This window comes from Silurus aristotelis, assembly GCF_946808225.1.
Source record: "Silurus aristotelis genome assembly, chromosome: 7".
Classification (NCBI taxonomy): domain Eukaryota; kingdom Metazoa; phylum Chordata; class Actinopteri; order Siluriformes; family Siluridae; genus Silurus; species Silurus aristotelis.
In genome coordinates this window covers 13,744,785-13,888,963 of record NC_139580.1, presented here as the reverse complement: position 1 = coordinate 13,888,963, position 144,179 = coordinate 13,744,785, and the positions used below count along the sequence as shown (strand labels likewise).

The following is a 144,179-nucleotide window of genomic DNA, read 5'->3' as shown; positions in this document are numbered from 1 at the left end:
AGAAGCCATGCTGGTTCATTAGGCTTATTGACTACTTGCACATGACACATCTGATAGCTCAGTGCGTAAAGCATAGGTTTACTGGTCAGTAGGTCCCCGCAAGGTTGTGGGTTCAAGCCCCAACATTGGCATGGTAGTGTTTTTATTTCTCTTTTAAAATATAATAGTTTGTCTAATTTGTAACATTAAACTGTAAACCGATTTGGTAAATAACGAGACCTGTTTAAAAGATTGCTTTATGTATTTGTCTTTTTTTAAAGTCTTTTTTGGCCAACTTTTAATATGAGTTACATAGTGTTAAAGTATGGAAAAGAAGCCATGCTGGTTCATTAGGCTTATTGACTGCTTGCACAAGACAGATCTGATAGCTCAGTGGGTAATGCATAGGTTTTCTGGTCAGTAGGTCCCCGCAAGGTTGTGGGTTCAAGCCCCAACATTGGCATGGTAGTATTTTTATTTCTCTTTTAAAATTTAATAGTTTGTCTAATTTGTAACATTAAACTGTAAACTGATTTGGTAATTAACGAGACCTGTTTAAAGATTGCTTTATGTATTTGTCTTTTCTGAAAGACTTTTTTGTCCAACTTTTAATGAGTTACATAGTGTTGAAGTATTGAAAAGAAGCCATGCTGGTTCATTAGGCGTATTGACTGCTTGCACAAGACAGATCTGATAGCTCAGTGGGTAAAGCATAGGTTTACTGCTCAGTTGGTCTCCACAAGATTGTGGGTTCAAGCCCCAAGATTGGCATGGTAGTATTTTTATTTATCTTTTAAAATTTAATAGTTTGTCTAATTTGTAACATTTAACTGTAAATCGATTTGTTGAATAACGAGACCTGTTTTAAAGATTGCTTTATGTATTTATCTTTTCTGAGAGACTTTTTTGGCCAACTTTTATTATGAGTTATATAATGTTAAAGTATGGAAAAGAAGCCATGCTGGTTCATTAGGCTTATTGACTACTTGCACATGACACATCTGATAGCTCAGTGGGTAAAGCATAGGTTTACTGGTCAGTAGGTCCCCACATGGTTGTGGGTTCAAGCCCCAACATTGGCATGGTAGTATTTTTTTTTCTCTTTTAAAATGTAATAGTTTGTCTAATTTGTAACATTAAGCTGTAAATCGATTTGTTGAATAACGAGACCTGTTTTGAAGAATGCTTTATGTATTCATCTTTTCTGAGAGACTTTTTTGGCCAACTTTTATTATGAGTTATATAATGTTAAAGTATGGAAAAGAAGCCATGCTGGTTCATTAGGCTTATTGACTACTTGCACAAGACAGATCTGATAGCTCAGTGGGTAAAGCATAGATTTACTGGTCAGTAGGTCCCCACATGGTTGTGGGTTCAAGCCCCAACATTGGCATGGTAGTATTTTTATTTCTCTTTTAAAATGTAATAGTTTGTCTAATTTGTAACATTAAACTGTAAACCGATTTGTTAAATAACGAGACCTGTTTTAAAGAATGCTTTATGTATTTATCTTTTCTGAGAGACTTTTTTGGCCAACTTTTAATATGAGTTATTTAATGTTAAAGTATGGAACAGAAGCCATGCTGGTTCATTAGGCTTATTGACTACTTGCACATGACACATCTGATAGCTCAGTGGGTAAAGCATAGGTTTACTGGTCAGTAGGTCCCCACATGGTTGTGGGTTCAAGCCCCAACATTGGCATGGTAGCACTTTTATTTCTCTTTTAAAATGTAATAGTTTGTCTAATTTGTAACATTAAGCTTTAAATCGATTTGTTGAATAACGAGACCTGTTTTAAAGAATGCTTTATGTATTCATCTTTTCTGAGAGACTTTTTTGGCCAACTTTTAATATGAGTTATATAATGTTAAAGTATGGAAAAGAAGCCATGCTGGTTCATTAGGCTTATTGACTACTTGCACATGACACATCTGATAGCTCAGTGGGTAAAGTCAAGTCAAGTCAAGTCAAGTTTATTTGTATAGCGCTTTTCACAACAGACATTGTCTCAAAGCAGCTTTACAGAAAACAACAGTGAAGGTGAATGGTGTGCGTTTGTCCCTGATGAGCAGCCGTGGCGACAGTGGCAAGGAAAAACTCCCTTAGATGATATGAGGAAGAAACCTTGAGAGGAACCAGACTCAAAGGGGAACCCATCCTCATATGGGTGACATCAAAAGTTTGGTCATAAATCTTTCAACAATACAGAACAATTTGTGATCATCATAGATCCAGCATCAGCTTCTCCATGCCAGGGCCTTTAAACACTCGGCATCTACTTCTCCATGATCATCCATAGGTCCATAATCTTCACGAGGTGGGACGTGACTGGAGCTGGCCAAACCTCAGGATGCCTCGGGATGGGGAGAGAAAGAGAAGCAGTGGAGAGGAATTAGCGTAGCTGCTGTTCATGATATTAACAGCACAAGTTGATAATGTGCATGTGATCAGATGTTCTGGAGCACAAGGTTGTGATGTGATGTGTGTGATGTGTGTTATGTGTAGGCTTTGCTAAAAAGATATGTTTTTAATCTGCACTTAAACTGGGAGAGTGTATCTGAACCCCGAACACTGTCAGGAACACTATTCCAGAGTTTAGGAGCTAAATGTGAAAATGCTCTACCGCCTTTAGTGGACTTTGCTATTCTAGGAACTACTAGAAGCCCAGAGTTTTGAGATCTCAGGGAGCGTGACGGATTGTAGCGTGTTAAGAGACTGGATAGATACATGGGAGCCAAACCATTTAGTGCTTTATAAGTGAGTAGCAGTAGTTTGTAGTCTATTCGAAACTTAATAGGAAGCCAGTGTAGGGACGATAAGATTGGGGTTATATGATCGTATTTTCTTGACCTAGTAAGAACTCTTGCTGCTGCATTCTGAACTAACTGAAGCTTGTTTATTAATGATGCAGGACATCCACCTAGTAATGCATTACAGTAGTCTATTCTAGAGGTCATAAACGCATGGACGAGCTTCTCTGCATCAGATATAGATAACATATTTCTTAGCTTAGAAATATTTCTAAGGTGAAAGAAGGCTGTTTTTGTAACTTGATTGATGTGATTTTTAAAAGATAAGTTGCTGTCTAAAATAACTCCCAGGTCTTTTACCGTTGAACTAGTAGTTACAGAACAACCGTCTAAATGCAGGCTGAGATGCTGGAGCTTCTGTGTACTATTTTTTGGGCCGATGAGCAAAATCTCCGTTTTATCAGAATTTAATAGCAGAAAGTTATGGGTCATCCAATCTCTTATTTCTTCAACACACTCAGTTATGCGAGCTAATTGAGCTGTATCGCCTGGTTTGGATGAAATATATAGCTGGGTATCATCAGCATAACAATGGAAGCTAATTCCATGCCTTCTAATAATATTTCCTAATGGAAGCATGTATATTGTAAAAAGCAGGGGTCCCAGAACTGACCCTTGTGGCACGCCATAATTTACTAGCATTATCCTGGATAGCTCTCCATTTAAATCTACGAAATGGTAACGATTGGACAGGTAGGATTTAAACCAGCTTAATGCCTGTCCCTGAATACCGATGTAATTCTGTAAGCGATCGAGGAGAAGATCATGATCTATAGTGTCGAACGCAGCACTAAGATCTAGTAAAACTAATAGGGAGATGTAGCCTTGGTCTGAAGCTAAAAACAGGTCGTTAGTGATTTTAACTAGAGCAGTTTCTGTGCTATGATGGGGCCTAAAACCTGACTGAAACTCTTCAAAGATATTGTTCTCCTGCAAGTGGTTACATAGCTGGGCAGCGACAATCTTTTCTAAAATCTTAGACATAAATGGGAGATTTGAAATTGGTCTGTAATTCGATAGCGTGTTTGGATCCAGATTAGGTTTTTTAATGAGGGGCTTAATAACTGCTAACTTGAGGGATTTAGGGACATGACCTAACGATAGTGAGGAGTTAATAATATTTAAAAGAGGCTCACCAGCTGTATATAACACTTCCTTCAGTAGTTTAGTGGGAATTGGATCTAACTGACATGTTGTTGATTTAGCTTTCATAATAGCATCATACAGCTCTTCCTGTCCTATACATGTAAAACAGTGTAGTTGTGGGGTTGTAAGTACGATTGTGTCGGGAGATGCTGTCAGAGGTTGAACTGCCACAATTGTTTTTCTAATGTTATCTATTTTTTCAGTGAAGAAATTCATAAAGTCTTCACTACTAAACTGTGATGGAACACATTTTTCAGATCCCTGATTTGTTGTTAATTTAGCGACTGTACTGAAAAGGAACCTGGGGTTGTTTTTGTTATTTTCTATGAGTTTGCTCAGGTGTTTAGCTCTAGCAGCTTTTAGCGCCTGTCTGTAGCTAAGCATACTGTCTTTATACGCAATTCTAAATACCTCCAATTTAGTTTTCCTCCATTTTCTCTCCAGATTACGTGCTGTTCTCTTTAGGGCATGCGTATGACTATTATACCAAGGTGCAGGTGCTTGTTCTCGAACCTTTTTTAACCGGATGGGGGCAACAGTGTCTAAAGTGCTAGTGAGGATAAGGTCTATGTTGTTTGCCATCTCATCAAGATGATCAGCAGTTATGGGTTTAATATGAAACTGAGATAAATCAGGCAGGTTATTTATGAATCTGTCCTTAGTGGTTGGAATAATAGTCCTACCAAGTCGATACCGTGGTGAAACACGGTTAATCTGCTCTACCGGTAGTGTGTACAGTAGGAGATAATGGTCTGTGATGTCATCATTCTGAGGTAAAATATTTATATCAGTGACGTCTGCTCCGTGGGATATTATTAAGTCTAGTGTGTGGTTAAAACGGTGGGTTGGTCTGGTGACGTTTTGTTTAACTCCAAAAGAGTTTAGTAAATCGACAAATGATAATCCTAGGGCATCGTTTTCATCATCTACATGAATATTAAAATCTCCTACAAGCAGCACTTTATCAAAGCTGATCAGGAGGTCTGAGAGAAAACAAGCAAACTCATGAAGAAAATCAGCGTAGGGTCCTGGGGGTCTGTACACGGTGACCAGAGCGAGTTTTCTATGCATCTCTGAAAGTGCAATTTTAAGAACGAGCACTTCAAATGATTTAAAGCTGAATCCTAATCTCTGACTAACATTAAGAGAAGCACTATAAATGGTTCCTACACCCCCCCCACGACCAGTCTGACGGGGCTCATGCTTATAAACATATCCTGACGGTGTCGACTCGTTTAGACCCATATAATCACCTGGTTTAATCCAGGTCTCAGTGAGACAGATTGCTGAGAGATTATTCTCTGTGATCATCTCATTTACAATCAGTGCTTTGGGTGCAAGTGATCTAATGTTTAAAAGACCGAACTTTAGAACTTTGTTGTGTTTGTTTATCTGGCATTTTTCAGTTTTAACTGCAATAAGATTATTTCTGGATCTTGTGTATGTAATTCTTGGTTTTACTACACGAGGAATAGATACGGTTTCTATAAACTGGGCTGTGTGTGAACTTGTAACTATTTGATCTGTAGTATGCGTGTTCTTATAGTTGAAGATTTCTTGATGTCTTACCAGTCAGATGGTGTGTAGTATCCTAGAGATGTTATCTGATAGCACTGCTGCTCCAACTCTGCTGGGGTGCAGGCCATCAGGGCGGAAGAACCTAGGACGCTCCCAGAAACAGTTCCAGTTATTAACAAAGAGAAGTTTATGTTCTCGACACCATGACTGTAACCATTCATTTAGTGCTAAAAGTCTACTAAACTTCTCAGCCCCTCGCTGGTAAGTGGGAAGAGGTCCTGACACAATGATCCTCGTTGTGGGTGATGTGCTGCGTACCGTCTCCACCAGGATCCTGAAGTCCCTCTTTAAGATCTCCGTTTGCCGCAGCCTGGTGTCGTTTGATCCGGCATGGAGAACAACCGCTCCGAAGTTCTCGTTCAGGATCGCGGGTACCTGCGCAGCAACATCCAGAACACGAGCACCAGGAAAACAGCGAGTGTGCACCTTACCTTTAGCTCGGGTAGCGCGGACATGCCGGACGATGGAATCTCCAAGAATAACAGTGTCGTGTTCCGTCTCGCGGAGGGGGACGAAGCGGTTCTCGGTCGAGATCTCGAAGGCCGGTGGTGGAGGTGGAGACGTCCTCGATCGGGGCTTGGCTTGTCTCTTCCGCCGCGGTCGCATCCAGGGTCCATGTTGCACCGGTGCCGGAGTTGTAGGTGCGCTAGGCATGGGCATAGAAGCACGCGGAGTTGATGTGCTGGGAGCGTTAGGTTCAACCCGGGAGTTTACCTGGGATGAGTGCGCGTCCGCCCGGGATGTTTCCAGCGCCGCTTTCCGCTCTCGCAGCCAGGCATGCTTTACATGCAGCTCGCGAATCTGTTTCTCCAATGCCTCCATCTCCAACGCCACCGTTTGCAACTCGAACGAGTCCTCACCTGTGCTCGAATGCAGACAAACAACCGGCATAGTGCTTATCGTCACGAACAGATTTATTATACAGAGATGTGAGTGAGAGAAAATAAATATAAACAACACTAGTTATAGTCGAGTTAACTAACTACAGGCACAAGTCAGGAAGACAAAAACAATTAAGGATTATTAAAAGAGGAAAAATGGATGGATAGATAGCAAAGTTTGTTTGAAAGACGCCGAGAGAGATACAAACACGTAACTCGCGGCAAACAAGTCAAACACAGGAAGCTACGTAAAGCATAGGTTTACTGTTCAGTAGCTCCCCACATGGTTGTGGGTTCAAGCCCAAACATTGGCATGGTAGTATTTTTATTTCTCTTTTAAAATTTAATACTTTGTCTAATTTGTAACATTAAACTGTAAATCGATTTGTTGAACAACGAGACCTGTTTTAAAGAATGCTTTATGTATTTATCTTTTCTGAGAGACTTTTTTGGCCAACTTTTAATATGAGTTATATAATGTTAAAGTATGGAAAAGAAGCCATGCTGGTTCATTAGGCTTATTGACTACTTGCACATGACAGATCTGATAGCTCAGTGGGTAAAGCATAGGTTTACTGGTCAGTAGGTCCCCACATGGTCGTGGGTTCAAGCCCCAACATTGGCATGGTAGTATTTTTATTTCTCTTTTAAAATATAATATTTTGTCTAATTTGTAACATTAAACTGTAAACCGATTTGGTAATTAACGAGACCTGTTTAAAAGATTGCTTTATGTATTTGTCTTTTTTTAAAGTCTTTTTTGGCCAACTTTTAATATGAGTTACATAGTGTTAAAGTATGGAAAAGAAGCCATGCTGGTTCATTAGGCTTATTGACTGCTTGCACAAGACAGATCTGATAGCTCAGTGGGTAATGCATAGGTTTTCTGGTAAGTAGGTCCCCGCAAGGTTGTGGGTTCAAGCCCCAACATTGGCATGGTAGTATTTTTATTTCTCTTTTAAAATTTAATAGTTTGTCTAATTTGTAACATTAAACTGTAAATCGATTTGTTGAATAACGAGACCTGTTTTAAAGAATGCTTTATGTATTTATCTTTTCTGAGAGACTTTTTTGGCCAACTTTTAATATGAGTTATATAATGTTAAAGTATGGAAAAGAAGCCATGCTGGTTCATTAGGCTTATTGACTACTTGCACATGACACATCTGATAGCTCAGTGTGTAAAGCATAGGTTTACTGGTCAGTAGGTCCCCACATGGTTGTGGGTTCAAGCCCCAACATTGGCATGGTAGTATTTTAATTTCTCTTTTAAAATATAATAGTTTGTCTACTTTGTGACATTAAACTGTAAACCGATTTGTTAAATAACGAGACCTGTTTTGAAGAATGCTTTATGTATTTATCTTTTCTGAGAGACTTTTTTGGCCAACTTTTAATATGAGTTATTTAATGTTAAAGTATGGAAAAGAAGCCATGCTGGTTCATTAGGCTTATTGACTACTTGCACATGACAGATCTAATAGCTCAGTGGGTAAAGCATAGGTTTACTGGTCAGTAGGTCCCCACATGGTTGTGGGTTCAAGCCCCCACATTGGCATGGTAGTATTTTTATTTCTTTTTTTAAAATGTAATAGTTTGTCTAATTTGTAACAATAAACTGTAAATCGATTTGTTGAATAACGAGACCTGTTTTAAAGAATGCTTTATGTATTCATCTTTTCTGAGAGACTTTTTTGGCCAACTTTTAATATGAGTTATATAATGTTAAAGTATGGAAAAGAAGCCATGCTGGTTCATTAGGCTTATTGACTACTTGCACATGACACATCTGATAGCTCAGTGGGTAAAGCATAGGTTTACTGGTCAGTAGGTCAGTAGGTCCCCAAATGGTTGTGGGTTCAAGCCCCAAAATTGGCATGGTAGTATTTTTATTTCTCTTTTAAAATGTAATAGTTTGTCTAATTTGTAACATTAAACTGTAAATCGATTTGTTGAATAACGAGACCTGTTTTAAAGAATGCTTTATGTATTTATCTTTTCTGAGAGACTTTTTTGGCCAACTTTTATTATGAGTTATATAATGTTAAAGTATGGAAAAGAAGCCATGCTGGTTCATTAGGCTTATTGACTACTTGCACATGACAGATCTGATAGCTCAGTGGGTAAAGCATAGGTTTACTGGTCAGTAGGTCCACACAAGGTTGTGGGTTTAAGCCCCAACATTGGCATGGTAGTATTTTTATTTCTCTTTTAAAATTTAATATTTTGTCTAATTTGTAACATTAAACTGTAAACCGATTTGGTAATTACCGAGACCTGTTTAAAAGATTGCTTTATGTATTTGTCTTTTTTTAAAGTCTTTTTTGGCCAACTTTTAATGAGTTACATAGTGTTAAAGTATGGAAAAGAAGCCATGCTGGTTCATTAGGCTTATTGACTGCTTGCACAAGACAGATCTGATAGCTCAGTGGGTAAAGCATAGATTTACTGGTCAGTAGGTCCACACAAGGTTGTGGGTTCAAGCCCCAACATTGGCATGGTAGTATTTTTATTTCTCTTTTAAAATTTAATAGTTTGTCTAATTTGTAACATTAAACTGTAAATCGATTTGTTGAATAACGAGACCTGTTTTAAAGAATGCTTTATGTATTCATCTTTTCTGAGAGACTTTTTTGGCCAACTTTTAATATTAGTTATATAATGTTAAAGTATGGAAAAGAAGCCATGCTGGTTCATTAGGCTTATTGACTACTTGCACATGACACATCTGATAGCTCAGTGGGTAAAGCATAGGTTTACTGGTCAGTAGGTCCCCACATGGTTGTGGGTTCAAGCCCCAACATTGGCATGGTAATTTTTTTATTTCTCTTTTAAAATATAATATTTTGTCTAATTTGTAACATTAAACTGTAAACCGATTTGGTAATTACCGAGACCTGTTTAAAAGATTGCTTTATGTATTTGTCTTTTTTTAAAGTCTTTTTTGGCCAACTTTTAATATGAGTTACATAGTGTTAAAGTATGGAAAAGAAGCCATGCTGGTTCATTAGGCTTATTGACTGCTTGCACAAGACAGATCTGATAGCTCAGTGGGTAAAGCATAGGTTTTCTGGTCAGTAGGTCCCGGCAAGGTTGTGGGTTCAAGCCCCAACATTGGCATGGTAGTATTTTTATTTCTCTTTTAAAATTTAATAGTTTGTCTAATTTGTAACATTAAACTGTAAATCGATTTGTTGAATAACGAGACCTGTTTTAAAGAATGCTTTATGTATTCATCTTTTCTGAGAGACTTTTTTGGCCAACTTTTAATATGAGTTATATAATGTTAAAGTATGGAAAAGAAGCCATGCTGGTTCATTAGGCTTATTGACTACTTGCACATGACACATCTGATAGCTCAGTGGGTAAAGCATAGGTTTTCTGGTCAGTAGGTCCCCGCAAGGTTGTGGGTTCAAGCGCCAACATTGGCATGGTTGTATTTTTATTTCTCTTTTAAAATATAATAGTTTGTCTAATTTGTAACATTAAACTGTAAATCGATTTGTTGAATAACAGAACCTGTTTTAAAGAATGCTTTATGTATTTGTCTTTTCTGAGAGACTTTTTTGGCCAACTTTTAATGAGTTATATAATGTTAAAGTATGGAAAAGAAGCCATGCTGGTTCATTAGGCTTATTGACTACTTGCACAAAACAGATCTGATAGCTCAGTGGGTAAAGCATAGGTTTACTGGTCAGTAGGTCCACACAAGGTTGTGGGTTCAAGCCCCAACATTGGCATGGTAGTATTTTTATTTCTCTTTTAAAATGTAATAGTTTGTCTAATTTGTAACATTAAACTGTAAATCGATTTGTTGAATAACGAGACCTGTTTTAAAGAATGCTTTATGTATTCATCTTTTCTAAAAGACTTTTTTTGCCAACTTTTAATATTAGTTATATAATGTTAAAGTATGGAAAAGAAGCCATGCTGGTTCATTAGGCTTATTGACTACTTGCACATGACACATCTGATAGCTCAGTGGGTAAAGCATAGGTTTACTGGTCAGTAGGTACCCACATGGTTGTGGGTTCAAGCCCAAACATTGGCATGGTAGTATTTTTATTTCTCTTTTAAAATATAATAGTTTGTCTTCTTTGTGACATTAAACTGTAAACCGATTTGGTAATTAACGAGACCTGTTTAAAAGATTGCTTTATGTATTTGTTCTTTTTTAAATACTTTTTTGGCCAATTTTAATATGAGTTACTTAGTGTTAAAGTATGGAAAAGAAGCCATGCTGGTTCATTAGGCTTATTGACTACTTGTACATGACACATCTAATAGCTCAGTGGGTAAAGCATAGGTTTACTGGTCAGTAGGTCCCCACATGGTTCTGGGTTCAAGCCCCAACATTGGCATGGTAGTATTTTTATTTCTCTTTTAAAATGTAATTGTTTGTCTAATTTTTAACATTAAACTGTAAATCGATTTGTTGAATAACGAGACCTGTTTAAAAAGAATGCTTTATGTATTCATCTTTTCTGAGAGACTTTTTTGGCCAAATTTTAATATGAGTTACATATTGTTGAAGTATGGAAAAGAAGCCATGCTGGTTCATTAGGCGTATTGACTACTTGCACATGACAGATCTGATAGCTCAGTGGGTAAAGCATAGGTTTACTGGTCAGTAGTTCCCCACATGGTTGTGGGTTCAAGCCCCATCATTGGCATGGTAGTATTTTTATTTCTCTTTTAAAATGTAATAGTTTGTCTAATTTGTAACATTAAACTGTAAATCGATTTGTTGAATAACGAGACCTGTTTTAAAGAATGCTTTATGTATTCATCTTTTCTGAAATACTTTTTTGGCCAACTTTTAATATTATTTATATAATGTTAAAGTATGAAAAAGAAGCCATGCTGGTTCATTAGGCTTATTGACTACTTGCACATGACACATCTGATAGCTCAGTGGGTAAAGCATAGGTTTACTGGTCAGTAGGTCCCCACATGGTTGTGGGTTCAAGCCCCAACATTGGCATGGTTGTATTTTTATTTCTCTTTTAAAATATAATAGTTTGTCTAATTTGTAACATTAAACTGTAAATCGATTTGTTAAATAACAGAACCTGTTTTAAAGAATGCTTTATGTATTTGTCTTTTCTGAGAGACTTTTTTGGCCAACTTTTAATATGAGTTATATAATGTTAAAGTATGGAAAAGAAGCCATGCTGGTTCATTAGGCTTATTGACTACTTGCACAAGACAGATCTGATAGCTCAGTGGGTAAAGCATAGGTTTACTGGTCAGTAGGTCCACACAAGGTTGTGGGTTCAAGCCCCAACATTGGCATGGTAGTATTTTTATTTCTCTTTTAAAATTTAATAGTTTGTCTAATTTGTAACATTAAACTGTAAATCGATTTGTTGAATAACGAGACCTGTTTTAAAGAATGCTTTATGTATTCATCTTTTCTGAGAGACTTTTTTGGCCAACTTTTAATATTAGTTATATAATGTTAAAGTATGGAAAAGAAGCCATGCTGGTTCATTAGGCTTATTGACTACTTGCACATGACACATCTGATAGCTCAGTGGGTAAAGCATAGGTTTTCTGGTCAGTAGGTCCCCGCAAGGTTGTGGGTTCAAGCGCCAACATTGGCATGGTTGTATTTTTATTTCTCTTTTAAAATATAATAGTTTGTCTAATTTGTAACATTAAACTGTAAATCGATTTGTTGAATAACAGAACCTGTTTTAAAGAATGCTTTATGTATTTGTCTTTTCTGAGAGACTTTTTTGGCCAACTTTTAATGAGTTATATAATGTTAAAGTATGGAAAAGAAGCCATGCTGGTTCATTAGGCTTATTGACTACTTGCACAAGACAGATCTGATAGCTCAGTGGGTAAAGCATAGGTTTACTGGTCAGTAGGTCCACACAAGGTTGTGGGTTCAAGCCCCAACATTGGCATGGTAGTATTTTTATTTCTCTTTTAAAATGTAATAGTTTGTCTAATTTGTAACATTAAACTGTAAATCGATTTGTTGAATAACGAGACCTGTTTTAAAGAATGCTTTATGTATTCATCTTTTCTAAAAGACTTTTTTTGCCAACTTTTAATATTAGTTATATAATGTTAAAGTATGGAAAAGAAGCCATGCTGGTTCATTAGGCTTATTGACTACTTGCACATGACACATCTGATAGCTCAGTGGGTAAAGCATAGGTTTACTGGTCAGTAGGTACCCACATGGTTGTGGGTTCAAGCCCAAACATTGGCATGGTAGTATTTTTATTTCTCTTTTAAAATATAATAGTTTGTCTTCTTTGTGACATTAAACTGTAAACCGATTTGGTAATTAACGAGACCTGTTTAAAAGATTGCTTTATGTATTTGTTCTTTTTTAAATACTTTTTTGGCCAATTTTAATATGAGTTACTTAGTGTTAAAGTATGGAAAAGAAGCCATGCTGGTTCATTAGGCTTATTGACTACTTGTACATGACACATCTAATAGCTCAGTGGGTAAAGCATAGGTTTACTGGTCAGTAGGTCCCCACATGGTTCTGGGTTCAAGCCCCAACATTGGCATGGTAGTATTTTTATTTCTCTTTTAAAATGTAATTGTTTGTCTAATTTTTAACATTAAACTGTAAATCGATTTGTTGAATAACGAGACCTGTTTAAAAAGAATGCTTTATGTATTCATCTTTTCTGAGAGACTTTTTTGGCCAAATTTTAATATGAGTTACATATTGTTGAAGTATGGAAAAGAAGCCATGCTGGTTCATTAGGCGTATTGACTACTTGCACATGACAGATCTGATAGCTCAGTGGGTAAAGCATAGGTTTACTGGTCAGTAGTTCCCCACATGGTTGTGGGTTCAAGCCCCATCATTGGCATGGTAGTATTTTTATTTCTCTTTTAAAATGTAATAGTTTGTCTAATTTGTAACATTAAACTGTAAATCGATTTGTTGAATAACGAGACCTGTTTTAAAGAATGCTTTATGTATTCATCTTTTCTGAAATACTTTTTTGGCCAACTTTTAATATTAGTTATATAATGTTAAAGTATGGAAAAGAAGCCATGCTGGTTCATTAGGCTTATTGACTACTTGCACATGACACATCTGATAGCTCAGTGGGTAAAGCATAGGTTTACTGGTCAGTAGGTCCCCACATGGTTGTGGGTTCAAGCCCCAACATTGGCATGGTTGTATTTTTATTTCTCTTTTAAAATATAATAGTTTGTCTAATTTGTAACATTAAACTGTAAATCGATTTGTTAAATAACAGAACCTGTTTTAAAGAATGCTTTATGTATTTGTCTTTTCTGAGAGACTTTTTTGGCCAACTTTTAATATGAGTTATATAATGTTAAAGTATGGAAAAGAAGCCATGCTGGTTCATTAGGCTTATTGACTACTTGCACAAGACAGATCTGATAGCTCAGTGGGTAAAGCATAGGTTTACTGGTCAGTAGGTCCACACAAGGTTGTGGGTTCAAGCCACAACATTGGCATGGTAGTATTTTTATTTCTCTTTTAAAATGTAATAGTTTGTCTAATTTGTAACATTAAACTGTAAATCGATTTGTTGAATAACGAGACCTGTTTTAAAGAATGCTTTATGTATTCATCTTTTCTGAGAGACTTTTTTGGCCAACTTTTAATATTAGTTATATAATGTTAAAGTATGGAAAAGAAGCCATGCTGGTTCATTAGGCTTATTGACTACTTGCACATGACACATCTGATAGCTCAGTGGGTAAAGCATAGGTTTACTGGTCAGTAGGTCCCCACATGGTTGTGGGTTCAAGCCCCAACATTGGCATGGTAGTATTTTTATTTCTCTTTTAAAATATAATATTTTGTCTAATTTGTAACATTAAACTGTAAACCGATTTGGTAATTAACGAGACCTGTTTAAAAGATTGCTTTATGTATTTGTTCTTTTTTAAATACTTTTTTGGCCAATTTTAATATGAGTTACTTAGTGTTAAAGTATGGAAAAGAAGCCATGCTGGTTCATTAGGCTTATTGACTACTTGTACATGACACATCTAATAGCTCAGTGGGTAAAGCATAGGTTTACTGGTCAGTAGGTCCCCACATGGTTCTGGGTTCAAGCCCCAACATTGGCATGGTAGTATTTTTATTTCTCTTTTAAAATGTAATTGTTTGTCTAATTTTTAACATTAAACTGTAAATCGATTTGTTGAATAACGAGACCTGTTTAAAAAGAATGCTTTATGTATTCATCTTTTCTGAGAGACTTTTTTGGCCAAATTTTAATATGAGTTACATATTGTTGAAGTATGGAAAAGAAGCCATGCTGGTTCATTAGGCGTATTGACTACTTGCACATGACAGATCTGATAGCTCAGTGGGTAAAGCATAGGTTTACTGGTCAGTAGTTCCCCACATGGTTGTGGGTTCAAGCCCCATCATTGGCATGGTAGTATTTTTATTTCTCTTTTAAAATGTAATAGTTTGTCTAATTTGTAACATTAAACTGTAAATCGATTTGTTGAATAACGAGACCTGTTTTAAAGAATGCTTTATGTATTCATCTTTTCTGAAATACTTTTTTGGCCAACTTTTAATATTAGTTATATAATGTTAAAGTATGGAAAAGAAGCCATGCTGGTTCATTAGGCTTATTGACGACTTGCACATGACACATCTGATAGCTCAGTGGGTAAAGCATAGGTTTACTGGTCAGTAGGTCCCCACATGGTTGTGGGTTCAAGCCCCAACATTGGCATGGTTGTATTTTTATTTCTCTTTTAAAATATAATAGTTTGTCTAATTTGTAACATTAAACTGTAAATCGATTTGTTAAATAACAGAACCTGTTTTAAAGAATGCTTTATGTATTTGTCTTTTCTGAGAGACTTTTTTGGCCAACTTTTAATATGAGTTATATAATGTTAAAGTATGGAAAAGAAGCCATGCTGGTTCATTAGGCTTATTGACTACTTGCACAAGACAGATCTGATAGCTCAGTGGGTAAAGCATAGGTTTACTGGTCAGTAGGTCCACACAAGGTTGTGGGTTCAAGCCACAACATTGGCATGGTAGTATTTTTATTTCTCTTTTAAAATTTAATAGTTTGTCTAATTTGTAACATTAAACTGTAAATCGATTTGTTGAATAACGAGACCTGTTTTAAAGAATGCTTTATGTATTCATCTTTTCTGAGAGACTTTTTTGGCCAACTTTTAATATTAGTTATATAATGTTAAAGTATGGAAAAGAAGCCATGCTGGTTCATTAGGCTTATTGACTACTTGCACATGACACATCTGATAGCTCAGTGGGTAAAGCATAGGTTTACTGGTCAGTAGGTCCCCACATGGTTGTGGGTTCAAGCCCCAACATTGGCATGGTAGTATTTTTATTTCTCTTTTAAAATATAATATTTTGTCTAATTTGTAACATTAAACTGTAAACCGATTTGGTAATTACCGAGACCTGTTTAAAAGATTGCTTTATGTATTTGTCTTTTTTTAAAGTCTTTTTTGGCCAACTTTTAATATGAGTTACATAGTGTTAAAGTATGGAAAAGAAGCCATTCTGGTTCATTAGGCTTATTGACTGCTTGCACAAGACAGATCTGATAGCTCAGTGGGTAAAGCATAGGTTTTCTGGTCAGTAGGTCCCCACAAGGTTGTGGGTTCAAGCGCCAACATTGGCATGGTAGTATTTTTATTTCTCTTTTAAAATTTAATAGTTTGTCTAATTTGTAACATTAAACTGTAAATCGATTTGTTGAATAACGAGACCTGTTTTAAAGAATGCTTTATGTATTTATCTTTTCTGAGAGACTATTTTGGCCAACTTTTAATATGAGTTATATAATGTTAAAGTATGGAAAAGAAGCCATGCTGGTTCATTAGGCTTATTGACTACTTGCACATGACAGATCTGATAGCTCAGTGGGTAAAGCATAGGTTTACTGGTCAGTAGGTCCCCACATGGTTGTGGGTTCAAGCCCCATCATTGGCATGGTAGTATTTTTATTTCTCTTTTAAAATGTAATAGTTTGTCTAATTTGTAACATTAAACTGTAAATCGATTTGTTGAATAACGAGACCTGTTTTAAAGAATGCTTTATGTATTCATCTTTTCTGAAAGACTTTTTTGGCCAACTTTTAATATTAGTTATATAATGTTAAAGTATGGAAAAGAAGCCATGCTGGTTCATTAGGCTTATTGACTACTTGCACATGACACATCTGATAGCTCAGTGGGTAAAGCATAGGTTTACTGGTCAGTAGGTCCCCACATGGTTGTGGGTTCAAGCGCCAACATTGGCATGGTTGTATTTTTATTTCTCTTTTAAAATATAATAGTTTGTCTAATTTGTAACATTAAACTGTAAATCGATTTGTTGAATAACAGAACCTGTTTTAAAGAATGCTTAATGTATTTGTCTTTTCTGAGAGACTTTTTTGGCCAACTTTTAATATGAGTTATATAATGTTAAAGTATGGAAAAGAAGCCATGCTGGTTCATTAGGCTTATTGACTACTTGCACAAGACAGATCTGATAGCTCAGTGGGTAAAGCATAGGTTTACTGGTCAGTAGGTCAACACAAGGTCGTGGGTTCAAGCCCCAACATTGGCATGGTAGTATTTTTATTTCTCTTTTAAAATTTAATAGTTTGTCTAATTTGTAACATTAAACTGTAAATCGATTTGTTGAATAACGAGACCTGTTTTAAAGAATGCTTTATGTATTCATCTTTTCTGAGAGACTTTTTTGGCCAACTTTTAATATGAGTTATATAATGTTAAAGTATGGAAAAGAAGCCATGCTGGTTCATTAGGCTTATTGACTACTTGCACATGACACATCTGATAGCTCAGTGGGTAAAGCATAGGTTTACTGGTCAGTAGGTCCCCACATGGTTGTGGGTTCAAGCCCCAACATTGGCATGGTAGTATTTTTATTTCTCTTTTAAAATATAATATTTTGTCTAATTTGTAACATTAAACTGTAAACCGATTTGGTAATTACCGAGACCTGTTTAAAAGATTGCTTTATGTATTTGTCTTTTTTTTAAGTCTTTTTTGGCCAACTTTTAATATGAGTTACATAGTGTTAAAGTATGGAAAAGAAGCCATGCTGGTTCATTAGGCTTATTGACTACTTGCACATGACACATCTGATAGCTCAGTGGGTAAAGCATTGGTTTACTGGTCAGTGGGTCCCAACATGGTTGTGGGTTCATGCCCCAACATTGGCATGGTAGTATTTTTATTTCTCTTTTAAAATATAATATTTTGTCTAATTTGTAACATTAAACTGTAAACCGATTTGGTAATTAACGAGACCTGTTTAAAAGATTGCTTTATGTATTTGTCTTTTTTTAAAGTCTTTTTTGGCCAACTTTTAATATGAGTTACATAGTGTTAAAGTATGGAAAAGAAGCCATGCTGGTTCATTAGGCTTATTGACTGCTTGCACAAGACAGATCTGATAGCTCAGTGGGTAATGCATAGGTTTTCTGGTAAGTAGGTCCCCGCAAGGTTGTGGGTTCAAGCCCCAACATTGGCATGGTAGTATTTTTATTTCTCTTTTAAAATTTAATAGTTTGTCTAATTTGTAACATTAAACTGTAAATCGATTTGTTGAATAACGAGACCTGTTTTAAAGAATGCTTTATGTATTTATCTTTTCTGAGAGACTTTTTTGGCCAACTTTTAATATGAGTTATATAATGTTAAAGTATGGAAAAGAAGCCATGCTGGTTCATTAGGCTTATTGACTACTTGCACATGACACATCTGATAGCTCAGTGGGTAAAGCATAGGTTTACTGGTCAGTAGGTCCCCACATGGTTGTGGGTTCAAGCCCCAACATTGGCATGGTAGTATTTTAATTTCTTTTTTAAAATATAATAGTTTGTCTACTTTGTGACATTAAACTGTAAACCGATTTGTTAAATAACGAGACCTGTTTTGAAGAATGCTTTATGTATTTATCTTTTCTGAGAGACTTTTTTGGCCAACTTTTAATATGAGTTATTTAATGTTAAAGTATGGAAAAGAAGCCATGCTGGTTCATTAGGCGTATTGACTGCTTGCACAAGACAGATCTGATAGCTCAGTGGGTAAAGCATAGGTTTACTGGTCAGTAGGTCTCCACAAGGTTGTGGGTTCAAGCCCCAAGATTGGCATGGTAGTATTTTTATTTCTCTTTTAAAATTTAATAGTTTGTCTAATTTGTAACATTAAACTGTAAATCGATTTGTTGAATAACGAGACCTGTTTTAAAGAATGCTTTATGTATTTATCTTTTCTGAGAGACTTTTTTGGCCAACTTTTAATATGAGTTATTTAATGTTAAAGTATGGAAAAGAAGCCATGCTGGTTCATTAGGCTTATTGACTACTTGCACATGACAGATCTAATAGCTCAGTGGGTAAAGCATAGGTTTACTGGTCAGTAGGTCCCCACATGGTTGTGGGTTCAAGCCCCAACATTGGCATGGTAGTATTTTTATTTCTCTTTTAAAATGTAATAGTTTGTCTAATTTGTAACTTTAAGCTGTAAATCGATTTGTTGAATAACGAGACCTGTTTTGAAGAATGCTTTATGTATCCATCTTTTCTGAGAGACTTTTTTGGCCAACTTTTAATATTGGTTATATAATGTTAAAGTATAGAAAAGAAGCCATGCTGGTTCATTAGGTTTATTGACTACTTGCACATGACACATCTGATAGCTCAGTGGGTAAAGCATAGGTTTACTGTTCAGTAGGTCCCCACATGGTTGTGGGTTCAAGCCCCAACATTGGCATGGTAGTATTTTAATTTCTCTTTTAAAATATAATAGTTTGTCTAATTTGTAACATTAAACTGTAAACCGATTTGGTAATTAACGAGACCTGTTTAAAAGATTGCTTTATGTATTTGTCTTTTTTTAAAGTCTTTTTTGGCCAACTTTTAATATGAGTTACATAGTGTTGAAGCATGGAAAAGAAGCCATGCTGGTTCATTAGGCGTATTGACTGCTTGCACAAGACAGATCTGATAGCTCGGTGGGTAAACCATAGTTTTACTGGTCAGTAGGTCCCCACAAGGTTGTGGGTTCAAGCCCCAAGATTGGCATGGTAGTATTTTTATTTCTCTTTTAAAATTTAATAGTTTGTCTAATTTGTAACATTAAACTGTAAATCGATTTGTTGAATAACGAGACCTGTTTTAAAGAATGCTTTATGTATTTGTCTTTTCTGAGAGACTTTTTTGGCCAACTTTTAATGAGTTATATAATGTTAAAGTATAGAAAAGAAGCCATGCTGGTTCATTAGGCTTATTGACTACTTGCACATGACACATCTGATAGCTCAGTGGGTAAAGCATAGGTTTACTGGTCAGTAGCTCCCCACATGGTTGTGGGTTCAAGCCCAAACATTGGCGTGGTAGTATTTTTATTTCTCTTTTAAAATTTAATAGTTTGTCTAATTTGTAACATTAAACTGTAAATCGATTTGTTGAATAACGCGACCTGTTTTAAAGAATGCTTTATGTATTTATCTTTTCTGAGAGACTTTTTTGGCCAACTTTTAATATGAGTTATATAATGTTTAAGTATGGAAAAGAAGCTGGTTCATTAGGCTTATTGACTACTTGCACATGACAGATCTGATAGCTCAGTGGGTAAAGCATAGGTTTACTGGTCAGTAGGTCCCTACATGGTTGTGGGTTCCAGCCCCAACATTGGCATGGTAGAATTTTTATTTCTCTTTTAAAATGTAATAGTTTGTCTAATTTGTAACATTAAACTGTAAATCGATTTGTTGAATAACGAGACCTGTTTTAAAGAATGCTTTATGTATTCATCTTTTCTGAGAGACTTTTTTGGCCAACTTTTAAGATTAGTTATATAATGTTAAAGTATGGAATAGAAGCCATGCTGGTTCATTAGGCTTATTGACTACTTGCACATGACACATCTGATAGCTCAGTGGGTAAAGCATTGGTTTACTGGTCAGTGTGTCCCAACATGGTTGTGGGTTCATGCCCCAACATTGGCATGGTAGTATTTTTATTTCTCTTTTAAAATATAATATTTTGTCTAATTTGTAACATTAAACTGTAAACCGATTTGGTAATTAACGAGACCTGTTTAAAAGATTGCTTTATGTATTTGTCTTTTTTTAAAGTCTTTTTTGGCCAACTTTTAATATGAGTTACATAGTGTTAAAGTATGGAAAAGAAGCCATGCTGGTTCATTAGGCTTATTGACTGCTTGCACAAGACAGATCTGATAGCTCAGTGGGTAATGCATAGGTTTTCTGGTAAGTAGGTCCCCGCAAGGTTGTGGGTTCAAGCCCCAACATTGGCATGGTAGTATTTTTATTTCTCTTTTAAAATTTAATAGTTTGTCTAATTTGTAACATTAAACTGTAAATCGATTTGTTGAATAGCGAGACCTGTTTTAAAGAATGCTTTATGTATTTATCTTTTCTGAGAGACTTTTTTGGCCAACTTTTAATATGAGTTATATAATGTTAAAGTATGGAAAAGAAGCCATGCTGGTTCATTAGGCTTATTGACTACTTGCACATGACACATCTGATAGCTCAGTGGGTAAAGCATAGGTTTACTGGTCAGTAGGTCCCCACATGGTTGTGGGTTCAAGCCCCAACATTGGCATGGTAGTATTTTAATTTCTCTTTTAAAATATAATAGTTTGTCTACTTTGTGACATTAAACTGTAAACCGATTTGTTAAATAACGAGACCTGTTTTGAAGAATGCTTTATGTATTTATCTTTTCTGAGAGACTTTTTTGGCCAACTTTTAATATGAGTTATTTAATGTTAAAGTATGGAAAAGAAGCCATGCTGGTTCATTAGGCGTATTGACTGCTTGCACAAGACAGATCTGATAGCTCAGTGGGTAAAGCATAGGTTTACTGGTCAGTAGGTCTCCACAAGGTTGTGGGTTCAAGCCCCAAGATTGGCATGGTAGTATTTTTATTTCTCTTTTAAAATTTAATAGTTTGTCTAATTTGTAACATTAAACTGTAAATCGATTTGTTGAATAACGAGACCTGTTTTAAAGAATGCTTTATGTATTTATCTTTTCTGAGAGACTTTTTTGGCCAACTTTTAATATGAGTTATATAATGTTAAAGTATGGAAAAGAAGCCATGCTGGTTCATTAGGCTTATTGACTACTTGCACATGACACATCTGATAGCTCAGTGGGTAAAGCATAGGTTTACTGGTCAGTAGGTCCCCACATGGTTGTGGGTTCAAGCCCCAACATTGGCATGGTAGTATTTTAATTTCTCTTTTAAAATATAATAGTTTGTCTACTTTGTGACATTAAACTGTAAACCGATTTGTTAAATAACGAGACCTGTTTTGAAGAATGCTTTATGTATTTATCTTTTCTGAGAGACTTTTTTGGCCAACTTTTAATATGAGTTATTTAATGTTAAAGTATGGAAAAGAAGCCATGCTGGTTCATTAGGCGTATTGACTGCTTGCACAAGACAGATCTGATAGCTCAGTGGGTAAAGCATAGGTTTACTGGTCAGTAGGTCTCCACAAGGTTGTGGGTTCAAGCCCCAAGATTGGCATGGTAGTATTTTTATTTCTCTTTTAAAATTTAATAGTTTGTCTAATTTGTAACATTTAACTGTAAATCGATTTGTTGAATAACGAGACCTGTTTTAAAGAATGCTTTATGTATTCATCTTTTCTGAGAGACTTTTTTGGCCAACTTTTAATATTAGTTATATAATGTTAAAGTATGGAATAGAAGCCATGCTGGTTCATTAGGCTTATTGACTACTTGCACATGACACATCTGATAGCTCAGTGGGTAAAGCATTGGTTTACTGGTCAGTGGGTCCCAACATGGTTGTGGGTTCAAGCCCCAACATTGGCATGGTAGTATTTTTATTTCTCTTTTAAAATATAATATTTTGTCTAATTTGTAACATTAAACTGTAAACCGATTTGGTAATTAACGAGACCTGTTTAAAAGATTGCTTTATGTATTTGTCTTTTTTTAAAGTCTTTTTTGGCCAACTTTTAATATGAGTTAAATAGTGTTAAAGTATGGAAATGAAGCCATGCTGGTTCATTAGGCTTATTGACTGCTTGCACAAGACAGATCTGATAGCTCAGTGGGTAATGCATAGGTTTTCTGGTAAGTAGGTCCCCGCAAGGATGTGGGTTCAAGCCCCAACATTGGCATGGTAGTATTTTCATTTCTCTTTTAAAATTTAATAGTTTGTCTAATTTGTAACATTAAACTGTAAATCGATTTGTTGAATAACGAGACCTGTTTTAAAGAATGCTTTATGTATTTATCTTTTCTGAGAGACTTTTTTGGCCAACTTTTAATATGAGTTATATAATGTTAAAGTATGGAAAAGAAGCCATGCTGGTTCATTAGGCTTATTGACTACTTGCATATGACACATCTGATAGCTCAGTGGGTAAAGCATAGGTTTACTGGTCAGTAGGTCCCCACATGGTTGTGGGTTCAAGCCCCAACATTGGCATGGTAGTATTTTAATTTCTCTTTTAAAATATAATAGTTTGTCTACTTTGTGACATTAAACTGTAAACCGATTTGTTAAATAACGAGACCTGTTTTGAAAAATGCTTTATGTATTTATCTTTTCTGAGAGACTTTTTTGGCCAACTTTTAATATGAGTTATTTAATGTTAAAGTATGGAAAAGAAGCCATGCTGGTTCATTAGGCTTATTGACTACTTGCACATGACAGATCTAATAGCTCAGTGGGTAAAGCATAGGTTTACTGGTCAGTAGGTCCCCACATGGTTGTGGGTTCAAGCCCCCACATTGGCATGGTAGTATTTTTATTTCTCTTTTAAAATGTAATAGTTTGTCTAATTTGTAACAATAAACTGTAAATCGATTTGTTGAATAACGAGACCTGTTTTAAAGAATGCTTTATGTATTCATCTTTTCTGAGAGACTTTTTTGGCCAACTTTTAATATGAGTTATATAATGTTAAAGTATGGAAAAGAAGCCATGCTGGTTCATTAGGCTTATTGACTACTTGCACATGACACATCTGATAGCTCAGTGGGTAAAGCATATTTTTACTGGTCAGGAGGTCCCCACAAGGTTGTGGGTTCAAGCCCCAACATTGGCATGGTAGTATTTTTATTTCTCTTTTGAAATTTAATAGTTTGTCTAATTTGTAACATTAAACCGTAAATCGATTTGTTGAATAATGAGACCTGTTTTAAAGAATGCTTTATGTATTTGTCTTTTCTGAAATACTTTTTTGGCCAACTTTTAATGAGTTACATAGTGTTGAAGTATTGAAAAGAAGCCATGCTGGTTCATTAGGCGTATTGACTGCTTGCACAAGACAGATCTGATAGCTCAGTGGGTAAAGCATAGGTTTACTGGTCAGTAGGTCTCCACAAGGTTGTGGGTTCAAGCCCCAAGAATGGCATGGTAGTATTTTAATTTCTCTTTTAAAATATAATAGTTTGTCTACTTTGTGACATTAAACTGTAAACCGATTTGTTAAATAACGAGACCTGTTTTAAAGAATGCTTTATGTATTTATCTTTTCTGAGAGACTTTTTTGGCCAACTTTTAATATGAGTTATTTAATGTTAAAGTATGGAAAAGAAGCCATGCTGGTTCATTAGGCTTATTGACTACTTGCACATGACACATCTGATAGCTCAGTGGGTAAAGCATAGGTTTACTGGTCAGTAGGTCCCCACATGGTTGTGGGTTCAAGCCCCAACATTGGCATGGTAGTATTTTTATTTCTCTTTTAAAATGTAATAGTTTGTCTAATTTGTAACATTAAGCTGTAAATCGATTTGTTGAATAACGAGACCTGTTTTGAAGAATGCTTTATGTATTCATCTTTTCTGAGAGACTTTTTTGGCCAACTTTTAATATTAGTTATATAATGTTAAAGTATAGAAAAGAAGCCATGCTGGTTCATTAGGCTTATTGACTACTTGCACATGACACATCTGATAGCTCAGTGCATAAAGCATAGGTTTACTGGTCAGTAGGTCCCCGCAAGGTTGTGGGTTCAAGCCCCAACATTGGCATGGTAGTGTTTTTATTTCTCTTTTAAAATATAATAGTTTGTCTAATTTGTAACATTAAACTGTAAACCGATTTGGTAAATAACGAGACCTGTTTAAAAGATTGCTTTATGTATTTGTCTTTTTTTAAAGTCTTTTTTGGCCAACTTTTAATATGAGTTACATAGTGTTAAAGTATGGAAAAGAAGCCATGCTGGTTCATTAGGCTTATTGACTGCTCGCACAAGACAGATCTGATAGCTCAGTGGGTAATGCATAGGTTTTCTGGTCAGTAGGTCCCCGCAAGGTTGTGGGTTCAAGCCCCAACATTGGCATGGTAGTATTTTTATTTCTCTTTTAAAATTTAATAGTTTGTCTAATTTGTAACATTAAACTGTAAATCGATTTGTTGAATAACGAGACCTGTTTTAAAGAATGCTTTATGTATTTATCTTTTCTGAGAGACTTTTTTGGCCAACTTTTAATATGAGTTATATAATGTTAAAGTATGGAAAAGAAGCCATGCTGGTTCATTAGGCTTATTGACTACTTGCACATGACACATCTGATAGCTCAGTGGGAAAAGCATAGGTTTACTGGTCAGTAGGTCCCCACATGGTTGTGGCTTCAAGCCCCAACATTGGCATGGTAGTATTTTAATTTCTCTTTTAAAATATAATAGTTTGTCTACTTTGTGACATTAAACTGTAAACCGATTTGTTAAATAACGAGACCTGTTTTAAAGAATGCTTTATGTATTTATCTTTTCTGAGAGACTTTTTTGGCCAACTTTTAATATGAGTTATTTAATGTTAAAGTATGGAAAAGAAGCCATGCTGGTTCATTAGGCTTATTGACTACTTTCACATGACAGATCTAATAGCTCAGTGGGTAAAGCATATTTTTACTGGTCAGGAGGTCCCCACAAGGTTGTGGGTTCAAGCCCCAACATTGGCATGGTAGTATTTTTATTTCTCTTTTGAAATTTAATAGTTTGTCTAATTTGTAACATTAAACCGTTAATCGATTTGTTGAATAATGAGACCTGTTTTAAAGAATGCTTTATGTATTTGTCTTTTCTGAAAGACTTTTTTGGCCAACTTTTAATGAGTTACATAATGTTGAAGTATTGAAAAGAAGCCATGCTGGTTCATTAGGCGTATTGACTGCTTGCACAAGACAGATCTGATAGCTCAGTGGGTAAAGCATAGGTTTACTGGTCAGTAGGTCTCCACAAGGTTGTGGTTTCAAGCCCCAAGATTGGCATGGTAGTATTTTTATTTCTCTTTTAAAATTTAATAGTTTGTCTAATTTGTAACATTAAACTGTAAATCGATTTGTTGAATAACGAGACCTGTTTTAAAGAATGCTTTATGTATTTATCTTTTCTGAGAGACTTTTTTGGCCAACTTTTAATATGAGTTATATAATGTTAAAGTATGGAAAAGAAGCCATGCTGGTTCATTAGGCTTATTGACTACTTGCACATGACAGATCTTATAGCTCAGTGGGTAAAGCATAGGTTTACTGGTCAGTAGGTCCCCACATGGTTGTGGGTTCAAGCCCCAACATTGGCATGGTAGTATTTTAATTTCTCTTTTAAAATATAATAGTTTGTCTTCTTTGTGACATTAAACTGTAAACCGATTTGTTAAATAACGAGACCTGTTTTGAAGAATGCTTTATGTATTTATCTTTTCTGAGAGACTTTTTTGGCCAACTTTTAATATGAGTTATTTAATGTTAAAGTATGGAAAAGAAGCCATGCTGGTTCATTAGGCTTATTGACTACTTGCACATGACAGATCTAATAGCTCAGTGGGTAAAGCATAGGTTTACTGGTCAGTAGGTCCCCACATGGTTGTGGGTTCAAGCCCCCACATTGGCATGGTAGTATTTTTATTTCTTTTTTAAAATGTAATAGTTTGTCTAATTTGTAACAATAAACTGTAAATCGATTTGTTGAATAACGAGACCTGTTTTAAAGAATGCTTTATGTATTCATCTTTTCTGAGAGACTTTTTTGGCCAACTTTTAATATGAGTTATATAATGTTAAAGTATGGAAAAGAAGCCATGCTGGTTCATTAGGCTTATTGACTACTTGCACATGACACATCTGATAGCTCAGTGGGTAAAGCATAGGTTTTCTGGTCAGTAGGTCCCCGCAAGGTTGTTGGTTCAAGCCCCAACATTGGCATGGTAGTATTTTTATTTCTCTTTTAAAATTTAATAGTTTGTCTAATTTGTAACATTAAACTGTAAATCGATTTGTTGAATAACGAGACCTGTTTTAAAGAATGCTTTATGTATTTATCTTTTCTGAGAGACTTTTTTGGCCAACTTTTAATATGAGTTATATAATGTTAAAGTATTGAAAAGAAGCCATGCTGGTTCATTAGGCTTATTGACTACTTGCACATGACAGATCTGATAGCTCAGTGGGTAAAGCATAGGTTTACTGGTCAGTAGTTCCCCACATGGTTGTGGGTTCAAGCCCCAACATTGGCATGGTAGTATTTTAATTTCTCTTTTAAAATATAATAGTTTGTCTAATTTGTAACATTAAACTGTAAACCGATTAGGTAATTAACGAGACCTGTTTAAAGATTGCTCTATGTATTTGTCTTTTTTTTAAGTCTTTTTTGGCCAAATTTTAATATGAGTTACATAGTGTTAACGTATGGAAAAGAAGCCATGCTGGTTCATTAGGCGTATTGACTGCTTGCACAAGACAGATCTGATAGCTCAGTGGGTAAAGCATAGGTTTACTGCTCAGTTGGTCTCCACAAGATTGTGGGTTCAAGCCCCAAGATTGGCATGGTAGTATTTTTATTTATCTTTTAAAATTTAATAGTTTGTCTAATTTGTAACATTTAACTGTAAATCGATTTGTTGAATAACGAGACCTGTTTTAAAGATTGCTTTATGTATTTATCTTTTCTGAGAGACTTTTTTGGCCAACTTTTATTATGAGTTATATAATGTTAAAGTATGGAAAAGAAGCCATGCTGGTTCATTAGGCTTATTGACTACTTGCACAAGACAGATCTGATAGCTCAGTGGGTAAAGCATAGATTTACTGGTCAGTAGGTCCCCACATGGTTGTGGGTTCAAGCCCCAACATTGGCATGGTAGTATTTTTATTTCTCTTTTAAAATGTAATAGTTTGTCTAATTTGTAACATTAAACTGTAAACCGATTTGTTAAATAACGAGACCTGTTTTAAAGAATGCTTTATGTATTTATCTTTTCTGAGAGACTTTTTTGGCCAACTTTTAATATGAGTTATTTAATGTTAAAGTATGGAAAAGAAGCCATGCTGGTTCATTAGGCTTATTGACTACTTGCACATGACACATCTGATAGCTCAGTGGGTAAAGCATAGGTTTACTGGTCAGTAGGTCCCCACATGGTTGTGGGTTCAAGCCCCAACATTGGCATGGTAGTACTTTTATTTCTCTTTTAAAATGTAATAGTTTGTCTAATTTGTAACATTAAGCTTTAAATCGATTTGTTGAATAACGAGACCTGTTTTAAAGAATGCTTTATGTATTCATCTTTTCTGAGAGACTTTTTTGGCCAACTTTTAATATGAGTTATATAATGTTAAAGTATGGAAAAGAAGCCATGCTGGTTCATTAGGCTTATTGACTACTTGCACATGACACATCTGATAGCTCAGTGGGTAAAGTCAAGTCAAGTCAAGTCAAGTTTATTTGTATAGCGCTTTTCACAACAGACATTGTCTCAAAGCAGCTTTACAGAAAACAACAGTGAAGGTGAATGGTGTGCGTTTGTCCCTGATGAGCAGCCGTGGCGACAGTGGCAAGGAAAAACTCCCTTAGATGATATGAGGAAGAAACCTTGAGAGGAACCAGACTCAAAGGGGAACCCATCCTCATATGGGTGACATCAAAAGTTTGGTCATAAATCTTTCAACAATACAGAACAATTTGTGATCATCATAGATCCAGCATCAGCTTCTCCATGCCAGGGCCTTTAAACACTCGGCATCTACTTCTCCATGATCATCCATAGGTCCATAATCTTCACGAGGTGGGACGTGACTGGAGCTGGCCAAACCTCAGGATGCCTCGGGATGGGGAGAGAAAGAGAAGCAGTGGAGAGGAATTAGCGTAGCTGCTGTTCATGATATTAACAGCACAAGTTGATAATGTGCATGTGATCAGATGTTCTGGAGCACAAGGTTGTGATGTGATGTGTGTGATGTGTGTTATGTGTAGGCTTTGCTAAAAAGATATGTTTTTAATCTGCACTTAAACTGGGAGAGTGTATCTGAACCCCGAACACTGTCAGGAACACTATTCCAGAGTTTAGGAGCTAAATGTGAAAATGCTCTACCGCCTTTAGTGGACTTTGCTATTCTAGGAACTACTAGAAGCCCAGAGTTTTGAGATCTCAGGGAGCGTGACGGATTGTAGCGTGTTAAGAGACTGGATAGATACATGGGAGCCAAACCATTTAGTGCTTTATAAGTGAGTAGCAGTAGTTTGTAGTCTATTCGAAACTTAATAGGAAGCCAGTGTAGGGACGATAAGATTGGGGTTATATGATCGTATTTTCTTGACCTAGTAAGAACTCTTGCTGCTGCATTCTGAACTAACTGAAGCTTGTTTATTAATGATGCAGGACATCCACCTAGTAATGCATTACAGTAGTCTATTCTAGAGGTCATAAACGCATGGACGAGCTTCTCTGCATCAGATATAGATAACATATTTCTTAGCTTAGAAATATTTCTAAGGTGAAAGAAGGCTGTTTTTGTAACTTGATTGATGTGATTTTTAAAAGATAAGTTGCTGTCTAAAATAACTCCCAGGTCTTTTACCGTTGAACTAGTAGTTACAGAACAACCGTCTAAATGCAGGCTGAGATGCTGGAGCTTCTGTGTACTATTTTTTGGGCCGATGAGCAAAATCTCCGTTTTATCAGAATTTAATAGCAGAAAGTTATGGGTCATCCAATCTCTTATTTCTTCAACACACTCAGTTATGCGAGCTAATTGAGCTGTATCGCCTGGTTTGGATGAAATATATAGCTGGGTATCATCAGCATAACAATGGAAGCTAATTCCATGCCTTCTAATAATATTTCCTAATGGAAGCATGTATATTGTAAAAAGCAGGGGTCCCAGAACTGACCCTTGTGGCACGCCATAATTTACTAGCATTATCCTGGATAGCTCTCCATTTAAATCTACGAAATGGTAACGATTGGACAGGTAGGATTTAAACCAGCTTAATGCCTGTCCCTGAATACCGATGTAATTCTGTAAGCGATCGAGGAGAAGATCATGATCTATAGTGTCGAACGCAGCACTAAGATCTAGTAAAACTAATAGGGAGATGTAGCCTTGGTCTGAAGCTAAAAACAGGTCGTTAGTGATTTTAACTAGAGCAGTTTCTGTGCTATGATGGGGCCTAAAACCTGACTGAAACTCTTCAAAGATATTGTTCTCCTGCAAGTGGTTACATAGCTGGGCAGCGACAATCTTTTCTAAAATCTTAGACATAAATGGGAGATTTGAAATTGGTCTGTAATTCGATAGCGTGTTTGGATCCAGATTAGGTTTTTTAATGAGGGGCTTAATAACTGCTAACTTGAGGGATTTAGGGACATGACCTAACGATAGTGAGGAGTTAATAATATTTAAAAGAGGCTCACCAGCTGTATATAACACTTCCTTCAGTAGTTTAGTGGGAATTGGATCTAACTGACATGTTGTTGATTTAGCTTTCATAATAGCATCATACAGCTCTTCCTGTCCTATACATGTAAAACAGTGTAGTTGTGGGGTTGTAAGTACGATTGTGTCGGGAGATGCTGTCAGAGGTTGAACTGCCACAATTGTTTTTCTAATGTTATCTATTTTTTCAGTGAAGAAATTCATAAAGTCTTCACTACTAAACTGTGATGGAACACATTTTTCAGATCCCTGATTTGTTGTTAATTTAGCGACTGTACTGAAAAGGAACCTGGGGTTGTTTTTGTTATTTTCTATGAGTTTGCTCAGGTGTTTAGCTCTAGCAGCTTTTAGCGCCTGTCTGTAGCTAAGCATACTGTCTTTATACGCAATTCTAAATACCTCCAATTTAGTTTTCCTCCATTTTCTCTCCAGATTACGTGCTGTTCTCTTTAGGGCATGCGTATGACTATTATACCAAGGTGCAGGTGCTTGTTCTCGAACCTTTTTTAACCGGATGGGGGCAACAGTGTCTAAAGTGCTAGTGAGGATAAGGTCTATGTTGTTTGCCATCTCATCAAGATGATCAGCAGTTATGGGTTTAATATGAAACTGAGATAAATCAGGCAGGTTATTTATGAATCTGTCCTTAGTGGTTGGAATAATAGTCCTACCAAGTCGATACCGTGGTGAAACACGGTTAATCTGCTCTACCGGTAGTGTGTACAGTAGGAGATAATGGTCTGTGATGTCATCATTCTGAGGTAAAATATTTATATCAGTGACGTCTGCTCCGTGGGATATTATTAAGTCTAGTGTGTGGTTAAAACGGTGGGTTGGTCTGGTGACGTTTTGTTTAACTCCAAAAGAGTTTAGTAAATCGACAAATGATAATCCTAGGGCATCGTTTTCATCATCTACATGAATATTAAAATCTCCTACAAGCAGCACTTTATCAAAGCTGATCAGGAGGTCTGAGAGAAAACAAGCAAACTCATGAAGAAAATCAGCGTAGGGTCCTGGGGGTCTGTACACGGTGACCAGAGCGAGTTTTCTATGCATCTCTGAAAGTGCAATTTTAAGAACGAGCACTTCAAATGATTTAAAGCTGAATCCTAATCTCTGACTAACATTAAGAGAAGCACTATAAATGGTTCCTACACCCCCCCCACGACCAGTCTGACGGGGCTCATGCTTATAAACATATCCTGACGGTGTCGACTCGTTTAGACCCATATAATCACCTGGTTTAATCCAGGTCTCAGTGAGACAGATTGCTGAGAGATTATTCTCTGTGATCATCTCATTTACAATCAGTGCTTTGGGTGCAAGTGATCTAATGTTTAAAAGACCGAACTTTAGAACTTTGTTGTGTTTGTTTATCTGGCATTTTTCAGTTTTAACTGCAATAAGATTATTTCTGGATCTTGTGTATGTAATTCTTGGTTTTACTACACGAGGAATAGATACGGTTTCTATAAACTGGGCTGTGTGTGAACTTGTAACTATTTGATCTGTAGTATGCGTGTTCTTATAGTTGAAGATTTCTTGATGTCTTACCAGTCAGATGGTGTGTAGTATCCTAGAGATGTTATCTGATAGCACTGCTGCTCCAACTCTGCTGGGGTGCAGGCCATCAGGGCGGAAGAACCTAGGACGCTCCCAGAAACAGTTCCAGTTATTAACAAAGAGAAGTTTATGTTCTCGACACCATGACTGTAACCATTCATTTAGTGCTAAAAGTCTACTAAACTTCTCAGCCCCTCGCTGGTAAGTGGGAAGAGGTCCTGACACAATGATCCTCGTTGTGGGTGATGTGCTGCGTACCGTCTCCACCAGGATCCTGAAGTCCCTCTTTAAGATCTCCGTTTGCCGCAGCCTGGTGTCGTTTGATCCGGCATGGAGAACAACCGCTCCGAAGTTCTCGTTCAGGATCGCGGGTACCTGCGCAGCAACATCCAGAACACGAGCACCAGGAAAACAGCGAGTGTGCACCTTACCTTTAGCTCGGGTAGCGCGGACATGCCGGACGATGGAATCTCCAAGAATAACAGTGTCGTGTTCCGTCTCGCGGAGGGGGACGAAGCGGTTCTCGGTCGAGATCTCGAAGGCCGGTGGTGGAGGTGGAGACGTCCTCGATCGGGGCTTGGCTTGTCTCTTCCGCCGCGGTCGCATCCAGGGTCCATGTTGCACCGGTGCCGGAGTTGTAGGTGCGCTAGGCCTGGGCATAGAAGCACGCGGAGTTGATGTGCTGGGAGCGTTAGGTTCAACCCGGGAGTTTACCTGGGATGAGTGCGCGTCCGCCCGGGATGTTTCCAGCGCCGCTTTCCGCTCTCGCAGCCAGGCATGCTTTACATGCAGCTCGCGAATCTGTTTCTCCAATGCCTCCATCTCCAACGCCACCGTTTGCAACTCGAACGAGTCCTCACCTGTGCTCGAATGCAGACAAACAACCGGCATAGTGCTTATCGTCACGAACAGATTTATTATACAGAGATGTGAGTGAGAGAAAATAAATATAAACAACACTAGTTATAGTCGAGTTAACTAACTACAGGCACAAGTCAGGAAGACAAAAACAATTAAGGATTATTAAAAGAGGAAAAATGGATGGATAGATAGCAAAGTTTGTTTGAAAGACGCCGAGAGAGATACAAACACGTAACTCGCGGCAAACAAGTCAAACACAGGAAGCTACGTAAAGCATAGGTTTACTGTTCAGTAGCTCCCCACATGGTTGTGGGTTCAAGCCCAAACATTGGCATGGTAGTATTTTTATTTCTCTTTTAAAATTTAATACTTTGTCTAATTTGTAACATTAAACTGTAAATCGATTTGTTGAACAACGAGACCTGTTTTAAAGAATGCTTTATGTATTTATCTTTTCTGAGAGACTTTTTTGGCCAACTTTTAATATGAGTTATATAATGTTAAAGTATGGAAAAGAAGCCATGCTGGTTCATTAGGCTTATTGACTACTTGCACATGACAGATCTGATAGCTCAGTGGGTAAAGCATAGGTTTACTGGTCAGTAGGTCCCCACATGGTCGTGGGTTCAAGCCCCAACATTGGCATGGTAGTATTTTAATTTCTCTTTTAAAATATAATAGTTTGTCTACTTTGTGACATTAAACTGTAAACCGATTTGTTAAATAACGAGACCTGTTTTAAAGAATGCTTTATGTATTCATCTTTTCTGAGAGACTTTTTTTGGCCAACTTTTAATATTAGTTATATAATGTTAAAGTATGGAATAGAAGCCATGCTGGTTCATTAGGCTTATTGACTACTTGCACATGACACATCTGATAGCTCAGTGGGTAAAGCATAGGTTTACTGGTCAGTGGGTCCCCACATGGTTGTGGGTTCAAGCCCCAACATTTGCATGGAAGTGTTTTTATTTCTCTTTTAAAATATAATATTTTGTCTAATTTGTAACATTAAACTGTAAACCGATTTGGTAAATAACGAGACCTGTTTAAAAGATTGCTTTATGTATTTGTCTTTTTTTAAAGTCTTTTTTGGCCAACTTTTAATATGAGTTACATAGTGTTAAAGTATGGAAAAAAAGCCATGCTGGTTCATTAGGCTTATTGACTACTTGCACATGACACATCTGATAGCTCAGTAGGTAAAGCATATTTTAACTGGTCAGGAGGTAACCACAAGGTTGTGGGTTCAAGCCCCAACATTGGCATGGTAGTATTTTTATTTCTCTTTTGAAATTTAATAGTTTGTCTAATTTGTAACATTAAACCGTAAATCGATTTGTTGAATAATGAGACCTGTTTTAAAGAATGCTTTATGTATTTGTCTTTTCTGTAAGACTGTTTTGGCCAACTTTTAATGAGTCACATAGTGTTGAAGTATTGAAAAGAAGCCATGCTGGTTCATTAGGCGTATTGACTGCTTGCACAAGACAGATCTGATAGCTCAGTGGGTAAAGCATAGGTTTACTGGTCAGTAGGTCTCCACAAGGTTGTGGGTTCAAGCCCCAAGATTGGCATGGCAGTATTTTTATTTCTCTTTTAAAATTTAATAGTTTGTCTAATTTGTAACATTTAACTGTAAATCGATTTGTTGAATAACGAGACCTGTTTTGAAGAATGCTTTATGTATTCATCTTTTCTGAGAGACTTTTTTGGCCAACTTTTAATATTAGTTATATAATGTTAAAGTATAGAAAAGAAGCCATGCTGGTTCATTAGGCTTATTGACTACTTGCACATGACACATCTGATAGCTCAGTGGGTAAAGCATAGGTTTACTGTTCAGTAGCTCCCCACATGGTTGTGGGTTCAAGCCCAAACATTGGCATGGTAGTATTTTTATTTATCTTTTAAAATTTAATAGTTTGTCTAATTTGTAACAATAAACTGTAAATCGATTTGTTGAATAACGAGACCTGTTTTAAAGAATGCTTTATGTATTCATCTTTTCTGAGAGACTTTTTTGGCCAACTTTTAATATGAGTTATATAATGTTAAAGTATGGAAAAGAAGCCATGCTGGTTCATTAGGCTTATTGACTACTTGCACATGACACATCTGATAGCTCAGTGGGTAAAGCATAGGTTTACTGGTCAGTAGGTCCCCACATGGTTGTGGGTTCAAGCCCCAACATTGGCATGGTAGTACTTTTATTTCTCTTTTAAAATGTAATAGTTTGTCTAATTTGTAACATTAAGCTTTAAATCGATTTGTTGAATAACGAGACCTATTTTAAAGAATGCTTTATGTATTCATCTTTTCTGAGAGACTTTTTTGGCCAACTTTTAATATGAGTTATATAATGTTAAAGTATGGAAAAGAAGCCATGCTGGTTCATTAGGCTTATTGACTACTTGCACATGACACATCTGATAGCTCAGTGGGTAAAGTCAAGTCAAGTCAAGTCAAGTTTATTTGTATAGCGCTTTTCACAACAGACATTGTCTCAAAGCAGCTTTACAGAAAACAACAGTGAAGGTGAATGGTGTGCGTTTGTCCCTGATGAGCAGCCGTGGCGACAGTGGCAAGGAAAAACTCCCTTAGATGATATGAGGAAGAAACCTTGAGAGGAACCAGACTCAAAGGGGAACCCATCCTCATATGGGTGACATCAAAAGTTTGGTCATAAATCTTTCAACAATACAGAACAATTTGTGATCATCATAGATCCAGCATCAGCTTCTCCATGCCAGGGCCTTTAAACACTCGGCATCTACTTCTCCATGATCATCCATAGGTCCATAATCTTCACGAGGTGGGACGTGACTGGAGCTGGCCAAACCTCAGGATGCCTCGGGATGGGGAGAGAAAGAGAAGCAGTGGAGAGGAATTAGCGTAGCTGCTGTTCATGATATTAACAGCACAAGTTGATAATGTGCATGTGATCAGATGTTCTGGAGCACAAGGTTGTGATGTGATGTGTGTGATGTGTGTTATGTGTAGGCTTTGCTAAAAAGATATGTTTTTAATCTGCACTTAAACTGGGAGAGTGTATCTGAACCCCGAACACTGTCAGGAACACTATTCCAGAGTTTAGGAGCTAAATGTGAAAATGCTCTACCGCCTTTAGTGGACTTTGCTATTCTAGGAACTACTAGAAGCCCAGAGTTTTGAGATCTCAGGGAGCGTGACGGATTGTAGCGTGTTAAGAGACTGGATAGATACATGGGAGCCAAACCATTTAGTGCTTTATAAGTGAGTAGCAGTAGTTTGTAGTCTATTCGAAACTTAATAGGAAGCCAGTGTAGGGACGATAAGATTGGGGTTATATGATCGTATTTTCTTGACCTAGTAAGAACTCTTGCTGCTGCATTCTGAACTAACTGAAGCTTGTTTATTAATGATGCAGGACATCCACCTAGTAATGCATTACAGTAGTCTATTCTAGAGGTCATAAACGCATGGACGAGCTTCTCTGCATCAGATATAGATAACATATTTCTTAGCTTAGAAATATTTCTAAGGTGAAAGAAGGCTGTTTTTGTAACTTGATTGATGTGATTTTTAAAAGATAAGTTGCTGTCTAAAATAACTCCCAGGTCTTTTACCGTTGAACTAGTAGTTACAGAACAACCGTCTAAATGCAGGCTGAGATGCTGGAGCTTCTGTGTACTATTTTTTGGGCCGATGAGCAAAATCTCCGTTTTATCAGAATTTAATAGCAGAAAGTTATGGGTCATCCAATCTCTTATTTCTTCAACACACTCAGTTATGCGAGCTAATTGAGCTGTATCGCCTGGTTTGGATGAAATATATAGCTGGGTATCATCAGCATAACAATGGAAGCTAATTCCATGCCTTCTAATAATATTTCCTAATGGAAGCATGTATATTGTAAAAAGCAGGGGTCCCAGAACTGACCCTTGTGGCACGCCATAATTTACTAGCATTATCCTGGATAGCTCTCCATTTAAATCTACGAAATGGTAACGATTGGACAGGTAGGATTTAAACCAGCTTAATGCCTGTCCCTGAATACCGATGTAATTCTGTAAGCGATCGAGGAGAAGATCATGATCTATAGTGTCGAACGCAGCACTAAGATCTAGTAAAACTAATAGGGAGATGTAGCCTTGGTCTGAAGCTAAAAACAGGTCGTTAGTGATTTTAACTAGAGCAGTTTCTGTGCTATGATGGGGCCTAAAACCTGACTGAAACTCTTCAAAGATATTGTTCTCCTGCAAGTGGTTACATAGCTGGGCAGCGACAATCTTTTCTAAAATCTTAGACATAAATGGGAGATTTGAAATTGGTCTGTAATTCGATAGCGTGTTTGGATCCAGATTAGGTTTTTTAATGAGGGGCTTAATAACTGCTAACTTGAGGGATTTAGGGACATGACCTAACGATAGTGAGGAGTTAATAATATTTAAAAGAGGCTCACCAGCTGTATATAACACTTCCTTCAGTAGTTTAGTGGGAATTGGATCTAACTGACATGTTGTTGATTTAGCTTTCATAATAGCATCATACAGCTCTTCCTGTCCTATACATGTAAAACAGTGTAGTTGTGGGGTTGTAAGTACGATTGTGTCGGGAGATGCTGTCAGAGGTTGAACTGCCACAATTGTTTTTCTAATGTTATCTATTTTTTCAGTGAAGAAATTCATAAAGTCTTCACTACTAAACTGTGATGGAACACATTTTTCAGATCCCTGATTTGTTGTTAATTTAGCGACTGTACTGAAAAGGAACCTGGGGTTGTTTTTGTTATTTTCTATGAGTTTGCTCAGGTGTTTAGCTCTAGCAGCTTTTAGCGCCTGTCTGTAGCTAAGCATACTGTCTTTATACGCAATTCTAAATACCTCCAATTTAGTTTTCCTCCATTTTCTCTCCAGATTACGTGCTGTTCTCTTTAGGGCATGCGTATGACTATTATACCAAGGTGCAGGTGCTTGTTCTCGAACCTTTTTTAACCGGATGGGGGCAACAGTGTCTAAAGTGCTAGTGAGGATAAGGTCTATGTTGTTTGCCATCTCATCAAGATGATCAGCAGTTATGGGTTTAATATGAAACTGAGATAAATCAGGCAGGTTATTTATGAATCTGTCCTTAGTGGTTGGAATAATAGTCCTACCAAGTCGATACCGTGGTGAAACACGGTTAATCTGCTCTACCGGTAGTGTGTACAGTAGGAGATAATGGTCTGTGATGTCATCATTCTGAGGTAAAATATTTATATCAGTGACGTCTGCTCCGTGGGATATTATTAAGTCTAGTGTGTGGTTAAAACGGTGGGTTGGTCTGGTGACGTTTTGTTTAACTCCAAAAGAGTTTAGTAAATCGACAAATGATAATCCTAGGGCATCGTTTTCATCATCTACATGAATATTAAAATCTCCTACAAGCAGCACTTTATCAAAGCTGATCAGGAGGTCTGAGAGAAAACAAGCAAACTCATGAAGAAAATCAGCGTAGGGTCCTGGGGGTCTGTACACGGTGACCAGAGCGAGTTTTCTATGCATCTCTGAAAGTGCAATTTTAAGAACGAGCACTTCAAATGATTTAAAGCTGAATCCTAATCTCTGACTAACATTAAGAGAAGCACTATAAATGGTTCCTACACCCCCCCCCACGACCAGTCTGACGGGGCTCATGCTTATAAACATATCCTGACGGTGTCGACTCGTTTAGACCCATATAATCACCTGGTTTAATCCAGGTCTCAGTGAGACAGATTGCTGAGAGATTATTCTCTGTGATCATCTCATTTACAATCAGTGCTTTGGGTGCAAGTGATCTAATGTTTAAAAGACCGAACTTTAGAACTTTGTTGTGTTTGTTTATCTGGCATTTTTCAGTTTTAACTGCAATAAGATTATTTCTGGATCTTGTGTATGTAATTCTTGGTTTTACTACACGAGGAATAGATACGGTTTCTATAAACTGGGCTGTGTGTGAACTTGTAACTATTTGATCTGTAGTATGCGTGTTCTTATAGTTGAAGATTTCTTGATGTCTTACCAGTCAGATGGTGTGTAGTATCCTAGAGATGTTATCTGATAGCACTGCTGCTCCAACTCTGCTGGGGTGCAGGCCATCAGGGCGGAAGAACCTAGGACGCTCCCAGAAACAGTTCCAGTTATTAACAAAGAGAAGTTTATGTTCTCGACACCATGACTGTAACCATTCATTTAGTGCTAAAAGTCTACTAAACTTCTCAGCCCCTCGCTGGTAAGTGGGAAGAGGTCCTGACACAATGATCCTCGTTGTGGGTGATGTGCTGCGTACCGTCTCCACCAGGATCCTGAAGTCCCTCTTTAAGATCTCCGTTTGCCGCAGCCTGGTGTCGTTTGATCCGGCATGGAGAACAACCGCTCCGAAGTTCTCGTTCAGGATCGCGGGTACCTGCGCAGCAACATCCAGAACACGAGCACCAGGAAAACAGCGAGTGTGCACCTTACCTTTAGCTCGGGTAGCGCGGACATGCCGGACGATGGAATCTCCAAGAATAACAGTGTCGTGTTCCGTCTCGCGGAGGGGGACGAAGCGGTTCTCGGTCGAGATCTCGAAGGCCGGTGGTGGAGGTGGAGACGTCCTCGATCGGGGCTTGGCTTGTCTCTTCCGCCGCGGTCGCATCCAGGGTCCATGTTGCACCGGTGCCGGAGTTGTAGGTGCGCTAGGCCTGGGCATAGAAGCACGCGGAGTTGATGTGCTGGGAGCGTTAGGTTCAACCCGGGAGTTTACCTGGGATGAGTGCGCGTCCGCCCGGGATGTTTCCAGCGCCGCTTTCCGCTCTCGCAGCCAGGCATGCTTTACATGCAGCTCGCGAATCTGTTTCTCCAATGCCTCCATCTCCAACGCCACCGTTTGCAACTCGAACGAGTCCTCACCTGTGCTCGAATGCAGACAAACAACCGGCATAGTGCTTATCGTCACGAACAGATTTATTATACAGAGATGTGAGTGAGAGAAAATAAATATAAACAACACTAGTTATAGTCGAGTTAACTAACTACAGGCACAAGTCAGGAAGACAAAAACAATTAAGGATTATTAAAAGAGGAAAAATGGATGGATAGATAGCAAAGTTTGTTTGAAAGACGCCGAGAGAGATACAAACACGTAACTCGCGGCAAACAAGTCAAACACAGGAAGCTACGTAAAGCATAGGTTTACTGTTCAGTAGCGCCCCACATGGTTGTGGGTTCAAGCCCAAACATTGGCATGGTAGTATTTTTATTTCTCTTTTAAAATTTAATACTTTGTCTAATTTGTAACATTAAACTGTAAATCGATTTGTTGAACAACGAGACCTGTTTTAAAGAATGCTTTATGTATTTATCTTTTCTGAGAGACTTTTTTGGCCAACTTTTAATATGAGTTATATAATGTTAAAGTATGGAAAAGAAGCCATGCTGGTTCATTAGGCTTATTGACTACTTGCACATGACAGATCTGATAGCTCAGTGGGTAAAGCATAGGTTTACTGGTCAGTAGGTCCCCACATGGTCGTGGGTTCAAGCCCCAACATTGGCATGGTAGTATTTTAATTTCTCTTTTAAAATATAATAGTTTGTCTACTTTGTGACATTAAACTGTAAACCGATTTGTTAAATAACGAGACCTGTTTTAAAGAATGCTTTATGTATTCATCTTTTCTGAGAGACTTTTTTTGGCCAACTTTTAACATTAGTTATATAATGTTAAAGTATGGAATAGAAGCCATGCTGGTTCATTAGGCTTATTGACTACTTGCACATGACACATCTGATAGCTCAGTGGGTAAAGCATAGGTTTACTGGTCAGTGGGTCCCCACATGGTTGTGGGTTCAAGCCCCAACATTGGCATGGAAGTGTTTTTATTTCTCTTTTAAAATATAATATTTTGTCTAATTTGTAACATTAAACTGTAAACCGATTTGGTAAATAACGAGACCTGTTTAAAAGATTGCTTTATGTATTTGTCTTTTTTTAAAGTCTTTTTTGGCCAACTTTTAATATGAGTTACATAGTGTTAAAGTATGGAAAAAAAGCCATGCTGGTTCATTAGGCTTATTGACTACTTGCACATGACACATCTGATAGCTCAGTAGGTAAAGCATATTTTAACTGGTCAGGAGGTAACCACAAGGTTGTGGGTTCAAGCCCCAACATTGGCATGGTAGTATTTTTATTTCTCTTTTGAAATTTAATAGTTTGTCTAATTTGTAACATTAAACCGTAAATCGATTTGTTGAATAATGAGACCTGTTTTAAAGAATGCTTTATGTATTTGTCTTTTCTGTAAGACTGTTTTGGCCAACTTTTAATGAGTCACATAGTGTTGAAGTATTGAAAAGAAGCCATGCTGGTTCATTAGGCGTATTGACTGCTTGCACAAGACAGATCTGATAGCTCAGTGGGTAAAGCATAGGTTTACTGGTCAGTAGGTCTCCACAAGGTTGTGGGTTCAAGCCCCAAGATTGGCATGGCAGTATTTTTATTTCTCTTTTAAAATTTAATAGTTTGTCTAATTTGTAACATTTAACTGTAAATCGATTTGTTGAATAACGAGACCTGTTTTGAAGAATGCTTTATGTATTCATCTTTTCTGAGAGACTTTTTTGGCCAACTTTTAATATTAGTTATATAATGTTAAAGTATAGAAAAGAAGCCATGCTGGTTCATTAGGCTTATTGACTACTTGCACACGACACATCTGATAGCTCAGTGGGTAAAGCATAGGTTTACTGTTCAGTAGCTCCCCACATGGTTGTGGGTTCAAGCCCAAACATTGGCATGGTAGTATTTTTATTTCTCTTTTAAAATTTAATAGTTTGTCTAATTTGTAACAATAAACTGTAAATCGATTTGTTGAATAACGAGACCTGTTTTAAAGAATGCTTTATGTATTCATCTTTTCTGAGAGACTTTTTTGGCCAACTTTTAATATGAGTTATATAATGTTAAAGTATGGAAAAGAAGCCATGCTGGTTCATTAGGCTTATTGACTACTTGCACATGACACATCTAAAAGCTCAGTGAGTAAAGCATATTTTTACTGGTCAGGAGGTCCCCACAAGGTTGTGGGTTCAAGCCCCAACATTGGCATGGTAGTATTTTTATTAATCTTTTGAAATTTAATAGTTTGTCTAATTTGTAACATTAAACCGTAAATCGATTTGTTGAATAATAAAACCTGTTTTAAAGAATGCTTTATGTATTCATCTTTTCTGAGAGACTTTTTTGGCCAACTTTTAATATTAGTTATATAATGTTAAAGTATGGAATAGAAGCCATGCTGGTTCATTAGGCTTATTGACTACTTGCACATGACACATCTGATAGCTCAGTGGGTAAAGCATTGGTTTACTTGTCAGTGGGTCCCAACATGGTTGTGGGTTCAAGCCCCAACATTGGCATGGTAGTATTTTTATTTCTCTTTTAAAATATAATATTTTGTCTAATTTGTAACATTAAACTGTAAACCGATTTGGTAATTAACGAGACCTGTTTAAAAGATTGCTTTATGTATTTGTCTTTTTTTAAAGTCTTTTTTGGCCAACTTTTAATATGAGTTACATAGTGTTAAAGTATGGAAAAGAAGCCATGCTGGTTCATTAGGCTTATTGACTGCTTGCACAAGACAGATCTGATAGCTCAGTGGGTAATGCATAGGTTTTCTGGTAAGTAGGTCCCCGCAAGGTTGAGGGTTCAAGCCCCAACATTGGCATGGTACTATTTTTATTTCTCTTTTAAAATTTAATAGTTTGTCTAATTTGTAACATTAAACTGTAAATCGATTTGTTGAATAACGAGACCTGTTTTAAAGAATGCTTTATGTATTTATCTTTTCTGAGAGACTTTTTTGGCCAACTTTTAATATGAGTTATATAATGTTAAAGTATGGAAAAGAAGCCATGCTGGTTCATTAGGCTTATTGACTACTTGCACATGACACATCTGATAGCTCAGTGGGTAAAGCATAGGTTTACTGGTCAGTAGGTCCCCACATGGTTGTGGGTTCAAGCCCCCACATTGGCATGGTAGTATTTTCATTTCTCTTTTAAAATGTAATAGTTTGTCTAATTTGTAACAATAAACTGTAAATCGATGTGTTGAATAACGAGACCTGTTTTAAAGAATGCTTTATGTATTCATCTTTTCTGAGAGACTTTTTTGGCCAACTTTTAATGAGTTATATAATGTTAAAGTATGGAAAAGAAGCCATGCTGGTTCATTAGGCTTATTGACTACTTGCACATGACACATCTGATAGCTCAGTGGGTAAAGCATAGGTTTACTGGTCAGTAGGTCCCCACATGGTTGTGGGTTCAAACCCCAACATTGGCATGGTAGTATTTTAATTTCTCTTTTAAAATATAATAGTTTGTCTACTTTGTGACATTAAACTGTAAACCGATTTGTTAAATAACGAGACCTGTTTTAAAGAATGCTTTATGTATTTATCTTTTCTGAGAGACTTTATTGGCCAACTTTTAATATGAGTTATTTAATGTTAAAGTATGGAAAAGAAGCCATGCTGGTTCATTAGGCTTATTGACTACTTGCACATGACAGATCTAATAGCTCAGTGGGTAAAGCATAGGTTTACTTGGCGGTAGGTCCCCACATGGTTGTGGGTTCAAGCCCCCACATTGGCATGGTAGTATTTTTATTTCTCTTTTAAAATGTAATAGTTTGTCTAATTTGTAACAATATACTGTAAATCGATTTGTTGAATAACGAGACCTGTTTTAAAGAATGCTTTATGTATTCATCTTTTTTGAGAGACTTTTTTGGCCAACTTTTAATATGAGTTATATAATGTTAAAGTATGGAAAAGAAGCCATGCTGGTTCATTAGGCTTATTGACTACTTGCACATGACACATCTGATAGCTCAGTGGGTAAAGCATATTTTTACTGGTCAGGAGGTCCCCACAAGGTTGTGGGTTCAAGCCCCAACATTGGCATGGTAGTATTTTTATTTCTCTTTTGAAATTTAATAGTTTGTCTAATTTGTAACATTAAACCGTAAATCGATTTGTTGAATAATGAGACCTGTTTTAAAGAATGCTTTATGTATTTGTCTTTTCTGAAATACTTTTTTGGCCAACTTTTAATGAGTTACATAGTGTTGAAGTATTGAAAAGAAGCCATGCTGGTTCATTAGGCGTATTGACTGCTTGCACAAGACAGATCTGATAGCTCAGTGGGTAAAGCATAGGTTTACTGGTCAGTAGGTCTCCACAAGGTTGTGGGTTCAAGCCCCAAGATTGGCATGGTAGTATTTTAATTTCTCTTTTAAAATATAATAGTTTGTCTACTTTGTGACATTAAACTGTAAACCGATTTGTTAAATAACGAGACCTGTTTTAAAGAATGCTTTATGTATTTATCTTTTCTGAGAGACTTTTTTGGCCAACTTTTAATATGAGTTATTTAATGTTAAAGTATGGAAAAGAAGCCATGCTGGTTCATTAGGCTTATTGACTACTTGCACATGACACATCTAATAGCTCAGTGGGTAAAGCATAGGTTTACTGGTCAGTAGGTCCCCACATGGTTGTGGGTTCAAGCCCCAACATTGGCATGGTAGTATTTTTATTTCTCTTTTAAAATGTAATAGTTTGTCTAATTTGTAACATTAAGCTGTAAATCGATTTGTTGAATAACGAGACCTGTTTTGAAGAATGCTTTATGTATTCATCTTTTCTGAGAGACTTTTTTGGCCAACTTTTAATATTAGTTATATAATGTTAAAGTATAGAAAAGAAGCCATGCTGGTTCATTAGGCTTATTGACTACTTGCACATGACACATCTGATAGCTCAGTGGGTAAAGCATAGGTTTACTGATCAGTAGGTCCCCGCAAGGTTGTGGGTTCAAGCCCCAACATTGGCATGGTAGTGTTTTTATTTCTCTTTTAAAATATAATAGTTTGTCTAATTTGTAACATTAAACTGTAAACCGATTTGGTAAATAACGAGACCTGTTTAAAAGATTGCTTTATGTATTTGTCTTTTTTTTAAGTCTTTTTTGGCCAACTTTTAATATGAGTTACATAGTGTTAAAGTATGGAAAAGAAGCCATGCTGGTTCATTAGGCTTATTGACTGCTTGCACAAGACAGATCTGATAGCTCAGTGGGTAATGCAAAGGTTTTCTGGTCAGTAGGTCCCCGCAAGGTTGTGGTTTCAAGCCCCAAGATTGGCATGGTAGTATTTTTATTTCTCTTTTAAAATGTAATAGTTTGTCTAATTTGTAACATTAAACTGTAAATCGATTTGTTGAATAACGAGACCTGTTTTAAAGAATGCTTTATGTATTCATCTTTTCTGAGATACTTTTTTGGCCAACTTTTAATATTAGTTATATAATGTTAAAGTATGGAAAAGAAGCCATGCTGGTTCTTTAGGCTTATTGACTACTTGCACATGACACATCTGATAGCTAAGTGGGTAAAGCATAGGTTTACTGGTCAGTAGGTCTCCACAAGGTTGTGGGTTCAAGCCCCAAGATTGGCATGGTAGTATTTTTATTTCTCTTTTAAAATTTAATAGTTTGTCTAATTTGTAACATTTAACTGTAAATCGATTTGTTGAATAACGAGACCTGTTTTAAAGATTGCTTTATGTATTTATCTTTTCTGAGAGACTTTTTTGGCCAACTTTTATTATGAGTTATATAATGTTAAAGTATGGAAAAGAAGCCATGCTGGTTCATTAGGCTTATTGACTACTTGCACATGACACATCTGATAGCTCAGTGGGTAAAGCATAGGTTTACTGGTCAGTAGGTCCCCACATGGTTGTGGGTTCAAGCCCAAACATTGGCATGGTAGTATTTTTATTTCTCTTTTAAAATTTAATAGTTTGTCTAATTTGTAACATTAAACTGTAAATCGATTTGTTGAATAACGAGACCTGTTTTAAAGAATGCTTTATGTATTTATCTTTTCTGACAGACTTTTTTGGCCAACTTTTAATATGAGTTATATAATGTTAAAGTATGGAAAAGAAGCGTTGCTGGTTCATTAGGCTTATTGACTACTTGTGCATGACACATCTGATAGCTCAGTGGGTAAAGCATAGGTTTACTGTCAGTAGGTCCCCACATGGTTGTGGGTTCAAGCCCCAACATTGGCATGGTAGTATTTTTATTTCTCTTTTAAAATATAATAGTTTGTCTAATTTGTAACATTAAACTGTAAACTGATTTGGTAATTAACGAGACCTGTTTAAAAGATTGCTTTATGTATTTGTCTTTTTTTAAAGTCTTTTTTGGCCAACTTTTAATATGAGTTACATAGTGTTAAAGTATGGAAAAGAAGCCATGCTGGTTCATTAGGCTTATTGACTGCTGGCGCAAGACAGATCTGATAGCTCAGTGGGTAAAGCATAGGTTTTCTAGTCAGTAGGTCCCCACAAGTTTGTGGGTTCAAGCCCCAACATTGGCATTGCAGTATTTTTATTTCTCTTTTAAAATTTAATAGTTTGTCTAATTTGTAACATTAAACTGTAAATCGATTTGTTGAATAACGAGACCTGTTTTAAAGAATGCTTTATGTATTTGTCTTTTCTGAGAGACTTTTTTGGCCAACTTTTAATATGAGTTGTATAATGTTAAAGTATGGGAAAAAAAGCCATGCTGGTTCATTAGGCTTATTGACTGCTTGTACAAGACAGATCTGATAGCTCAGTGGGTAAAGCATAGGTTTTCTGGTCAGTATTTCCCGGCAAGGTTGTGGGTTCAAGCCCCAACATTGGCATGGTAGTATTTTTATTTCTCTTTTGAAATTTAATAGTTTGTCTAATTTGTAACATTAAACCGTCAATCGATTTGTTGATTAATGAGACCTGTTTTAAAGAATGCTTTATGTATTTGTCTTTTCTAAAATACTTTTTTGGCCAACTTTTAATATGAGTTACATAGTGTTGAAGTATGGAAAAGAAGCCATGCTGGTTCATTAGGCGTATTGACTGCTTGCACAAGACAGATCTGATAGCTCAGTGGGTAAAGCATAGGTTTACTGGTCAGTAGATCCACACAAGGTTGTGGGTTTAAGCCCCAACATTGGCATTGTAGTATTTTTATTTCTCTTTTAAAATGTAATAGTTTGTCTAATTTGTAACATTAAACTGTAAACCGATTTGGTAATTAACAAGACCTGTTTAAAAGATTGCTTTATGTATTTATCTTTTCTGAGAGACTTTTTTGGCCAACTTTTAATATGAGTTATATAATGTTAAAGTATGGAAAAGAAGCCATGCTGGTTCATTAGGCTTATTGACTACTTACACATGACAGATTTGATAGCTCAGTGAGTAAAGCATAGGTTTACTGATAAGTAGGTCCCCACATGGTTGTGGGTTCAAGCCCCAACATTGGCATGGTAGTATTTTTATTTCTCTTTTAAAATTTAATAGTTTGTCTAATTTGTAACATTAAACTGTAAATCGATTTGTTGAATAACGAGACCTGTTTTAAAGAATGCTTTATGTATTTATCTTTTCTGAGAGACTTTTTTGGCCAACTTTTAATATGAGTTATATAATGTTAAAGTATGGAAAAGAAGCCATGCTGGTTCATTAGGCTTATTGACTACTTAAACATGACATATCTGATAGCTCAGTGGGTAAAGCAAAGTTTTACTGGTCAGTAGGTCCCCACATGGTTGTGGGCTGAAGCCCCAACATTGGCATGGTAGTATTTTTATTTCTCTTTTAAAATGTAATAGTTTGTCTAATTTGTAACATTAAACTGTAAATCGATTTGTTGAATAACGAGACCTGTTTTAAAGAATGCTTTATGTATTCATCTTTTCTAAGGGGACTTTTTTGGCCAACTTTTAATATGAGTTACATAGTGTTGAAGTATGGAAAAGAAGCCATGCTGGTTCATTAGGCTTATTGACTGCTTGCACAAGACAGATCTGATAGCTTAGTGGGTAAAGCATAGGTTTACTGGTCAGTAGGTCCCCACAAGGTTGTGGGTTCAAGCCCCAACATTGGCATGGTAGTATTTTAATTTCTCTTTTAAAATACAATAGTTTGTCTACATTGTGACATTAAACTGTAAACCGATTTGGTAATTAACGAGACCTGTTAAAAAGATTGCTTTATGTATTTGTCTTTTTTTAAAGACTTTTTTGGCCAATTTTAATATGAGTTACATAGTGTTAAAGTATGGAAAAGAAGCCATGCTGGTTCATTAGGCTTATTGACTACTTGCACATGACAGATCTGATAGCTCAGTCGGTAAAGCTTAGGTTTAATGGTCAGTAGGTCCCCACAAGGTTGTGGGTTCAAGCCCCAACATTGGCATGGTAGTATTTTTATTTCTCTTTTAAAATTTAATAGTTTGTCTAATTTGTAACATTAAACTGTAAATCGATTTGTTGAATAATGAGACCTGTTTTAAAGAATGCTTTATGTATTTATCTTTTCTGAGAGACTTTTTTGGCCAACTTTTAATATGAGTTATATAATCTTAAATTATGGAAAAGAAGCCGTGCTGGTTCATTAGGCTTATTGACTACTTGCACATGACAGATCTGATAGCTCAGTGGGTAAAGCCTAGGTTTACTGGTCAGTAGGTCCCCACATGGTTGTGGGTTCAAGCCCCAACATTGGCATGGTAGTATTTTTATTTCTTTTTTGAAATTTAATAGTTTGTCTAATTTCTAACATTAAACTGTAAACCGAATTTGGTAATTAACGAGACCTGTTTAAAAGATTGCTTTATGTATTTGTCTTTTTTAAAAGTCTTTTTTGGCCAACTTTTAATATGAGTTACATAGTGTTAAAGTATGGAAAAGAAGCCATGCTGGTTCATTAGGCTTATTGACTGCTTGCACAAGACACATCTGATAGCTCAGTGGGTAAAGCATAGGTTTTCTGGTCAGTAGGTACCCACAAAGTTGTGTGTTCAAGCCCCAACATTGGCATGGTAGTATTTTTATTTCTCTTTTGAAATTTAATAGTTTGTCTAATTTCTAACATTTAACTGTAAATCGATTTGTTGAATAACAAAACCTGTTTTAAAGAATGCTTTATGTATTTATCTTTTCTGAGAGACATTTTTGGCCAACTTTTAATGAGTTACATAGTGTTAAAGTATGGAAAAGATGCCATGCTGGTTCATTAGGCTTATTGACTGCTTGCACATAAGAGATCTGATAGCTCAGTGGGTAAATCATAGGTTTACTGGTCAGTAGGTCCCCACAAGGTTGTTGGTTCAACCCCCATCATTGGCATGGTAGTATTTTAATTTCTCTTTTAAAATATAATAATTTGTCTACTTTGTGACTTTAAACTGTAAACCGATTTGGTAATTAACGAGACCTGTTTAAAAGATTGCTTTATGTATTTGACCTCTTTTAAAGACTTTTTTGGCCAACTTTTAATATGAGTTACATAGTGTTGAAGTATGGAAAAGAAGCCATGCTGGTTCATTATTCTTATTGACTGCTTGCGCACGACAGATCTGATAGCTCAGTGGGTAAAGCATAGGTTTACTGGTTAGTAGGTCCCCACAAGGTTGTGGGTTCAACCCCCAACATTGGCATGGTAGTATTTTAATTTCTCTTTTAAAATATAATAGTTTGTCTACTTTGTGACATTAAACTGTAAACCGATTTGGTAATTAACAAAACCTGTTTAAAAGATTGCTTTATGTATTTGTCCTTTTTTAAAGACTTTTTTGACCAACTTTTAAGATGAGTTACATAGTGTTAAAGTATGGAAAAGAAGCCATGCTGGTTCATTAGGCTTATTGACTACTTGCACATGACAGATCTGATAGCTCAGTGGGTAAAGCATAGGTTTACTGGTCAGTAGGTCCCCACAAGGTTGTGGGTTCAACCCCCAACATTGGCATGGTAGTATTTTAATTTCTCTTTTAAAATATAATAGTTTGTCTACTTTGTGACATTAAACTGTAAACCGATTTGGTAATTAACGAGACCTGTTTAAAAGATTGCTTTATGTATTTGTCCATTTTTAAAGACTTTTTTGACCAACTTTCAATATGAGTTACATAGTGTTAAAGTATGGAAAAGAAGCCATGCTGGTTCGTTAGGCTTATTGACTGCTTGCACAAGACAGATCTGATAGCTCAGTGGGTAAAGCATAGGTTTTCTGGTCAGGAGGTCCCCACATGGTTGTTGGTTTAAGCCCCGACATTGGCATGGTAGTATTTTTATTACTCTTTTAAAATTTGATAGTTTGTCTAATTTCTAACATTAAACTGTAAATCGATTTGTTGAACAACGAGACCTGTTTTAAAGAATGCTTTATGTATTTATCTTTTCTGAGAGACTTTTTTGGCCAACTTTTAATATGAGTTATATTATGTTAAAGTATGGAAAAGGAGCCATGCTGGTTCATTAGGCTTATTGACTACTCACACATGACAGGTCTGATAGCTCAGTGGGTAAAGCATAGGTTTACTGTTTGGTAGGTCCCCACAAGGTTGTGGGTTCAAGCCCCAACATTGTCATGGTAGTATTATAATTTCTCTTTTAAAATATAATAATTTGTCTACTTTGTGACATTAAACTGTAAACCGATTTGGTAATTAACGAGACCTGTTTAAAAGATTGCTTTATGTATTTGTCCTTTTTTAAAGACTTTTTTGCCCAACTTTAAATATGAGTTACATAGTGTTAAAGTATGGAAAAGAAACCATGCTGGTTTATTAGGCTTATTGGCTGCTTGCCTAAGACAGATCTAATAGCTCAGTGGGTGAAGTATAGGTTTTCTGGTCAGTAGGTCCCCACAAGGTTGTGGGTTCAAGCCCCAAACGTTGGCATGGTAGTATTTTAATTTCTCTTTTAAAATTTGATAGTTTGTTTAATTTGTAACATTAAACTGTAAATCGATTTGTTGAACAACGAGACCTGTTTTAAAGAATGCTTTATGTATTTATCTTTTCTGAGAGACTTTTTTGGCCAACTTTTAATATGAGTTATATAATGTTAAAGTATGGAAAAGAAGCCATGCTGGTTCATTAGGCTTATTGACTACTTGCACATTACAGATCTGATAGCTCAATGGGTAAAGCATAGATTTACTGGTCAGTAGGTCCCCACAAGGTTGTGGGTTCAAGCCCCATCATTGTCATGGTAGCATTATAATTTCTCTTTTAAATTATAATAGTTTGTCTAATTTGTAACATTAAACTGTAAACCGATTTGGTAATTAACGAGACCTGTTTAAAGATTGCTTTATGTATTTGCCTTTTTTTTAAGTCTTTTTTGGCCAACTTTTAATATGAGTTACATAGTGTTAAAGTATGGAAAAGAAGCCATGCTGGTTCATTAGGCTTATTGACTGCTTGCACTTGACAGATCTGATAGCTCAGTGGGTAAAGCAGAGGTTTACTGGTCAGTAGGTCTCCACAAGGTTGTGGGTTCAACCCCCAACATTGGCATGGTAGTATTTTAATTTCTCTTTTAAAATATAATAGTTTGTCTACTTTGTGACATTAAACTGTAAACTGATTTGGTAATTAACGAGACCTGTTTAAAAGATTGCTTTATGTATTTGTCCTTTTTTAAATACTTTTATGACCAACTTTTAATATGAGTTACATAGTGTTAAAGTATGGAAAAGAAGCCATGCTGGTTCATTAGGCTTATTGACTGCTTGCACAAGACAGATCTGATAGCTCAGTGGGTAAAGCATAGGTTTTCTGGTCAGGAGGTCCCCACAAGGTTGTGGGTTTAAGCCCCGACAATGGCATGGTAAAATTTTTATTTCTCTTTTAAAATTTGATAGTTTCTCTAATTTGTAACATTAAACTGTAAATCGATTTGTTGAACAACGAGACCTGTTTTAAAGAATGCTTCCATCCATCCATCCATCCATTTTCTCCCGCTTATCCGTAATTCGGGTCGCGGGGGCAGCAGTCTAAGCAGGCCCCCGCCTTCGACTGCTGCCCAATCCTCACAGCACCGTCCTTTACGGTCCCTCCTGCAGGTGGTGAGCCCACGGGAATAAAGAATGCTTTATGTATTTATCTTTTCTGAGAGACTTTTTTGGACAACTTTTAATATGTTATACAGTGTTAAAGTTTGGAAAAGAAGCCATGCTGGTTCATCAGGCTTATTGACTACTTGCACATGACAGATCTGATAGCTCAGTGGGTAAAGCATAGGTTTACTGGTCAGTAGGTACCCACATGGTTGTGGGTTCAAGCCCTAACATTGGCATGGTAGTATTTTTATTTATCTTTCGAAATTTAATAGTTTGTCTAATTTGTAACATTAAACTGTAAACCGATTTGGTAATTAACGAGACCTGTTTAAAGGATTGCTTTATGTATTTGTCCTTTTTTAAAGATTTTTTTGGCCAATTTTTAATATGAGTTACATAGTGTTAAAGTATGGAAAAGAAACCATGCTGGTTTATTAGGCTTATTGGCTGCTTGCTTAAGACAGATCTAATAGCTCAGTGGGTGAAGTATAGGTTTTCTGGTCAGTAGGTCCCCACAAGGTTGTGGGTTCAAGCCCCAACGTTGGCATGGTAGTATTTTAATTTCTCTTTTAAAATTTGATAGTTTGTTTAATTTGTAACATTAAACTGTAAATCGATTTGTTGAACAACGAGACCTGTTTTAAAGAATGCTTTATGTATTTATCTTTTCTGAGAGACTTTTTTGGCCAACTTTTAATATGAGTTATATAATGTTAAAGTATGGAAAAGAAGCCATGCTGGTTCATTAGGCTTATTGACTACTCGCACATGACAGATCTGATAGCTCAGTGGGTAAAGCATAGGTTTACTGGTCAGTAAGTCCCCTCAAGGTTGTGGGTTCAACCCCCGAAATTGGCATGGTAGTATTTTAATTTCTCTTTTAAAATATAATAGTTTGTCTACTTTGTGACATTAAACTGTAAACCGATTTGGTAATTAACGAGACCTGTTTAAAGGATTGCTTTATGTATTTGTCCTTTTTTAAAGACTTTTTTGACCAACTTTTAATATGAGTTACATAGTGTTAAAGTATTGAAAAGAAGCCATGCTGGTTCATTAGGCTTATTGACTGCTTGCACAAGACAGATCTGATAGCTCACTGGGTAAAGTATAGGTTTTCTGGTCAGGAGGTCCCCACAAGGTTGTAGGTTTAAGCCCCGACATTGGCATGGTAATATTTTTATTTCTCTTTTAAAATTTGATAGTTTCTCTAATTTGTAACATTAAACTGTAAATCGATTTGTTGAACAACGAGACCTGTTTTAAAGAATGCTTTATGTATTTATCTTTTCTGAGAGACTTTTTTGGCCAACTTTTAATATGAGTTATTCAGTGTTAAAGTTTGGAAAAGAAGCCATGCTGGTTCATCAGGCTTATTGACTACGTGCACATGACAGATCTGATAGCTCAGTGGGTAAAGCATAGGTTTACTGGTCAGTATGTACCCACATGGTTGTGGTTTCAAGCCCTAACATTGGCATGGTAGTATTTTTATTTATCTTTTGAAATTTAATAGTTTGTCTAATTTGTAACATTAAACTGTAAACCGATTTGGTAATTAACAAGACCTGTTTAAAAGATTGCTTTATGTATTTGACCTTTTTTAAAGACTTTTTTAGCCAACTTTTAATATGAGTTACATAGTGTTGAAGTATGGAAAAGAAGCCATGCTGGTTCATTATTCTTATTGACTGCTTGCGCACGACAGATCTGATAGCTCAGTGGGTAAAGCATAGGTTTACTGGTCAGTAGGTCCCCACATGGTTGTGGGTTTAACCCCCAACATTGGCATGGTAGTATTTTAATTTCTCTTTTAAAATTTGATAGTTTGTCTAATTTGTAACATTAAACTGTAAATCGATTTGTTGAATAACGAGACCTGTTTTAAAGAATGCTTTATGTATTTATCTTTTCTGAGAGACTTTTTTGGCCAACTTTTAATATGAGTTATATAATGTTAAAGTATGGAAAAGAAGCCATGCTGGTTCATTAGGCTTATTGACTACGTGCACATGACAGATCTGATAGCTCAGTGGGTAAAGCATAGGTTTACTGGTCAGTAGGTACCCACATGTTTGTTGGTTCAAGCCCTAACATTGGCATGGTCGTTTTTTTATTTATCTTTTGAAATTTAATAGTTTGTCTAATTTGTAACATTAAACTGTAAACCGATTAGGTAATTAACGAGACCTGTTTAAAAGAATGCTTTATGTATTTGTCTTTTCTGAGAGACTTTTTTGGCCAACTTTTAATATGAGTTATATAATGTTAAAGTATTGAAAAGAAGCCATGCTGGTTCATTAGGCTTATTGACTACTTGCACATGACAGATTTGATAGCTCAGTGGGTAAAGCATAATTTTACTGGTCAGTAGGTCCCCACATGGTTGTGGATTCAAGCCCCAACATTGGCATGGTAATATTTTTATTTCTCTTTTAAAATTTAATAGTTTGTCTAATTTGTAACATTAAACTGTAAACCGATTAGGTAATTAACGAGACCTGTTTAAAGATTGCTCTATGTATTTGTCTTTTTTTTAAGTCTTTTTTGGCCAAATTTTAATATGAGTTACATAGTGTTAACGTATGGAAAAGAAGCCATGCTGGTTCATTAGGCTTATTGACTGCTTGCACATGACAGATCTGATAGCTCAGTGGGTAAAGCATAGATTTACTGGTCAGTAGGTCCCCACAAGGTTGTGTGTTCAACCCCCAACATTGACATGGTAGTATTTTAATTTCTCTTTTAAAATATAATAGTTTGTCTACTTTGTGACTTTAAACTGTAAACCGATTAGGTAATTAACGAAACCTGTTTAAAAGATTGCTTTATGTATTTGACCTTTTTTAAAGACTTTTTTAGCCAACTTTTAATATGAGTTACATAGTGTTGAAGTATGGAAAAGAAGCCATGCTGGTTCATTATTCTTATTGACTACTTGCGCACGACAGATCTGATAGCTCAGTGGGTAAAGCATAGGTTTACTGGTCAGAATGGTCCCCACAAGGTTGTGGGTTCAACCCCCAACATTGGCATGGTAGTATTTTAATTTCTCTTTTAAAATATAATAGTTTGTCTACTTTGTGACATTAAACTGTAAACCGATTTGGTAATTAACGAGACCTGTTTAAAAGATTGCTTTATGTATTTGTCCTTTTTTAAAGACTTTTTTGACCCACTTTTAATATGAGTTACATAGTGTTAAAGTATGGAAAAGAAGCCATGCTGGTTCATTAGGCTTATTCACTGCTTGCACAAGGCAGATCTGATAGCTCAGTGGGTAAAGCATAGATTTTCTGGTCAGTAGGTCCACACAAGGTTGTGGGTTCAACCCCCAACATTGGAATGGTAGTATTTTAATTTCTCTTTTAAAATATAATAGTTTGTCTTCTTTGTGACATTAAACTGTAAATCGATTTGTTGAATAATGAGACCTGTTTTAAAGAATTTTTTATGTATTTGTCTTTTTTGAAAGACTTTTTTGGCCAACTTTTAATGAGAGTTACATAGTGTTGAAGTATGGAAAAGAAGCCATGCTGGTTCATTAGGCTTATTGACTGGTTGCACAAGACAGATTTGATAGCTCATTGGGTTAAGCATAAATTTTCTGGTCAGTAAGTCCCCACAAGGTTGTGGGTTCAAGCCCCAACATTGGCATGGTAGTATTTTTATTTCTCTTTTGAAATTTAACAGTTTGTCTAATTTGTAACATTAAACTGTAAATCGATTTGGTAATTAACGAGACCTGTTTAAAAGATTGCTTTATGTATTTGTCCTTTTTTAAAGACTTTTTTGGCCAACTTTTAATATGAGTTACATAGTGTTGAAGTATGGAAAAGAAGCCATGCTGGTTCATTAGGCTTATTGACTGCCTACATAAGACAGCTCTGATAGCTCAGTGGGTAAAGCATATGTTTTCTGGTCAGTAGGTCCCCACAAGATTGTGGGTTCAAGCTCCAACATTGGCATTGTAGTATTTTTTTTTCTCTTTTGAAATTTAATAGTTTGTCTAATTTGTAACATTAAACTGTAAACTGATTTGTTGAATAATGAGACCTGTTTTAAAGAATGCTTTATGTATTTGTCTTTTTTTTAAGTCTTTTTTGGCCAACTTTTAATATGAGTTACATAGTGTTAAAGTATGGAAAAGAAGCCATGCTGGTTCATTAGGCTTATTGACTGCTTGCAGAAGACAGATCTGATAGCTCAGTGGGTAACGCTTAGGTTTTCTGGTCAGTAGGTTTGCACAAGGTTGTGTGTTCAAGCCCCATCATTGGCATGGTAGTATTTTAATTTATCTTTTAAAATATAATAGTTTGTCTGCTTTGTGACATTAAACTGTAAATGATTTTGTTAATTAATGAGATCTGTTTTAAAGATTGCTTTATGTGTTTGTATTTTTTGAAAACCAGTGCGGAGACGTGCGTCGGATGACATCAGGGCTACTTTGGTGGACCATGTCATAAATCATGGCTTATCCTTGAGGGAGGCTGGGCAAAGAGTCCACCCTAACCTCAGTCGCTACACAGTAGCATCGATAATAAGAACATTCCGACTGGAGAACAGGTATCTTTAAGTTTCTGCTCCAGACTGTACCTACTGTATGTGTCACATGATTCTGTATCATATTACAGTATTACTGTAAAGTACTATTAAAAAATGAGTAGTGCTGTAAAGTATATGTAAAGGAGTATTATTGTGATGTTACAGTACTGTGTACAGTTTGAAAGTACAGTATGTGAAAAAGACCCTAACCAATGACATCTTGTGGTGGCATTTTTTTTACAGAATGGTTGGGCTACCTCCTCGAGGTGAATGGGAACGTCTCTTTACGAGCTTGCCATCGTTCAAATGGTGCAAGAAAATAACGCAATCCGACTTCGTGAGTTGCAACAGCGCATAATTGCAGATAGAATGGTATTCAACAATATCAACAGGGTCAGCATTTCTACACTAAGTCGCATCCTACAGAAACATAACTTTAGAATGAAGCAGCTGTACAGGGTGCCATTTGAGAGGAACAGTGTCAGGGTCAAGGATCTGCCCCATGATTATGTGCAGGTATGTGTCACTTTACTTTACATACTATATATTGTGATGTGGGAATGAGGGTTTATGCTGCCACCTGCTCTGTCTGTATCTTGTAGTTCCCCTTCAGGAACTCGAGCTGCGTTGAAATGCTATGGGAACGCCCCTGCGTGACCACGCTCTGAACCACGTGTGAAATCTAGCCAATAGGTAAGCCGTGACGTCATAGACAGGCGACGTCGTGTAAACCAGAAAGCTACAAGATGGCTGTGCGGTGGTAGCGACATTAGCTTCTGCTCGTTCAGGTAAGCGCTTTGAGTGTGTTATCTGTGCAGTCATGAGCTTATATGCAGGCAGAATTCCGTCTGCGTGTTTTCTGCTTGCCGAATTATTTCGGAGGGGGTGACACGCAGCCGATGTGTTGTTTGATTAGCTTAGGAGCGTGCTAAGTCGGCTCTCGTAGGTATCGGTTGTTAGCATTCTCCCACTCCGAGGTGGGAGAATTTTCGGGAAGCCCTCTCCGAGGTGAGCGCTCTCCCTCGAGGCTTCGGCTTTCGATGGTATCGGCGGTTAGCATTAGCCATGTGGCTCGGCTGCGTTCCCCGGGGAGAGCGCTCGTTTGGAATCGGTTCTTTTCCCGGTGTGTGTGACGCGGTGCTCCGTATTTCTTCCTCCAAGGTGGATGAAATTTCGGGAAATTAGGGGAAGCATGCCTGGCGGCTGCTTCTTCTCCCGGTGCGGGCGGCGCAGCATTGCATGTCTCTCTCTCCTAAGCGGATGAGATGATGGATGCTAGCGAGCCTGCGGACTCCTCACAGCCTGTGCTGTATGTGGAGCTCCTTGAGGTCGTGGCGCAGGCCGGATTTAGCTTGGATTTAGCTTGGCCGGTCGTGTGGCAGATGCAGCCCGCACCCAGTGAGCTGGTTGTGCGTTTCCTGCGCCCTGTGTCACAGCCTCAGCGCCTTTCCTGATCTGCAGGTGTCTAGGTCATGGGAGGCCCGTGTGCGCGCGTGCTTTTCCAATTTTTTTGTTGTTGGAGCTAAGTGGCGTGGCTACGGACGATGCCGCTTGTGGTAGAGACGCTAGCTAGCTATCTCTCCCCGAGTGTTGCGTCTGTGACGGCTATTAGTTTGCCTACGTAGAGCCGCTTGGCTCTAGTGGGTAGGGCTACGCGGCAGGTCGGGCTACAGGTTGCTTCCACACGATGAGTGTTGCAGGCATACCGGGCTGGCCTGCTATGGGGGATGATGCGAGCTTCCTTCTGAGCGCCATGGTGTCCCCCTTCCTGGCCTGACCTGGTAACGCTGTAGGTGAGGGCGATTGCTGGCGGGTTCAGGAGACCGCGGTGGCGTTTCAGTGGTAGTTCCTCGCTGCTCCGATGGGGCTGCTCGGCAGCAGCCTCGCCCTGGTACGTCCAGGCACAGCGAAATAGCCCGGTGAGAGTGTTGCCACCCGATTCCCGTGGGGTGGTCCTAGGGGCCCATGGCGACAATGTAAGCCCGAGGAGGGGCTGGACGGCCTGAGGGTCATCCCCGCCTCTAGTGAACGGGCTGTGGTGCGTAGGCCTGATGGCTTGCATCTTGGAGGGCGGTGCATACCTCGTCCCTCCCTGGCACCAAAAAGGGAGGCCGGTCTGTCGGCCCTGCCACAAGATGTACAGGACGCTGCCTCCCTTTTGTGGTTAACTCCCTTATTTCCGCCCGGAGGTTTGTTGCGGATGGGGGTTATCCGCTGCCTCTCAGGGGGCTTCAACGGCCACAGTGCGCTGCTCCTGCCGTTCGGGTTCAGGAGGACTGTCTGCTAGCCCTGCCACGGGTCGTGTTCAGGGCGCAGCTTTCTCCAGCGGTTTGCTCCCCGTATTTCACCCGTATGGTCGCTGCGGATGGGGGGATCCGCCGCCTCTCAGGAGGTGTAGTGGGCTGCAGTGCACCGCTCCAGCCGCTCTGAGTTGGTCGGGGGCCAGCCCCGAGGGGTTGGTTCTCCCTGTGGAGACTTTCTGTTAGTCTGTAGGGCTGCCTGGAGTCTCTCGGGGGTCCTGCGTACTGTGGAGAAGGGCTGCGCGATTCAGTTCGCGTCTTCTCCTCCCCGGTTCAACAGGGTGTGTCCCACCCTGGTGGGACCCGTGCAGGCTCTGGTCCTGGGACAGGTGGTGCGTGCTTTCCTGGGGAAACGGTGGTTTCCTCCTCCTTGTTCAGAGAGTCAGGCTGCTACAGCCCGTGCTTCGTTGTTCCGAAGAAGGACGGTGGGTTGCATCCGATTCTGGATCTCCGCTCCTTGAACCACTCACTTTTAAGGCTAGGGTTCAGGTTTCTCGTTTAGAGAGGTCGTGTCTCAGGTCAAGTCCGAGGACTGATTTGTCATACGTTAGATCTGGAGGTTGCATGCTCCCATGCAGCCGTCCTTCACCGCACACGGGAGGTTCCTGAGGTTGCTTTCGGGGCGAAGCTTACCAATATCGGTCCTTCCGTTCGGCCTAGTGCTCTCACCCGTGCCTTCACAGAGTGCATGAACGCGGCACTGACCCCGCTGCGGCTTCAGGGCATCCGCATTTTGTATTATATCGACGATTGGTTGATGTTGGCTCGTTAGAGCACCAGGCGGTTCGGCATTGAGATGCTGTTCTCGCCTGCATGAAGGTACTGGGGTTCAGACTGAGACGCCGGGTAAAGTGTACTTTTTCCCAGCGCGGAGAACCGCTTTCTCGGCGTGGTGTGGGACTCGGCCGGGTTAAGGGCACGGTCGTCTCCCGCCCGGTTTGTAGTCATCCTCACTGCAGTCAGGAGGGTAGGAGCAGGCCAGCCAGTCACTGTGAGGCAGTTCCAGAGGCTGCTGGGTCTCATGTCGGCAGCGTCCAGTGTTTTCCACTCGGCCTTCTCCGCATGTGGCCCCTCCAGTCTATGATCGGCAACCACACGCCCGCATGGCTCTTCTGCAAGCAATGGAAGAGGCATGTGGAGACATTGAGGTGGGATCCATCCAAGGGTGGATTAGGCACACAAGACGATATTTTTCCCAATGCCTAGCCCGCGAGGACATCGCCTGTGATGTCGACGAGGTCTTGTGGCCAGTTTCGAACAGAAGGCGGGATCCATAAGACCCCCCCAGGCCCCCACCACACACATACATGTGCACACACACACAAAACAAGTGTGTTTTTTTCCCACAATAGCTGTGTGTGTGTGTGTGTGTGTGTGTGTGTGTGTGTGTGTGTGTGTGTGTGTGTGTGTGTGTGTAATGTTGAATATATGCAACATTATGCAATGTTGAAATGGAGACAGAAATATAAAATACTTTTGCCGACTTTCCACCACTGCAGATCTATTGACTGCTCAGAATAAAAGTTTTCCGGGGTAGACACATGTACGATGCCATCGCAGCGAAGATAGAGAGCAAATTCACAGCTCATTTGCTCTTTGTGGGAAGATAAACTGCCACGGTCACTGATAATAGCGCGAACTTTATAAAAACGTTCAGAATGTTTAAAGCTGATGATAAAGCAGAGAATGATGTAGACGAGGACGAGGTCATATTTACAGAATTGCACGAAGTTTTATGAGATGACAGCGAAAGGTATGTTCTCCCTCCACATCACCGGTGTGCAGCCCACACATGTCTTTTGCCCTAATACAGTATAACTTATTTCTTAATGGCAATTATCTATATTACACCTGTTACACCAGTAAGGCGTAAAAGAGATACAAGTAACGCAAAAGTAACGCAAAAGTAATATAACGTGTTACTTTCCATAAAACGTAATTAGTTACTTTTTTGGGGATTAACTTAATATTGTAATATATTACTTTTAAAAGTAACGTTGCCCAACACTGAACGTTGATGAGACAGATGGAGTCAGTGATGTAAACATGACTGAGAACAGAGGCATTCCTGATCACCTGATCATCATCATCATCATCATCATCTTTTCTCTGCTTGTGTTCTGTATGTGGATGTTCAGCCTGGATACATTCATTAGGTAACAACATTTTTAATTCATTTTGCAAAATTCTTGTAAACGGCACTAAATTTTAATAAAGTGCTATCAATTCAGCGCGCATTTCTGTTTTTATTATTTTTATAAAAAATATAAATACATAAATAAATAACTAAATATAAAAGAGGCGAAATTAAAACCTCCAGCAAAACATACACTTATTCACGGCATCTCTTCTTCACTTAGATATAAAATAAATAAATAAATAAACTTAACCGGAAAATATTTTTAAACTTTTGTTTTTTATTTGTTTTATTAAGTCTCAATTCAAACACCAAATCCATCATTGACACAATTAACCCTCTGGGTGGCGTTTTTGTGGGTTTTTCCTTCATAACAGCGAAACGAACCTTAATTACTGTCCTTATTGATCGTACAGATAAAAACAATACATCATTCTAATCTGTAAAATGTCTATGATTTTATATATATATATATATATATATATATATATATATATATATATATATATATATATATATATATATATATATATATATATATATATATATATATATATATATATAGGCTTCTTGACTTGAGTTGAAGAGGTGCAGGTTCTCCGGTATCACCTCATTAACTGTCCGTGTGGAAACATAGCAAAGTTTCCGTTTGGTGTCCTGAACTTCTTCTTCTTCTTCTTCTTTCGGCTGCTCCCATTTGGGTTCGCTACAGCGGATCATCCGTCTCCATACCACCCTGTCCTCTACATCTGCCTCTTTCACACCAACTACCTGAATGTCTTCCCTCACCACATCCATAAACCTCCTCCTTGGCCTTTCTCTTTTCCTCCTACCTGGTGGCTCAGCATTCTTCTACCAATATAACTCATGTCCCTCCTCTGAACATGTCCAAACCATCTCAATCTCGCCTTCCTCACCTTGTCAAAAAACATCCTACATGGGCTGTCCCTCTAATAAACTTTAATAAAAAATTATTTATGTAATTTAAACCACCATCATTACATTAAAACATTTACAAGAATTTTTTGTCTTCATGCTGTCTGTTGCATCCATATTTCTCCATGTCCATGTTGCTTAAAGTATTAAAAACAGAATGTACGATTTAGTTGCGATTAAATATTTTGTTTGACAACCTCTGTACAATTGTACATAGTATATATTTTTTTACTCCTCATTACATCTGCACTATCTAATGTATCTAACATATATATATATATATATATATATATATATATATATATATATATATATATATATATATATATATATATGTATATGTATATGTATATGTATATGTTCCTACCTGCAAGAGAACAATATCTTTAAAGAGTTTCAGTCAGGTTTTAGGCTCCATCATAGCACAGAAACTGCCCTAGTTAAAATCACTAATGACCTGTTTTTAGCTTCAGACCAAGGCTTCATTTCGCTGTTGGTTTTACTAGATCTTATTGCTGCATTCGACACTATAGATCATGATCATGATCAATGGTAAAAGATCTGGGAGTTATTTTAGACAGCAACAAATGAATTTGTCTTAACACCTTAATATTGAGTTAATTTCATCCCTAGTTTAAAGTATATAAAATGATTTTAGTGAGTGTTTATATGAGTGCTTTATGTATCTAATACACAACCACTGTTTAAAAACTACTTCTGAAAGTGCTCTCGGATTTTCTCCCTCTTTTCATTAAAGTATTCAGTTTTGGTAAATGCGTGTTTATAGGTGTTTTATGCACATTATTTATATTAGTAATATCCAGGTAGGCTAAAGTACAGTATTTCTATTCAGAATGTATTATGTTATTATTTATTTATGAATTCATAAATGTAGACTTTATAATTGTTTATTAATGAATTAATATATTAAGTTTATTCTTTTTTTATTATAATTGCTGCCCTTGGGAGCAGTCTAGGAACAGATATGGGTAAGTAATTTGAAACATTATATAAAATGATAATTTCATTCATACCATTTATATAACAATAAATGCAATATATATATATATATATATATATATATATATATATATATATATATATATATATATATATATATATATATATATATAAAGTTTTTATTAGAAGTAAAGCCAGGATAGTTGCTGCTATCAGTTTTTCAGTGTGAGACAGAGATCTGTAGTCATTATTCAGTGGAAAGTGGAGCAGGAATGTAAATGAGATTTACAGCATTTTTGTCAGATAAACAGGAAAAAAGTACTTTGTGACAGAGCATTGATCCGAAGGTTAACCAAGTCGCTTTGATTATCCAATTTGATTTCTGTATTTCACATGTAGGTAAGCATGAATTAGAGGATGTGAGTGAACACTGTGGAGGGTGAAGGAAGCAGATAATTTACCTGTAGGAGAAAATATTTGTCATATTTCAAGCATCTCTGCTTGAAAATATGCTGCCTGATGAAGCAGAATCTACTGTAGCAAAACTTTTATATGAGATAAATATGTCAGTACTAGAAAATGTCTGTTTATTAAGATGTACTTTTTTTGGTTCTGGCCTTGTTCCTGCCAAGGAGACCACAAGTTTTCTTATTTTGTAATTATTTGAGAATGTGGCACTGCTAAACTTAAAAAATGCATGTATTATTATTTGCAATGCTTAATGGTGTAAAACTGAGAATTGCAGAGTGTCTTCAAGACTTCATCACACATGCTAACAAATTCACATATATATTGTGGGGAATTCAGCTAAAATTCAGAAACTCAGCTTTATTACTCAGTCAAAGATGTAGTTGTGTTTCTACAAGGTCCAAGCAAGAAAAAATAATGTTAGACATAACTGATTGTGATGCAGTGATCTAATGAATGAATAATTCATTTCTACCATAACTTCAGTAAACAAACAGAAATGGTGCAAGATCATATTGTTAAGTTCATATGATGTATCAAATCATCTGACTGTATAGAGTAAGCTTTAAACACTGTTAAATTGGAGGAATTGATGAATGAATGATTGAAATAAGTTCTAATCCTAATGATACTTAATGTCAAGTAAAGCTGAGTGCAGTCCTAAAATGTAAAATGGGACAAAACTCTGCCAATATTAATGAGTGCACTATTTGGGGCAAGGCTTAATGTTCTGATGTAAAAAACTGAAGAAAATGTCTAAAGGGGGTCTGAATTTTTGAGTGTAGATCACCTGTTGGGTGGGTAATAGTGAAAAAAAATGGAAACACAGGACATATAAGTTGTATGTGCTGAGAATATGGCTGGCTATCACAAAGTAGGCAACGTTTTATTGAATGTCTAAAGCATATTTTTTGACATTTAACATTGGTGAAGAAAATATGTCAGCTGTTTCTGTAATGTCTGACCTCACCCAAACACCACTTTTACAATAGCTTCAGCTTCAGCTACGACCAGTACCACTCTTTTTACTCCAACCAGTTCATCTAGACAAAGTACAAGTGTAACAACTCAAACCTCATCAGTCTCAAGTAAGTCCTGTACAGCTGATAATCGTTTTTGGTTTTTTTTGTTTTTTTTTTTCGTTAGTATTATTATTAATAATATTATTATTATTAAATAGTTCTACAGTAAACTACAGAATTAACTGTGTTTTTGTAAAATAGAGCAAATCTTGTTATAATTTGTTTACCATCTACAGTTGACTCTCTAATAAAGTTCCCAATTTCTCGGTGTTGTTCTGTATGTCTGTGTGCAAATTTTTTATATTGTTCAGCTAATATTTGTTAAATTAGTTTTAGAGATGAATAATTAATTAATTAATAATGTGTGCATGTACGTGTGTGCATGTGTGTGCGCACGTGTGGTTCACAGAGCAAAAGGTTATCAGTCTTGCTGTCTGTAACACAACCACATCAGCTGTGTTTTTAACCTGGAATGCATCAGATGAAAACTATACAGTACAGTGGACTGATGGCAGTGTGAATAACAGCATTAACACCTCAATCGCATCTTACAATGTCACTGGTCTGACTGCTGGAGTGAACTACACATTCACTGTTACTGCAGAAATTACAGGAGCAACAGATCAAATCTCAGCATTCACAAGTAAGACTTGACAGCAGATAATGCCATCACTGCAAAATAATAATTGAAGTCGCCAACAAATTACAAACATAATGCATTTGTAATACAATTGAAAGACAAATTTCACCAACATCTAATAACAAGAACACTGATTGTGACAGTGTGGGTTAGGGTTAACAACCCTAACCCAGAAACAATAAGCCTTTTGTATTTCATTGCTTCCTAAAGCATTTCTAGGGAGTTTATCAAGTAATAGCAGCAGAAAATGTGGCTATAAAGTCTCATCATGGTTATATCATTACAGGAAAGAACCCAAGGGAGGAATTATACTTTTTAGTTATCCTGCTTGCTAATCAGCACATGTGCTCCACCACTGAGCACTCAGTACGACAAATCATCTGTTGTAAACCTCTGTAACAGACTTCTGTTAAGTTTTATTTGCAGTGTGGCAAGTAATAATTGTAAAATACCTTTAATCAACCAATCATATGGTAGAAGAGCAATGCAGAAATACATGCAGATACAGTTCAAGAGCATTAGGTAATGTTTAGATTAAACAGAGTTTGATCAGGAGCCATGTCATGGTTTAAATCATAGACATCACATTTTCCCCATTTTTTAATAAGAACATTAACTGAAGCTCTTGATCTGCAGCCGCATGATTTTCTGCATTGTGCTGTGGTGATGCACAAATGAGTAATACAAGAGTAAGTATACAGATGTTTCTTATATAGTGAGTTTTTCTGTTTTTATACGTCCATATCTCTTGTCTATGTGTCTATGCGTAGGGACTCTCATGTTTTGTGTGTGTGTGTGTGTGTGTGTGTGTGTGTGTGTGTGTGTGTGTGTGTGTGTGTGTGTGTCTGTTTTGTGATTTGCAGAGCCAGATGTTGTCACCAATCTCTTTGTCTCTAACAAAACCACATCATCTGTGTCTCTAATCTGGAATGAACCAAATGGGAACAGGTCCTACTTTACAGTACAGTGGACTGATGGCAGTGTGATTAATAGCATTAACACTTCAATCACATCTTACAATGTCACTGGTCTGACTGCTGGAGTGAACTATACATTCACTGTTACTGCAGTTGCTGCAGATACCCAAACTACAGGACCACCAACTGAAATCTCAGCATTCACAAGTAAGTCATGTACTTCATATAATATTACTATAAAACACTTTTATAAAAAAAAAAAAAAAAAAGTGAATGGACCCAGGGTTTGTTTTCTTACATAAACCAATTGTGCAATCATTGTAATAAAAAATAATAGCTATGAAAGTGCAGTTTACTAGTTTATTATTCTTCTAATTTTTTTTCCTTCTTCAAGATCTGCCTTGTTAACATATGTTGTTTATATATTATTTTATATTTACTTTTATTAGAAAAAAATATTTATGAGAATTCTTTTTTTTATTAATAAGGTAGGTAGTTTCTGCAGTATTAATAATTGATGTTTACAAACTCGATTCTCAAAAAGTTGGGACAATGTACAAATTGTGATTAAAAAAGGAATGCAATAATTTACAAATCTCATAAACCTATATTTTATTCACAATTAAATATAGATAACATATCAGATGTTGAAAGTGAGACATTTTGAAATGCCTAATATTGTCTTATTTTAGATTTCATGAGAGCTACACATTCCAAAAAAGTTGGGACAGGTAGCAATAAGAGGTTGGAAAAGTTAAATGTACATATAAGGAACAGCTGGAGGACCAATTTGTAACTTATTAGTTCAATTGGCAACATGATCAGGTATAAAAAGAGCCTCTCTGAGTGGCATTGTCTCTCAGAAGTCAAGATGGGCAGAGGATCACCAATTCCTTCAATGCTGCGGCAAGAAATAGTGGAGCAATATCAGAAAGGGGTTTCTCAGAGAAAAATTGCAAAAAGTTTAAAGTTATCATCATCTACAGTGCATAATATTGATGCCACACAGTGGTAAACATGGCCTTGTCCCAACTTTTTTGAGATGTGTTGATGCCATGAAATTTAAAATCAACTTATTTTTTCATTAAAATGATAAATTTTCTCAGTTTAAACCTTTGATATGTCAGCTATGTTGTATTCTGAATAAAATATAGAAATTTGAAACATAATTGCATTCTGTTTTTAATCACAATTTGTACAGTGTCCCAACTTTTTTGGAATCGCGTTTTGTATTTTATTTTAAATTGAAAAGCAAAATTGTCTATCTGCATGTCTAAATTGTATAACACTTTTTTTCAGGGAAAAGATACTGACACTATTGAATAAATCTAAGTGCAGCTCAAGCAGTGTATTTTGCAGGTTACTCTAAGCAAAGTGCTTCCTTAATGCAATCCTTAATGAATTATTTAATTCTTCTTTTGGAACTATTAGTAATTTTAAGAGAAAATTCTATTCAGAAATGATATTTTATAAGAATCATTTTTAGATAGATGGATGATAGATAGATAGATAGATAGATAGATAGATAGATAGATAGATAGATAGATAGATAGATAGATAGATAGATAGATAGATAGATAGATAGATAGATAGATAGATAGATAGATAGATAGATAGATAGATAGATAGATAGATAGATAGATAGATAGATAGATAGATAGATAGATAGATAGATAGATCATGTGCTAGTCATTCTAAAGTGAGTGGCAGAGTGGGTGTGGTCTGTGGGACACATCATTCACTTTAATTCTTAAGTTCTGTAAAGCTGATTTGAGACAATGTCCAGGGTGAAAAGCGCTATAGAAATAAACTTGAACTTGAACATGAACATGTACAGCTTTGGGTCCAGTGTCTCAGTCTTATGACCAAAGAAACAGTTTTTTTGTTTCAGGCTTATTACCTTATAGCCAATTAAAGGCCACAATCAGCTAATTAAACAAATGTGTCTCCTGATTTGTTGGAACAAAAGCTATAATAGGTAATAATGATTGTTTTTATATGTCATGATGATCGTTAACATATGTATGATTTACAGAGCTGGATGTTGCCTCCAATCTTACTGTCTCTAGCAGAACCCTATCATCTGTGTCTCTAACCTGGAATAAGCCTAATGGCAGCAGGTCCTACTTTATAATACAGTGGACTGATGTCAGTGTAAATAACATCATTAACAGTTTAAACACATCTTACACTGTCACTGGTCTGACTGCTGGAGTGAACTACACATTCACTGTTACTGCAGTTGCTGCAGATAATCAAACTACAGGATCACCAGCTAAAATCTCAGCATTCACAAGTAAGTGCTGTTTTGCTGATTACAAAATATTAAAATTGAGTAATACGTTTTATCTCTGTCATTCAAATTTTTTATGCCGTTCTTTATGTGGGCTTCAGTTTTGTTTTTAGTAGTTATGTAGCAGAGCTTTAATGATTTATTTATATACTTGGATTTGCAGACCCAGACAGTGTCAGCAATCTAAGTGTATCTAACAAAACCACATCATCTGTGTCTCTAAACTGGAATGAGCCTCATGGGTACAGGTCCTACTTTACAGTACAGTGTATTGATGGCAGTGTGAATAACAGCATTAAAATCCCAATCACATCTTACACTGTCACTGGTCTGACTGCTGGAGTGAACTATACATTCACTGTAACTGCAGTTGTTGCAGATACCCAAACTACAGGATCACCAACTCAAATCTCAGCATTCACAAGTAAGTCCTGTACTGTAACTTTTATTAATTTTCATTAATTATTAAAATGCAGCAAATGTACTATATTGTGCTATATTGTACAAACTTGTACAGAGTTTCTCTGTAGTATTTGTAATAAATTTCCATATGCTTGAGGAGCATCACAAATGCAAATCACCTTAATGTAGAAAAAGCATGAGAGACTCTCCCTGTACCATGTGTGTGTGTTCATAAGATAAGAGTGTAGCATAGGCTTAAGAATTACTGATTGATGATTTTAGCAGTGTAGTGACTTTCTAACAGAGCTTTATATAAGTGTTTGCAGTTGTTGCATATAATAAAACAAAAGGAAATTCCAGCTACATTTCTGCCTACACAAGTAAGAAGTTAGAAGTATTATCTGAATCTCAGATTAATAACTTTCTAACACTGTGACCTCTAACATGTGCTCACAGAACCTGATGTAGTGAGAGACCTGAATGTGACTGAAATCACAACAAGCTCATTGTTTCTGAACTGGACTGAACCAATAGGAATGAGATATTCCTTTAAAGTACAGTGGAGCATTGACATCACTTTAAATTCAACAACCTCAAACACTTTCTATAACATTACTAATCTTAGCCCTGGAGTCAATTACACCATCCTGATATCTGCTGTTGCTGCAGATAATATAACAGAAGGAGGAGCAATTGGTCTTTCAGTGTTTACAAGTATGTTTCAGAGACCTGTGTTCTCATTTGATGACAAAAGTTATTTCTGAACAGTGATAATGCTATTGGTCTTTTGCCTTCACAGAGCCTGACACTGTTAGTAACCTCACAGCAGTTAATGTTACAACCTCCTCTATATTACTGTACTGGATTAAGGCAATGGGGGAAATCTCCTATTATGTAGTCCAATATGATAATTTCAATACAAACATCAGCACGACTACTGAACTCACCATGATTAACATAACTAATCTGACTCCTGGAGTGCAGTACACGTTCAAAGTGTTTGCAGTTGTTGCAGATAATAAAACAGAAGGAAATTCCAGCTACCTTTCTGCCTACACAAGTAAGAAGTTAGAAATATTGACTGAATATTGACATTAGTAATTTGTTGTTAGGGCGGCATGGTGGTGCAGCAGGTAGAGTTACAGAGTGTCCACAGTTTAATGCAGTGTTCAGTTTCTTATATTTATTCACTTTCTATACATGTTCTCTGTGTTTATTTATAGTTAGTATCAGGTTTTCTTTTTTGTTGCACAATTTTAACCTATGCTGTTGGATTGTCCAACAAATCATAGTTGTCTTTATATTTGAATGTGTGTGTAAATAGTTTTATACAAATGAATTGTATCCCATTTTGTACACTTTTTATTGTTGCCGTAGGATTCAGGTTCCTCGTGACCAGTCCATTTTTAATTCCTCATTGAAGAATGCATTCAGTGTTTATTCGCTGATTGTTTCATATTGATTTTTTTCTTTTTTCTAAAACTATGACCTCTAACCTGTGCTCACAGAACCTGATGTTGTAAGAGACCTGAATGTGGCTGAAATCACAACAAGCTCATTGTTTCTGAACTGGACTGAACCAATAGGAAAAAGATCTTTCTTTAAAGTACAATGGAGCAATAACATCACTTTAAATTCAACAACCTCCAACACTTTCTATAACATTACTAATCTCAGTCCTGGAGTCAATTACACTATCCTGATATCTGCTGTTGCTGCAGATAATATAACAGAAGGAGGAGCAATTGGTCGTTCAGTGTTTACAAGTATGTTTTAAAGACATGTGTTCTTATTTGATGATGAAAGTAACTTCTGAACTGTGATAATGCTAATGATCTTTTGCTCGCTCGCTCGCTCTCTCTCTCTCTCTCTCTCTCTCTCTCTCTCTCTCTCTCTCTCTCTCTCTCTCTCTCTCTCTCTCTCTCATTTCCCCTTTCTTATCATTGCTGCCACTAATGGAAACATGGAATATTAGTTTTTTAAAATTGTGTAGTTGTCAGATTTGTAACAATCACTTTTCCCAAGTTTGCCTTCCGTTCCCAAATCGTTACTTGAACATGCCACCACTTTCACATTAATAACTGTGTAATATCTGATTTTTCTGCAGATAGTTAAACTCAGAATCAACTGCTCTTTAATTATATGTGGTATGGTTCAGAAGTATGAGATGAAATTCTGACATTCAGAGTCTGAAAATGTAGCATTCTCACAGTAGTTAATGTTATACACTCTATTTAACTGTAGTGGACTAAGCAATTAGAAAAATCTCTCATTATGTAAATGAACCTGTACTTACACAGTCCAATGTTCTGAGATGTTATACTTATTATACCATTAGTAACTCAGTATTTATTATTTGTTTCATGTAGATTAATGTACTTTCTAACACTGTGACTTCTAACATGTGCTCACAGAACCTGATGTAGTGAGAGACCTGAATGTGGCTGAAATCACAACAAGCTCATTGTTTCTGAACTGGACTGAACCAATAGGAATAAGATCTTTCTTTAAAGTACAATGGGGCAATGACATCACTTTAAATTCAACAACCTCAAACACTTTCTATAACATTACTAATCTCAGTCCTGGAGTCAATTACACCATCCTGATATCTGCTGTTGATGCAGATAATATAACAGAAGGAGGAGCAATTGGTCGTTCAGTCTTTACAAGTATGTTTCAGAAATTTTTTTGTGATCCTATTTGATTGCAAACACATCTTTGCAGTGTTCCTTTTAACAGGGTGATTTTGCGTTCTCTGCAGTCAGTGTAACATTGTCTGTATATTAATATGCTCTGAATGACTATTTTGAACTGAGCAGATCAGGAAAACATCTCAATATTTGATTTGATATTCGATTTTTATTTTGCGGCTTTTTAAATCACCATAATTAACAAAGCTGATCTAATTTCTGGACAAATGTTTGTAGTTGCTGCAGTTTATAAAACATCACTAAATGGTTGTTAAGCAGTTAAATATGACTTTACAAATGAAATATGTCATAAGTAATAAAATAGCATAACCAGAACAGTGGGGTAGAGGGAGGGGTTAAGTAGAAAAGCTTATTAGGCAAGAAAGTCGATCCTCTTTAAAAAAAATAAAATAAAAATTTGTAAAACTATTCCAACACGTAGGGAACATTATTACATTTCCGGATGTGGTGAGGGAAAACATGCAGGTGGTTGCGGTGAAAGAGTCAGATGTAGAGGACGGGGGGGTGTGGAGACAGATGATCTGCTGTGGGAGAAGCCGAAAGAAGAAGAAAAATACATTCTTCAAAAGCACAGGAATTTCAGACATTCCTAAAACAAATAATAAATAAATGTTGCACGATTGAAAAATTTGATGTTTGCAGGCATTCCTAATAAAGTGAACAGTGAGCATACCTCACAAACTCTAAAGCCCAGCTACTATTTGATAACAAAAATAATCAATGCCATGGATTTCAACACTAAAATGAAACATCAATTTTCAGTATTTCATTACAGTAGGTTTATATTTAAGAATCAAGCCAGGTAAAAAATCTAATATTAGAAATGAAAGGCATATTTATTCTTTTAATAAATCTTAAAATAATGTGTAGATTAAACTTTAAACTGTACAGGTTTATACGCACTGTAGCAATATTCAACATCTAAATTTATAATTATCAAAAAATATTATTGGATATTTCACAAACTGTAAAATTACGATTAACTTTTATAACTGTAACACACGTCTCTTCCTATAGAGCCAGATATTGTGAGAAATTTCAAGACCTCAGAAGTCACAACTACATCTGTATTCCTGAGCTGGACTGAACCATTAGGAAATAGATCTTTTTTTAGAGTACAGTGGATCAACAGCAGTACAACTCCTAAAACTTCCTTTAACATCATTGGTCTAACACCTGGAACAAATTACACATTTACAATCTCAGCTGTTGCTGATGATAATAAAACAGAGGGATCAGTGGTTGTCCTTTCCATTTGCACAGGTAGGTTTCATAAAATGCAATGTCAGAGTCAAATATTTTTTAGATACTCATATTGATAACAATATATTGATAGACAATAATAGAAAATTGGGGTCTTTAATAAATGGAGCTATAACATCACTTTAAATTCAACAACTGCAAACAATTAATATAACATTACTAATCTCAGTCCTAGAGTCAGTAACACAATCCTAATATCTGCTGTTGCTGCAGATAATACAACAGAAGAGGGAGCAATTGGTCGTTCAATCTTTACAAGTAATGTTCAGAAATTTTTTGTGATCCTATTCGATAACAAACAAATCTTTGCAGCGTTACATCATAAATTTAAGCATAATTTTTTTTTCTCAAAAAACAGACTGCCTTTCTCCCCAGTCCCCTAGTGCTTGTTTCAAAACTGTGTGTATATGTGTCAGGTTGGAGAGACAGAGGCGGAAGTTGTAGTAGGTAAAGCGGGTTTCATTTAGAGATGAAACCGCGAGCCGTACGTGAGAGTGTGAGGAAAGTGAACTGGGTAGGTATATCCCTGGTACGCCTCGAAGGGGCGAGGTCCACAATGTCTGAACCCAAATCCGAAGCGCTGAGGAGACATCCGTGGTACACCTGGAAAGAGACGAGGTCCACAATGTCCGAATTGGAATCCGAAGCGTGAAAGTAATATCCGTGGTGCACCTGGAAAGAGGCACAGTCCACGCGAGGAGAGAGTCTCGAGTCACATTAGCATAACGTGCAATAACGGTAGGCAAGAGAGTCTAGAATAAAAGTTTATTAAGGTGCGTGGCTAACGAGTCCCAGGTGTTTGAGATCAAGGCTGGGAGCGGCCGAGATAGTGGCAGCATGACACCCGCCGAAGAGGGCATGGCAGGGGAATCCCTGACAATATGACACTCCAGGTTATACTTACCATGTCTGAGCTTATATCAGCAAAGCAGTGTGAGATAGCCATTTGAATGTCATTAAAATGATTTGTAAAGTGTTCAATTTAATTGTATAAAGGACTTTCTTAGAAATTTACTCACATACTCACATCTTATCATGTAATCTGGCACTCTAATTCATTGCAACCACAATTTTCAAAAGAAATATAGAAGTGAATTTGACTGGATATCATAGCAGCCCTAACCACACCTCGTGACATTGTTTCCTTTCAAACCCCAAACCCTGTTTTCATTTGTGTTGCTGTCATATAGGTTACAATGCTATGCTCTTTGTTCTTTATAAAAATATTTTGGTAAACTTTTGTATTCTTGTTATACCGTACTAATTTAGTAAATATATGATCTGACTCCTCAAGGTACAAGTCCTGTCTTTAACATAAGCTGTGTTGGACCAAATCGTACTGCAGCAGCTTTGAATTTAACATGGACGAATCCTCCAGGCAACAACCAAGGATTCAACATCAATCATAATTCTGCATTCAGCAACTTTACTCCTTTTTGCAATCCTGTCTGTAACTACTTTATTTCTAATAGCCTCCAATACTTCACCACCTACAATCTGATTATTTCAACCCTTGGATGTGGTGAGATTGGCTCATGGGACTTTAAGTGCAGAACAGGCGTTACAGGCATGTCAGTTAATGTATTGTGCTATCTAAACTTAGATATTCATATTAATAGCCCCATACAGCTAACATGACTATACATTGCATTGTCCTTGCTCAAGGAAGATGATACCAAATAATCACAAACCTTTTTTTACATTTAAGATCCACCAGTTCCCAGAAAAACAGAAGATGTAGTAATAAAAGTCACTTCAGTTTGCAAGACTGCAGTAACCCTACAATTCAGTAGCAACCTTCTGAACAGTGCAAATGGACCAATTGAAGCCTATGGTGTTCTGCTGTCAACTGATCCTCAAGGTATTTTAAATTTTTTTTATGATCATATAGATGGATGATATCAAAGACATTTGTTATAACCGCAAAGTTTTAAATGCAATTTCAGGTAATAACTCCAATACTTTTCTAAGAATGACCTATAATGACTGGTTACAAGAGAAGACCAAGACTTATCTTACAGTTTTAAAATTAAATAATAATATAATAACCAAAAGCAACATGATACTGGTTGAAATTGGAAATGACAAAGGCTCAGATGTAATCAGTAATGAAGATTTTAAAAATGGACCTCTCTTTAACCAGTACTACAGGTAAGGTAAAAAGTAATGTGATTTTGTAACTTTGTGTAGTGGAAAGAATAAGAAACAAGTAATTAAGTAAGTAAGAGTAAGTAATCCATATAAAATAATATTATTGGCTGTTTTCGCAGGGTAGCCCTGGTTCTGTTTACCTACTTGAAAATTAGAGACATACTTGTGGACATCCAGCAATCAATTTTCTCTGTAACACCTTTTTCCTGGATTACTGCAAAACCAGTGGACTCGCAATGTAAAAAAAAAAGTAAATTTCTTACATTTACATTCATAGCATTTGGAAGTCTTGCAAATATCTCATTTATACAACTGAGCATTTGAGAGGGCCTTGTTCAGTGACAGCATTGGCAGCTTATTGGCCACTTTCCAATCAGAAGTCCTTATTATTTCTTATTATATTTTATATCAGAATGTGATAACAAAAAAATCTATTTAAAACAAATTTTCTATTTATGATCTTAAATGCTATTCATATATGTAAATAAACTGTTTTGTGGTAGAAAAGGAGCTATTGTGCAAAATCCTACTTCATTTTTATATTTTGTATGCTTTCTTTCAGTTGAGAAAAGAAAATATTTTTAATATTTTTCAATTTTACATTTTGCTTTTCTGTTTTAATTGTTTTTAATTTTCATTTTAATGTATTCCTCACCTGCAGTTCTATCCTCAGCATACATTGCTGCAATTAGTCTGGGACTGTTGTTGCCCTTCATCAGCCTTTTAACCATTTTTTTCATGCTTAGAAGGTAAGGAACCTGACTTAACTTGATTCCATCAAGTAAATTTTACACACACACACACACACACACACACACACACACACACACACACACACACACACACACACACACAACACGTGTAACTCTTAAATTCTGTAAAGCACCTTTGAGACAATGTCTATTGTGAAAAGGCGCTATAGAAATAAACTTGACTTGACACACAAACCTGCTGTCAGTAATCTAAACACTTAAAGCATTGGGGTGTATGCAAGCTTGACATTCCAGATTGCACATGTTTAATAAGTTTTCAGTCATGAATACAGTCTCCTTTGTGTTGTGTTTTTGGGACAGGTACCGGGTCCACTGCAACAATGATCAGGTTAGAACATCAACTGAAAGTGAGTGGAAAAAGCACTTATGTGTGAATAGTGTTGCTGCGGTTATTATCATCCAAATTATAATGAAATACACTTTTATTTGGAAATGTGTTCACAAGGCAGCATAACACTAGATGGCATTGCAAGCAACCGTCTTCTGTACACATGATCTTGTTTCGTGTCTCCCACCCAGACAGTATGGGCAAGAAGCAGAAAACATGCTTTTATACATATAATATGCTTACAAACCAACTGGACAGGGTTTTTTAGTTTGTGTTTGGTTCTTTTTTCTTCTGCTTACTCACTGCTACACCAATGTGTGTAGATTGTTTCGCCTTCATGCCTTTACAGGCAGTGTATTTATATACCAAGCGTTATTTGTCTTTGATATTTTGATTAATATTATATATAGGGCTGCAACAACTGATCAATAAAATCGCTAATAACCGATAACGACCTTCATGGTCAACGAATGTCGATTAGTTACTGCTCAAGTTTCGGGTTAGCATGACGGCAAGACAACACAGCCGCTTGAAATGGCAGATTACAGAGCCAATTGGTAATTCCGACCCCCCTGGCTGAAGTCCACCCTCGTTTGTGTGCACGCTGACAGTACCGTTGTGTTTCCTATAGATGGCACTTAAAACACGTAAAGTTCAGTCAAGTGCTTCCCTGATCCTTACACCACACGTTAAATTTGAAAATACGACGGTACTGTACGTGTGCACGCGAAGGGGGGTAGACTTCAGCCAGTGGGGTCGAAATTAGGCACAACACCTGCAGCAAGAACAAGTGCGCGTCCCAAGTTATACAAGGCCTGGGATCATTTTATATTAATAGCAACAAAGAAGACTATAACCTGCAAGGTATGCAAAGCTGAGTTTGTGTGGGATGGAAGTACCACCATAAAGAACGAGCACATGAAAAGAAAACACACTGGTGTCACAGAAGAAGGTGAAACATCGGCCGGTGAGCAAAAACTGTATAATCCTCATAATGTGAAAATGGTATATTTTAATTAAGTGCTATCGTGTAAAGTTTGTTTGCTTACTTCGGGACAGACACACTCGATCTGTTCTGTCGTGACTCATGAGCATCAGGTTGCGCAATCAGCTTGCTCATAGCATAGTCTTCTTCTTCTTTCAGCTTTCCTTATTAGGGTTTGCTACAGTGGATCATCCGTCTCTATACCACCCCTGCTCTCTTTCAAACCAACTATCTGCATGTCTTCCCTCACCACATCTATATACCTCCTCCTTGGCTTTACTCTTTTCGTCCGTCCTGGCGGCTCCATCCTCAGCATTCTCCTATCAATATACCCCATGTGCTCAATCGTGCCTCCCTCACTTTGTCTCTAAAACATCCCACATGCGCGGTCCTTTAAATAAACTTGTTTCTAATCCTGTCCATCCTCATCACTCTCAATGAAAATCTCAACATCTTTAGCTCTCTTACCTCCAGCTCCACCTCCTGTCGTTTGGTCAATGCCACTGTCTCTAATCCATACAACACCGCAGGTCTCACCACAGTACTACAAACTTTCCCTTTCACACTTGCAGATACTCTTCTATCACAAATCACTTGTGCCACTCTTCTCTCTTTTATATATTTTTTTATGCATTGTTGTCAACTTACCATCTGCAGTTATCATTAAAAACAATTCAATTGTTGATTTACAAATTCAAATGCTGTATATTTTATTTTATTTTTTTACAGAAATAAACAACCCAGCATGAGTGAATTTGTTCAAAGGAGAAATCCCCCATGTGCTCATCAACAAGCAGCCACTATAAACTTTAAAATGTCAACATTAAAGATATATAAACTTAATATGTGGCTTTTGCATTTTTTAAAGTACACTTTTATACATACATGCATACCCTGAATTAGAGTTTTATATAGTAATAATAGCAAAACAGCTATTGTGTCTAATTAATCCAATTAATCAGGATTTTTCTATATCCATTTGTAAGTATGATCTTTTTGAATGTCTATGTGTTCTTTTTTAAGGAATTCTTATTTTTTTCAGGTTTTGACTTGCATGCCATCTATGAGAACTATGAGGCTCCAATGGCCACAAATGATCAGACAACCTGAATTAAAGCAAATGCTGAAACACATCTCAGCCATTCCATTATCTGTATTATCATCAGTTACAGAAAACTTGTCAGCCAATGAATGTAGTGAACCAGACCGGTACATGCCAATTCAACAATAATTTTGCGGCATAAGAAAATGTTTTTTTATAAAAAATAGAATTATTATTTTACATTTATGAATAAAACATGAGGATGACACCAACATCAATGTTCTCAATGTAATCAATGTTTTCTTATTTAATTATTAAATGCTCTATGTGTAAGCTATGTTTTATGGTAACACTACTGTGTCTTAAATTACTATTGTAATAAAAAAAAAAATAATAAAAAAAAGGGTTTATCTAAGTATTAACCCACAACAAACTGCGGGTTCCATTTTGAATAAGGCCACAGCATAACACACTGTGAGGATTATTTTCCTATGATCACATTGTCTGGAGCATTTTATTCCAATAACTACAGTACCATGTTTTGTTTTGTTTTTTATCAATGAATGACACATATCACATTTTAATGGTTTATACTATATTAAATGGACAATAAGACACAAGTTAGTTCACACTTAAGTTACAGCCTCAACACAAGGACTACAGGACATCTATCCATTAGGACATTATTAAGCTTACAGATTGCATGGAAACTATTTTGTAATGATTAAAGTTGGAATAATTTGGTAAATTTGATGGTCAAAGCTATTGTTTGGTGTAATGCAATTTCTGTCATAGTTTCTGTTGTAAAGTTCATCCCAACAGTCTTTATTCATTACAGTAGTGATTAGTGTGACTGTTCCAGCATGCACGAGCCTCTACCTCTTTTGCTGGACAAATGTCACCACTTACTGGCCACGGGGCAAAGGTGGCAAAAGTACAAACATCCTTTACTCAAGTAGAAGTAGAGATACTCATGTTTTAAAAGACTCTAGTAAAAGTTGATGTATTAACTAAACATTTTCATTCAGGTTAAAGTAAAGAAGTATGGGCCCTTACATCTAATTAAGAAAAAAGCCATTACTACTATCTCTTTCTGTGTCACGCATTGTGAATGTATCCAGTTTAACCAACCACCATATAGAACACAAGTAGAGAAAAGATGATGGTGGATTGTCTCTGTTCTCAGACATGTTTAAATCGCTTACTTCCTCTGTCTCATCCATGTTAACCCCATTCCTCATTTTTGCTTTCTGCCTTGCTCGTTGTAATCTTTGTAAACTAGTCTACGTCTGTGGTGTGTGAGAGCCAGGAAATAATACACCAGATGTAGATTGAAAAAAAAAAGAAAGCATGCAATGACAAGATACAGGTTGACGTGCTGCAAACGGGATGCAACGAAAAGAAAAAATATTGATCATGTCATCAAATAGATTAAAACTAAAGTAATGTGCCTGGTTTGAAAATGTACAGATGTAGAAGTAAAAGTTCAGATATTTGTGTAAGAAATTGAATGAGTGAAAATTAAAAGTTGTCCAAAAAAGAAATAGTGAAGTAAAGTGCTGATAACAGAAAAATCTACTTAAGCACAGACAGAAGTATTTGTACTTCATTACTCCCCATCAATGTTCTGGAGGACAGGCAAATAGCAACTACAAACAAAAGAAATTATTTAACAATTAGAAATATTGCTATTAGCACGGAAGCGCATTGCATTCATAAAGAAAAAAAAATTCACAGAAGGGATCTCATAGTTATGACATACTATCTCATAATTATGACTTACCATCTCATAATTATGACATAGTATCTCATAATTATGACTTGCTATCTCATATTTATGACTTATTATCTCATAATTGTCTTAATATCTCATAATTATGACAGTATCTCATAATTATGACTTAGTATCTCATAATAATGAGATCCTGATCTTGCTTTCGGTCTCCTCTGATTGAAAGGGGGAAACAAAAAACAAATAACCTTTAAATAAAATATCCTGATCTCATAATTATGACTTAGTATATCATAATTATGAGATAAGTTAGAGCAGTCTGTGGAAGGGGAGCGTTTTAGCACATAACACCGGATCTGACGTTACTACATTTTTTGCTCAGAAGTGGATCATTGTGCAACTATGGGGATGTAGAAGCTATCATATGGTTTAGCGTGATGACTGTATATGTTAGTGTTAAGATGGTTCTCACAATGGTTCTCTAAACACATTCCTGTTATCTGTTTAGTGTCTATAGGATATTTACGATATGAGTATGTGAGGTATACAGGAAGTCTTTATATGGGCTCACACATCTCCGGTTATTATGTCTTCTTACCCAATCAGGAACAGTTTTAGCTCAGGTTTTTTCCCCAGTGTATGTATATACTTGTCTGTTATCTGCATTAAATTGAAGAAACAAAATATGCGCCATGCTGTGTGCTGTGTGATTCTTCACTGATCAGAAAAGGCACCACAGGCATCGTAGATCGCATTGAAAACCTTTCCAAGAATGAAGTTTTGTTTGGTCATGATAAAAATCTAACAGTATATTAGTGTAATTAGCTACTGGACATTTCCTTACTGACCTGCCCCTCCTGCTAATTAATTTAGTTATGTTAATTAATGCTGCAGTTAACAGATACGAGGCATTAACTATAATAATAATAATAATAATAATAATAATAATAATAATAATAATAATAATAATTTAACATCTGATGGTTTTATCATTATTATTATTATTATTATTATTATTATTATTATTATTATTATTATTATTATTCATTCATTCATTCATTTTCTCCCGCTTATCCGTAATTCGGGTCGCGGGGGCATCAGTCTAAGCAGATTCCCTAGACACTTCTCCGTGTCCAGGGATCGGGTTGTCAAGGCCCCTGCCTTCGACTGCTGCCCAATCCTCTCAGCACCGGTCCCTTACGGTCCCTCCTGCAGGTGGTGAGCCCACGGGAAATTATTATTATTATTATTATATATATATATATATATATATATATATATATATATATATATATATATATATATATATATATATATATATTTTTTTTTTTTTTTTTTTTTTTTTTTTTTTTTTTTTAAACATTGACTACTAATATATGTTACACATTCTGACTGTCCACTGTCCACTTCAAAACTTTTATCAAGTGGACAGTCAGAATGTGTAACACATATTTGCAGTCATTGTTAAAATATAATAATAATAATAATAATAATAATAATAATAATAATAAAATCCTCAGATGTTAAATTATTATTATGATTATTATTATTATTATTATTATTATTATTATTATTATTATTATTATTAATAATATAGTTAATGCCTCGTATCTGTAATTGCAGCAAGAATTACCATAACTGAATTAACTGTAGCAGGAGGGGCAGGTCAGCGAGTGTCAGGCACGAGCAAACGAAGCGAGAGCCAAAATGAAAAACAACGGTGTTTAATGAAAAACAAACACGTAGAGAACACACTCATTGAGTCCAATAACGGACGCTTGTGAGCTGTGAGTGAAGGGTTTAAGTAGGCAAGCGGTTAATGAGACCCAGGTGTGCCGCCTCAGTAAGCCGGTGATGAGCTCCGGACGGGCGGGGTGCGCACAGGCGAGGAAGCAGGGAGCTCTCTGACACCACCCCCTCCCCCAGGGACGGCACCGGACGTCCCAACCCGGCGACAAGGACGACCCCTTGGCCGAGGCGCCGGGCGGCACGGGTGCGAAGCATGGAACTCCGCCAGCAGCGCCGGGTCCAGCACATCTTGTCGCGCCACCCAAGACCGCTCCTCCGGACCGAACCCCTCCCAGTCCACCAGGTACTCGAGGCGACCCCCACGCCGCCTGGAATCCAGCACCTCTCTCACCACGTAGACCCCGGGCTGGTCCACGACCTCAGGCTGAACGGGCGCCGGGGGGCCACCTGAAGGGCGAGAGACAGGAGAGACACAGGGCTTCAGTAGCGACACATGAAATGTGGGGTGTATGCGGTACCTTGGCGGCAGGTCCAGCCGATTGGTCACGTCGTTGACCCGTTCCAAGACCTTGAAGGGCCCCACAAACCGGGGGTTCAGCTTACGGCAGGGCAGTTTCAACCGCAGGTCCCGGGTGGACAACCACACCTGGTCCCCGGGACGGAAAGGCGGGGCGTCGAGCCGCCGGGCATCCGCGTGCCGGCGGGTGTTGCGGATGGCTCGGCGCAGCTGGGTGTGTGCGGACTCCCAAACCCGGCTGCTCTCTCGAAACCAGAAGTCCACGGCAGGCACGTCACACGGCTCGTCCGACCAGGGGAACAGGGGTGGCTGGAAACCTAGAACGCACTGAAAAGGAGTGAGACCGGTGGAGTCCTGACGGAGCGAGTTTTGGGCGTATTCCGCCCACGGCAGGAACCTACACCACGCCTCTTGGTCCTGGCCACAGTAGGTTCTCAGGTAGCGGCTGAGCTCCTGAATCTTCCGTTCCGCTTGGCGGTTTGACTGCGGGTGATACCCCGAGGTTAGGTGCACCGAGACTCCCAGGAACCTGAAGAAGGCCTTCCAGACTCGGGACGTGAACTGAGGTCCCCTGTCCGAGACGATCTCCTCCGGAAGACGTGGTGAAATAGGGCCTCAGCTGTCTCGAGGTCGGTGGGCAAGCCCTTCAGGGGGATGAACCGGCAGGCCTTCGAGAAGCGATCCACCACCACCAAGACACAGGTGTGACCCTCAGACCGGGGCAGATCCGTCACAAAGTCGATCCCCAGGTGAGACCAGGGATGCTGAGGGATGGGGAGTGGCATCAACTTGCCTATGGGCAGATGACGGGGTACCTTCGACATCGCACAGGTGGAACATCCCTGTACGAACCTCTTGATCTCCTCTGTCATCTCAGGCCACCAGTATCGAGCCCTGACCATCTGCACTGTTCGCTTCTCTCCCGGATGGCCGGAGCCAGGCCCTTTGTAAGTCCCTCAGGGCACCCTGCCGGGGTGGTTTCGCGGGGGGCAGCATTGCGGATCTCGGCGTTGATCTCCCAGACGATGGGTCCCAGGATGAGTGTCAGAGGGAGAATGGGCTCAGGTTCTCCAGGTTCCTCTGGCCCGTACATCCGGGACAGGGCGTCGGCTTTGTCGTTCTGCAATCCGGCCCGGTAGGTAATATGGAACCGGAACCGGGCAAAGAAGAGCGCCCATCGTGCCTGTCGGGGGTTGAGCCTCCCAACCTCCCGGAGGTACTGGAGGTTCTTGTGGTCGGTGATCACCGTGAACGGGTGTTCGGCTCCCTCCAGCCAGTGTCTTCACTCCTCCAGTGCCAGCTTGATTGCCAAGAGCTCACGGTTGCCAATGTCGTAGTTCTGCTCTGCGGCGGAGAGCTTGTGAGAGTGGTAGGCACACGGGTGGAGCTGAGAAGGTGTGCCTGACAGCTGAGAGAGGGTAGCCCCCACTCCGGTGGACGAGGCATCCACTTCGACCACAAACGGCCTCCGGGGGTCGGGGTGACGTAGAACCGGGGCGCTGCAGAAACTGCGGCAAAGCTCCTGGAAGGCCTCCCGGGCCTCATGGTTCCATCTAAGGGTTCGGGCCTTTCCCCTGAGGAGTGAGGTGAGAGGGGCGGTGATCCGGCTGTATCCCTGGATGAACCTGCGATAGAAGTTGGCGAAGCCCAAAAAGCGCTGGAGCTCCTTTATCGTCCCTGGGACGGGCCAGTTTCTCACCACCTTCACCTTCCCTTTGTCCATCCGGATCCCCTCTGCACCGATGACGTACCCCAGGAAGTGGATCTCCGAACGGTGGAACTCGCACTTCGAGAGGTTCAGATAGAGGTGATGGGAATGAAGTGCCCTTAAGATCGCGCATACGTGTCTCTGGTGTTCCTCCAGTTTCCGTGAGTAAATCAGGATGTCGTCAATGTACACCATGACGAATTTCTGGAGGTAGGGCCGGAGTACCTCATTCATGAACCCCTGGAAGACGGCGGGTGAAATGGAGAGGCCGTATGGCATCACCCGGTACTCGTAGTGCCCCGAGGGTGTGATGAATGCGGTCTTCCACTCGTCTCCCCTCCCAATGCGCACCAGATTGTACGCGCTCCGGAGGTCGAGTTTGCTGAACACTCAGGCTTCCCTCAGGTCCTCCAGAGCGGCGGGCACGAGCGGGAGAGGGTATGGAAGTGGAGCGATCTGCGAGTTCAACTGGCGGTAGTCGATGCAGGGGTGCAGCCCTCCATCCTTCTTGCCCACGAAGAAAAAGCTAGACGCCGCTGGGGAGGACGAGTGCTTGATGAACCCCTGGCGGAGGGCCTGTTGTATGTACTCCTCCATAGCTCGCCGTTCTGGTGCAGACAACGGGTAAACCCGACCCTTTGGTAGCTTAGCGTCGGGGAGCAGGTCGATGCTACAGTCCCAAGGCCGGTGAGGGGGGAGACGGGTGGCCGCCTGCGCGCTGAACACGTCCTCGAACGCTCGGTACTCCCTGGGGATCCTCACCTGGGTGCTGGTTGTGGCCTCCTCCACCCGGGTAGCACCTAGCATCGCTGCTGGGATTCGTGTCAGAAGGTGGGAGAGGCAGTGAGCCTGGCAGTGGGGACTCCATTCCAGGATGTCGCAGGGATCCCAGGAACATCTCGGTGCGTGCTTCTGAAGCCAAGGTCTTCCCAGAATCACACTGACGGTGGAGCTCTCCAGGACCAGGAACCGGGAAGTCCACCATACTCACCGCAGCATGAGCAGGGCGTGTGGGACAGCGATTGACATTGTGGCCCGGAACACCGCAATACAGACACCTCCCCGTGACCCGGCGACGTATGTATTTCTCCAGCCCCACTGAATCCTCCAGATATGCCATTGCCTGTCTCAGCTCTGTGTTTAACCCCAGCCGATACACACCGAGCAGCGCCGTCTCGTGCCAGCCACTAGATGCCGCCAGAGTGCGGAAACGGAGGCTGTAGTCCACCACGCTGTCGTTCCCCTGACGCAACCCGAGCAGCTGATCAGCCGTGGTGCGAACTCCGGGGGCAGCGCAAAACACCTCCCGGAAGTGCGCGGTGAAACGAGCGTAGGACTGCACCACCGGGCCGGCGTCATCCCATAGCGCCTACGCCCACGCTAGAGCTCTCCCGGAGAGGAGGGAGATGAACAACGCGATCTTTGACCGCTCAGTGAGAAATCTTTGGGGTTGCATCTCGATGTATAAGTCCATCTGAAGCAAGAAGCCGCGGCATTCGGAAGCTTCCCCGGAAAATCTCTCCGGAAGCGCCACGGGACTGCCGGCGGAAGCCTGAGGATCTTGCGGTGCCGCCGTGGAGGGGAAATCGATCAGATCCTGTATTGGATCGGAAGCCGTGCTGGGTTGGTGATCCATTGCGAGGTATGCGCCTTGTATTACTTTCGGTTTTCGGTCTTTCGGTTTTCGGTTTCGGTCCGTTATTCTGTCAGGCGCGAGCAAACGAAGCGAGAGCCAAAATGAAAAACAACGGTGTTTAATGAAAAACAAACACGTAGAGAACACACTCATTGAGTCCAAAAGGTAACAATAACGGACGCTTGTGAGCTGTGAGTGAAGGGTTTAAGTAGGCAGGCGGTTAATGAGACACAGGTGTGCCGCCTCAGTAAGCCGGTGATGAGCTCCGGACGGGCGGGGTGCGCACAGGCGAGAAAGCAGGGAGCTCCCTGACAGCGAGGAAATGTCCTGTAGCTAATTACACTAATATACAGTCATCAGGCTAAACCATATGATAGCTTTTACATCTCCATGGTTGCGCAATGAGGCGCTTCCGAGCAAAAAAATGCAGTAACGTCAGATCCGGTGTAAGTCATAATTATGAAATAATAAGTCATAATTATGAGATAATACGTCGTAATTATGAGATATTAAGTCATAAGGATGAGTTAGTAAGTCATACCTATAAGATATTAAGTCATAATTATGAGATACTAAGTCATGCTTATGAGTTATAATTATGAAATAGTAAGTCATAATTATGAGATCCTTTCTGTGAATTCTTTTTCTTTGTGAATGCAATGCGCTTTCGTATATTAGAAATGTAATGTGACATGATTAAAAAAAAAAAAAGCATTTAAGACTTTTACACTTACTTTTATATAGTCTTTTCAAAGTCTTTTTTTTTTTTATAATAAGCGCTGCGCTTTGTGCTTTTGCGGAACCGAAAGTGACAGCAGTGTTATTTGGTGGGCGTGGTTTAAACCACAAAGTGTAGAATGAGAGACAGAGAGAGAGAGAAAGAGAGCGAGAGAGAGAGAGAGAGAGAGAGAGAGAGAGAGAGAGAGAGAGAGAGAGAGAGATGTTCTATTATAAATTATTAAACCTATCTACAAATATCTTGCAAGATGCATTCTTTCTTTCTTTCTTTCTTTCTTTCTTTCTTTCTTTCTTTCTTTCTTTCTTTCTTTCTTTCTTTCTTTCTTTCTTTCGGTTTTTACTTTCCCTTATTCTCAAGTGATTCAGTAAATGTCTGTCTGTTAAATCTGTCTGTTAAATCTGCATTCTTTCTTTCTTTCTTTCTTTCTTTCTTTCTTTCTTTCTTTCTTTCTTTCTTTCTTTCTTTCTTTCTTTCTTTCTTTCTTTCTTTCGGTTTTTACTTTCCCTTATTCTCAAGTGATTCAGTAAATGTCTGTCTGTTAAATCTGTTGTATTGATAAGCTGACTTTAAAAGTTTATGACGTCTACCTGAACATAAGGAAATAATAAACTTACCATTTGTCTTATTGCAAACATGGTGATTCTCCCACTGCAGTCTGACAGAAGAGGATCACCATGATCACCTATTTAGCAAAATAAATTATCCTACAGGCAGCTAAAAAATTATAATTCCACATTGAAAAAATCAGCTCACTGACTATAATGAAGTGATGTATTATTGTTTATAACTTTGTCAGTTTTTAGATTGTCTTGGTTTGATGAAAAAACTAGTTTTGGTTAAAGGTTCTGCTGCAAGCCTTTAAGCTGCACACAGACGTTATCAGTAGACGAACAACCAATTCCTGTTGTCAGTCAACGACAGGATGATTCACTGCTAATTCTGCTGCTATGCTAATCCTGCAGTTTTCATGCTTAAACACTCAGTCAGACTGTACTACAACATAAAATGTTGAAATCCATGCTTCAGGTTTTACTGGGAAGTATAAGTATATACACAGTCAGATAAAAAAAAAAACATGCAAATATTTAGACATCACAGGGCAAGAGCATAATTAAAGATAGACTAGAAAAGAGCAGCATATGGCAAGTTGGCATCAGCAAATTTACCTCTGCTTACAAAAGTAATGCTTAAAATGTGTAAAGCACTTCAGTGTATTGGTAATATGTTGCTGTAAAAGTGAAGTTTTTTTACATGTACACCTTTGGTTTATTCTAGAACATAATAACCAAAATGTTCCATATAAATGCTGTGTGCATCATTAGTTTATGTATTTTTTTTTTTGCTTAGGCAGTTGTTTTGGGTAGTTTGTATGCATTTATTCTTCTGGACAACAGTATTAAGTACTTCCTCTTTATATTAATATGTCTCTAATACAGTGATGGGCTGTGCATTTTACACCAGCTTAAGTGGCTGAATCAAGCCACCTCTTAATACCAGCATTATAATACCAAGGCTATAGAAACCATTAATTTTATAAAGAAATGCAGTATAACAGAGCATTGCATTACACACTGATTCTGAGAGAAGGCCTTGCTGGCCCTGATGGCCTGCCACGTCTCTAATTCCAGTCCCTAATAATAGTACTATACAACTATTTCGAAATACCAGATTTTATAGCAGATTTAAGAAATGCTCAAAATATCCAGAATCAGAATCTGAAGTGGTTTTGTTGCCAAGTGTGCTTACACAAAAAAAGGATTTTGCCTTGGTGATAGAAGCTTCTAGGTACAGCATATAAATGAAAAAGAAAAAAAAACAAATTATATATATTATATATTATATAATTATATTATATATTATATATTATATAATTATATTATATATATATATATATATATATATATATATATATATATATATATATATATATATATATATATATATATATATATATAATTATTGTAATCTATGTAATGTATTATGTAATATAATGTAATATTTGCAGTATATGAATGGTTATTGGTTATTATTTTCCACATTATGTTTCACAGGGAACCACTGAAGTTCTATTACAGTATAATCAAATGTTATAACCAGAATGTTAATATAACATGCAAATAAGTTTGAAAGTAAGTGGAAATGCAGGTTCTGCCAGAACTTCTGTATTGAGATCTGAAAGCAGCTTTGTATGGCAACTGTATGCATGTGTGGCTGTTTCATTACTTAAGTATACATTTTGTAATTGTCTGGGATGTTTTCTTTAGCTTCTGCAAATACCTCAACATAGTAACATATTTTAGCTTGCAAATACTTGCAAGACATTGCTGAAACCACTTTTTCACATCAAACATAAGCTAATTAGCTAAAATTAACTTAAATTATTTTAAATTGTTCATAAATATTTACTTGTGCTAGCCTTCTGGCTAACAGGTATTCTGACTTGGTATCTACAATAATTTTCTTTTTTATTTATGCACACCAGTGGAAGGCCATGCAATTTCACACTTAGGCCTTCAGTTGTGTCCTACGTGACCCAATTCACCTCTTAATACCAACATTATGTCATCATGGCTATAGAAAACATCAATATTATACAGAAATGCAGTATAACGGGGCGCTGCATCACAGACAGGTATCTCATGCAGCAAGAAATAATGCCATTACTGAAGCAAGAAACACAATAAAAACAAGTTTCCTTTTACTGCAGCCACAGCGGTGCTGCATTTATTGTCTCTAGCAGAACCATTTATATTAACCGAATAAAATTTCCCTTAGTTTTTTTGAGCATTTTTGTGCATTTTCCCCATGCATTATGGTTTTCCTAGGGATTATATGAGTAATATAATATAATATAATATAATATAATATAATATAATATAATATAATATAATATAATATTACAATTATATTATAATATTATATTATATTAGATTAGATTAGATTAGATTAGAATAGATTAGATTAGATTCCTTGGCAAAAGTATTTTTATATAAACCAAGGCACCAATACTAATTTAAATAAAGGATAATACTAAAAAGATTAAAAAGATTTGTACTTGTACTAATGTACTTTTTTTTTTTTTTTCAAAAAATTAGTTTATTCTATTAATTTGGCATATATGTGATTTGCAATGCATATATAATATACAAGTGAATAATAATAAAAAACGTATAAAATATTAATAACATACATAGTGTAAAACTGACACAGAGTGTGTTCTGTCTAATAGTTCCTCATTTTTTTTAACAGAGCCATTTTTTGAGTGTAATATTAAACTGTGTTAGGATGTCGAAACATCAAAAATGAACTTCCCTTCATTGCCAAAACTACCAGGAAGATATAGAAAAAAACTTATTCTGCTGTTTCTTCCTTTTTCATTGTGTCATGTGAGATTTTGTAAGGGAAATTCTCAACTCTCTGGATCACTAACTAGGTTACATTTTAATGATCTAGAGAGTGCTGAGTTAATTATCTAAAGAAAGTCAAATACTTTGCAACCTTGGGTGGCGCTCTCTTTCATGATAAAAGTTATGTTGATTATCAAGCTGCAAGGACAAAAAATTCTCTTTAATAATATATCATGATTATCATTGGAAAAGTTTTTAAAATAGTTTTTTTTAAGCAGTGACCAGGCCTGTTTCTTTAACGCTAATGTATGCACACTTCCTTTTGCCACAATAATGTTGCCTTATGCATGCTATATGTCACGAGTGGATCAAGAGTTGGAAACCAGAGTACAGGCAAACGCTTTATTCATCTCAGTACACGGGGCAGAAGCTTAAGTATAAGCACAGACCGGAAAGTGGGTATAATCCGTAATGTGGGAAGTCCAGGGATGATCGCCAGTGTGAACCGTAGATCAGACGGTGAGCGAGTGGAAATGGGGGCCTTATGAAGTGGAGAGTAGATTGGAGACAGGTGAAGGTGATTAGTAGCAAGTAATGTATGTGAAAAAGACAGGACCCAACAATAATGATGTATCAAAGTGTAATATTGTGATTTATTCAGTTTTAAACTATTGTTTGTTTTAAAAATAAAGAATGTAGTCTAGAAACAGTGAATCCTCAAATTGTATACAACTGCGGTTTTATTATTTATGCACATACAGTACAAACCAGTCCGAATCTTAACTAAATGCTAGTACCACTTATTTTTTTGTTCTTTGGAATAGTGTTTGTGCCTAAGATCTATGTTTAGAGGAAACCCAGTTTGCAGAGAGAGGAGAGGAACTGGTCTTTATTGCAGCCTAATGAACTCTCTAGAGCAGACGCACCCTCACCCATAGGGAAAAGCCTTGTGACAATACCACAAAATACTTTACTTTGTCATATATGTGGGTCAGTAAGGGGTGTAGGTCTGACTGAGAGGTGATAGTCGATAAGCAGTTGATTTAGATCGACTCTGCAAACCAACAAAGTGACAAATACATGTTGTGTTTGTTTTTCTACATCCGCTGTTTGTGCATAATTAGAACAATTTCAATTCTCTGTAAATAGAACAAACCACATGGGACAGAAACGACAGCACAAGGATTCCGTACCCCATGAGAAGAGGTAATTACGTTGAACTTGGATGTTAGAAGGCGTTTCTGGATTTATACAGGAAGTTTGGTTTTATACTGTGGTAAAGCAGTTGTGAGAGTGTGTTGTGAGGTCAGTATTCAAATCTGACAATGCATGTTTGCTGTTTGGATATATTTAGTACAAATAATTTCATCCACAGACTATAGGATTTGGCATATTATAGCAAAACCTAAGCTGTAATACTGACTGACAGCCAGATTTGAATAATAATAATTTAGATAAGAGTCTATCTGGACAATTTTACTGGTTAATTCAGCACCAGGGAATATATTCATTCCCCACTGTTAAAATTTTTTTCCTGCTCAATTACATTCCAGCGAAAAACAAGATAATATCCAATGTATCTAAAAAACAAGAACATAATGAATAAGAGGTAGTAATAATAATCTTTACTGTAACTATTAACATTTCAAAGCTTTGCACATCAGCAAAAGTAAAATAAATACCTTCATACTGTTCAGTTTTCTTTTAAAGGAAGTTAGAGTATGAGGAAATAAGATTGAGCTTCTGAAATCATATACATAAAACACCTTTCTCATCTCCAGTTTTGATGTTACAGAATTACCATCATATGATGCTGCCCTTGTTTATACCCAGGTGCTCGCTGTTTCATTTGTCCTAACACTATGTTTCAAGCTTCTTGTTTAGCTAGGGCTCTAACTAATCTTTGTATTATTATCTTACAGTTACTGGCAATTCATTTGTGGAAAAATTACTCGCAGTATTTGCTGCACTGTCATTTATTTTCCATATACATGTTTATTAAGTTTTTAGCATTACATTCCAGAAATAGTCCTGCAATCCTTTTTAAACTGTCTGATGGGATAAAGCATTGCTATCCTCCCAAAACACAAACAAACTATAAAACTGAATATTGCAGTCGGGGTTCTTCTATTGCACTATTGTGATAGAACAACTTTGTCAGCACATCTAGATATCCATAACTGCAATTTTTATAAGTAAGTTGAACAAATATGGGAAACCAGAAGAAAAGAACTGAAGCCACAGGGTTGATGGCCTTTAATAAATGTATCATTACAGTCATACCTATAACAGTTACCTAAAATACCTATGTTTTAATATATAATTAATAGCAAAACATCCCAAAATATAAAACAATGTAAAATTGTAAAATTGTGGGTGCAAAACTGCATTGTCTTCAAGTGTATCATTAGAATCACAAGAAATATACTGGCCATATTTGTTTGTTTTACACATAATTCTTTTGTGAACTTTGAATACGAATTGCATTCCAGTGATCAGTGATCATGTCTGCAGAGTTGCTGGGACTTTGTCGGGGGTGTTTGTGCAGTTATGTATAGTATGTGGGGTTATATAAGCAGTTAAAATGGGTCATTTTGACCAGCAGTAGTGATATTGGAACAGGAAGTGTTGTGCACTGTTAAACAGCAGAAAGAAATGCTGTAAACATAGTGGTTTTATCTATTTGGGCTGCTTGGTGATTTGAATAATCTAGATAAAATCTTACTATAAAAAAGAGACCACAACAACAAAATGAACTCATGTTAGTAGTCTGCCGTTGTTAGTTTTATTGTTAGTTATTTTAGTTAGTTATTTCTTACAACCAGGAATTGATCATAACTTACGTGTTATTTTGGTTCATCAAAATGAGTGAAAAGGCATAGAAAGGCATCTTTAGCGGCTCAGATAAAAATGGTGTTACAAGATTTCTGTTGTTCTTCAAAATGAAACCTATGCTTTGATCATAAGGGCAATCTAGTTTGTTCTCTTTCTCTTATTCATAAAGAGGAGCGACAATTATTGACTTTATTAAACATTAGATGGATGAAATTAAAAACACAGCACTATAATCTAGGTCACCTCTGACTGCTTTTCGGTGGTCTATCAAAACGTTGTTTTTTTTTTCTTTTGTTGAACATGCATATGGCCTAACTTCCTTTTTAGCTGTGTAAAAGCCACAAACACTATTCATAGTGGAGACACAGACAGGCAGCTTGTACTGTCAGCTCTGTAGGCCTGTAGTGAGGAGGCGGAACTACTGCACAGGGCCATCACAAGTGGCTGCTGGTGCCTGATGGCTGCAGCTCCACCCAGTGCATTGTACATTCTAAACTTTCTTCCTTAACCTCACTCTATCTTCCTGAGACATCGCGAACTTCCCTAAGCAGAGAGTGACTGCAAGTTTGGGGTTTCTTTTGCTTTCTTTTTGCTTTGTTTATTATTATTATTTATTAGCGCACTTTAAAAAGGAAAAAACAACAACATTACCGCAACTGGAAGCGTCTTGCGCTCGAGGCGCAGCGTCCGCATAAAAAGAGGTCAGACTTTTTAACGGGACATATGTAGCTTTAGCGCTCAGCAGGACCCCAACCGGCATCATGACACGGCATTCATTACCAATCCTCCTCTTCGCGACTCTCCTAAGCCTGTGTCTAAATAATCAGGTGAGTAGCCCTAACAAAAAAAAAGTAATCTGGAAGTTGTATTTCGGGGGGAAAAGATTGACCTTATAGAAAGTGAGTGAGTGACGGTCACTGCAGGGCTGAAACTGTGCACCTGTTCCACCAGGTACAGTGCTGCACTACTCTAATAGCTCACCAGTGTCCATGGAAAAGTTACTCATTTCCAGACTTGGAGAAAAGAAGAATGTATACTGTTGAAGCAATCGAATTTATTTTAAGGTTTTAAACGATTAAAATGTACACTTTTTTTTTAGTATTTAGATGTTTTTCTTCTCTTTTGTTGTTAGATGTAAGTGTAAATGACAGTTAAAAAAAAATTGGGCAGTTTTAAAACTTTTTAACAATTTATTTTCATTAATAACAACATGACCATAGTGTAGCACATCTTCTGGATGCAGACCTTTAACATCAAAACCTATACGAGAAACAGAAGACAGTGTACATGTTCAGAGTGGAGATAAATTACCAGCTTTGTGCTGTATCCAACCCATGGCTGAGATTGAAACGAAGTGTCCTAAAGGTACAGCTGAAAGTAGCTACATAGCTGTATTTGTTTTTAATGTTATAATTAACATAAACATAAGCAAACATTTTTATACTTATGACATTCTTAGTCCAGGACTTCAATCGAAAAAGGCGTTTTTCCAAAACTTCTAAATGTAAATGATACTTTGTAAATCACAATATTAAACAAATAGCTCATACATGTTAACTCAAAATTTGCAATGTGCGTAAATGCAGCAGCTTCAGAAACATTAAATTTTTACTTGTCCCCCAGTGAGCTGGTGTTTATAGACATTTTTTGGTCTTTGCTATTAATAGAACTTGTAAAACACTAGATCTTACGTGAAGTGTTTATGTCATTGTAGGTAATTGTTGAAGGTTATATAAATGCACTTTAAAATACGGGAAGTGAAACATTTTAATTCAGCGGTTGCTTTATCGAGGCTTGATCTTGCAAATTAGTGTATGATCATTTTCCAGTAACACTTAATTGTGTTATACAGAGCCTCCTGTTCAATTAGTTTTTTTTTTTTTTATCAAAACGTCTGTTTTGTTTAGTGTGGAAACATTAGTTGATAACAAAAAAATGCACATAAAACTGTTTCCTGCGGCCAACAGGAAATGCTTTGAGAAAAATAATCACTTGATCATAAATTAAGCTAAATAATTTTATCTGAAGTTGCTGATTTTACTGGGAATTTGTCAGTTTTATTCATTTGTGTACAGATGATTGTTGTAGGCTACTAGGATTTTAGTTATTTCACATAAAGTTGTCTTTTATGTGATGTGTTCTTGACTGAAGAAGTACACCTCAGCTTTTTTTTAAGTTACAGGATGTCATTGTCTTGCCTGGAAATCGCATTGCTTATTTGCAGCATTATTCAGCAAGAATTGACAGTGAAACTGTGTCAAAGCATTGGCCTCTCTGAACAGATGATTTAGGTTCACTGGGGTGTGTGTCTAAAATCTCAAGTCTACATTTCTTTCCTGCTATTCTTCTCATGCTTGATTGTTTGGCTCAATAGAGATGCATGCCCTAATACCAGTAAGTAAATGTATTTTGTATGTCAAAGTGTAAAAAGGCATATGTGGGTGTAGCAAGTGTAAAACTACGAAAAAACTTGCTTTTGTTGCCGGTAAATGGTTGACAGTTGAAGGACAAATGTCATTATGTTTGTGAATACTAAAATTAATTTCTTCTTGAATTTGTAAATATAATATATAATGAAAATGTTATAGCAAAAGAAATATACTTGTTCCTCTAAATGCATCATAATATGGTATGGCAATCCGTTTACATTTACTGAATATTTTACATTTATTTCAAAGTCTCTAATGTTTGAATATTGAGCAGTCATGCTGATAAGGTCAACGCAGACATTATTAATTTTGTTCCTATGCAATGACAATAACAGCTTTTTGTCTCAGAATAATTAGATACCCTTATCATTTCAAGATCTCGCTATACATTTACTTGAAAGACTAAACAGACTATTTTGTTGTCTTCCTTGTCTATTTAGGAAACACAGGCTCATGCAAATGCATAGCTTCAGTCTAAAGAAGATACTAAGAGTGCAATGTCAGGGACAGGATTTAGTGCGCTAATTAGTGAAAATTGAAGGAAATATTTAATACAACAAGATGTTGCTCAGTTAAGGACAGACATCCCATTACGGGTGTATTTTGGAGAGGATTTGAATCCACCACAGCTCTGGCCATGTTATTGAAAGAATGACTAAGTGAACAGTATAGTGTTTTTTTTACTTACATATTCTCTGTGTGCTATTTTTATATGCATGATGAGTGCCAGATAAGGTGCTAATTTGAAAGGATGTCCTAAAGTCTAAAGTTTTATGAAAAATGTTTAAGTTTTAAATCCTCACTTACAAGGAGCCAGTGAATTAAACACACTAGTGGTATGACCTGGCCTTCTGGCTTAAATGGGACAACTTGATGGTACATGCAGGAGGACTGGACAGGGCCTAGTTTCAGTAGTTGTCATGATTCATTTGATCTGTTTCTGTAGTATAAAGTCAAAGCAGTCTTTTCATTTTCATATTGGCATTTCCTTGGGCGTAACAGATACTGAGTAACCCATAATGTGGCCAGTTGAAGTCAGAAACAATGCTACACTGCTTTGCATAAGCCTATGTGAAAGGTTGGTTTACATGGAATCCAACATCATTAAAGTATGAAAATGTGTGCTAATGCTTATATCTTTAAATCAGCATGCATTCTCAGAACAGTATATATTGTAAACAGTTTGTTAACAGTTGTATTAAGAGGAGAAAGAGTCATTGTATTATTATTTGTCAATGAAGCAAATTTAAAGTTCAAGGCTGGGGTCAGGGAACAGTCAGGGAACTGGCATATCAAAAATCAGGGTCCAGATAGGTACATAGTGTGATGAGGAAAGAACAAGGAAATGAATTACTCAGTATAGCAGCTCAGCATTGCAGATTTACATATGCATGACTTCTCAAGGAACAGAGCAGAAGCATGTAGCCTAAAATGAGAGGTGAAAAAAGGAAGCTGCCTGGCTAACTACAGAAATGAATGTACAAGCTCCAAAAGCAACCAGCTTCACACAATCAAGAAAAAAATGGTTTTGACTTGATTTTCAAATGTTTTTTTGTTAGGCTGCTTTTATGTGCCTTCCTTATTTGCATGAATATCTGATAGTATCTCATTCCCACAGGGTTGTAATGATGCATTTTCCATTTGTAGCATGGAAATTTTCCCGTTGGTAGAACAGCTGACGGGGTTAAAATCGACTTAAATTTTTAGTGTTGTGCCTCGATCACAGAACATTGGTTTTGTTTTATAATGAATAGAGATTTGTTGATTTAGACTGTTCGAATAATTAACATTAATAGAGATTTCCGTCCACAGTTCAATTGCTGCCTATTTCAGGTGGCTGGTTAAAATACAGGACTCATTGCACTATTTATCGATAGTCGTTATGAATAATAGGAAAGGCAGTAACAGTGCTATTTATAATGATGTGAGGAAGCTAATGAGCTGGGTCTCTTTATTTACCTAGCTGTACACTATGTGAAACCGACCATAGATATTTTTAGACTATTTGCATGTCATGATACTGTCATTGTATGAATTTACTATTACTTTTAAAAATGTACAGTATAGAAAAATATTTATACAAGACATTATACCTATTACCTATTTGACGTAACCCCTGCGATTTCCGGGGACCACTGTATTTAAAAAAAAAGTTATTGGAAACCCTGGGAATTCTACTGAACAGCATACAACTGTAGCATGTATCTGTCAGATATTATAGACTAAGGAGGATGCAATTGCATCTGAAGTGACTTCATTGGGAAAAAGGCAGACAATTCCAAATCAGAAAACAGGTTTAGGTCAGGCAGTCAACGAAGAGGTCAGACTAGGTTAAGGCAGATAATTAAAAAAAATAATTTAAGCATGAACAAATCCAGATAAACAGACACAGAGAACAAGCTCGAGATCATCATATGTGGCATAAACTGAGAGACTACTTTGCACTGCACAAGGAAACACAAACAATACAAACTAATGAAAGGATGATCTAAGTACTAAAGTCACATTAGTAATGCAACCAGTGTATGACAGAATAGAGGTGATTTAAGGATAGCAATGTATATATATAAACAAACATAGTGTATAGGGCAACATAAAACGTCACAGTATGAAAGAACGTGCCATATCGATGTTGTGTGCTATTTATGCTGAACACCTTTGCATGCTGCGCGTAGCACAGTTTCAAATGTGACAGCTTTTTTTTTACTTTTTTACTCTTTAAGTGTTTATGCACTTATGAGTTTTATATCATACTTGTTTCATGTACAAATACAAGGCGATACAGTTCCTTTATCGTCAGAAGAATATATCAGGGAGTGCCAATATAAATAACCTACTGACCACTGACAAAACCATCCTACAGTCCTACATTAGCCTGACTTAATCCCATTGAAAACCTATGGATTTAAGATGAAATGTGAGGCAAGAAGGATCTAGAGAGATTCTGGACTGAGAAATGCCCCAGATTCCTTGCTTTATTTTCACTGATCTTAAGTATTACATGGAAAAGAAGTATATTTGTGCTAGCCAAGAGAGGTTAAATGCAGGAGGTTCCACTAAGTATGACACGTTTTATTCAAATATAAGACTTGTGACCAAAGGTTTTTGAACACCTGCACATTAAACATACATGTTCTTAGGTTCTTATTCCAGATTGACCTACAAATATGTAATGTATGTAAATGTCTCCAGGCCACTATAAATATGTTTTAAAACTTGAACTGGATAAACAGCTGATATGAGTGTCCGCATTAACTTGTGTTTGATTCACCACAATATTGTACTGTATACAGGTTTGACAGGTTCAGTTGCATGCTCCTGTTAGAGAAACAAAAGCAGTTTATTCAATTTCACTAGGAAGCTTTTTTGATTATACAAAAACAAAGTGGTATAGAATACTGAATTCTTCCAGGAAGTTGGAATTACATTCCAGCTACTTTGTAATTGGTTATATTGGGAGTATGTGTCATAGTCCTTGGTTGCGGTCCTTGGTCCTTGGCTGTTTGCTGTTTAAAATATGTAATGTTGTAGAGATTAAGGACAATATAACCATTGTTGACTAATTTTTTAAGAACTGTATGATATTCCGTATCTCATTATTCTGGTTTACATTATTTGGCCACACTATACAAAAATGCAGTGGGACAAGGGCCAGATCATTATGTTGTTGGCTAAATGAAGAGACACACACTTTGGAGTGTGACTGTATTAATTACATTTACTTTACTGACAGTCTAGTACCTTCCCATTTTTTTATGTTTTATTTTATTTTTTTTTATATATGTTGCAGGGTTGTATTGCGGTCTGTCAGCTCTAGGGTCAAAATGTGAATTGGTAATTCTTAATTGCCACTTTTAGGTTAAATATAGAATTTTTTTACAGGCAATTTTTAAAGTTTTATAGTTTTTTTTTTCCAGAGCCATGTAAATGTTTTCTAAAAACATATCCATTATAGGAAACATTCCTCTATTCAACGAAGCACTGAGAACACTTTAAATAGAGTGTTAGCATAAGAAACAATTACCATTCTACAGCACTTTTTCTCACCTAATGGTAGACCAGCATTGACAAAACAATGCATCTAAAAATACTCAAGAAATATATTCACAAGAATATAATTTGTCTATGTTGTACATACTGAAATCCAGTGATTGATTAATAAGGAAATTGGCTTGAAACACAGTAGGGTGTTTTTTTGAAGACATTTGCATTGATGTACATTGGTGAGCACATGCCTGGAATTAAGGAAGTGGCTCTTCACTCAACCTGGGTAATGTGTTATGCATTAACCATCTCAAATACAAAAATCCTTCCCTTTTTTGTTGTAACACCTTTTAGCACCCTAAAGTTGTAGCCCTATGAGAATAAAGTTGAAATTACAAGAATAAAGTCGTAGCACTATGAGAATAAAGGTGAAATTATAAGAATTTTGAGAAACAGCCCTCCTCTTCGAATAGCATGCAGATGTAACCATCGATATACTTGGATTCGACCACCGGTCACCATTTTAGACTGCACAATAGAGGGCGTTTCTGTCTGATATCGATGGTTACATCTGTGGGCTATTTAAAGAGGATATGCTAGCGTGCTATTGCTCAAATAGGTGTAGAGGTTTTTCTGTACAGTTAAATCAGCACATTCGTTTCTTTGCAGCACGACGACAAACTGTTCTGCCAACGTGTCCAAGGGAACGCGCACAGCGCCAGGAGTCTTCTCACACCAACATTTAATCAACAGTGGTCACTAATGTTTAAATTTACGCTTTTTGCGTCGCAGTACTGAATCATGAAAATGTGCTAACGGAAATAAACATGAATCATTTATAATTATATAATAAATAAAGCGTAAATGTAAAAAACAATTTTATATTGTTCTGCGTGCCCCGTGCTCTCTCACGTATAAAAACAGCACATGGCGTCAACAACATTTTCACAATACACTAGCAATTGTTTATATATAAAAAAGGAATAACACATTGAGGTTATTTCAGTTTGAATGTCTGAGATTTTTTATAGTTTTACAAACAAAAGTAATGCTAACTTTTTATTCTGAAGAACAATGAATATGTGACAGGGAACACCAGATACAGATCTTGGACCACCCTATATTCTTAGCTTATTATGCTCCTACATATTCGGGTTCAAATTGAGAGAATTTCCTTTGGTTTGTCTTCATGCTAACAATGCTGGTTTCCCTTGAATACATGTTTATGGTTATTATCAATAACAATGCATCTGCTATGACAGTATCATTTCACTTTTTTGTGTTTTATTTCTAAGGTGTAATATTGTACTAGTAATGTCTACTGCATCAGCCATTTATTCTGATTATAAAACTTATGCAAAAATATTAACAGATTATGGTCAGTGTAGACAATAACCGGTAGACTGCTGGAACCAACATAGACCTCGAAGTGTTGTAGAGCTAATATTAATGCCAAGGTTTCTTTCTCAATTGTTGAATAATTTATCTGACAAATGTATGGGAATAATCTTAATCTTAATCCTTAATCCATCTTAATCCTCTTGTATCAACACTGCCCCAACTCCCATTGCACTAGCATCAACCTCTAACTGGTAAGAATTTGTAAAGTCTGGTGCCTTAAGCACAGACTCCTCACTTTAACAGCACTTTAACTCTCTGAAACACGTATTCACATGGTGCGGACCATAGAAAGAGAACCTTAGGGCTAAGCAAATGGGTAAGGATTAAAACAACTGTAGAAACGTTTTTGCCAAACCCTCTGTTATAACCTGCCATGCCTAAAAAATTCCTGTCTGGTTGTAAGAACAGGGAAGTTAACTATAGCCATTATCTTTTTACCTAATGGTCAGACTTGACCACTGCCCACCTGTTTTCCCAAATAGGTAACTGTGGCTTATGCTAAGTCACACTTAGTCAGATTTATTGGTAGTTGCTGACTTTTTGTCAAGGTTGTGTGCTAATTCAGTTATCAGGGCAACATAACAATTGTGGTCATATAATAAAGGAGCAATTTATCTGTCATTACAGCACAGTAAAATTCTTTACATATCTCAGTGATGTTAGGTAGCTGGAATAAGAGCATAGGGTCTGCCATGATACAATGTCTCTGAAGCACAGAGGGTTAAGCAGCTTGGTTATACTGGGGCTTGAACCCATGACTTTCTGTAAAGTAAATTCACTAAACCAAAGCCTTAACCACTGAGCTACTAGGAATTTACCCATTAATGCCGAACCACATGTGTTTTCCGTAGTCTGCAATGATTTAGTTGGCCAGCATACTAGATTTCCATAGGCTATGAAATTATGTTAGATTTCCATCTTTCTCTAGTCATCTGGAGTTTTCACTTGCCTGATATGCAAGCTAATGAATGTATTATTTGTCCACCTCTGCTTTTGTGTTTAAATCTTGTGAATTTTCTCAATGATGAAAAACTGAAATTGAGATTAGGAAAACATCCTGTTCCAAAAAATGTTTTGTAGACAATGGCGTAACAGGGTCAGTCGTTGTTGATGATATTACTTCAGCAAATTTCCCCAGTTACAAAAACACCATGACAGTACAGAAAATTTTACTGAGAACAATAACCTTTTTCAATAGTCATTATAATACAATATAATATATTCAATAGTCAATATAATACAATAGTCTTTTCAACTTCCTAATCGAAAAGTGAGGAAACTTAAAGTGAGAAGAATCGCTAAATTGTCTTATAGCAAGAAAACAGTTTCACAATAACAAAAAATCCAACATTAGTAAGCAGATGTATGGAGATCTATTTAAGTAACCTTCTGTTGTTGGAGAATACGCACCTCATATTTTGCTAATATGCTTATCTGCTCATTGTTTTTTTAATGAGTGGTTATTTGAGTTACTCTTACCTTCATAAAGAACCAGTAAAACTGTTTCTTTTGTTCAGTTTACATTCACAGTATTTACAGCTTATGGGGTGTTTTTTGTTTTTCACACTGTATTGTGAAAACTCTAAAGTTTCTTGAGTGTGAAAACATCCGAAAATTATTAGCTGTTTTAAATGTCTAAAAAGTCCCTATCATCTATGTAATGGTTAGGAGGACTCCCTTTTCCTTATGCTGATGTTCAATGTAAGGTTTTTGACTTCAGACTGGTCTAAATGAAGCTCTTGTCCTCTAACTGTTTTTTTTTTGTTGCATTGAACTGCTGCCAGATGATTAGCTAATTGGATAATTGGATTAATAAGCAGGACACAGGTGTTCCAATTAAATTATACAATAATTATATATCTATAAGAGGACTTTCCCAGGCAAGAACATTTCACAGTGTTTGCATTCAGCTAATTAACAGCTCATTTATAATGGAAACAGCTAGGTTTAATTTCTTCTCAAATAGAACAATGCTTTCAAGTCATTCTTTTTTTCATGCTAGCTAGAGGAAGTTACAGAATGTTATTAATGATAAATTAAACAGACAAATAGGAAGTAGGACACTATTTTTCCACTTACAAAAAAATGCAAATACACCGATCCTAATTAAAATATTCGAAAACAAAAAGTTTGAATTGTGTGTAAATTACAATTTTATTTGTTAATGATGTTTACATTTATCAGGCATTTTGAGCAGGTTTTTTAATTATTCTTCAGTTTATGTTCATAATGGAACAAACTTTTATTTCAACAAAACAAACACTGTAATTTAAAACCCTGTGAACTGATGCAAATGTAACAAAACGCTGACTCGAAGTGTTGTAAGCATCAGTTCAGGGAACTAAACATTGATTTACATAAAACAGCACAGGCGTAGAATTATCAGCAATGATGATCAGTACTGTAGGCTAAAATATGATAAAAATTTAGCCTGCCCTGCCATGACTAGCTTTTAATACATGATTATCTTTGGTAAAATTTAGGGTTTTTAAAATTGTAACCCTAAAGGTTTCTAAGAATTATTAAAGACAAGCAAGTTGGTTGAGAAAGACACACAGTGGAAACTAAAAGAAAGTCTCAGAAGTCCTCCATGTTTTGGCCTATCCATTCAAACATAGAAAACTGTAAGTACTTTGTCATTCTGGTGTTTTTTTTCCTGCTTTTTTCATGAGTTCAATCCCTCAGAGTTAAACAGTAAATTTGAATAATTTAAGATTCATTATGAAGGCTTTGGCAACAGCACCAAGTTCTTAATAATACGTTATTAAAAAGAATTTTGTAACATTTGTCGGAAAAAGAAGTAGTCTTTATGAAAATGCTATTTATACACCAACATTATATGTAGTGTGTTCTATGACCTTCATAAAGAATAGAGTATTGAGTTTGAGACAGGCCAGAGCAGTGGAAAAAGGTCAGGAGAGTCGGCAGAAACGCAAGGCTTTTTGAGAACAGTCGTTGTGGGAAGTGGCAATTGTGGTATTAGTATGTTACTCTTCCTGCTTTCTATGTCAAGGCGATGCCAAATACTCATTGTGTAGAGTCTGAATTAAATCTAATGTTCAGAAACAAAATACATAAAAATGAGAAGGAATGAGTGTAATTGTGGAATTTGTTTAATATTTAGCAGTCTAGTAAATAGGCTACTTTTCAAGTGACATTGTTGGCATGTTTAAAAATGCCTTTTTGTTTAAAGTCCCATAGGGATTAAAGGCAAATAATGAGCCTCTGTTATTTTACAATGGAGCTGTTATACAGTATGTTAATGTTAAATAGTGATGATGATTTGATACATTATTTAATCATTTTGTTGTAGTTTTTTGCAATGGGTAACTGAACAGTGCCTCATAACAACTAAATTGTTCCAGGATATGGAATCAGAATTTTGGTTTGGAGCACTGTTTAATTCATTTATCTTAATTTTTGTGATTACAGTGATGTGATATATGCACTGGATTTTTATGCTTTTCATCCTTTGGTGTGAATTTAAACACTGGTTAAAATGAAAAATTTATTTTTCTTTTAGGCATGCTTGATACAGACTAGAGAAAATGCTTTAAAACATTTTGGTGTACACTTTTTTATTCTCTTCTCACCCTTCTTGTAAAAGCATAAAATATGTGTTAAGCGCTCTAGTTACAAGTTTCATTTGCTGGTTGATATTGACGGTTTGCTAATTTGATTGGGTACACAACTTTATTTTTGCTTACACTATTGGTATATTGGTGCTCAGAAATAAGTAGCTGGAATGGCAGTGTGTGAAAAATGTATCCTTCAAAAATAAATTTCTTTGTAATAAAAAGAACAGATGTTTGTGCAGGTACGGCAGCCAGTGGTTGAATGATTTGTCAGTGTGTCTTTAATCACAAATAGCAGTAATAATTCTTTATGTAAATAAATGGTGTGAGTTTGTGTATTCACGGTACACATCTCAGTTTTTAAGTCACGGTTTGGTTCAGTTCGGTACAGTTAGGTGGAAAAAATGCAAAACATCAAATTGTTTGTTTGTTTTTTATTAACTTCAGGGTACACTCAAGTAATTTGATTACAAAAATGTGTTTAGTCCAGTTCTTTACACACAGAGCACTGTGTTTCCCATGGATAATTATTACTTATGAAACACCCGCTAAACTCTGGAGCGTTCTGGACAGGGAACACCGAAGACGCTGCAAAATGAAAAATGAAAAAAAAAAATTCTTGCAATTCCTACTTTATTACTCACAATATGAGATTTTTAGCCAACCAGCCATCAACCCCTCTGAAGTGCCAGAAAGCTTTACACATTGAAAATGAAATGGGCTACAATCAATAGAATCCCATGGTATCAAACTAAGCCTTTGATCCCTGGAGAGAACTCTGTCTAACAATCACCTCTGGAATAGACAGAACAAGACAGATGAAGCGGAGAAGAGGAAGCCTCGTTCACACACTAACAGCTTCAAACTTCAGGCCGACAACATGGTTATCTACAACATGGTTACCGGTGGATGCACCACAAATGTAGGATGTCTAAGAGAAATAAAGTCAGACTTGTGAGAAAAAAAGCTGAATTGTGAGAAAAATGTCTGAATTACAAGTAATGAACTCGGAATTGCAGATTAAAAAAGGCAGAATTGTGCAAACAAGAAAATTGTGTGTCAGAAACGGGCTTCCATAGGATTCAGGCCAAAGAAAGAGACAAAATTTGGGATAATTTCAAACTAAAACATAAAGAAAACACCATACAGTGTTTACATTTTCATTTTATTTATTGATTTTTATTTATTTATATATTTGTACTTACATTTAGATTAATATGGCAATTAAATGCACTAAATGGGTTTAGTTTTCACAGATATTATTTTGTGCAATTTCAGCAATAAAAATGTACATTCTTATAAAAAGAAAACAATATTTGTTCGTTTTAAGAGACCTTTTTTTACAAGAGAATTATTTTCTCTTGTATATTTATTATTACTATTTAATCAAGAGAAAGTACTTCTTATCCAATTACAAGCTCTAGAGCAACAGCTCTAATAACACAGTTTATTGTTATTAACATTTGTGATCATTAACATTTGAAAATGTAAATTTTTTAAAACAATAAAAAATGCTTGAAATAATATATCAAGTAATATTTAATAACATTTTATAAAAGTAAAATAAAAATAAATAAAATTTACATTTACAGCATTTAGCAGATGCCCTTTTTCCGAGCGACCTACAAAAGTGGTTTAAGTCTCTATCAATAAATACATTAAAACTGATTTACTAGATTACAAATTTAGGATACAACTCATAGGAAATAAATATATACAGTATATACATGTAGGTTTTTACTTGTCGCTTGAAGATAGCAGTGACTCTGCTGTTCAGACATCTATCCACCACCTCAGTGCCAGAACAGAGAAGAGCCTTAAAGCCTCTTACCTTCAGAGAAGGTGAGACTAGTCAAGCAGTAGTCTCAAGCAGGAGTGATAAGGTCTCTGAGGTAAGAAGTTGCTGGTCCATTTTTGGCTTTGTAAGCAAGCATCAGTGTTTTGAATCTGATGCGTGCAGCTACCGGAAGCCAGTGGAGGGAGCGCAGCAGTGGGTTGGTGTGGGAGAATTGGGCAGGTTGAACACAAGCCACAACACAGAAATGGTTGAATCCTTCTAATGTGGTAGCAAAGGAACCGACAAGAGCAAGTCACATTAGCAACATTTGAGTAAAAGAACAGTTGATTGTTCATGTTTACCCCAAGGTTGCGAGTAGTGGCTGAAGGGCAGATCAGAGAGTTGTGAAGAGTTATTCTGAGATTAAATAAATGCAATATATGTTCTTTTAATATTGATTAAATTGAGTAATCAATTAAATTGGCACTAATTAAATTAATTAAATAAATCAATCAATAAATCAATAACATTTAATAGTTTACAATTGTAAGACCGTATTTGGGTAATACAAATGTTTAAATGTCTGTGTGTTTGTGTGTGTGTGGGTGTGGGTGTGGGTGTAGGTGTGTGTTTTACATTTAATATTTAATTATCTAAAAGATATGATCTACTTAGCTGTTCTACTTATTTCAGCATACTTATTCCATCCTTCAGTCTTTCACTCCCTGGATATGTGGAATTGTCAGGATTTTTTCCTATCAAGAGAAATTCTTGAAACTTTTTACAAAATGCTAAAGAATATATAGTGCTAGCTGGCGCTATTTATTCTTTAGCTATATCATGCATGCGCAAGCAAATCTTATTTCTGGTGCAGAGTGAGTATCCACAGTGACACTGCGCTCTCTAAATAAACTCTATTTTATTTTTTATATTCCTGGAATTGTTATGTATTTTTTATAATAATAATAATAATAAAAAAATGTGCATAAAGTGAGACTAAAATGGATACTTGATAAAAATTTAAAAAAAACATGATACTTCATGTCAAATGAAAATAAATGTAATTTCAGTACTCTAGCTTTTGTGAAGAAATCTAAAGATGGCCATTTTAAACATGACCGGATTTATCTGAAATGGAAAGAATTTAAAGTTAGATTACATATAACAGTGTAACATTACTGAGGTTAATGCTTTAGAAAGCTTTAGAAATGTTGTTTATTGGTTGTAAATCTTAACATTTATTTAGAATTTTTTTTTATCAAGTTAATTTTAATTGAACTTTAAAAATAACATTTTGTTATACTCTGAACTAACATAAATAATAAGGTACAGCAGGCAGTCTCACGGTTTGAAAAGACATGGTGTCAGTGATTCACCTTTAGAGGTCGCTCTCATATCGGCGTGGATTTTTGCCGATAGTTCAAACAATCAACTATCGGTGCTGATTAATCGGCAAAACGGATGATTAGGTCAACCTCTAGTAGGTCAACCTTGTCTGAGTTTGGTTGCTATAATCTTTTTTAACGGTTTTCTGGCTTAGGAAGGTAATTAAATTTTTTTATTTTATTTTTTTCTCGGATTGAGTCCAACTTAGAGTTTTTTTAATCCCTAAACCTCTTGATCATGCAGCTTTTTGACGTAGCAATTTGTTTTAAAAAAAGACATGGATAAGAGCTTTAAATATAATCTTTCAATTCATTAAAGATGTGTTCGGCATAATTAGCACATATGCAGTTGCACTGTTAAAACAAGTGAATTAGATAAGTGAATGTGTTGTTTTATCATATTATGGGAACTAAGCAATAAATCTTGCTTATATCCTTGTTTTTGTATGTCTAGTCTGCATATTATAGCATTCATATTGTATTTTATAATTTTTATTGTGTAGAAATGTCTGTTTTCCTTTCACAATCATGGCTTTTCTCTTTTTTTTAAATATATGTATTGAATCGATTACAAAAGAATTGGGACACTTGTATTATTATACAAAGGTGGTACTTCCCCAAACTGTTAACTGTAGGCTAACACAGTTGTATAGGATGTCTTCAGATGGGGAAGCATGACATTTCCACTTCATTTGACATACAGTAGAAAACCCAAACCTGTTCCAGCCTAACAATGTGCACAAAGTGAGCTCCATGAAGATATGGTTTACATGGGTTGGAGTGGAAGATCTTGGGTGGCCTGCTATAGAACTCTGACCTCAATGCCTCTGAACACTTTTGGGCTAAATAGAAATGCTACTGAATGACTGCTTCCACACAAGGGCTGAAAGATTTTTAAAAATAATCTAAATGCAATTTTTTAGCCAATAATTCGATTGCGATTTAATATGTTTTTTTTTTTTAAAAAGCTCTTTATGTTGTGTATTATTTAACAAAGACAAGCAATAAATCATTGTGTAACATTACCAACACAATATTAGATAGATTAAACAATTTATATAGATTCAAAGATTTAATTTTCTGTGTGCCAGACCTATATTTTATGATGAAATTAGGTGATGCACTTGATATGAAATAATTTTTTTTTTTTATAACTACAATCACGGTAGTATATTGAATAATTTGTAAAATTGTGAGCCTCGTAAGCATGTAATAATTATTATGACAAGATAAAGCACCTACAAATAAGCTTGGTAAAAACATTATGGAAGTCAGTAACAAAAAACAAAAAACAGAAACTAAAGTAAAGATTGCAGAAATACAAAAACAAATCTGTGTCTTTACCACACTTAGTATTAAGGTAAAAAAACTGAAAATAAAACAAATCCCCTCTCTGTTAGCATTTCTTGTGTAGGTCTGGTATGGCAACCTGGCTAAAATATGTGTTGGAGGGCATTATGTACTGCTTATACAGTGTATTTATCAAAGCCATGAACCCAGGCTTGGTCACCATACTGAGTGGCTTCATATCTATCTACTGCTAGAGTAATTTTCATGTGCCGTATTGAAGTACATTCATATGCAGTTATAATTTCAAACATTTCGTTCAGTGATTCCTGTCAGGTGCAATTTTGGCTTGTGCCCAGGCTTTATGCTATGCAGCTATCGTACTGTACATGGCTTTGTGGTGTTTAAGTGCTGAATCAGGTTAGTAGTGTTGCCCCTTGAGGTAGCAACATTAGCATGGCAGGTTTTGCACAAAACCTGACTCTGCTCAGCAGCATCTTTTTTATAGCCAAAATAATTCAACACAACTTACTGTTCCGTTTTGACAGTAAAGTTTTCACAATGTCAGGTTCTGTAAAGCCTGAGATCAACTGATCAAGGTGCAGTGTAGCATGCAAACTCAAATCTTCCTCTGCAGACTGATTTACTCTTGCGGGTCACATGACAATGTGACACATGGCTGAAATTAGCAAAATCTTCACAAACACACTTCAAACTCTACTGGAACATCTTTCCAGAAGAGTGAAGGTTATTATAACATAAAATGGCAACTGACTGTGGAATTGGAATTGGATGGAACACACTAAACACCCCTAAACAGTAGCTGTCATGAAGTGAAATGTTATTTATGTAACATTAAATTGTGAAATTCATAATAGTGGGTAACATCCTGCAGTTTACATGCTACTTGATTATTAAGAAATTGATCAATTATGTAAAAAATACTGATTACACTCAATTGTGCTCTGTTGTATCTCTTACAGAGCATAATTGCTGCCACACAGACCAGTACAGGTAATTGAAAACTCTAATAATCTTTCTTTATATAACAGTAGAATGTAATTATATCGATATACGAGATTATATAGATTTTAGAAAAGAAGGATGTTTTGGGGGGGTTTTCTTGGAAGACAAGCTATGATAGTTACTGTTATCAGGATATGAAGATCAGTTATGCACAGAGAGACAGAAAGCTGTAGTCATGATTCAGTAGAAAGTGGGTCAGAAAAAAGTTATATGTACTGCATGTCTGTCAGATAAATGTGAAGGGAAACTTTTAAAAAAGTACTTTGTGGCAGAACAGCTATGATCAGAAGTCATTCTGATTATCCAGGGCTACAAAAAGTTTGATTACAGTATTACACCTGTAGGTAAGCATAAATTAGAGGATGTGACTGAACAATGTGGAATGTGAAGGAAACAGATAAGGTAACTGAAGGAGAAAATATTAGTCATGTTTAAAGCATTTTCCTGGTTCTTGATGAAGCTCAAAAGCGCCATCTACTGTCACAAAACATTCGAATGAGATGAACAATTCCTCGAATATATTATAACCAAAAAATATTCATTTATTAAGATTTATTTTCTCTCGTTCTGGCTTGTCATGTCTACATAATTATAGTGTGAAAGTGTTTTTTTATTATTTGAGAATGTGGCCCTGTATAAACTTTTAACAAAATATTCAAATAGTTTGCAGACACTTTAGTTTTATTTCTGCCATTTCTTTTTTTTTTTTTTTTTTCTTGCTGCTATACTACAAAAAAGGTCTACAATATAATCAGGCTCTTTATTACTACATTTAAGCAGCACTGGGTTAATTCTATAAAGGCTCATTGTCTTCTATCTTCAAATATTAATTAAATAATATTTGAATCTATTCACTTTTCTCATTGTGACCTTATCTTAAACACCACCTTTACATTAGCTTCATCTTCAGCTACGACCAGTAACACCATTACCACCAGTACCACTCTTCCTCCAACCAGTTCAACTGGACAAAGTACAAGCGTAACAAGTCCTGTACAGCTGATAATCATTTTTTGTAATTATTTTTATTCAATAGTTTTAAAGTGAACTCCAGAATTACCTGTGTGTTTGTAATAAAGAGCAAATCTTGTTATAATTTGTTTACCATCTACAGTTGACTGTATTTTGAAGTTCCTAATTACTCTCTTTTGTGTGCGTGTGCGTGTGTGTGTGTCAAACTACAGGATCACCAACTCAAATCTCAGCATTCAAAAGTAAGACTTGTGTGCTATTAAATAGCTTTATTTATTAGTCAGCATGGAATTAATGTTAAATGAAGTGATTGAATTCTTTTCTAAATGTATGCTATCCTGTTTCATCACAAATTACTTCTAATTGTACATCTCTCTCTCTCTCTCTCTCTCTCTCTCTCTCTCTCTCTCTCTCTCTCTCTCTTTCTCTTTCTTTCTCTCTCTCTCATTGTGTGTGTGTGTGTGTGTGTGTGTGTGTGTGTGTGTTTGTGTGTGTGTGTGTGTGTGTGTGTGTGTGTGTGCCTGTGGTTCACAGAGCCAGATGTTCTCTTCAATCTCACTGTTTTCAGCAAAAACACATCATCTGTGTTTCTAAACTGGAATGAGCCTAATGGGAACAGGTCCTACTTTACAGTACAGTGGACTAATGGCAGTGTGAATAACAGCATTAACACCTCAATCGCATCTTACAATGTCACTGGTCTGACTGCTGGAGTGAACTACACATTCACTGTTACTGCAGAAACTACAGGAGCAACAGATCAAATCTCAGCATTCACAAGTAAGACTTGACAGCAGATAATGCCTTCACTGCAAAATAATAATCGAAGTCGCCAACAAATTACAAACATAATGCATTTGTAATACAATTGAAAGACAAATTTTACCAACATCTAATAACAAGAACACTGATTGTGACAGTGGTTTTGATCAGAAACAATAAGCCTTTTGTATTTCATTGCTTCCTAAAGCATTTCTAGGGAGTTTATCAAGTAATAGCAGCAGAAAATGTGGCTATAAAGTCTCATCATGGTTATATCATTACAGGAAAGAACCCAAGGGAGGAATTATACTTTTTAGTTATCCTGCTTGCTAATCAGCACACGTGCTCCACCACTGAGCACTCAGTACGACAAATCATCTGTTGTAAACCTCTGTAACAGACTTCTGTTAAGTTTTATTTGCAGTGTGGCAAGTAATAATTGTAAAATACCTTTAATCAACCAATCATATGGTAGAAGAGCAATGCAGAAATACATGCAGATACAGTTCAAGAGCATTAGGTAATGTTTAGATTAAACAGAGTTTGATCAGGAGCCATGTCATGGTTTAAATCATAGATATCACATTTTCCCTATTTTTTTATAAGAACATTAACTGAAGCTCTTGATCTGCATCCGCATGATTTTCTGCATTGTGCTGTGGTGATGCACAAATTAGTAATACAAGAGTAAGTATACAGATGTTTCTTATATAGTGAGTTTTTCTGTTTTTATACGTTCATATCTCTTGTCTATGTGTCTATGCGTAGGGACTCTCATGTTTTGTGTGTGTGTGTGTGTGTGTGTGTGTGTGTGTGTGTGTTTGTGTGTGTGTGTCTGTTTTGTGATTTGCAGAGCCAGATGTTGTCACCAATCTCTTTGTCGCTAACAAAACCACATCATCTGTGTCTCTAATCTGGAATGAACCAAATGGGAACAGGTCCTACTTTACAGTACAGTGGACTGATGGCAGTGTGATTAATAGCAGTAACACTTCTTACAATGTCACTGGTCTGACTGCTGGAGTGAACTACACATTCACTGTTACTGCAGTTGCTGCAGATAATCAAACTACAGGATCACCAACTGAAATCTCAGCATTTACAAGTAAGTCATGTACTTCATATGATATTACTATAAAACACTTTTATAAAAAAATTTAAAAAAGTGAATAGACCCAGGGTTTGTTTTCTTACATAAACCAATTGTGCAATCATTGTAATAAAAAATAATAGCTATGAAAGTGCAGTTTACTAGTTTATTATTCTTCTAATTTTTTTTTTCCTTCTTCAAGATCTGCCTTGTTAACATATGTTGTTTATATATTATTTTATATTTACTTTTATTAGAAAAAAAATATTTATGAGAATTCTTTTTTTTATTAATAAGGTAGGTAGTTTCTGCAGTATTAATAATTGATGTTTACAAACTCGATTCTCAAAAAGTTGGGACAATGTTCAAATTGTGATTAAAAAAGGAATGCAATAATTTACAAATCTCATAAACCTATATTTTATTCACAATTAAATATAGATAACAGATGTTGAAAGTGAGACATTTTGAAATGCCTAATATTGTCTTATTTTAGATTTCATGAGAGCTACACATTCCAAAAAAGTTGGGACAGGTAGCAATAAGAGGTTGGAAAAGTGGAGAAATAGTGGAGCAATATCAAAAAGGGTTTTTTTTTTTAGAGAAAAATTGCAAAAAGTTTAAAGTTATCATTATCCACAATGCATAATATCATCCAGAGATTCAGAGAATCTGGAACAATCTGTGCGTAAGGGTCAAGGCCGGAAAACCATACTGGATGCCCGTGATCTTTGGGCCCTTAGACGGCACTGCATCACATATAGGAATACTGCTGTAATGGAAATAACAACATGGGCTCAGGAATACTTCCAGAAAACATTGTCGGTGAACACAATCCACCGCGCCATTTGCCGTTGCTGGCTAAAACTCTATAGGTCAAAAAAGAAGCCATATCTAAACATGACCTAGAAACGCAGGAGTTTTCTCTGGGCCAAGGCTCATTTAAAATGGACTGTGGCAAAGTGGAAAACTGTTCTGTGGTCAGACGAATCAAAATTTGATGTTCTTTTTGGAAAACTTGGACGCCATGTCATCCTTACTAAAGAGGATAAGGACAACCCAAGTTGTTATCAGCGCTCAGTTTAGAAGCCTGCATCTCTGATGGTATGGGGTTGCATGAGTGCGTGTGGCATGGGCAGCTTACACATCTGGAAAGGCATCATCAATGCTGAAAGGCATATCCAAGTTCTAGAACAACATATGCTCCCATTCAGACGTCGTCTCTTTCAGGGAAGACCTTCCATTTTTCAACATGATAATGCCAAACCACATACTGCATCAATTACAACATCATGGCTGCGTAGAAGAAGGATCCGGGTACTGAAATGGCCAGCCTGCAGTCCAGATCTTTCACCCATAGAAAACATTTGGTGCATCATGAAGAGGAAGATGCGACAAAAAAGACCTAAGACAGTTGAGCAACTAGAAGCCTGTATTAGACAAGAATGGGACAACATTCCTATTCCTAAACTTGAGCAACTTGTCTACTCAGTCCCCAGATGTTTGCAGACTGTTATAAAAAGAAGAGGGGATGCCACACAGTGGTAAACATGGCCTTGTCCCAACTTTTTCGAGATGTGTTGATGCCATGAAATTTAAAATCAACTTATTTTTTCCTTAAAATGATAAATTTTCTCAGTTTAAACCTTTGATATGTCATCTATGTTGTATTCTAAATAAAATATAGAAATTTGAAACATAATTGCATTCTGTTTTTAATCACAATTTGTACAGTGTCCCAACTTTTTTGGAATCGGGTTTTGTATTTTATTTTAAATTGAAAAGCAAAATTGTCTATCTGCATGTCTAAATTGTATAACACTTTTTTTCAGGGAAAATATACTGACACTATTGAATAAATCTAAGTGCAGCTCAAGCAGTGTATTTTGAAGGTTACTCTAAGGAAAGTGCTTCCTTAATGCAATCCTTCTCAATAGTTAGTCATTATTTAATTCTTCTTTTAGAGCTATTAGTAATTTTAAGAGAAAATACTATTCAAAAATGATATTTGATTAAAATCATTTTTAGGCAGGCAGGCAGGCAGGCAGGCAGGCAGGCAGGCAGGCAGGCAGGCAGGCAGGCAGGCAGGCAGGCAGGCAGGCAGGCAGGCAGGCAGGCAGGCAGGCAGGCAGGCAGGCAGGCAGGCAGGCAGGCAGGCAGGCAGGCAGGCAGGCAGGCAGGCAGGCAGGCAGGCAGGCAGGCAGGCAGGCAGGCAGGCAGGCAGGCAGGCAGGCAGGCAGGCAGGCAGGCAGGCAGGCAGGCAGGCAGGCAGGCAGGCAGGCAGGCAGGCAGGCAGGCAGGCAGGCAGGCAGGCAGGCAGGCAGGCAGGCAGGCAGGCAGGCAGGCAGGCAGGCAGGCAGGCAGGCAGGCAGGCAGGCAGGCAGGCAGGCAGGCAGGCAGGCAGGCAGGCAGGCAGGCAGGCAGGCAGGCAGGCAGGCAGGCAGGCAGGCAGGCAGGCAGATAGATAGATAGATAGATAGATAGATAGATAGAGTGCTAGTCATTCTAAAGTGAGTGGCAGAGTGGGTGTGGTCTGTGTGACACGTCATTCACTTTTCTTCTTAAGTTCTGTAAAGCTGATTTGAGACAATGTCCATTGTGAAAAGCGCTTTAGAAATAAACTTCAAGTCAAGAAGCTTTTACAAGCTTTTACAAGCTTTTAGAAGCTTGAACTTGAACATGTACACGTACAGCTTTGGGTCAAGTGTCTCAGTCTTGTGACCAAAGGAACAGTTTTTTGTTCCAATCTTATAACCTTATAGCCAATTAAAGGCCATAATCAGCTGATTAAACAAATGTGTCTCCTGATTTGTTGGAACAAAAGCTATAATAGATAATTATTTTTTTTATATATGTCTTGATTGTCGTTAACATATGTATGATTTACAGATCCGGATGTTGCCTCCAATCTTATTGTCTCTAACAAAAACACATCATATGTGTCTCTAACCTGGAATGAGACACTAGGGAACAGGTCCTACTTTACAGTACAGTGGACTGATGGCAGTGTGAATAATAGAAGTAACACTTCAATCACATCTTACACTGTCAATGGTCTGACTGCTGGATTGAAATACACGTTCACTGTTACTGCAGTTGCTGCAGATAATCAAACTACAGGATCACCAACTCAAATCTCAGCATTCACAAGTAAGACTTGTGTGCTATTAAATAGCTTTATTTATTAGTCAGAATAGAATTAATGTTAAATGGAGTGATTGAATTCTTTTCTAAATGTATGCTATCCTGTTTTATCACAAATTACTTCTAATTGTACATCTCTCTCTCTCTCTCTCTCTCTCTCTCTCTCTCTCTCTCTCTCTCTTTCTCTTTCTTTCTCTCTCTCTCATTGTGTGTGTGTGTGTGTGTGTGTGTGTGTGTGTGTGTGTGTGTGTGTGTGTGTGTGTGTGTGTGCCTGTGGTTCACAGAGCCAGATGTTCTCTCCAATCTCACTGTTTCCAGCAAAAACACATCATCTGTGTCTCTAAACTGGAATGAGCCACCAGGGAACAGGTCCTACTTTACAGTACAGTGGACTGATGTCAGTGTGAATAATAGCAGTAACACTTCAATCACATCTTACACTGTCACTGGTCTGACTGCTGGATTGAACTACACGTTCACTGTTAATGCAGTTGCTGCAGATAATCAAACTACAGGATCACCAACTCAAATCTCAGCATTCACAAGTAAGACTTGTGTGCTATTAAATAGCTTTATTTATTAGTCAGCATGGAATTAATGTTAAATGAAGTGATTGAATTCTTTTCTAAATGTATGCTATCCTGTTTCATCACAAATTACTTCTAATTGTACATCTCTCTCTCTCTCTCTCTCTCTCTCTCTCTTTCTCTTTCTTTCTCTCTCTCTCATTGTGTGTGTGTGTGTGTGTGTGTGTGTGTGTGTGTGTGTGTGTGTGTTTGTGTGTGTGTGTGTGTGTGTGTGTGTGCCTGTGGTTCACAGAGCCAGATGTTCTCTTCAATCTCACTGTTTTCAGCAAAAACACATCATCTGTGTTTCTAAACTGGAATGAGCCTAATGGGAACAGGTCCTACTTTACAGTACAGTGGACTAATGGCAGTGGGAATAACATCATTTACAGTTCAATCACATCTTACACTGTCACTAGTCTGACTGCTGGAGTGAACTACACATTCATTGTTACTGCAGTTGCTGCAGATAATCAAACTACAGGATCACCAACTCAAATCATAGCATTCACAAGTAAGTCTTGTACTTTTTAAATAATTGTGTTTAATGTGTCTTATAAAGTGCATTATTAAGTGGAAATGTTAGCATAATTGTTGGTTGTTGATTCAGAAGTATGACCCTTAAAACTGTTATTAAAATTATTTGTGACTATCGTTCATAATGAGATTACAGTGGTAAGGTCAACAACCTGGTTGTCAAAATTTCTAATCCTATGAGTAATGAGACCACATTGTGTCAGTCAGTGTGTATATGTTTGTTTAACAGATCCGGATGTTGTCACCAATCTTATTGTCTCTAATAAAAACACATCATCTGTGTCTCTAAACTGGAATGAGCCTAAAGGAAACAGGATGTACTTTACAGTAAAGTGGACTGGTGGCAGTGTGAATAACATCATTAACAGTTCTTACACTGTCACTGGTCTGACTGCTGGATTGAACTACACATTCACTGTTACTGCAGTTGCTGCAGATAACCAAACTACAGGAGCACCAACTAAAATCTCAGCATTCACAAGTAAGTGCTGTACTGCTGATAGAGACATAGTTATTCATTATTCTGCTATTGTTGAATTTTTTATTTAAATTGACTGAACATCTGATTCTGTTATACAGTACAGTTCAAAATGAGCAATACATTTCTTTCTGTTTAATTTTATGTTATAGTATTGGTTCTCAGTATATTTAGGGCTTTGTGGCGTGTAGTGATTATCAACTGGAGTTTGAATTTCTATTTTAATATTTGTACTCATTTTAAGTTTCAGATTTTTTTTACTTGTATATAATTTTTAAATTACTCTTAAAAACAATTAAAATACACTATATGGGCAAGTGTTTGTGGACACCTGACCATAAGATTTAATACTTGAACAAAGACCATGTGCTTTTTAAACATCCAATTTCAAGTTGGTCCCATTTGCTGTTATAAAAACCTCCACAATTTCAGAAGATGGTCCACTAGATTTTTAAGTTGTGGTTGTGGAGATTTATGCTCATTAAGCCCCAAAGGTGTAAGGCACTGATGTAGGGTGAGGAGGGCTGGAATACAGTCAGCATTCCAGTTAATCTCGAAGTTGTTCAGTAGGTTTGAGATTAGGGCTTTATAGCCGACCATTCAAGATGTTCCACTCCAACCCATGTAAACAAAATGTAGCTGGCTTTGTGCACAGGAGCATTGTAATGCAGGAACAAGAAGTTTGTGTGTCCTAGTTCAAGAAAAAGTGAAGATTTATGCTTCTGCATGCAAAGAAAACCTATAAAATATTCTGCCTCCAACTTTGTTATAACAGCTTTGGAAAGAATCACATATGAAAAGAAAGTCAGGTATACCAATATTTTTTCCATATAGTGTATGTATATATTAATAATTAACATTGTGTGTGTGTGTGTGTTTGTGTGTGTGTGTGTGTGTGTGTGTGTCTGTGTGTGTGTGTGTGTGTGTGTGTGTGTGTGTGTGAATGATCCACAGGTCCAGATGTTGTCAACAATTTAATTGTGTCTAACAAAACCATATCATCTGTGTCTCTAACCTGGAATGAGCCTAAAGGGAACAGGTCCTACTTTACAGTACAGTGGACTGATGGCAGTGTGAATAACAGCATTAAGATCCCAATCACATCTTACACTGTCACTCTTCTGACTGCTGGAGTGAACTATACATTCACTGTTACTGCAGTTGCTGTAGATAATCAAACTACAGGAGCACCAACTCAAATCTCAGCATTCACAAGTAAGTCTTGTACTCTAAGTTAAAAGTGCTACTTTTCAAAATGAATGTGTTTAATGTGTCTTATACAGTGCATTGTTATGTTAAATTGTTAGCATAAGTGTTGGTGGTTGATTTTAAGAAGTATGACCCTTAAAACTGTTATTAAAATTATCATAATGTCGTAATAAGATTACAGTGGTAATGTCAACAACCTGGTTGTCAAAATTTCTAATCCTATGAGTAATGAGACCATTGTGAGCATTGTGCCAGTCAGTGTGTATATGTTTGTTTCACAGATCCGGATGCTGTTACCAATCTTACTGTCTCTAACAAAACCACATCATCTGTGTCTCTAACCTGGAATGAGCCACCTGGGAATAAGTCTTACTTTATATTAAGATGGACTGGTGGGAGTTTGAATAAGAGCATTGACATTTTCACCACATCTTGCAATGTTACTGGTCTGACTGCTGGAGTGAATTACACATTCACTGTTACTGTATTTGCTGGAGATGGGCAAAATGGAGGAGCAACAATTCAAATCTCAGCATTTACAAGTAAGACCTGTACTGCGGATATATGAGCTCTGCCTCCATGTGTAAATAAAGATTAAACTGGAAAACTGTAACATGTTCTGTTCTGCAGGACTGTACATTTATCTCCGTTTGCACTAGGTTTTCAATTTATTTTATTTAAAAACTAACATGGAGCTGCACAGCTCCAAATACAACTCACTGCATTAACTTTTTTTTTGTAATTAAAAGAAACAAAAAGTTTGATTTGTGAGACAGTTGATGTTTCATTAGAAATAACACCATGCAATTAATTCATTCATCAAATAACCTAAAGAAATATGGCTGTACAATTTAGATTAGTTTAGATTCATGAGTTTTCTTAGGCCACAATTATTATTCATAATTCTTCAACCAGTATTGCATAAAGCAATATATATATATCCAATAATATTATGCATACTTGTAGCTGATGTTTGAAAATTACTTTTGTTAGCATTGTAAAATTATTATTAATTAATTGGCTCAAAACTAATGTCCACTAATTTAGGAAAATCCTGCATGAATATCTAAAGAACAAGCTCTCATCAAAGAAAAAGTCTTCCCGGGATTTTCATTAGGAAATAGAGGATGATTTTTAATGATTCATCTTTACTGAATGGCAGCTTCCTATAAACCTTAAGTTGTTGTGTTTTAAGCTGTCCTTTAAACATCTACAGCCTTTCATAGCCTAATAATTTCAAATAATTTCATAGCCTAATTCATTTGCAGTATAATCAGTGGGAGAAATATTGTCACACTGCATTATACAGTCTTTATATACTGTAGTATTGATCAAGACATGAGAGTTTGAAAAAGATAGATTATCTAATTTCATGTAAGAATTTAAATACTGAATTGTGGCTTTTAGTTGTTTAATTGTAAACTGCAATAGTGCTATAAACAGTGCAAGTACTAAATTATATCCAAGAGCTTGTAGCAACCTAGACGTAGAGCAGACTAGACTAACTGATCATGAACTATGACTATTAAATGATTAATTTAGTCTTTATTGACAAAAGTAAATTCCTAAATTGAGTGCAAAATTGTGTGTTTGTGTGTTTGTGTGTGATTCATAGATCCAGATATTGTCAGCATTCTCAGTATCTCTAACAAAACCACATCATCTCTGTATCTAACCTGGAATGAGCCTAATGGGAACAGGTCCTACTTTACAGTACAGTGGAATAATGGCATTTTGAATAACATCATTAACAGTTCAAACACATATTACAATGTCACTGGTCTGACTGCTGGATTGAACTACACATTCACTGTTACTGCAGTTGCTGCAGATAACCAAACTACAGGAGCACCAACTCAAATCTCAGCATCCACAAGTAAGTGTTGTTTTGCTGATTGCAAAATATTAAAATTGAGTATTAAGTTTTTCTCTGTCATTCAAATTTTCTGTGCCCTTCTTTATGTGGGCTTTAGTTTTGTTTTTGGTAGTTATGTAGCAGAGCTTTAATGATTTATTTACTTGGTTGATTTATTTACTTTATATACTTGGATTTGCAGACCCAGACAGTGTCACCAATCTAAGTGTATCTAACAAAACCACATCATCTGTGTCTCTAACCTGGAATGAGCCTAATGGGAACAGGTCCCACTTTACAGTACAGTGGAATAACAGTGTGAATAACATCATTAACAGTTCAATCACATCTTACACTGTCACTGGTCTGACTGCTGGAGTGAACTATACATTCACTGTTACTGCAGTTGTTGCAGATACCCAAACTACAGGAGCACCATCTCAAATCTCAGCATTCACAAGTAAGTCCTGTACTGTATTAATTTTCATTTATTATTAAAATGCAGCAAATGTACTATATTGTGCTATATTGTACTAACGTGTACAGATTTTCTCTGTAGTATTGTAATACGTTTCCATATGCTTGTGGAGCATCACAAATGCAAATCACCTTAATGTAGAAAAAGCATGAGAGACTCTCCCTGTACCGTGTGTGTGTATGTTCATAAGATAAGAGTGTAGCATAGGCTTACGAATTACTGATTGATGATTTTAGCAGTGTAGTGACTTTCTAACAGAGCTTTATATAAGAATTGTATGCATTACTGTATGCAGACTGTCAGTTGTAGTGGAATTATGACTGTATTCCTTCAAATGCAGCAAACTTATGCTCTTTTATAATTGGTTAATCATGTGCTCTTTAATCCATTAGAAGAATGGTTCAAAAACTTAAGAGATTCAATTCTGAATTTTAGAAACTGACACTTTTAGCATTAGTCACATTATCACAGTATCACAATCCACAGTAGTTAATGTTACACCCTGTATATTAATGTACTTGACTGAATAGGAAACATCTTAATTTATGTAATTAAACCTGTACTCACAGACCCTGATGTTATGAGATGTTATACTTAGTATAGCATTAGTAACTATTACTATTAAAAATATGTTACATAAAGATTCATGCTTTTTTTTTAATTAAACAATTGGTTATTCAGTCTTTACAAGTATGTTTCAGAGACCTATGTTTTTTATTTGATGACATTGTTCTTTTTAAACAGTGATAAAGATAATGGTCTTTTGCCTTCACAGAGCCTGACACTGTTAGTAACCTCACAGCAGTTAATGTTACAACCTCCTCTATATTACTGTACTGGATTAAGGCAATGGGGGAAATCTCCTATTATGTAGTCCAGTATGATAATTTCAGTACAAACATCAGCACGACTACTGAATTCACCATGATTAACATAACTAATCTGACTCCTGGAGTGCAGTACACGTTCAAAGTGTTTACAGTTGTTGCAGATAATAAAACAGAAGGAAATTCCAGCTACATTTCTGCCTACACAAGTAAGAAGTTAGAAATATTATCTGAATCTCATTAGTAATTCGGTTTCAGAGCCTCAGGGTGGTTCAGTAGATGGTATTACATGTTGTCCTCAGTAGTGAAGTAAATTATATCTTTAAATGTTGTGACATTTCTACGGATTATTAAATGAAGAAAATTAACTTAAAAACTATATGGTGTGGTTCAGAAGTCAGAGATGCAATTCTGAAATTCAGAGCTTGGTAGTGTAAATGTTATAAACTCTACGTTACTGTACTGGACTGAGCAAATAGAGTAATCTCCCATTATATAATAGAACCTGTATTAACAGTGCCTGATTTAATGAGATATTATACTTATTATACCATTAGTAACTTTTTATTAATATTTTTTTCATGTAGATTAATGTACTTTCTAATAGTGTGACCTCTAACATGTTCTCACAGAACCTGATGTAGTGAGAGACCTGAATGTGACTGAAATCACAACAAGCTCATTGTTTCTGAACTGGACTGAACCAATAGGAAAAAGCTCTTTCTTTAAAGTGCAGTGGAGCAATAACATCACTTTAAATTCAACAACCTCCAACACTTTCTATAACATTTTGAATCTCAATCCTGGAGTCAATTACACCATCCTGATATCTGCTGTTGCTGCAGATAATATAACAGAAGGAAGAGCAATTGGTCTGTCAGTGTTTACAAGTATGTTTCTGAGACCTGTGTTCTCATTTGATGACAAAAGTTATTTCTGAACAGTGATAATGCTAATGGTCTTTCGCCTTCACAGAGCCTGACACTGTTAGTGACCTCACAGCAGTTAATGTTACAACCTCCTCTATATTACTGTACTGGATTAAGGCAATGGGGGAAATCTCCTATTATGTAGTCCAATATGATAATTTCAATACAAACATCAGCAAGACTTCTGAACTCACCAGGTTTAACATAACTAATCTGACTCCTGGAATGCAGTACACATTCAAAGTGTTTGCAGTTGTTGCAGATAATAAAACAGAAGGAAATTCCAGCTACATTTCTGCCTACACAAGTAAGAAGTTAGAAATATTGACTGAATATTGACATTAGTAATTTGTTGTTAGGGCGGCATGGTGGTGCAGCAGGTAGAGTTACAGAGTGTCCACAGTTTAATGCAGTGTTCAGTTTCTTATATTTATAGACTTTCTATACATGTTCTCTGTGTTTATTTATGTTTAGTTTCAGGTTTTTCTGTTTCCTCGTACAACCTTAAACTATGCTGGTGAATTGTTTGGCAAATCATAGTTGTCTTTATATTTGAATGTGTGTGAATAGTTTTATACAAATGAGTTTTAGCCCATTTTGTACACGTTGAATTGTTGCTGTTCGAATCAGGTTTCTCGTGACCAGTCCATTTTTATTTCCTTATTGAAGAAGTTTGGATGCATTCAGTGTTTATTCGCTGATTGTTTTATATTGATTTTTGTCTTTTTCCTAAAACTATGACCTCTAACATGTGCTCACAGAACCTGATGTAGTGAGAGACCTGAATGTGACTGAAATCACAACAAACTCATTGTTTCTGAACTGGACTGAACCAATAGGAATAAGATACTTCTTTAAAGTAAAGTGGAGCAATGACATCACTTTAAATTCAACAACCTCAAACACTTTCTATAACATTTTGAATCTCAGTCCTGGAGTCAATTACACCATCCTTATATCTGCTGCTGCTGCAGATAATATAACAGAAGGAGGAGCAATCAGTCATTCGGTCTTTACAAGTATGTTTCAGAGAACTGTGTTTTCATTTGATGACATTATTATTTTTAAACAGTTATGAAGATAAATGTCTTTTGCCTTCACAGAGCCTGACACTGTTAGTAACCTCACAGCAGTTAATGTTACAACTTCCTCTATATTACTGTACTGGATTAAGGCAATGGGGGAAATCTCCTATTATGTAGTCCAATATGATAATTTCAGTACCAACATCAGCACGACTGCTGAACTCACCATGATTAACATAACTAATCTGACTCCTGGAGTGCAGTGCACGTTCAAAGTGTTTGCAGTTGTTGCAGATAATAAAACAGAAGGAAATTCCAGCTACATTTCTGTCTACACAAGTAAGAAGTCAGAAATAATGGCTGAATGTTGACATTAGTTATTCGGTATTAAAGTTGCTCGGTGATGCAGCTAATACGTGTGAATGTGTTTCTGCAACGTTCTTTACAATTTACTGGCATCCCATCTAGACTCTAGTCTCATCTTATACCTGCTATTTTTTATACCTGCTATTTCTCAGCATAGGCTTCAGAACTTCCAGCCCCGTTCAGGATATACTGCTCAGTGAAATGCCTTAACCCATTCAGTTTTTATTAGCAGATTCCTGTTGATTTTTTCATGTTTCTAACACAATTGCTTTATACTTTCACTTACAGAACCTGATGTAGTGAGAGACCTGAATGTGACTGAAATCACAACAAGCTCATTGTTTCTGAACTGGACTGAACCAATAGGAATAAGATACTTCTTTAAAGTACAGTGGAGCAATAACATCACTTTAAATTCAACAACCTCCAACACTTCCTATAACATTACTAATCTCAGTCCTGGAGTCAATTACACCATCCTGATATCTGCTGTTGCTGCAGATAATATAACAGAAGGAGGAGCAATTGGTCGTTCAGTGTTTACAAGTATGTTTCAGGGAACTTTGTTCTTATTTGATGACAAAAGAATATTTTTAAACAGTGATGAAGATAAATGTCTTTTGCCTTCACAGAGCCTGACACTGTTAGTGACCTCACAGCAGTTAATGTTACAACCTCCTCTATATTACTGTACTGGATTAAGGCAATGGGGGAAATCTCCTATTATGTAGTCCAATATGATAATTTCAGTACCAACATCAGCACGACTTCTGAACTCACCAGGTTTAACATAACTAATCTGACTCCTGGAGTGCAGTACACGTTCAAAGTGTTTGCAGTTGTTGCAGATAATAAAACAGAAGGAAATTCCAGCTACATTTCTGCCTACACAAGTAAGAAGTTAGAAATATTGACTGAATATTGACATTAGTAATTTGTTGTTAGGGCGGCATGGTGGTGCAGCAGGTAGAGTTACAGAGTGTCCACAGTTTAATGCAGTGTTCAGTTTCTTATATTTATAGACTTTCTATACATGTTCTCTATGTTTATTTATAGTTATTATCAGGTTTTTCTTTTTCCTCGTACAACCTTAAACTATGCAGGTGAATTGTCTGGCAAATCATAGTTGTCTTTATATTTGAATGTGTGTGAATAGTTTTATCCAAATGAGTTGTATCCCATTTTGTACACTTTTTATTGTTGCCGTAGGATTCAGGTTCCTCGTGACCAGTCCATTTTTAATTCCTCATTGAAGAAGTTTGAATGCATTCAGTGTTTATTTCGCTGATTGTTTCATATTGATTTTTGCCTTTTTTCTAAAACTATGAGTTCTAACCTGTGCTCACAGAACCTGATGTTCTGAGATGTTATACTTATTATACTATTTGTAATTTACTATTTAATATTTGTTTCATGTAGAATAATAACTTTCTAACAGTGACCTCTAACATCTGCTCACAGAACCTGATGTAGTGAAAGACCTGAATGTGATTGAAATCACAACAAGGTCATTGTTTCTGAACTGGACTAAAACAATAGGAAACAGATCTTTCTTTAAAGTACAATGGATTAATAACATCACTTTAAATTCAACAACCTCCAACACTTTCTATAACATTACCAATCTCAGTCCTGGAGTCAATTACACCATCCTGATATCTGCTGTTGCTGCAGATAATATAACAGAAGGAGGAGCAATTGGTCGTTCAGTCTATACAAGTATGTTTCAGAGAACTTTGTTCTAATTTGATGACAAAAGTAATTTCTTAACAGTGATAATGCAAATAGTCTTTTGCCTTCGTGGATCCTGATATTGTTAGCAACCTCACCGCAGTTAATGTTACAACCTCCGTATATATAGTGTACTGGATTAAGACATGGGGGAAATTATTGTAACACTTTTCTTGGTTCAGAGGGAATTAAGGATATGATAGGGAATATAATAGGCTTATGATCTGTTCTCTATGTGTATTTATAGTTATTTTCAGGTTTTCCTGTTTCCTCCCACCACTTTAAACTTTGCTGGTGGGTTGACTGTCAAATCATAGTTATCTTTGTGTTTAAATGTGTGTGTGCATCGTTCTATCCAAATTAGTTGTATCCCATTTTGTACCCTTTTTATTGTTGCTATAGGATTTCGTTCCTTGTGACCATTTTAATTTGCTCATTGTAGAAGTGTGAATACGTTCAGTTTATTTATTTGTAGTTCATGTTGATTTTTTTGTCTTTTTCCTAACAAAATGGCCTCTAACATGTTCTCACAGAACCTGATGTTGTAAGACATCTGAATGTAACTGAAATCACAACAAGCTCATTGTTTCTGAACTGGACTGAACCAATAGGAAAAAGATCTTTCTTTAAAGTACAATGGAGCAATAACATCACTTTAAATTCAACAACCTCCAACACTTTCTATAACATTACTAATCTCAGTCCTGGAGTCAATTACACCATCCTGATATCTGCTGTTGCTGCAGATAATATAACAGAAGGAGGAGCAATTGATCGTTCAGTGTTTACAAGTATGTTTCAGGGAACTTTGTTCTCATTTGATGACAAAAGAATATTTTTAAACAGTGATGAAGATAAATGTCTTTTGCCTTCACAGAGCCTGACACTGTTAGTGACCTCACAGCAGTTAATGTTACAACCTCCTCTATATTACTGTACTGGATTAAGGCAATGGGGGAAATCTCCTATTATGTAGTCCAATATGATAATTTTAGTGAAAACATCAGCAAGACTACTGAACTCACCAGGTTTAACATAACTAATCTGACTCCTGGAATGCAGTACACGTTCAAAGTGTTTGCAGTTGTTGCAGATAATAAAACAGAAGGAAATTTCAGCGACATTTCTGCCTACACAAGTAAGAAGTTAGAAATATTGACTGAATATTGACATTAGTAATTTGTTTTTAGGGCGGCATGGTGGTGCAGCAGGTAGGGTTACAGAGTGTCCACAGTTTTATGCAGTGTTCAGTTTCTTATATTTATAGACTTTCTATACATGTTTTCTATGTTTATTTATAGTTATTATCAGGTTTTTCTTTTTCCTCGTACAACCTGAAACTATGCAGGTGAATTGTCTGGCAAATCATAGTTGTCTTTATATTTGAATATGTAATAGTTTTATCCAAATGAGTTGTATCCCATTTTGTACACTTTTTATTGTTGCCGTAGGATTCAGGTTCCTCGTGACCAGTCCATTTTTATTTCCTTATTGAAGAAGTTTGAATGCGTTCAGTGTTTATTCGCTGATTGTTTCATATTGATTTTTGTCTTTTTCCTAGAACTATGACTTCTAACATGTGCTCACAGAACCTGATGTTCTGAGATGTTATACTTATTATACTATTAGTAACTTACTGTTTAATATTTGTTTCATGTAGATTAATAACTTTCTAACACTGTGACCTCTAACATCTGCTCACAGAACCTGATTTTGTAAGACACCTGAATGTGACTGAAATCACAACAAGCTCATTGTTTCTGAACTGGACTGAACCAATAGGAAAAAGCTCTTTCTTTAAAGTACAGTGGAGCAATAACATCACTTTAAATTCAACAACCTCCAACACTTTCTATAACATTACCAATCTCAGTCCTGGAGTCAATTACACCATCCTGATATCTGCTGTTGCTGCAGATAATATAACAGAAGGAGGAACAATTGGTCGTTCAGTGTTTACAAGTATGTTTCAGAGAACTTTGTTCTTATTTGATGACAAAAGAATATTTTTAAACAGTGATAAAGATAAATGTCTTTTGTCTTCACAGAGCCTGACACTGTTAGTGACCTCACAGCAGTTAATGTTACAACCTCCTCTATATTACTGTACTGGATTAAGGCAATGGGGGAAATCTCCTATTATGTAGTCCAATATGATAATTTCAATACAAACATCAGCACGACTACTGAACTCACCATGATTAACATAACTAATCTGACTCCTGGAGTGCAGTACACGTTCAAAGTGTTTGCAGTTGTTGCAGATAATAAAACAGAAGGAAATTCCAGCTACATTTCTGCCTACACAAGTAAGAAGTTAGAAATATTGACTGAATATTGACATTAGTAATTTGTTGTTAGGGTGGCATGGTGGTGCAGCAGGTAGAGTTACAGAGTGTCCACAGTTTAATGCAGTGTTCAGTTTCTTATATTTATTCACTTTCTATACATGTTCTCTATGTTTATTTATAGTTATTATCAGGTTTTTCTTTTTCCTCGTACAACCTTAAACTATGCAGGTGAATTGTCTGGCAAATCATAGTTGTCTTTATATTTGAATGTGTGTGAATAGTTTTATCCAAATGAGTTGTATCCCATTTTGTACACTTTTTATTGTTGCCGTAGGATTCAGGTTCCTCGTGACCAGTCCATTTTTAATTCCTCATTGAAGAAGTTTGAATGCATTCAGTGTTTATTCGCTGATTGTTTCATATTGATTTTTCTCTTTTTTCTAAAACTATGAGTTCTAACCTGTGCTCACAGAACCTGATGTTCTGAGATGTTATACTTATTATACTATTCGTAATTTACTATTTAATATTTGTTTTATGTAGATTAATAACTTTTTAACACTGTGACCTCTAACATGTGCTCACAGAACCTGATGTAGTGAAAGACCTGAATGTGATTGAAATCACAACAAGATCATTGTTTCTGAACTGGACTAAAACAATAGGAAAAAGCTCTTTCTTTAAAGTACAATGGATCAATAACATCACTTTAAATTCAACAACCTCCAACACTTTCTATAACATTACCAATCTTAGTCCTGGAGTCAATTACACCATCCTGATATCTGCTGTTGCTGCAGATAATATAACAGAAGGAGGAGCAATTGGTCGTTCAGGCTATACAAGTATGTTTCAGAGAACTTTGTTCTAATTTGATGACAAAAGTAATTTCTTAACAGTGATAATGCAAATGGTCTTTTGCCTTCGTGGATCCTGATATTGTTAGCAACCTCACAGCAGTTAATGTTACAACCTCCGTATATATAGTGTACTGGATTAGGACATGGGGGAAATTATTGTAACACTTTTCTTGGTTCAGAGGGAATTAAGGATATGATAGGGAATATAATAGGCATATGATCTGTTCTCTATGTGTATTTATAGTTATTTTCAGGTTTTCCTGTTTCCTCCCACCAATTTAAACTTTGCGGTGGGTTGACTGTCAAATCATAGTTATCTTTGTGTTTAAATGTGTGTGTGCATCGTTCTATCCAAATTAGTTGTATCCCATTTTGTACCCTTTTTATTGTTGCTATAGGATTTCGTTCCTTGTGACCATTTTAATTTGCCCATTGTAGAAGTGTGAATACGTTCAGTTTATTTATTTGTAGTTCATGTTGATTTTTTTGTCTTTTTCCTAACAAAATGGCCTCTAACATGTTCTCACAGAACCTGATGTTGTAAGACATCTGAATGTAACTGAAATCACAACAAGCTCATTGTTTCTGAACTGGACTGAACCAATAGGAAAAAGATATTTCTTTAAAGTACAATGGAGCAATAACATCACTTTAAATTCAACAAACTCAAACACTTTCTATAACATTACTAATCTCAGTCCTGGAGTCAATTACACCATCCTGATATCTGCTGTTGCTGCAGATAATATAACAGAAGGAGGAACAATTGGTCGTTCAGTGTTTACAAGTATGTTTCAGAGAACTTTGTTCTTATTTGATGACAAAAGAATATTTTTAAACAGTGATGAAGATAAATGTCTTTTGCCTTCACAGAGCCTGACACTGTTAGTGACCTCACAGCAGTTAATGTTACAACCTCCTCTATATTACTGTACTGGATTAAGGCAATGGGGGAAATCTCCTATTATGTAGTCCAATATGATAATTTTAGTACAAACATCAGCAAGACTACTGAACTCACCAGGTTTAACATAACTAATCTGACTCCTGGAGTGCAGTACATGTTCAAAGTGTTTGCAGTTGTTGCAGATAATAAAACAGAAGGAAATTTCAGCGACATTTCTGCCTACACAAGTAAGAAGTTAGAAATATTGACTGAATATTGACATTAGTAATTTGTTGTTAGGGTGGCATGGTGGTGCAGCAGGTAGAATTACAGAGTGTCCACAGTTTTATGCTGTGTTCAGTTTCTTATATTTATACACTCTCGGTACATGTTTTCTATGTTTATTTATAGTTATTATCAGGTTTTTCTTTTTCCTCGTACAACCTGAAACTATGCAGGTGAATTGTCTGGCAAATCATAGTTGTCTTTATATTTGAGTATGTAATAGTTTTATCCAAATGAGTTGTATCCCATTTTGTACACTTTTTATTGTTGCCGTAGGATTCAGGTTCCTCGTGACCGGTCCATTTTTATTTCCTTATTGAAGAAGTTTGAATGCGTTCAGTGTTTATTGGCTGATTGTTTCATATTGATTTTTGTCTTTTTCCTAAAACTATGACTTCTAACCTGTGCTCACAGAACCTGATATTCTGAGATGTTATACTTATTATACTATTAAGTATAGGTAACTTACTGTTTAATATTTGTTTCATGTAGATTAATAACTTTCTAACACTGTGACCTCTAACATCTGCTCACAGAACCTGATTTTGTAAGACACCTAAATGTGACTGAAATCACAACAAGCTCATTGTTTCTGAACTGGACTGAACCAATAGGAAAAAGCTCTTTCTTTAAAGTACAGTGGAGCAATAACATCACTTTAAATTCAACAACCTCCAACACTTTCTATAACATTACCAATCTTAGTCCTGGAGTCAATTACACCATCCTGATATCTGCTGTTGCTGCAGATAATATAACAGAAGGAGGATCAATTGGTCGTTCAGTGTTTACAAGTATGTTTCAGAGAACTTTGTTCTTATTTGATGACAAAAGAATATTTTTAAACAGTGATGAAGATAAATGTCTTTTGCCTTCACAGAGCCTGACACTGTTAGTAACCTCACAGCAGTTAATGTTACAACCTCCTCTATATTACTGTACTGGATTAAGGCAATGGGGGAAATCTCCTATTATGTAGTCCAATATGATAATTTCAATACAAACCTCAGCACGACTTCTGAACTCACCAGGTTTAACATAACTAATCTGACTCCTGGAGTGCAGTACATGTTCAAAGTGTTTGCAGTTGTTGCAGATAATAAAACAGAAGGAAATTCCAGCGACATTTCTGCCTACACAAGTAAGAAGTTAGAAATATTGACTGAATATTGACATTAGTAATTTGTTGTTAGGGCGGCATGGTGGTGCAGCAGGTAGAGTTACAGAGTGTCCACAGTTTAATGCAGTGTTCAGTTTCTTATATTTATAGACTTTCTATACATGTTCTCTATGTTTATTTATAGTTATTATCAAGTTTTCCTTTTTCCTCGTACAACCTTAAACTATGCAGGTGAATTGTCTGGCAAATCATAGTTGTCTTTATATTTGGATGTGTGTGAATAGTTTTATCCAAATGAGTTTTATCCCATTTTGTACACTTTTTATTGTTGCCGTAGGATTAAGGTTCCTCGTGACCGGTCCATTTTTAATTCCTCATTGAAGAAGTTTGAATGCGTTCAGTGTTTATTCGCTGATTGTTTCATATTGATTTTTGTCTTTTTTCTAAAACTATGAGTTCTAACCTGTGCTCACAGAACCTGATGTTCTGAGATGTTATACTTATTATACTATTCGTAATTTACTATTTAATTTGTTTTATGTAGATTAATAACTTTCTAACACTGTGACTTCTAACATGTGCTCACAGAACCTGATGTAGTGAAAGACCTGAATGTGATTGAAATCACAACAAGATCATTGTTTCTGAACTGGACTGAACCAATAGGAAAAAGCTCTTTCTTTAAAGTTCAATGGATCAATAACATCACTTTAAATTCAACAACCTCCAACACTTTCTATAACATTACCAATCTTAGTCCTGGAGTCAATTACACCATCCTGATATCTGCTGTTGCTGCAGATAATATAACAGAAGGAGGAGCAATTGGTCGTTCAGTGTTTACAAGTATGTTTCAGGGAACTTTGTTCTTATTTGATGACAAAAGAATATTTTTAAACAGTGATGAAGATAAATGTCTTTTGCCTTCACAGAGCCTGACACTGTTAGTAACCTCACAGCAGTTAATGTTACAACCTCCTCTATATTACTGTACTGGATTAAGGCAATGGGGCAAATCTCCTATTATGTAGTCCAATATGATAATTTCAATACAAACCTCAGCAAGACTACTGAACTCACCAGGTTTAACATAACTAATCTGACTCCTGGAGTGCAGTACATGTTCAAAGTGTTTGCAGTTGTTGCAGATAATAAAACAGAAGGAAATTCCAGCTACATTTCTGCCTACACAAGTAAGAAGTTAGAAATATTGACTGAATATTGACATTAGTAATTTGTTGTTAGGGCGGCATGGTGGTGCAGCAGGTAGAGTTACAGAGTGTCCACAGTTTTATGCAGTGTTCAGTTTCTTATATTTATACACTTCCTATACATGTTCTTTATTTTTATTTATAGTTATTATCAGGTTTTTCTTTTTCCTCGTACAACCTTAAACTATGCAGGTGAATTGTCTGGCAAATCATAGTTGTCTTTATATTTGAATGTGTGTGAATAGTTTTATACAAATGAGTTGTGTCCCATTTTGTACACTTTTTATTGTTGCCGTAGGATTAAGGTTCCTCGTGACCAGTCCATTTTTAATTCCTCATTGAAGAAGTTTGAATGCGTTCAGTGTTTATTTGCTGATTGTTTCATATTGATTTTTGTCTTTTTCCTAAAACTATGACTTCTAACCTGTGCTCACAGAACCTGATGTTCTGAGATGTTATACTTATTATACTATTTGTAATTTGCTATTTAATATTTGTGTCATGTAGATTAATAACTTTCTAACACTGTGACCTCTAACATGTGCTCACAGAACCTGATGTAGTGAAAGACCTGAATGTAATTGAAATAACAACAAGATCATTGTTTCTGAACTGGACTGAACCAATAGGAAAAAGCTCTTTCTTTAAAGTACAGTGGAGCAATAACATCACTTTAAATTCAACAACCTCCAACACTTTCTATAACATTACCAATCTCAGTCCTGGAGTCAATTACACCATCCTGATATCTGCTGTTGCTGCAGATAATATAACAGAAGGAGGAGCAATTGGTCGTTCAGTGTTTACAAGTATGTTTCAGAGAACTTTGTTCTCATTTGATGACAAAAGAATATTTTTGAACAGTGATAAAAATAATGGTCTTTTGACTTCACAGAGCCTGACACTGTTAGTAACCTCACAGCAGTTAATGTTACAACCTCCTCTATATTACTGTACTGGATTAAGGCAATGGGGGAAATCTCCTTTTATGTAGTCCAATATGATAATTTCAGTACAAACATCAGCACGACTTCTGAACTCACCAGGTTTAACATAACTAATCTGACTCCTGGAATGCAGTACACGTTCAAAGTGTTTACAGTTGTTGCAGATAATAAAACAGAAGGTTTATTTCTCCAAACACTTTAAACTATGCTGGTGGGTCGACTGACAAATCATAGTTGTCCCTATCTTTGAATGTGTGTGCATCGTTCTATCCAAATTTATTGTATCCCATTTTCTACCTATTTTATTTGTGCCCTAGGAATTTAGGTTCTTTGTGACAAGTCCATTTTCTTTTGTTTATTGAAGATGTGTGAATATGTTCAGTTTATTTATTTGTAGTTCCTGTTAAATTTTTGTCTTTTTTTTGTCCTAATACAATGGCCTCTAACATGTGCTCACAGAACCTGATGTAGTGAGAGACCTGAATGTGACTGAAAGCACAACAAGCTCATTGTTTCTGAACTGGACTGAACCAATAGGAAAAAGATCTTTCTTTCGAATACAGTGGAGCAATAACATCACTTTAAATTCAACAACCTCAAACACTTTCTATAACATTACTAATCTCAGTCCTGGAGTCAATTACACCATCCTGATATCTGCTGTTGCTGCAGATAATATAACAGAAGGAGGAGCAATTGGTCGTTCAGTGTTTACAAGTATGTTTCACAGAATTGTGTTCTCGTTTGATGACAAATGTATATTTTTGAACACCAATAATGCTAATGATCATTTGCCTTCACAGATCCTGACACTGTTAGCATCCTCACAGCAGTTAATGTAACAACATCATCTGTATTTATGTACTGGATTAAGGCAATGGGGAAAATCTCCTATTATGTAGTCCAATATGATAATTTCAGCATAACTACTGAACTCACCATGATTAACATAACTAATCTGACTCCTGGAGTGCAGTACACGTTCAAAGTGTTTGCAGTTGTTGCAGATAATAAAACAGAAGGAAATTCCAGCTACATTTCTGTCTACACAAGTAAGAAGTCAAAATAATGGCTGAATGTTGACATTAGTTATTCGGTATTAAAGTTGCTTGGTGATGCAGCTAATACGTGTGAATGTGTTTGTGCAACGTTCTTTACAATTTACTGGCATCCCATCTAGACTCTATTCTCATCTTATACTTGCTTTTTCTTATACCTGCTATTTCTCAGCATAGGCTTCAGAACTTCCAGCCCCATTCAGGATATACTGCTCAGTGAAATGCCTAAAAAAAATTCTGTTTTTATCAGCAGATTCCTGTTTATTTTTTTCATGTTTCTAACACAATTGCTTTATACTTTTACTTACAGAACCTGATGTAGTGAGAGACCTGAATGTGACTGAAATCACAACAAGCTCATTGTTTCTGAACTGGACTGAACCAATAGGAAATAGATCTTTCTTTAAAGTTCAATGGAGCAATAACATCACTTTAAATTCAACAACCTCCAACACTTTCTATAACATTACTAATCTCATTCCTGGAGTCAATTACACCATCCTGATATCTGCTGTTGCTGAGGATAATATAACAGAAGGAGGAGCAATTGGTCGTTCAGTCTCTACAAGTATGTTTCAGAAATTTATTGTGATCCTGTTTAATGACAAACGCATCTTTGCAGTGTGCTTTTGCGTTCTGTGCAGTCAGTGTAACATTGTCTGTATATTAATATGCTCTGAATGACTATGAATGAAATGAACTGAGCAGATCAGTAAAATGTCTTAATATTTTATCCGATATTCGATTTTTATTTTGCGGCTTTTTAAATCACCATAATTAACAAAGCTGATCTAATTTCTGTACAGGTGTTTGTCGTTGTTCCAGTTTATAAAACATCACTAAATGGTTGTTAAACAGTTAAATATGACTTTACAAATGAAATATGTCATAAGTAGTAGCATAGCATAACCAGAACAGTCGGGGAGAGGGAGGGGTTAAGTAGAAAAGCTTATTAGGCAAGAAAGTCGACCCTCTTTAAAAAAAAACAAAAAAAAAAACATTTTTGTAAAACTATTCCAACACTTAGGGAACATTATTACATTTCCGGATGTGGTGAGGGAAAACATGCAGGTGGTTGCGGTAAGAGTCAGATGTAGAGGACAGGGGGGTGTGGAGACAGATGATCCGCTGTGGCGACCCCTAATGGGAGAAGCCGAAAGAAGAAGAAAAAGACACTTCAAAAGCACAGGAATTTCAGACATTCCTAAAACAAATAATAAATAAATGTTGCATGATTTTTTTGTACTTCTTTACGATTGGAAAATTAGATGTATACAGACATTCCTAATAAAGTGAACAGTGAGCATACCTCACAAACTCTTCTGAAGCCAAGCTATTATTAGATAACAAAAATAATCAATTCCATGGATTCAACACTACAATAAAACATCCATTCTCAGTATTTTAATACAGTAGGTTTAAATGTCCAGAAAGCGTTTTTCATATTCAAGAATAAAGCCAGGGAAAAAAATCTAATATTAGAAATGAAAGGCATATTAATTCTTTTAATAAATCCTAAAATAATGTGTAGATTAAACTTTAAACATTGTAGAGGTTTATGAGCACTGTAGCAATATTCAATATCTAACTTTATAATTATCAAAACCTTTTTTGAATATTTCACAAACAATGTAAAATTACGATTAACTTTTATAACTGTAACACATGTGTCTTCCTATAGAGCCAGATATTGTGAGAAATCTCAATACCTCAGAAGTCACAACTACATCTGTATTCCTGAGCTGGACGGAACCATTAGGAAATAGATCTTTCTTTAGAGTACAGTGGATAAACAGCAGTACAACAACTTCTGCAACTTACTTTAACATCACTGGTCTAACACCTGGAACAAATTACACATTTACAGTCTCAGCTGTTGCTGATGATAATAAAACAGAGGGATCAGTGGTTGGCCTTTCCATTTGCACAGGTAGGTTTCGTAACATGCAATGTCAGAGTCAAATTTTTTTTGTTTTTTTAGACACTCATATTGATAATATATTGATAGACAATAATAGGAAATTGGGGTCTTCAATAACATTTTTAAATAAATCTCTTCTACATTGGTGCAGTAAACACACATACACACCTGCACTGTTATTGTCAAAATAACACAAAAGTGGGTGTAACATCTGAAGTGTATAATCTTATACATTTAGAGCAAATGCAATTCCTAATTACAGACCACTTTGCATACATTTAGATCTGCACTTGAGTATTAATGTATAATAATATGCCTTATCACTTTATTAAAAATTTATAAATAATTTTTTTACATGCTATATGGAACATCTACTCTAAATTCATTATACATTAAAGCGGCATCTTTTTTTTCTTTCTCAAAAAACAGACTGCCTTTCTTTCCAGTCCCCTAGTGCTTGTTTCAAAACTGTGTGTATATGACACTCCAGGTTATACTTACCATGTCTGAGCACTAATCAGCAAAGCAGTGTGTGATAGCCATTTTAATGTTATTAAAATGATTTGTAAAGTGTTCAATTCAATTATCTAAAGGACTTTCTTAGAAATGTACTGCATACTTACATTTTATCATGTAATCTGGCACTCTAATTCATTGCAACCACAATTTTCAAACGAAATATAGAAGTGAATTTGACTTGATATCATAGCAGCCCTAACCACACCTCGTGACATTGTTTCCATTCAAACCCCAAACCCTGTTTCATTTGGGTTACATTGCTATGATCTGTTCTTTATAAAAATATTTTTGTAAACTTTTGTATTCTTGTTAAACCTTACTAATTAAGTCAATATATATTCTGACTCCTCAAGGTATAAGTCCTGTCTTTAACATAAGCTGTGTTGGACCAAATCGTACTGCAGCAGCTTTAAATTTAACATGGACGAATCCTCCAGGCAACAACCAAGGATTCAACATCAATCTTAATTCTGCATTCAGCAACTTTACTCCTTTTTGCAATCCTGTCTGTAACTACTTTATTTCTAATTACCTCCAATACTTCACCACTTACAATCTGACTATTTCAACCCTTGGATGTGGTGAGATTGGCTCATGGGACTTTAAGTGCAGAACAGGCGTTACAGGCATGTCATTGAATTATTTTTTCATTATTGTATAGTGTTAAGCTTGTAGTAAAGAAAACGCTTATATAATTAGCCCTGTTTAGCTTGGTGAATTGCATTGTTTTGGGTTGACCTGTGGTAGAAAATAATTCAAAAGCACTTTTTTTTACGTTTAAGATCCACCGGTTCCAAGTAAAGCAGAAGATGTAGTAATAAAAGTCACTCCAGCTAGCGAGACTGCAGTAACCCTACAATTCAGTAGCAACCTTCTGAATACTACTAATGGACCAATTGAAGCCTATGGTGTTCTGCTGTCAACCAATCCTCAAAGTAAATAATTTTTTCATTTTTTAATGATATTCATTTAGAAGGATCATGTCATTGGCATTTGTTATAACAAGTATGTTGTGAATGCAATTTCAGGTAACAACTCCAAGGATTTCTTGACACGGACCTATAATAATTGGTCACAAGACGACACCAAGCCTTATATTACAGTTTTAAAATTAAATGAAGAAACTACCAGAAGCAGCTTTATAACTGTTGAAATTGGTGATAAAAATGACTCAGATTTTAATACAATCTATAAAAACTACCCTCTGCACAACCAGGAATACCGGTAAGGCTGCAGACAATGTGGAAGACAAATGAAATAAATGCAATAAGTGAAAGTGTAGTAGGTTTAACCTACATTTGAAGCAATAGTCAATCGCATTTCCAGCTAATTAAATTTTTTCTTTGCAGGGTAGCCCTGGTTTTGTTCACTTACCTTGAAATTAAAGACAATCTTGTGGACCCCCAGCAATCAATCTGCTCTGTAACACCTTTTTCCAGTACAACTGCAAGACCACTTACACGTAAATAGGCATCATATATTATTTTATACAAATTATATTAATTATACTATCAAGATTGGTCAAATAAATCTTTCATAACCTAAAGATTAATTGAAAGAACAACTTTTGTTTGTATTTATATTTTGACAAGAAGTTGAATGTGTAAGGGACTGTACATCTGTTTAACCATGTTTAATTCTTAATATTAATTCTTAATTGTAATTCTCGACAGCAAAAACTCAGATAATTTATTTATGGGTGCTGTTGCTTATTCTTATTTTGATCATCATCATCACTGTCATCATCATACAGAAAAAGTAAGAAACCATGCAAACCGGTAAAACATTACCTGAAAAAAAAAAAAAAAAAACAGTGTCAGATAAAAAGCTTTACTGTTTCTTTTTTTCTTTAGACGAAAAACCAAAGAATATACAGATATTCCTGTCAACAACTTAAGGTGATTTTTTTTGGTATTGTTTCAATATTTTTCTTAAGATTATATAATGAAATTCTATGGTTCCCTGGTGGTCTAGTGGTTAGGATGAGGCGCTCTCACCTCTGCGGCCCGGGTTCGATCCCCGGTCAGGGAACCAACCCCAGCCATTAAGCTTGCACAAGCCTTAGTGCCGGTCCCAAGCCCGGGTAAATGGGGAGGGTTGCGTTAGGAAGGGCATCCAGCGTAAAAACGTGCGGATGGTCCGCTGTGGCGACCCCTAATGGGAGAAGCCGAAAGAAAGTTTTATATAATGAAATTCTATAAATAAATATTGCTAACATTGTTTCTCTCTTTTGTTACACAGAAGTAAAATGTAAGTAATACTGTTTCAACAAAAGTTTGTATTTAGCATTTCCAAATCAATTCGAGTTCAACAGTGCCATTAATTGTTTCCACTGTTTTCACACTTGCAGTAGCATTCCCGTGAGGGTGGAGGAGTTTGAGGCATATTTCAAAAAGCAGCAGTTGGATTCCAATTGTGGCTTTGCCGAACAGTATGAGGTATAAAAAAAAGCAAAAGAATACTGTGAATGAAAATGTTTTATCCTGTCAAAATTTGAATATTTCTGAAGGAATAAAGAAATCTCATGTTTTGTATAGAATATATGTCTCTGTGGCAAAAAAGATGTGATTTTCTTTTATAGGATCTTAAAGTTGTTGGAACTGCTCAAACCAAGAATAGTGCCCTTGCTATGGAGAACAAAGGAAAGAATCGCTACAACAATGTACTACCTTGTAAGCATTAACGCTTAGTGTCCTGTAAATTATTACTTTAACTAAGTAGTACAGTAGATACAAGCTAAAGCTAAAATGGTGCTAAAACATTTGCCTGTTTGAGGTTGCTGTAATATTTTAGTATGTATTTTAAAGGTTTTTGAATGGAAGAGATGATCTTATCTCTCTTTTTTTTTTTTAGATGATTCTTCAAGAGTTAAATTATCAATACATGGCAGTCCAACTGATGACTACATCAATGCAAACTATATTTCAGTAAGTTTATTTTTTGGTGTTTAAAGCATTGTGGATTAATTGTATTTGTTGTATTAAAATTTTTATCAAAAAGATTCAGGTTGATAAAAACATTTACACTTTACCTTCTAAAGCCTATACTGTTTTAAGTTATCAATGACAAGATATGTGTTTTGACAAATGTAATGTCTATATTAACAACATATTTCATATATAAAATGTGTCTCTTCAGGGTTACAACTCAAAGAAGGAGTACATAGCAGCTCAGGGCCCACTACCGGCTACTGTGAATGAGTTTTGGAGAATGATCTGGGAAAAGAATGCTCATACTATAGTCATGCTGACCAAGTGCTATGAGCAAGGACGTGTGAGTTTAGCAGACCATTTTTTCATACAGCAAATTAATGAATCTTCTTGGTAAAGCAATGCGACTTAATACATAATCCACAATTTGTTGATAATACTTATAAAAAGGATTTATGAATTTGATGGATTTAATTAGTTTTGGTATAAGGGGTCTTCGTTTATTACTGGTGGTACATTTGAGCTAGGATTTCAGTTACACATGTGTAATCATTTGTCATCTCCTCCATTCCTTATCAACCAGCACAAACAAATTTAGAATAGGGCATAGGAATGAAATAATTTGAACATAACAGTTTTTGTTCTTTTATAGGTTAAATGTGAGAAATACTGGCCAGCAGAAAACAAGCCGTACAACAATATTCTTGTGACAACAACATCAGAAATTGAACTGGAAGACTGGACTATCAGAGATTTCAGAATCAAGAATGTGAGTTTTTGCTAAAGATTTTTTAAACTGCACAAAATGGTGCACAAATGAATGGAAATGAGTGCATCTGTGTTTCTGCTTAGTACTATGAGAAAATAGCAAATATCTGGCTCAGTGATACCAGCATCATAAAGTCTTGGCCACTTCATTAGGAACTATAGTATACTTGTCATTTGTGCAGTTATCTTGCATAACATCATGCAGCAACAGGTTGAGAGCACAAAGATTTATTTTTCAAATTTTTTAGAATAGCAGCAACAAAGAAGTAAAGTTGAGTGTTCCCACAGGTGAAAACAGCAGAGACACGGGATGTTCGTCAATTCCATTTTACAGCCTGGCCCGATCACGGCGTGCCAGAGACCACAGAGGTACTTATTAACTTCAGACATTTGGTCAGAGAGCACATGGACAACTTCTCCCGGAACGCTCCTGCCGTGGTGCACTGCAGGTATACACACTATATATACACTATATGCACACAGGCTTCACACTCTGAGTGCTTGGTGTACAATGTTGAAAGTTTTGAACTGATTTTACAAACATGTATGAAATAAAGGAACTTAATCAAGACAAAATCAAATTCAGACATTTATTCTGGAATAAATTAGGTGTTCATACTGCTCATACTGTGTTTGTAACTTAATATTTATCTATTCCAGTGCTGGTGTGGGGAGGACTGGGACTTTAATTGCCCTCGATCACTTGATCTTTCAGATTGAGCGGGAAAGCATGGTAGACATTTATGGAATTATTTATAACATGCGCATGCACAGACCGCTGATGGTTCAGACTGAGGTATGACACAGAAGAGACTAATACAAATTCAGTATACCTTTCTGTTAAACGGTCCCCACTTACATCTGTTTAGTTTAGTTTAATGTATTTATTATTTATTTATTCATTTGTTTAGATGATTTCTTTCTTTTTATTTAATTTTACCTAATATTTTGTTGTTATTTATCCACAGGACCAATACGTGTTCTTAAGCCAATGTGCTTCTGACATCATTAAATCAAGAATGGGCACCAATGTGGACCTAATTTACCAGAATGCAGCAGCATTCTCAATCTATGAAAATGTGCAGAGATGAAGAATGAAGACATTAAGTGGAAATGGATTTCAGGTGACACTTAGCTTGGAATTAGAATAGCTGGAAAATTTTTGTAGGATTTAAAAAAAACTGTGTGAGCCATTTCTTTATTTAACTGAATGTCACAACGACTTTACAGATCTCTGACAAATATTCTTTTGCAGTTTGCTTTAAATTATTATGATTTAGCTTGGTCTTTGTTTGCCCTTGATTGTGAGACAATGACAATGTACTTGGATATATTTTTCATAAAAGTGTCCAGTTGAGCAAGAAATATATGAAAAATGATGTATATTTGTAAATTATGAAATTTTGTACAGTTAATACACATTAAGACATTTTAGAATTATGAGTTATAGACTTGCTTTTTTCTATTTTTTTATTTTCAAAAAAATTTTACACTTTTTATTGTCATTTTTACACATATATTTATGAATTCAGTAATCACACTGGACACTTTCTTATAAAATGTATTTGTCTGTGACAGCCAGACCATACATAACAGAATAAGTTGCATTCTATTGCAGAAGATCAGTAGCTATCCAGATATGCTGGTCTTCAGCCACAGTCACCATTGCATAGTCACCATTCTAAGGGACAATGTGACATTAAAGATCAGAGAGTCAGAGAGATCAGAGAGTTTCTTGTTTTGACTTCAGCTCTCCAGCTCATTCCGTAATTGAAGATACAGATGATAGATACCAACACTTATTAGGTATCTACGAAAGCTCTATTTTTAGAATCGAACATAATGATAATTTATCTTCCAGTTTATCTCAAAACGGTGCCTACAAAGGTTAATACTAAGAGTAAGCATGTAGTACTTTTATGATGCACATGAAAAGAATGTAAATAAATCTGAAGCATTTTATATCCAGACACTGGGTGTTTAGATTGCACATAATTGATGGCATATGCTAAAACATATGCTAAATAAATAAAACGGTAAGTGAAGTCATCCAAAACAACTAATGTTTAAATATGATTTTCTATTATATGGCGTTTTATTGCCCCAGAAAAAAAATCACCAAGAAATTCATTTTGGCAATTAAAGGGGGCGCTGTTTAATTGCTAAAATAGAAACTTGAGCATGCACTAATCCATAAACTGTGCACTTGTCTATTGTTCTGTAGCATTTTGCTGAAGTGTCAGTCTATAGTGGATACAAAAATTAATTATTATAGTATGTTCCTTCTCTGTTACTGTAGGATCAAATGACTGATATTTTACAGGATGAAATGAATAAATGAAATGGTACTGCAATCAAACAGTTCATATGCACATGTATATATATATATATAATGGGGTGTAACGGTAAACGGGTGTAACGGTAAACGGTGTAACGGGAAACAATTTTTTATTAACGCAGATATTATCACTGATCATCAACATTTGAACAGTTAACATTTTTTAAACAATTTTAAATAAATTGGTGTAATGGAGACGAATGATCCGCTGTGGCGACCCCTAACTGGAGAAGACGAAAGATTAAATTGAATAACCAATTAAATTGGCAAAATGAAAAGAAAAATATATTAAATAGTTTACATTTGTTAGACCCTATTTGGGTAATACAGATATGTATATGTGTATTTTTTTTTGTTTGTTTTCTAAAGATATGATTTACATAACTGTTCTACTTATTTCAGTATATATTAACAAATGTCTTCAATCCTTCCACCCTTCATTATTTACTCACACGATATGCAGAATTGTCAGGATTTTCTCCTTTTAGGAGAAATTACTTAAGATGGACATAAAATGCTAAATAATCAATAGTGTTAGCCGCTGAACAGAAAGTGCTGGATTAGCTAGCGATATGGATTTAATATTTCTTTATTTTTCAACTTTTTATTTTATTTTCCTGCATATAACTATGCTTGTGCTAAATAAAAAATCTTGAATCTTGAATCCATTGCGCTAGAGTTAGTCATTAGCCACTTCCTGGTTAGCGGCTAGCGCTACTGATTCTTTAGTGTTTTCATGCATGTGCATAACAAATTTGATTTCCGGTATGGAGTAAGTAACCACAGTGACACTGCGCCAACTTTAGTTTCTTTTTTCTACCCCTGGCATTGTTGTATATTTTAAAGTTTTAAAATAATAATAATAAAAAAACCTTGAAGTGCGAAGCAGAGACTAAACAAACTCGCCACTTAATACGTTCCAGAAAAAACTCAGATTTTAACTATTTTCTGCACGTAAAAAGGATTGCATTGAGTACACCACCGAACCGAAAGCCCTATTCAGTGTGAATACGTGTACCATTGCCCCACCTATATATATATATATATATATATATATATATATATATATATATATATATATATATATATATATATATATATACACACACACACATATTAATAAATGAACACATTTATTAGGCTCTATTGGTGAGCCTGCAATTATTGAATGCTTTTTAAACAGGCTTGTGCAATATTATATTTGGAGGTTTCATGTTTAAGTTTAGATTTCTAGTAGATTATTTTGTAGGATATTTTTTAATTCTTTGAAAGTTTTAATAAAGATGTTTAGTTTTGCAATACAGATTTTTGATTATTCATTTTTAAGCATTGTTATTGTTTTTTCTAAGTCATCTTTTCATTGTTTATATTTCTACCAAAGATATTTTGATTCTCGACATCTGTGATTTAAACAAGTGCCAATAAACACGTGAAACTGTGTTTTGGAAAGCGCTCATTGAAAAAATGGAAATTCAGAAATGTATTATGTCTCAGCTTATTTAAAAAAATAAAATGCACTTTTCCTTATTTTTTCCACCAGAAAAAGATTCAGATGATTTTTTTTTTATTGGAATAACACTTAAACAATGTGATGTATCAAGAATATTAAAAATTCTGTATTTTTTTATTTTATTTTACAGTATTTGTATGAACTATGTAGTCGAAACTGTAAGTGCAAAATTGTTCCCTCCTATACAGAGTGATTCTATAGAGTTTAAAGGTTGTAGTCATTAAACTATAAAAAGGAAACTGGGTTAATAAAGTGTCATGTGTCTTAAAATAATTATAAATGGACAGAGAAGCTATTTAGTGGATTGTTAAATCACTGAGTCATGGTGTATAATAGGAAGTATAGACACAGGGGGTTAGGAATTGTGCACAAATACTGTGATCCTACTATACATTTTTATATTATACATGTATATACTATAATTTATGGCAGATACTTCAGAAAAAAATAAAAAAAAATAAAAGACTGAAGAAACATAATTAGCTAGTACAGCCAACCAAGTTTGGTGCATGAAACAGTCCTAGCATGCTCTGTGACTCAACATGACAAAAAAAAAAGTCTTTGGAAAAGGGTTGATTATTAAAGCACTGCAAGTGCTTTGGTCACGAGAACTGCTGAACTGGCTAGTCCCTATTTCCCTAGGGACAGCGATTAAACCGAAAATTTAATTTAGACCACTAGGAAGGAATTCAGTATATAGGGTCAGAAATGTACATTAATTACTGTGATATTTGATATTTAAAAAAAAACAACAGAATAACACCTGTTTAAGGTAACTGAAAAAAGTATGTGATCAGACTGTGAATAGGAAGAGTGTGTTGATAGCTGCATAAAGAAGGATATTATAATAAGACTGCAGTGCATAAACCATTAGTTACAAAAAGATAAGTGATGCATATCATCTGTAGAGATGTAGAAAAAGATAATTTATTCAGATGAGTCATCCTTAACCATACAGTGACAAGTGGGCAAGTATATGTGACATACACCAAGAATAATGCCGCTCTAAATGCTTGACTTGTGCATAAAGTGGGTCCAGTTACTATTTTATGCTGT

The 144,179-nt window shown here is 36.4% G+C and overlaps 2 protein-coding genes across 2 annotated transcripts; both read left to right on the top strand.

The window, feature by feature from the left end:
• Nucleotides 1–63,847: 63,847 nt before the first annotated feature.
• On the top strand, nt 63,848–140,994 carry LOC310729369 (receptor-type tyrosine-protein phosphatase beta). The gene is made up of 52 exons (XM_083547465.1): nt 63,848–63,941; nt 64,285–64,518; nt 65,379–65,639; nt 67,468–67,728; nt 67,889–68,149; nt 110,017–110,262; nt 111,098–111,349; nt 114,224–114,484; nt 114,763–115,023; nt 115,298–115,558; nt 115,811–116,062; nt 117,014–117,274; nt 117,550–117,810; nt 118,884–119,144; nt 119,326–119,583; nt 120,377–120,637; nt 121,061–121,318; nt 121,404–121,664; nt 122,119–122,376; nt 122,461–122,721; nt 123,037–123,294; nt 123,381–123,641; nt 125,013–125,270; nt 125,357–125,617; nt 126,184–126,441; nt 126,528–126,788; nt 127,358–127,615; nt 128,160–128,417; nt 128,504–128,764; nt 129,338–129,595; nt 129,682–129,942; nt 130,510–130,767; nt 130,854–131,114; nt 131,684–131,941; nt 132,539–132,796; nt 132,883–133,131; nt 133,448–133,705; nt 134,819–135,067; nt 135,931–136,203; nt 136,360–136,512; nt 136,606–136,801; nt 136,927–137,039; nt 137,251–137,335; nt 137,431–137,475; nt 137,853–138,015; nt 138,159–138,249; nt 138,431–138,504; nt 138,716–138,850; nt 139,160–139,276; nt 139,564–139,724; nt 139,936–140,071; nt 140,244–140,994. Exons 11-52 carry the CDS (start codon nt 115,897–115,899, stop codon nt 140,364–140,366), a joined length of 9,015 nt encoding a protein of 3,004 aa, XP_083403591.1. The 5' UTR covers nt 63,848–63,941; nt 64,285–64,518; nt 65,379–65,639; nt 67,468–67,728; nt 67,889–68,149; nt 110,017–110,262; nt 111,098–111,349; nt 114,224–114,484; nt 114,763–115,023; nt 115,298–115,558; nt 115,811–115,896; the 3' UTR covers nt 140,367–140,994.
• Nucleotides 70,110–78,560, top strand: LOC310728379 (uncharacterized protein). Its single transcript, XM_083545734.1, has 9 exons — nt 70,110–70,799; nt 71,859–72,104; nt 73,399–73,671; nt 73,813–73,965; nt 74,051–74,255; nt 74,375–74,505; nt 74,917–75,004; nt 75,329–75,375; nt 77,384–78,560. The coding sequence occupies exons 5-9, from the start codon at nt 74,077–74,079 to the stop codon at nt 77,449–77,451; spliced, it is 513 nt and encodes a 170-aa protein (XP_083401860.1). The 5' UTR covers nt 70,110–70,799; nt 71,859–72,104; nt 73,399–73,671; nt 73,813–73,965; nt 74,051–74,076; the 3' UTR covers nt 77,452–78,560.
• Nucleotides 140,995–144,179: the final 3,185 nt, after the last annotated feature.

Bases quoted from the DNA above. Each gene is read 5' to 3' on its own strand.
- LOC310728379 (XM_083545734.1), top strand. From the start codon at position 74,077: ATGACCTATAATGACTGGTTACAAGAGAAGACCAAGACTTATCTTACA. The intron at 75,005-75,328 runs GTAAGGAACCTG...TTTTTGGGACAG, and splicing joins ATTTTTTTCATGCTTAGAAG to GTACCGGGTCCACTGCAACA. The intron at 75,376-77,383 runs GTGAGTGGAAAA...TATTTTTTTCAG, and splicing joins GGTTAGAACATCAACTGAAA to GTTTTGACTTGCATGCCATC.
- LOC310729369 (XM_083547465.1), top strand. From the start codon at position 115,897: ATGTACTTTACAGTAAAGTGGACTGGTGGCAGTGTGAATAACATCATT. The intron at 122,377-122,460 runs GTATGTTTCAGA...TTGCCTTCACAG, and splicing joins CAGTCATTCGGTCTTTACAA to AGCCTGACACTGTTAGTAAC. The intron at 131,115-131,683 runs GTAAGAAGTTAG...ATGTGCTCACAG, and splicing joins CTACATTTCTGCCTACACAA to AACCTGATGTAGTGAAAGAC.